The sequence below is a fragment of the Oncorhynchus tshawytscha genome, linkage group LG01, assembly GCF_018296145.1.
Source record: "Oncorhynchus tshawytscha isolate Ot180627B linkage group LG01, Otsh_v2.0, whole genome shotgun sequence".
Taxonomy (NCBI): Eukaryota; Metazoa; Chordata; class Actinopteri; order Salmoniformes; family Salmonidae; genus Oncorhynchus; species Oncorhynchus tshawytscha.
Window position 1 is genome coordinate 62,944,826 of NC_056429.1, and position 144,179 is coordinate 63,089,004.

The window sequence follows — 144,179 nt, forward strand, 5'->3', positions numbered from 1 at the left end:
ATTCTCTGAGAGACCAGATCACAACGTGTAAGAAAAAAATGACCTACCTAGTTGCTTTATAAAATAGTGATTATAGGATCTGTTTTGTATCAAAAGAGCAAAATAACTTGCCAATCATTTCTCTATTTCTTTGCTGTTAAATGAGAGTTGTGGACCTATAACTCACAGGAAATAGAAGATAAAAGAAGCTGATCCTGCATGTGTATTCAGCTGAGAGGTGAATCATATCGAGGCAAAATGTGAAACTAAGAAAAAGGGGAGGTGTATTGATTTTTGGTGGAGCCAGGGAAAGAAAAGAGAGGGAATAAAGAAGTGCTCTTTGGCCGATGTGTCCAAATGATGTCCAGTGGGAGCTGCTTAATGGTGGGGGAGGGGTGAAGGGGGTGAAGGGGGTGAGGTGGGGATGACGGGGGCAGGTGCCTACCCTGACTAAGGCATGGAACTGCCCTTAGGCTAGGGCTAATAGTATTGGCTGAGCTTACTATAAGCAGCTCTCTCCTAATGGCCAACTATGAGTGTGCCACAGGACAGACAGGTATTGATTGGTTCAAATGCTCTCGAGTTGACAACAGCAAAAAGTGAAAACCGTTCAGGCATATATAAACTCCCAGCAAATTTTGTCACCCAGCAAGGTAATTAAAAACGCGCTCTTAGAGTAGATACACTCATTAAAAGTGCATATAATCTTTCATCTCTCACACGCACACATAAAAAAAACACACGCATGCACACACACTCTCTCTATCCTCAATGAATTTGCCTTGTTTAGAGTGAATGACCTCTACTTTTTAACACTGACATCCTAGGTGACCTACCATCATTGAAGAACTTACATTTTTCGACTGTGAGAGGCTTGAGGAAAAATCACTCTAATGCAAATGATTCAGAAGGATATTGTGTTTTTTGGTTTGATGAATGTGTATTCATTTTGTACTCAGTTATGGATTGAACCATAATGTAGAGGGTTAGCATACTGTATCTCTTGAAAAACGAGCAGCATGCAGGTAAGCCTATATTTTACATGGAACAATACCATATATGTTAGCTTTGTTGCCATGTTTTCATCCCCCGTCCCCCCCTTCCCCAAATGCTGTGTACAAGATTTTCTCTTATTCACAAGAGGCACTTTCCAGACTGCTTGAGGCATCTGCTTTTGATTGCATAATTCTCCAGAGAAGAACAACACAAAACAAAAATACTGACTGAATGCAGACCTATAATATACCGAACAAATAACAAACCAGCTCTACTCTTCGTATCCACAGTTCCTAAAGAGAAGGAATTGGAAAATAAATGTCTTACTTGAAACCTTAGCTCATTCTAAAGGCACTGGAGAATGACGATGAGAGGGGATACAACCTTTTTTCCTGACTGAGAAGCGTATAGGCCATAGCCCAGACTGTCTATGTTGCCTGATGGGATCAAACACCGTGCCAGTGGGACAAAAGGCTCCACTACTAGCTCATCTTCCGAATGTCACAATCAAGAGAATTAAGGTGATCAAAATATTGGGAATAGTTTTGTTTTTGGGGAACAAAGGCAACCACTTTGTCTTAATGAGACAATATGTTTTCATGGGTGATTAAATGCAAAATAAAACTGATAAAATATAAATATCCATGTTTTGAGACTAGCATGGTTTCATCGGAACTTTCTCTACATTGTGCTGGGAGTTGATGTTCATTTAATACTGAGTGAACGTGGGCACAATCAGACTGTGTGTTGTATGACTGGAACTCCCTCAAATTATGTGACAAAAAAAAAAAAACTTTCAAAAGTCAAGGAAAGGACCGCTACATTTTAATGATAGAGCTGCTCTCAAAACAGTAGCTTTTTAGTTTTCCATTAAATGCTCTTTGTCTGGCTGTTTGTGGCGTACAGTGGAGTGCGCTACATTGCTACTTTCTTCTCTACAGGGGCCCTGGGCTCCCCAAGCAATAGGAGTAAATTAGAGTGCACCTGTTCCAGCTCCAAGATAAGCCATCTCCAGGGGCTTTGCTCTGAGTAAAATGAAGTGAGTGAAGAATAAACAGAATATCACAGCATTACCCCACCAAGGTGAAGTTGCTGCCACTCTGGGGAACTGGTTCGTTTTGCACAACACCCAGTGAAATATCCTGAAATATCCTCCAAGCCCAATGGTAGACTGGAGGAACGGCCTTGTTCCCAGAGCACAGAGAACAGAGTTATGTTTAGTGCTCTGAGCAAGGCAGTCTGTTTTTCTATCTATTGGTAAGCTGAAGTTCTATCCTCTAGTACAGTGGTAAAGGAATGGGTCATTTCAAACATGTTGGGACAGAATCAACATAGAACATCTCTAATGGTCAAATATGCAATAGCTCACATCTCACATCTTTCTGTACTAATATAAAATATATTCAAATGTATTTCATTAGCTGTGCAAAGTCTAACTAAGAAATGTGCCAGTGGATCTCCCCTTTCTTCTCAGCAGCCTAGCTGCATGAGTTACATCTGGCACTCCTTTCTTACAAGAAATAAAAGCTAGAACCCCAGTGTGATATCTGAAGGCCACTGGCCAGAGATGGCTAGTATGCAAAAAACATGCTGTTGGTCCACACATAAGGGAATGGATAATTAGAGGCTAGAATTTAAATCATCACTGCATTGTATGTTTGATTTTCTCCATATCCCACAACATATAACCCCCCCCCCCCATTAGCCTCCCATTCGCATCTCACCCCAGCACTGTTCACCTATAACACATTATCATTATTGTGGCTAATTGCATGGCTTGCCTTGAAGTCGGGTTGGAGACTCGTGATCTGGGGTTGAAACGTGGACATGGATCCTGTCCTCCCTCACAGCTTGCCATATACTGCTAATTGCTGTGTGGCGATGGGCTAAAACCTACTAAGTGGACATGGCATAGAACAGTCTAGGGAGGAAGGCTTATGGTATGGGTCCAGTGTTAGATGTTGTGGGTCATGGGGAGTGGTGTAGCCAAATGATCATGTAAGTACTTTTACTGTTATGAACCGCCTCTAACAGTACAGCGACTTTATCTCAACTCTGGTCCAAAGACTCAAATTTAAATCAGAAAATTTTAAAGAGAGGGCAACAGAAGAAGGATATCTCTCAAAAGTATGAGGTCACAAGAAAATAAAAATGTTTCATTCAGAAAACATATCTTTGCTATTGATGAGTTCGTGTAAATGATGCTACTTAATTCAGATGAGAACAGTTCTATAGTACATTATTAACTTATAACCTCCGATGAGTCACAGCTCCCAATGGGCATTAGGAACAGGAAATGAAAAGCTGCACAGTGGTGACAAAGCCTCAACCACCTCGTCTGCTGTTGTGATCTCATACCATCTGTAGGAACTCTGGCTCGACAGTAGAACTGGTTTCTTAAAACTCATTATTCTATTTGTCCAAAAGAGATTTCAAAATCAAACAAAAATGTATGAAATTATTATTTATACATCACAATCCTCTTGGATAAATGATTTACACATTCTGTATGATTCATGATTCATCTATGTGCAAATGAAACAGAGCTAACATTCAGCGCTAACTGTTGTAAGAAACAAGCTGCTAAGATAACATTTCCAAAATGCGAACACTGGCCTTTAGCAGTGTCTTACTGGGGTACTTTGAGACATGGGTCGTTCCACAAAATGAATCTCTTTTGCATCCATTTGATATTGTAAGTAAAACATGTGCACCAATATTGAATGTTAAAAGCCTGTTTTAAATTAGTTTCCCTTTATTATAGACCACATGGAACATTAAATAAAGCCCTAGTTATTTGGTTGCTTTAACAAAATCATTTCTGAAGATTATTGTTTATTTCATTTAAAAAAAAACATATCTTTGCCAATGATGAGTTCATATGAATGATGCTATCCCCCTTCATTTTAAGTATAAAAAAATCTGGCCCTCATTTGAACTCTACGGGATGTTAATTGTTAATCTAACTGCAGTGTCCAATTAACAGTAGCTATTGCAGTGAAAAAATGCCATGCTATTGTTTGAAGAGAGTGCACAACAACAACAACAAAAACTTTTATCACAGCAACTGGTTTGATACATTCACCTCTGAAGTTAAATAATGTACTTACATTCAGTAATCTTACTCTGATGTGTCATCCTGAGGGCCCCGGAAATAAAATGCAGCATAGGTTTGTTTGATAAAATCTATTTTTATGTGCAAATGTAGCAACTGGGCTCTACAATTTGACCCCACTGCTGTATTTGGTTCCACACCCACCCCGCCCGGCCAACTAGATGTATGAAATGTAGTGTATAAGCTAATGATTCATCATGTATGACATTTCTGAGAGTATGTAAACTTTCATTTTTTATTACCATAGCATTTTGTATGTTCTCTATAGTTATGTTCTTTAAAATGTATCAATTGACCAATTCGTCACATTTGGGCAAACTCCTGGCAGACCTGAAACAAAATATTGTGCAGTAATGTAATTCTTCATTGGATCAGTCTGAAACTTTGCACACACACTGCTAACCCAAAATCTAAATTACACCTAGACTCCTATCTGAAAGTATGGCCTATCTCCTGCATTTCAAAGATGGTAAAGAAAATATATAAAATAAATATATGTATTATCTTTTACCAGGTCTAATGTGTTATATTCTCCTACATTAATTTCACATTTCCACAAACTTCAACACGTTTCCTTTCAAATGGAATCAAGAATATGCATATCCTTACTTCAGGTCCTGAGCTACAAGCAGTTAGATTTAGGTATGTCATTTTAGACGATAATTGAAAAAAAGGGTACGATCCTTTAAGCTCAACACTGTTATGTCAACTGAAAAATGTAATATGGTGAAAAATATGCTTTAAGAAACATTGAACATATAATAGTCAAATCTGATTCTGGGGTTTTATGGTGGAAAACTGAGCATAATTTGTTAACCCTTTTACTTATAGATAGACAGGAAAAACTTTTTTTTTTAACAATTAAAATGTTTGGTGAAGCTTGCATCTGATTACACCACCATGTCGTACACAACAAGCTTCAGTTACCCTTTCCATTGGGGAATTTATGGCTAATTTAAGATTAAATCATCACCCCTGTTACGGTCAACCCTGTAACTTTATTTGTCACTTAATAGGCACTTAATATAGTCATTTTTTATTTAACCTCTTGAGATCGGAAAACATGTTTCTTTATTAAGTTGAACATGTGCTCTTCATGACAGAATGTTAAAATTAGGTGAAATAAAAAGTTTTTTTTTCACCAAGTTATACTATACCCAAAAAGGACTCATTTCATGGAACGACACACATATCCATCAAAGCACAGCTGTATTCATTAATATTTCATACTTACCTCTTCTCACAGTGCTTTAACACTATTCTTTGATCAAATGATATTATAACTTGGTTCTCAACAGGAAGGTTCCCTGCCAGCATACAGTAGATAACGTATACTGTAGAAAATTCCTCCTATAGCAAATACCTGTTGTTACAGAAACTCAGAAATGACAATGTTTATTTACAGTATGTGTTAATGAGATAGGCATGCTTAGGTTGAAGTGACAGCTGTTTGATTCAATTCTTTGTTTGAAATGTTAAATTTGTATGATTTACAGTATGTGTTAATAATGAGATAGACATGCTTACACTTTCACTATGTACTTTTGTTCATTCTAGCAAATATTTTTGTGAAAACAGCAGCATGTGCCACTCACCTGGATTGAAGACCAGTGTAACCCAGCCTCAGCAATTAAAATATATTATTCTTAAATGTTTTCACCAACATGTTACATGCATGTTTTAGGTTGAAGTGACAGCTGGTTGATTCAATTCTTTGTTTGATTTTGAGAAATGATAAATTTATATGATTGAAATGCTTGATGAGGTATGGACTAGATTCATAAGCAGACAGCTCAAGAGTGTCACCATGTGGTGAAATATGGATATGGCAAAACATTCAAATGTAATATGTGATGTATTATGAGACCAGCATCATCCATTAGGCAATTTTAGTTTTGGTACAAACACTGAATTGGTGCTTTGTTGCTCATAGTCCAAAGTTTAACAAAAACATAATCACTACAAAACATATAAAAATGTCAAATAATATAGATCAAATAGGCTAATGATTGCCTTAGACCACCACATAACCTTGTCATCCCAAGTTCCTTGATGGATACCCTTACTATGAGACACTCAAATCACTTTAAGTTCCCTCTGAAGTATTTGATGGCCTCCCTTGCATTTAAGCTCTCTCTGAAGACGAACTTTGCTTCTCTCTGTAGCCTGCGGGAACATTGTACTACCCACATGAAACTTCAATTGATATTCCATCTCACGGTTACCTCATGGGATATTCACCAAGCTGTTAATAATAAGAGACACAATAATAAGTCACCTACTAGGGCATACAACTTCATCATACACTCAATCTTAACTGGTCTAACTGATGAATGTTTGAAACAAGCATTTTTTTCTTTCTCTTCAATGCAAGTATACAGACCAATTGTTATAGATAATAATCTCTAAACTGATACTGAAATTATGAAAACAAAGTAGGATGCTTGTTGGATGTACTCTTTTGACAGATATAAAATGAAATGCTTTGCTCTTGGATGGATGGGTTTTGAGACATTTTTCCTGAAGCTATTATCAAAATAAGTATTGTTTTGAAGATTACTCAATGGGACAAAGAATCAAAATGTATTGCTCTTCATAATAGTATTCCCTCCGAGCGAGGACAAGTAACAATGGGCTATTCTACCTTCCTGTCCTTTCCCTCTCAATGTGCCAATGGATGTGACCTCCATCTTTAACAATAGCCAACCAATAACACAAGCACTTGGCTTTCTGCCACCACCACTAAGGCCCTATAAGGTTGCTTTTTATCTCTGTTGTTATATTTAAAGATGACATCCTAGCCTGCCGGCCTCTACTATTGTCTCCACCATGATTGTTTGCCACTGTTGTTAAGCTCCAGTTGCAGGTCTTGGATGAAAAGGTCACCACTCAATTGGAAAACAGTCATTAGAATGCAGTGGGTACTATTCACCCGTGTGCATGGGGGAGAGAATGCAACAGAGCTGGTTAATCAAAAGTTAATTATAACATTTTCATGCAGATGAGGGCAACATTGAAATGAATCCCAACACTACAATCATTACCAAAAATAAATAAATATATAATTCCAAAATGCTATAAAATGTTCAGGGACTAAGAGGCTGTAAACAATATGAGGTTTAATTTCAGGTAAACAAAGTGAATATCCACCAGGGGGTGTGGAAAGGAGAGAGTGAGGTTAAATCAAATTTGGAAACATAGATACCGGCAATTTTTGTTTTATATTAAAAGATGTGCAATTAACTAAGGCCATCTGGAAAAGAAAGGGGGGATTTAAGGTGTACTGGTTACAATTAGAACAACATTAAATGAATGTGTGGGTAGAGCTAAACATATTTCAACCAAATATATACCCTCATCCTGTCTCATGAACCAATTATGTGTTACTTGGATGAAAAAGTATAAAAAACTGCACTGATTGAATAAAAAATATATATTAGCTAAAAGTATGTTGTCTCCCTGTCAAAACAATTCTATACTGAGAAAAATGTTGTTTCTTAAATGTTTCTTCCTCAGCTCTTAAGGTTCCTTGGACAACGTATGCCCAACAAACAACTTTTGAGTTCTTAACATTCTTAACATTCTTAGATCTACAGTATGGAAGCCTGCAGATGTGTCCCTTTCATATCAAACAGCAAATGGGACAATATTACCTAGTGTTCATTTTTCAGTATTATATTTCTAGTGTTGATGCAAGAGTTAAAGTAACACTGTAAAAAGTTAAATTAGCACCCAGTGGTGTAAAATAATCCCCTTGTTGGTGTTAATAACCAGAGTTGAAACAAAACCACACCCATCATTATCATATTTCCCACTATGCTCTATTGCAGCTTGATCTACCAACCAATCATCTTCCACAACAACTTCTCCCACATGTCGTGTGCACCTCTGTCATATTGGTCCGACATCTTTGCAATAAAGAGATGGTGTTTGTAGCTCTTATTTGGATCGTTTTTTCTGCAAGCGCCACACACATTGACTGCAGATTGTAAGGGTGTAGTCTTTCTTGTTCTCGGTGAAGCCAAGATGTCCTTTGCTACGTAATTAGCTAGCTGGAAGATAGGCCATGTCGTTTTTTGCTCTCCCTTGAGGCCAGGGGGAATAGTTTCTACTATATAGCACAGTCACAAATTCAAAATTGCCTAAATCATAAAAAATAATAATAATAAAAACTCCTGAAAACAAAAATGTGCTTTTTGGTCTTAATTTAAGGTTAGGGTTAGGCATAAGGTTAGCAGTGTGGTTAAGGTTAGGGTTAAGGTTAGGTTTGAAATCTAATTTTAAGAAGATAGATTTTAGAAATGGGTGGGGTTTTGGCATGATTAGGACTTTGTGACTGTGTTAACTAGTGACAACCAGGGAGGAATGTTTTTCTAGAAAAGGACATAGCCTGATGACAAATACTTTACTCAGTAAGGTCACTCCAATAGAATGTTATGGTCACTCCTACTAAGGCAAACTTTGAATGGTTTATATCCCAGGCTTATACATATGTGCTGTGTGCACAATAGCCTGGGGACAATGTTACACCAAGAAACATTTAGCTTGATGAAAGCCTCCAACATAAGGAAATTGAATGTGGCATTCTTCTGGAACCAAGTTACAGGTTCTTCAGTACACAAACACACACACAACAATGTAACAAACCATAGCGTGCAGTACTGGGCCCAGTCAGGTCTTTCTCACATTCACCCACTCCCCACTGAAAGATCAGCAACAAAATGTTGGATCATTGTAACAGGTTGTAATCAAGCCCTGGTCTCCAGCATGGCAACAGAAGAGGAATATCTGGTGGGGAAGTCTCAGGTAGGACTACTCCAAATCATCTTGGCTCTGACACATACACACACAAACCTATGCAAACGTTGCATGTCCATCAACCCATCTAAACACCCTACAGTAACCTATGGATTATGAGAGAACCTTCATAAATGAACAGAACGTTTATAAGCTATGTATTGACACATTATGTAGTGTCCTGTAATACTGAGCCTGAATATAACATGGATTATTTTGAGATTGTTTTGTCACTGCATAAACACTATACCCCATATTGTCAAAGTAGAATTATGTTTTTTCGAAAGGTATACAAATTAATAAAACATGAAAAGCAGAAATGTCTTGAGTCAATAACTATTCAAACCTTTTGTTTTGGCAAACCTAAGTAAATGAAAGAGTAAAGATTTGCTTAACAAGTCACATAATATGTTGCATGAACTCACCTTGTGTGTAATAATAATGTTTAACGTGATTGTTGAAAGACTACCTCATCTCTGTACACCAAACATACAATTATCTGTAAAGTCCCTCAGTCGAGCAGTGAATTTCAAACACAGGTTCAAATACAAAAGACCAGGGAGGTTTTCCAATGCCTCGCAAAGAAGGGCACATATGGGTAAAAAATATTTTTGACATTGAATGTCCCTTTGAGCATGGTGAAGATATTAATTGCACTTTGGATGGTGTATCAATACACCCAGACACTACAAAGATATAGGCGTCCTTTCTAACTCAGTTACCGGAGAGGAAGGAAACTGCCAATAGTGACTTTAAAACAGTTACAGAGTTTAATGTCTGTGATAGGAGAAACCTCAGAACTCAAGACAGATCAACAACATTGTAGTTACTCCACAATACTAACCTAATTGGCAGAGTTGTCACGCCCTGGTCAAAGTATTTTGTGTTTATCTTTATGTATTTGGTCAGGCCAGGGTGTGGCATGGGGTTTTTGTAATTGTGGTGTGTTTGTCTTGGGGTTTTGGTGGTGGTATTGGGATTGTAGCTTAGTGGGTTGTCTAGCAAGGTCTATGGCTGTCTGGAGTGGTTCTCAATCAGAGGCAGGTGCTTATCGTTGTCTCTGATTGGGAACCATATTTAGGCAGCCATATTCTTTGAGTTTGTCGTGGGTGATTGTCCTTAGTGTCCTATGTGTACTCTCTGTTAGTTTGCACCAGATAGGCTGTTTCGGTTTCGTTTATTGTTTTTTGTAAGTTCGTGTTTCTTTGTTGTATTAAACATGGATCGCAATCGACACGCTGCAGTTTGGTCCGACTCTCCTTCATCACCACTAGAAAACCGTTACAGAATCACCCACCACCAACGGACCAAGCAGCGTGTCAACAGGCAGGAGCAGCAGGAGAGGCAACAGGTGCAGCAGGAGAGGAGGCAAAGGAGCAGCCCAAAGAGGAGTACAGTATGGACTATACTTCTTGGGAGGAGATAGACAGGTGGGCGGTCGACCCAGGGAGAGTGCCGGAGCCCGCCTGGGATTCGATGGAGCAGTGCGCGGAAGGTTATCAGAGAATGAGGTTGGCGAAGCAAGCACGGCGGCGCGGACGGAAGCCCGAGAGTCAGCCCCAAAAATTTCTTGGGGGGGGGCTCACAGGGAGTATGGCTATGCCAGGTAGGAGACCTGCGCAAACTCCCTGTGCTTACCGGGGGGCTGGAGAGACCGGGCAGGCACCGTGTTATGCTGTGGAGCGCACGGTGTCTCCAGTGCGGGTGCACAGCCCGGTTCGGTATATTCCAGCTCCTCCTATCGGGCTAGAGTGGGCATCGAGCCCAACCTTGGCAGGCTCGGTGCTCAAGAGCTCCAGTGCGCCTGCACGGTCCGGTCTATCCAGTACCACCTCCACACCCCAGCCCTCCGGTAGCAGCTCCCCGCACCAGGCTTCCTGTGCGTGTCCTAGGTCTAGTACCACCAGTACCAGCACCACGCATCAGGCCTACAGTGCGCCTCGCCTCTCCAGCGCTGTCGGAGCCTTTCTCCTCTCCTGCGCTGCCGGAGTCTCCCGCCTATCTAGCGCTGTTAGAGCTTTCCTCATCTCCAGCGCTGCCGGAGTCTCCCGCCTGTTCAGCGCAGCCAGAGCCTTCCTCCGACACAGCGCTGCAGGAGTCTCCCGCCTGTTCAGCGCAGCCAGAGCTGCCAGTCTGCATGAAGCAGCCAGAGCTGTCAGTCTGCATGGAGCAGTCAGAGCTGTCAGTCTGCATGGAGCAGCCAGAGCTGTCAGTCTACATGAAGCAGCCCGAGCTGCCAGTCTGCATGAAGCAGCCAGTCTACATGGAGCAGCCAGAGCTGTCAGTCGCATGAAGCAGCCAGAGCTGTCAGTCTGCATGAAGAGCAGCCAGTCTGCATGGAGCTGCCAGTCTGCATGGAGCTGCCAGTCTGCATGGAGCTGTCAGTCTGCAAGAGCTGCCAGTCTGCATGGAGCTGTCAGTCTGCATGGAGCTGCCAGTCTGCATGGAGCTGCCAGTCTGCAAGGAGCTGCCAGTCTGCAAGGAGCTGTCAGTCTGGAGCTGCCAGTCTGCAAGGAGCTGCCAGTCAGCACGGAGCCGCCAGAGCGGTCAGTCTGTAAGAAGCCACCAGAGCTGTCAGCCTATATGGAGCAGCTAGTGCCGCCAGTCTGCCCAGCGCCGCCAGTGCCCCCAGTCTGCCCAGCGTCGCCAGTCTGCCCAGCGCCCAGTCTGCCCAGCCGCCAGTCTGCCCAGCATCGCCAGTCGGCCCAGCACCGCCAGTCTGCCCAGCATCGCCAGTCTGCCCAGTCTCAGTCTGCCCAGATCTGCCAGTCTGCCCAGCGCCACCAGTCTTCCAGCGCCGCCAGTCTGCCCAGCGCCGCCAGACTCTTCCAGATCTGCCAGTCAACCAGACTCTTCCAGATCTGCCAGTCAGCCAGACTCTTCCAGATCTGCCAGTCAGCCAGACTCTTCCAGATCTGCCAGTCAACCAGACTCTTCCAGATCTGCCAGTCAACCAGACTCTTCCAGATCTGCCAGTCAACCTGACTCTTCCAGATCTGCCAGTCAACCAGACTCTTCCAGATCTGCCAGTCAACCAGACTCTTCCAGGATCTGCCAGTCAGCCAGGATCTGCCAGTCAGCCAGGATCTGCCAGTCAGCCAGGATCTGCTGAAACCACCAGCCAGCCAGGAGCTGGTAGATCTATCTACCTGCCTGAGCTTCCTCTCACTCCTGAGCTTCCTCTCACTCCTGAGCTTCCTCTCACTCCTGAGCTTCCTCTCACTCCTGAGCTTTCTCTCACTCCTGAGCTTTCTCTCACTCCTGAGCTTCCTCTCACTCCTGAGCTTCCTCTCACTCCTGAGCTTTCTCTCACTCCTGAGCTTTCCCTCACTCCCGAGCTTCCCCTCAGTCCCGAGCTGCCTCGGTCCCGAGCTGTCCTTCAGTCCCGATCTGCTCCTCAGTCCAGTGGGGTTCTGGGTGGGGACTACTAGGCCATGGTCGGCGGCGAGGGTGGACTATCCAGGGACGAAGGGAGAGGGGACTAAGACATTAAAGGAGTGGGGTCCACGCCCCGCGCCGGAGCCGCCACCATGGACAGACGCCCACCCGGACCCTCCCTATTGTTTTGAGGTGCGTTCGGGAGTCCGCACCTTAGGGGGGTTCTGTCACGCCCTGGTCAAAGTATTTTGTGTTTATCTTTATGTATTTGGTCAGGCCAGGGTGTGGCATGGGGTTTTGTAATTGTGGTGTGTTTGTCTTGGGGTTTTGGTGGTGGTATTGGGATTGTAGCTTAGTGGGTTGTCTAGCAAGGTCTATGGCTGTCTGGAGTGGTTCTCAATCAGAGGCAGGTGCTTATCGTTGTCTCTGATTGGGAACCATATTTAGGCAGCCATATTCTTTGAGTTTGTCGTGGGTGATTGTCCTTAGTGTCCTATGTGTACTCTCTGTTAGTTTGCCCCAGATAGGCTGTTTCGGTTTCGTTTATTGTTTTTTGTAAGTTCGTGTTTCTTTGTTGTATTAAACATGGATCGCAATCGACACGCTGCAGTTTGGTCCGACTCTCTTTCATCACCACTAGAAAACCGTTACAAGAGTGAAAAGAAGGAAGCCTGTACAGAATACAAATATTCCAAAACATGAATCTTGTTTGCAACAAGGCACTAAAGCAATACTGCAAAAAATAAATGTGACAAAGCAATTAACTTTTTGTCCTGATTACAAAGTGTTATGTTTGGGGCAAATCCAACACAGGACATTAGAGTACCAAACTCCATATATTCAGAAATATCAAATATATTTTGATTTGTTTAACACTTTTTGGTTATTACATGAATCCATATGTGTTATTTCTTAGTTTTCTGTGCTGCATCAGGAATACTCTCGATTCATATGTGACTCACCAACTTGCAACATTTTAAATTATGTTTTTTACATTGGATAAAAGTTAAGACTCAGAGCTACGAAATGGTATATCATACACTGAATCTTTGAGGAACAATGGGAAATAAATTATTTTTTGAAAGCTGATAAATCAGTACACACACTTTTGAGAAAATGGCATTTGAATGTTTTGGTATCTAGTGAATAGCTATTATTTGTCAACACCCATTCAGCATCGTTCACACTCTCTCAAGCTTTAGCCCCACCCATCACGTTTCGCTCTCAGAGAGTTCAGAGCGCAGACTCGCAGATGCTCTGGCCAATGATTTGTTTACCTCTGGATAACATGAAAACAGCCTAACCAGCTTTGCTGCCAACAATTACATTATGTTTTTTTGCCAATGTTTATCAACACTGGCCATATTCAATGGGTGTTGTACACTTTAGCTTAAGACATGTAGCTAGCTAGATCAGTAAACAATGAACCTAGCTAGGTAAACAACATGTAAGATCACACACATCACGTAACGTTAGCTAACAAGCCAGCCAGCTTACGTTAGCTAGTTAAACAACAATGAACATAGTGCCAAATCATGTTGTTACTACCCTGCATGAATCTTCTGGGAGCTAACCAACAAGGTTTAATGTTAGCTAGTAATCTGGAGACAGGTGTTTTATTAATCTCTTTAGCTATCATACTCTAATTCCGCTGATTTCAAAACTCGATCCTCCAGGAAATGGAGAGCAACACATATGCAGCTCCACTACATGATACATTTTTTTTTAAAGTCACGTTTGACAGGATTACAACACAGACTGACCTGCTCGAATTGACAGCCCTCTATATGGCAGACCAATCCAAACTCCTCACTCTGCATATCCAGCCCACTCATTATGTCAGCCAATCATGGCTAGTGGGAAGGTTGCTTACTTTTTCTGTTGCTTAACTAACAAGGCTTGTATGTTAACAATTGTATAAGTATTCACAGATGGCATACAAGTTTGTTATTAAGGCACATGAAAGTTCACGTTCCAAAAAATAAATATATAAATGTTTCTCCTGTGAAGTGGTGACTTGCGACATACCCCTACTTTCCTGAAACGGGTCAATATTATTTTCGTGCACTTTCATTTACATATTTCATGACGTGACTATGAGATGTGGCTATATCTATGGGGATTTTTATTTAATTGAGACTGCTAGCTAGCTACATGTTGTATTGGTATAGCTAGCTAGCTAGCTCATGCTGCTAATATTAGCTAGCTATCTAACGTTATCTTGCTAGCAATTACTGTGAAGTCACCGAAATTATTTGAAATAACAATTGAGGTAGTTATGTAATCTACCTCAATGCTTAACTACTGCAAACTCATTTAAATTATAATAAATAAAGGTTATCTTACTCATTCGCTGTCCAGTATTACCACAAGTATCCATTTGATTAGCAAATTCCATTACATGTGTGGTTGCTGTGATACAGAAACACTTCTAACCAAACAAGTGCATGCTCACTGAATTAAACGGTAACTACACTGAAAAATCAAAGTTTCTTAGATTTTTATCCATACCTCAAAAGTGGTCCCCTGATTCGGTTTAAGTGTTGTTGTGAAGACAAAAAATCACATTGTGCAGTTTTTCTATTAAAAAAGTGTGAAAATAACTTGGGGAAGCCAGAAAAAACTGTGAGAAATTCGAAACCTGGGAAAACAAAACCCAGAGAACTGAATTTGGGAAAATGATATAGAATTAGCTAAAAAAAAATACAAACAGATTTTAAAAAGGCCCTACTAGCATATGCCATCCTGCAGCACAGCAAGTTGAGGTCAGGTCCAATACTGACTATGCACCCTAGAGGGAAAGAGGTTGGGCCATCCAATAACTGTTTTTGAGTAATATAATATATGCCATATAATATGTACACTTTTATCCAAAGAGACTTATAGACATGTGTGGATACATTTTTACGTATTGGTGGTCCTGGGAATCTAACCCACTATCCTGGAATTACAATACTCTACCAAGAGGCATGATATGGTTATAAATGTTTGTGAAGCCTCAATTTAATATTATTTTATAAAAGCAGTGCTTATGCCACCCTTTATAATGCACAGGTTTATGCCATAGTAGATTATTTGACATTGGTGGTTATGTCACACAGTTATGCCACATTTATGAACTCTTTATTGAGCATGACATATGGTTATAGATGATTTGTGACAGATTTATGTTGTGTCAAATAAAATGCAAGTTGGAACCAAATACGGTTCTTGAAAGCGATGTCATAGGGAACCATTCATCGTCTCTGAAGAACCATAAATGGATGGTTCTATGAAGAACTGCTCATCATTTAAAGCAGGACCAAAATATGTATTGTATTGTCTTAAAAAATTACATTTTAATGACAACATATTCACTTAGGATCTCACTTGGTGAAGGCCACAGGAGTGAAAATGAATGAATGCAACAACCATGTATCTGTCACTAACAAGCACAGTCATGAGTGGTACTGGTAACTATACAATTCACTCTAAGGGGACACAGAAAAATATGCAAATAAGCTTAAAATCCTACTGCAGGGCTATTCAATTTGGGTCCTGGAGGGCCAATACATTTTTGTTTTTTTACATTTTTGTATGGTTCTTCATAGAACCATCCCATTTATGGTTCTTCAGAGACGCTGAATGGTTGCCTATGACATCGCTTTCAAGAACCGCATTTGGTTCCAACTTGCATTTTATTTGAACCTCTACGGGATCGGTGTCGCTAAACCGGGACGGTCGTTGCTAATGTGACTAGAATGACATTGTAAGTAACAACAAACTTTCCAGGACATAGACATGTCTTTCATTCATCTTACATTCTTGTTAATCTAACTACACTGTCCAATTTACAGTAGCTATTACAGTGAAAAAATACCATGCTATTGTTTGAGAGTGCACAACAACAAAACACTTTTATCATGGCAACTGGTTTGATACATTCACCTCTGAAGGTAAATAATATACTTACATTCAGTAATCTTGCTCTGATTTGTCATCTTGACGGTCCCAGAGATTTAAAGGTATTGTAGCATAGTTTTGTTTGATAAAATCCATTTTTATATTCAAATGTAGGAAATGTATGTTTGAACCCCTGCTGTCTCTGAATAAAGAAAAACCCTTGACTGATTAGGTGTGTCCAAACTTTTGACTGGTACTGTATATATTTGTTGCAATAGTTGGAGTAAGTTCTCAAGTAAAAAAAAAACGAGTACTTTTTTGAAGTAAAATAGTTAAGTCTTTCCTTATCCAAGAAAATGATTGCATTATGCAAATTGTAACCATGAATATTAAACGAACGATGTTAGGTATCACAAATGAAGAACCATTGTTCTGAAAGTGCAATGGAAAGTGGTTTAATTTCATTCTAATTCTATGTGCTTTAAAAATGTTCACCTTTTCCCTAAAGTACCGGCGGGTTTGGGTTCATTGGTGGGCATTACAACCACACGCTAACAATGAAGGGTCTCCCTCGTGTTGGCACAGTTCATGAATCATCGGCCCCTAATGCACTACGCGATTAGTGAGGTACCATGTCTGTTGGGCTTTGCCAGATTATGAGTTCTATTTAAAACAAATGCCCCCTGCAGATTCCTTTCCTTGCCTGATATGAAATGAAAATGTGTATAACTAACACCAATTTATTGAGCGACTTTAAAGTTTTACACAGTCTTTTAGTGATGTCTATGATCCTGGCAAAACTATTTGAAAAATGTCAACCCTCTTGACATTTCAGAATTCCTAAATAAAATGCAAGTATTCAACAGGTGACATACTCACATACATATGGGGTAAAGATAAATGTCCTGTTTCAAAATGCAAATGGTCTTGTGGTTTTTATGGATGAAACGACTGACAAGCAATACGATCTAGTTATAAAAGGGACATAGACCACTGTTTCAAATCTAATGACACCATTTAATTTGAATACATTTACTTAATCACCAGCTGCTGTCATGCTAAGGTTGTTGAATTACAAGTTGATCATGCTTGTCGGTCATGGAAAACAAATATACGATAATATTCAATTGATGGTTTACTAATTACTAATCACTAATTGATGAATCCAAAATGGGATAGGACACTGCAGATACTGTATTGTAAGGACATACAAAGAGACATATCTTTCAATCACTCTTTATTACAATTTTACAGGAGGTTAGTGTTTCATACTTCAAGTAAATTACATCAATCTAAATGTGATCTTAGTTGGAAATGGACAGAACTGTTCTTGAATGCTCCATCCTCGCTGTCTTCTTGCTTTTTGTGAAGAATTATCTCACAGTTCTTTATTTATGTGGCATCCGTTTCTTCGACATCTAGGGAAACAAAGTGTCAATGTCAGAAGTCTACTTTATGTTGTATTATACTGTGTCTACAGTATATTACAATGATGCATCAGAAATGAGCAACATTGTCTCCATACATTTATAAGTACCACTTCAGGAAAGCTTTCCGTTTGTCAGCCAATACTCTCATCTTAACATTTCTTTCATATACTTTGGCATATCTTTTTACAACATATTACAAGGAGACATCAATTCAATATCTTTAGACGAAACAAGGACATTGCCATTAGAAATACAATGAATACATTATCTAACCTAAAATATGAATATGAATACTTACTACATCATATGGTCTCAATCTCTCTGGGATATGGGCATCTGTCTCCTCAGGAAGAGCCATTACACCACCTGTGTCCATCATCTTGATAGCAATATGTAAGAGGAATTTGTAATGTTATTACCCATATACTCGATATGCAACACCCTCAAAGAGCTTCTTAACTTTGCCTATGTACTCTTGAAAAGACTGCTTCTTGAACAAATATCCCACTCCAAAAATGATGGCCATTTCTGAGATACTGGATCTGGCAAGCCTGGCACGACAATCATACCATGCTCAAAGTCGATTTGGTCACTCGTTTTGCCCATTCTGATGTTCAATCGAACAGTAACGGAATACCTTGTTGCTTGTCTGCCTGCATTATATAGCAAACCACGGCCACGTGACTCACTGTCTGTTGGAGCGATACATTTTTGTGAACGGGGAACTGACCCATGAGTGTATGTATATATATATATATATATATATATATACACACATGTTCACAGGTTTTCAAGGCACAGTAGATTTACTTAAAGGACAATTACATGTATGTTCAGGTAGACATAGTTACTTACATACAGGTAAACATAGGGTAAATAGTACTTGCCCTGATGGTGGCCTCCAGCTCCCCAACACTTCTCTTTCCTCCAGGTAGCCACCCATACGACCAATGCTGAGAGAAAGTGACCTGAGCTATCAACGCCAACATCACCACCTGCACAACCGTTTTGCTGCTAAGATCCATGGAAGCTGGGAAAAAAAGGCAGTAAAATACAAGCCACATTTGATAGTCCAAAATATTTTATCATAAATCAAATATAGTTTTGGATTGTCTTGCAATGATTACCTATTGAACATGCACTTAGTAGATATTATCAACACATAAATCAGTTAACAATTTTAAATGTACTTGAAAGCATATGAATGAATAACATACTGTCCGTTCGGTCTATTCCTTCTTACAGTGTGGTGGGAATAATCATGGGTCCTTTTTATAAGGGTCGTTAGAAATGGAACAGTCTGTGTCATTAGGATTATAATCCCTTCTCCACAGGTGTGACACACTAAGTGCCTAATGGAGACTAAACGTCACCAACGGGACCTGCTTAGTGCATAAGCTTCAAACTGAATTTAATGGAAACAAACAAATTCGTAATGTGTTAAGAGGTGACGTCAGTGTAGATATTATAAATATGTAATGCTTGTAAATTAAATAATATATTTGTCTCAATAAAAAATGTACTTTGATACAAGTGGCAGCTGGTGGGAGGAGCTATAGGAGGACAGGCTCATTGTAATGGCTGGAATGGAATAAAAGGAACGGAGTCAAACATGTGGTTTCCATATGTTTGATACCGTTCCATCAGTTCCATTTCAACCATTACAATGAGCTCGTCCACCTATAGCTCCACCCACCAGCCTCCACTGTTTGATACACATGTTTTGTATCTTTTACAAATATTCAGAAATGAATGGCAAATTAGTTTATTTTCATTGCATTTATTGCACTCAGAATAGAAAAATGTAAACTTTATACAGACTTATGATTGGGGCGGCAGGTAACCTAGTGGTTAGAGCTTTGGACTAGTAACCGAAAGGTTGCAAGATCAAATTCCCAAGCTGACAATGTACAAAATATGTTGTTCTTCCCCTGAACAAGGCAGTTAACCCACTGTTCCTAGGCTGTCATTGAAAATAAGAATTTATTCTTAACTGACTTGCCTAGTTAAATTAAGGTAAAAAAATATATATAAGAGGCTGTACAGGAACTTGCTTGTGTACTACAGCAACCACTAGTCTTAATTTCATACTCAGTACATAAGACTGATTCTAAATGAAGACACAATCCTTATATCTTTACCTAATACAGTTTGCCATTTAGCTTACAGTTATTAGTACATACAGGTGGTCCTGAGAATCGAACCCACTACTATACTGGCATTGCAAGTGCCATCCTCTACCAACAGAGCTACAGATAACCACTCCTTAGAGGTTATGAATGCATAAATGTACCTTTGGTATGAAAAGGATAGCCTAACAACACTTAATAACCAGGTAACCAAGTAATTCAAATTTGTGTTAAATTACATTTATGATCATATACTGTGTATATATATTTCACAGTAAATGACAGTACATTGAAATTCCAGAAACTAGCATCCTGAAATTTGCTATTGTCAATAACCAGGTGGCAGGTAGCCGAACGTGTTGCCTAGCGGTTGGGCTAGTAACTGAAAAACCACTGGTTCGAAATCCCTGAGGCAACTAGGTGACAAAACTGTTAAAGTGCCCTTGAGCAACACACTTCACCATAATTGCACCGTAAGTTGCTCTGTATAAGAGTGTCTGCTTAATGATACTAATAATCAAGTTAATTAGTGATTGATATGAGGGCACTATGACTGAACACTCCTTATCAAGAGGAAATTGATGCCTGTTTCTAAATTATACTTTTCAAGTTGAGAACTCTATAAAACAGAATAAATCATATATTTTTGGTATTATAATAATTTCCCTTAACACCAATCATGTTTATTACAGAGATGAAGGATGTTTTATTAACTATATGGAAACAGTAAAATGTATATTTAACTATTTAACTAACTTCTTAATTTAGTCTTGAAAAACATAAAAACAGTCTGCTGGCTTAGCTATCTATGTCTACTTGAAGTTGAAGTCACTTGTTGACTATTTTTTCTTGATCAGAAAGGTTTTCTAATCTTTGTATGGCACTGCTTCATGCAAACGCTGAAATGTTAGGTCCAATATTTTGAAAAGCATACAAATGCTATATATATATAGATATATATTCTACCTTTAAAAAGTTATTACAACTGTATGTACAGTACCAGTCAAAAGTTTGGAGACACCTACTCATTCCAGGGTGTTTCTTTATTTGTACTATTTTCTACATTGTAGAATAATAGTGAAGACATCAACACTATTAAATAACACATATAGAATCATGTAGTAACCAAAAACGTGTTAAATAAACAAATCAAAATATATGTTATATTTGAGATTTCCAAGAGTGTGCAAAGCTGTCATCAAGGCAAAGGGTGGTTGTAGAATCTCAAATATATTTTGATTTGATTAACACTTTATTTGGTCACGACATGATTCCATATATGTTATTTCATAGTTTTGATGTCTTCACTATTATTCTACAATGTAGAAAATAGCACAAATAAAGAAAAAACAATACTGTTGATTTAAAAAAAACATCATACACAGCAAATATTAAATGGCACTTAAGTCACTTGTAAGGTCAGTAATACAATGACAAACTCTTATGGCAGGTTGTGTATCTTCACAACAGCAGTTTTTTTTGTCCAATCTGTGGACTTCCACAGTATGTGCCATAGCTATGGTACAGACCTCAGGCAACAAAAGGCAATCTCGTGGTAATGTTTTAACATACTCAAAATGTACATTAAATTCTACATTATATAAATAGATAAAGATTATATGCATAAGTTAATCAATATACACTGAGTGTACAAAACATTAAGGACACCTGCACTTTCCATGACATAGACTGATCAGGTGCACCTCAATATCAGGAAGCTGTCCTTAATGTTTTATACACTCAGCGTATATACACAATGTTAACATAATTAACCATTCATTCCCATTTTTGATCAACTGGTCTTAGGTTTTCAATTCAAAACGTTTGACATCCAAATACTGAGGACACAAAGCTAGTTGAAAAGTCCATGACTAAATAGACATAATATTACATTTTATTTTGGGCTGTTTTGAACGAGCTAACAAAAAAACAGACAGAGATACAAACAAATATATTACAATATGGAACAATAAGTTTAAGTACTGTGTTTAAGTGCAAAGCGTAAAAAGAGCGATCTAACAAAATGGTATATGCCTGTTGGAAAAATACATGGGTATATGTAGCAGATATTGTCATTTGAAATTGGCATAGTCTGAGAAAATGTCAACAAAATCTTGAACCACTCTGTAGCAGAAGTCATATTGTTCCTGAAACAACAAACAAAACACACAACACAAACATAAATCACTGAAATACATCATTGTCATTCTATTGAAGATCATTTGAATATGTCACCTTTATACTGTATCTTTTAATGAATTTAGACTACTATCATGCATTAAATCTCTATGATAGAAATTGTATCCAAACATTGCAAACAATGTGTTGATGCTACGATATGTAATACCTACCACAGTCTGAACCATGTGTGGTCTCTTCATGCGTAAACTCTTGACTGTCTGAAACACGTCCAGTAGGCCCTCGGCTTTCACCCGCTCCAGAATATTACTCAGGGCGATGAATGTCCCAGTCCGACCCGCACCAGCACTGAGAAATAAACCCAGGACAGAATCGTCATTATCTACAGCATCAATTAACTACCATTAGAGGGTATTGAAATGATGTGCTTATAACTGAATGTGAATCAAAGGAGTATACTACATTACATACACCCTCAGGGTTCTACCAGTTCACTGTCGTGCTGTTTGGGCTGCATTGAGCGCCAAAGCAATGCACTGATTTCACAACATTCAGGTAAGTTACACTACACGACTAAAAGTATGTGGACACCTCTTCGCCGAAGATCTCATTCCAAAATCATGGGCATTAATATGGAATTGGTCACCCCATTGCTGCTATAACAGTCTCAACTCTTCTGGGAAGGCTTTCCACTAGATGTTGGAACATTGCTGCGGGGACTTGCTTCCCGTTCAGCCACAAGAGCATTAGTGAGGTCGGGCACTGATGTTGGGCGATTAAGCCTGGCTCGCAGTCGGAGTTCCAATACAACTCAAAGGTGTTCCATGGGGTTGAGGTCAGGGCTCATTGCAGGATCATTCAAGTTCTTCCACAGCGAGCGACAAACCATTTCTGCATGGACCTCACTTCGTGCATGGGGACAATGGCATGCTGAAACAGGAAAGGGCCTTCCCCAAACTGTTGCCAAGGCCTAAGGGGCCAAGTCCGAACCATGAAAAACAGCCCCAGACCATTATTCCTCCTCCACCAAACTTTACAGTTGGAAAGGTGGCATCCTATGACGGTGCCACGTTGAAAGTCACTGAGCTCTCCAGTAAAGCCATTCTGCAGCCAATGTGTGTCTATGGAGCTTACATGGCGGGATGCTTGATTTTATATACCTGTCAGTAACGGGTGTGGTTGCAATAGCCAAATCCACAAATTGAAAGAGGTGTCCACATACTTTTGTATATATAGTGTATCTTGTTAGAGGTTGATAAGAGATATCTCTAACAGTAGAGCTCTGAGATCTACACCTTCCTAGTCTCCCATTTCCCTAGCCATAGGGCTATACTGCAAACGTAACAGCTTACAGTGGCGTCCTTTCCCATTTGTATTGAAAACAATTAGTTGGAGAAAAGGTGACCTTTGAATAATAGTACTAATAATCAGCCTCCCTTAAAGAGACACTAATCCAAACGGTAGCACTAATAAATCTGCTATCTCTCACTCTCTTTGGATTGAGTCAGTGCTTACAATGCTGGTGAGAGCGAGAGAGGAGAGAGGGCGATTGTAATGGGCAAGCACCCATTCCCAACGGATGAGAAAAAGCTTTAAAAAGCCCCTCTTTAGACAGGCCCTGATGAAGGAATACGAGAGAGTGATGACACCATTTCCTGTCGTTAGCTCATTCTATCAGATTAATCAAAGCGCGAGTCGTAGGAGATTTCACTTTGAGAGGTTTTAATTGACTGTGAATCAGTGGATTGGATCAATCCCAGTGGGGCGTGCTGCATGATAAGTACTTTACCTGGAGCTACGTATGTTCTGATCAGAGCTTTCACAGCAGTCTTTCACACAAGTAGTAATAAAGAGTTGGCCTGTAGAACAGTCTACAAAGGCTAAATGTACCATTTATTGAAACTGACATGACCAAAATGGAAAAAAAGTGATCTATATTCTTTAAAACATAATTTTGCGTTTGGTATGATCCAAATGTGTTTTTTTTTACCCCCTAGATTCGATTGACGCAGTACATACCAAATATATATATCCCCATCAAAATCTGTCAGTTTAAGCTAGAGATATATAAAAAATTTTTTTGCATTGGATGTGTCTCAATCCACCGCATCTGCCAGTGCACTTCCACATCTTTGGTGAAAAGTAGTAGAGCTAGCACAAAAACGTCTGTAACATCCAAATGGTTTGACCTACAAACTAGTATGACCACTCTATGCTCTACGACCCCTGAAGGTAACCTGTACCAGTTTTAAAAAACAAATGAAATATGATGGTAATTTTGTGTCTACCCCAAAAAGGGGTTAAATATGTGTAAAAAAAAAGAAATACATATATTTCATGAGTTTTTTTTATATCTCCTAGATATACTGTAGGACAGATACTTTAAAACCTTGTTTTTTCATTATTTATTTTTTGACTGTCCTTTTTGCTATTTATGAATGCGTTATTCAATGCGTTTCTATGGGTTTTAGTAGTAAAGGCCAAAATCAATATTTTCTCAAATAATTTTGGGATATTTTTTTTTACACCTAAATTGGGTCCTAAAATTCTAAATCCAATAACTAAATGATCCATAGAATAACCATCTGAAAAAAACAAACATATGTCAGCTTTGCACCCCCCAGCCCCCCACACCCCTCAACGTCTTGCGCTCTACAGAATTAAAAGGGCAGTAGTAATGAGGCTACCAGATTTGGTGTGTGTGTACAGTACATGTACCTTACCTGCAATGTACTATGATAGGGTGGTTTCCAGACTGTTGTTGCTGTCTCTGCACTGAAGCAATGATGTCGATCATTCCCTTTCCCTCTGCCGGTATTCCGATCTCAGGCCAGCCGTGGAAATGAAAGTGTCGGACGTGCCTTGACTGTTTTTCCTGTCGATGGGAAACATATGTGATTCATCATTACATACATTCGTATACCTGGTAACAATAAAGGTAAACCTAACATGAACTTGAACTAATTAACTTCAAGATAAGACACACATTTAGATAACAGAATGCCATTGATTAGAGGACCAAACCCAGTGATCCTCAAGGACAAAAATAAAGAATAAAGAATATATTTAAAATACATCCATATCGGATAGCTCGCGTGCTTGTTTATGTAAAGGAAACTTACTGGTCCATATGTGAGGACCATGTCCTTCAGAGTGAAAGTGTCACATAGGGCATCCCCCTTCAGCTCCAAAGTGTAGTCTTCAAATGTCGCAGTGCCCTCTGCTGGCCAGTACTGGAAACATTTGTCCTGGAGAAAGTGACAGATAAATGTCAGGCAGGGGTGTCAAACATAAAGCCCACAGGTGGGAAAAACAACCTACATCTATATTGAAATGACTAATAATAAATCGAAACTGTGTAGAAATTATAATGGTTGAAAATAAAATATAATGAAAATGGATCAACATTTATAGTCTCTCTGTTCAGCTTAATAAAAATTCCCGAAATTAAAGCTACAGATTCAGGCCACATTGAAAATACAGAAAAACGATGGATAGAAATGTCTTTGCTAATTTTGACGACAAGGAATGTTTGAGCGGACTTACAGACCACTAAAGTGGTCCCACGGGGCAAAATGTATTTGACACCCTGATGTAAGGCAATTCTACATGGACATTTCTGTAGAAGACTATAGAACATTTTAACCTCCCAAAAATTCAAAGATAAATAAATATGTTGTGTATCACTAGTAGAGGCAGCTAACTAGCAACGTGCATGCCCAGCCCACCTGAGGATCTCTTTTTCCTGTATATGAGGGGTGCAAAATCGACATGTCACTTATATCTCGTTGGATTGATTGCTTTCATTTTACACTGTTGGCTCTTTCCCACTCTTGCTTGTGCCATTTTTCCCCCCCATTAACTTTAAGACCTCGGAAACATTTGAAATGACCTGTTAAACACATTATAGTAATGGCTGAAATGGGCTCAGTGGAATACAATGGTGTTGGAATACAATGAAAAAGTAAACATTTAATAAAATTGACATTTTTACAAATGAGATGTGCTGAAATTAAAGCAATTACCGAATATGAACACTCGGATTATAGTGATACTGATCTCTCAAACAATGTAAAGCAGGGGTCTCCAACCTTTTCTAGCATGAGAGCTACTTCAAAAAAGATATATATGCTACAAAAAATATATATAATTCTAGCTTTTAAATAGACACATTATTCTCTTCTCCTCTCCCCTGCAACTCTTCCCCAGGTCCTTAACGCACAAAAGAAAGTAGTGCACTATATTTTATAAACAACTGTAAGGGGGGGCCCTATAAAATAATTTTAAAATATATTTTCCCAAATTATGTCTCCATTTTATTTTTCACTCTTAAAATTACAATTGTTCATAGAGAAACAACAAAATTGGATGTTCTGAGTCCATGTCAATTCTTAAATCACATCGACATGTTGGAGACCCCTGATGTAAAGTATGCATAGATAGGTGTAATCTACAGCCAAGCATTTTGTTTTTAAATCGCGGGGGTATCCTTCTCTACACACTTATTAAATTATGCAAGGGAATGTGACAACAACAGTAATTCATAATTAATGAGGCAGCATAGACAGTGCAGGTTAGCACTGTGGTAGGCCTAAACAGAGGAAGTCTTTGGTGGTTGCAGCCCTGTTATATAATGTATGCAAATACACCCAGTATATACAAATAAGGCACATATAATTCATTTAAAAAATACCCGATATACTAAGAAAATGTACATTAGGAAAAAAAGGTGACAATTTACAATGAGTGAACTCCATTCATTATGTCTGTGCCAGTACAATGTGTTATGTGCTATAATTCCATTAATATAAGATTTTAAAAACGCAAGAAGTTCAGAGGATCGTCATCCATTGTCCAACTGCAGCATTCATCAGAATTGTATTTTAAACCTTTTAACCATTTTGTCGACTATTGCTAAAATAACCGCTGTTATTTACTGATTAGACTGTAGTTTGCTCTTGCCACAGTGGGATCCGTACCTGTTCCCTCTCCTTGAGTTCAGTGAGCATGACAATAGAGTGACACCTGTACTCCCACACCATCCTCCAGAAGTCCTCCACCGTGTGGGACAGAGGACCTTGGGTAGCGATGAAGTAGTCCTTCTGTCTGTAGCCCTGGAAAAAAAACACTGTTCAGGGCATCATATACGTAAACACATAAACGGCTCTGGAGAATGTTAAATGAGCTTCTAAATACTTACATCAATAAATGATGCATTGATGTAGTCCGTGAACTCTTGGCCCCTTTTCATTGACAATATAACCCGGTTGAAGTCATCTGTGGTAAAGCAAAAACCTTAACAACTTCATTTATTTCCAACAATAGTTCAACTACTTGTGTCGTTTGTGTCATTTAACTACAGTATATTAATTCCAAAAACTAAGACAACTTCAAAGGGTTAACTTGGCAAAATTTTTAGGCCTAAAATGAATTCATATCAAGCATCAATACAGCACTAAGAGTTTGATGGTGGTAGCGTTGTAATGTAATATGGAACAGTTAAGAGTGTCAGAGTATTCCTTACATGGAATGATCTGAAGCACACGGTTCTTCTTCATGTTGGCAGGAAGGTTTCCGGTCCTCATGTTCTCCTTCATTATGCGTACATTGGTCAGTTTCTGAGGAGAGGACATGGAGTGAAATTAGGACTACTTAAGAGAGATGGCTACACTCATTTGAATGTGGCTATAAATGTGAGACAATTTAGGAAAGCAGATATACAGTAAGTGTTTGACTGGCCCTTACCCTGAACTCTTCTTCTAGGCCCAGCCTTTCGAGGGGTGCTCTGGTATTGTGGAGCTTCTGCAGATGGCCTTCCAGAGAGGACACATCCAGCTCTGTGTCACCATATAGATAATACTCCAACAGAGCCTGATAGATGAATGAGTACTGCATCTGAAATGCAGACAGGGTGGTGAGAGATGGATGTGAAAGAGTCATCTTTGCATGTTTGTACTGCAGGAAGACATTGAAATGTCAGGAAACACTTACATCAGTCTGGACGAGTTGAGAGCGCTGCTCCCGTATTCTGGTCACAAACCCAAAGACATCCAGCCTCTGCTCTACATGCATCATGTCAATCATGGCGTCTATGACGATAAATGTTCCCGTCCTTCCTACACCAGCACTGAGGAAAGACAAGAGACAGGACAGAATAGTGAACCTTACATTGTCATAGAACTCCGAGGTAAGTTAGATGACTCAATTGAAAGATAATGCACTGTATTTCCGTGGCTCAGTTAGCAACAGGAATCTTGATTGTGGTATGGCCTAAAATGTGCTAAATTGCAACATGTCTATAAGAAATATTCTAAAAAGCCACATGTCTACAAGCCAACAACATCCACAGTGTTTGAAGGGCCAGTCACACAGAGAGCAGTCTGGGATACCAGCATACGGTGATGGAAACGAATGAAGCCCATCCAGGAAGCAAAGCCCCAGTGCCAACACCTGCTTCAACAGTTGTTCCTGCAAGTGTCTAACTTCGGTGGTGTAGTCAGAGGCAACATGCCCATAGGGGGAAGGTGCCCCCTCAGATTTGTTCTGTTTAAAAAAAATACTTATGTATACAGTACCATTCAAAATGTTGGACACATCTACTCATTCAAGGATTTTTTAAACTATTTTCTACATTGTAGAATCATTATTTTTTCAACAGGACAATGAACAAACACACCCCCAGGCTGAGTAAGGGCTATTTGACCAAAAAGGAGAGCGATGGAGTGCTGCATCAGATAACCTGGCCTCTACAATCACCTGACCTCAACCCAATTGAGATGGCTTGGGATGCGTTGGACAGCAGAGTGAAGGAAAAGCAGCCAACAAGTGCTCAGCATATGTGCAAACTCCTTCAAGGCTGTTGGAAAAGCATTCCTCATGAAGCTGGTTGAGAGAATGCCAAGAGTGTGCAAAACTGTCATCGAGGCAAAGGGTGGCTACTTCGAAGAATCTCAGATATAACACATATTTTAATATGTTTAACACTTTTTTGGTTACTACATTATTCCATGTGTGGTATTTCATAGTTTAAGTCTTCACTATTATTCGACAAAGTAGAAAATCTTTCAAAGATAATTCGTAAAAGTCCAAATAACTTCAGATCTTCATTGTAAAGGGTTTAAACACTGTTTCGCATGCTTGTTCAACAAACCATAAACAATTAATGAACATGCACCTGTGGAACGGTCGTTAAGACACTAACATCTTACAGACGGTAGGCAATAAAGGTCGCAGTTATGAAAACTTAGGGCACTAAAGAGGCCTTTCTACTTACTCTGAAAAACACCAAAAGAAAGATGCCCAGGGTCCCTGCTCATCTGCGTGAACGAGCCTTAGATATGCTGCAAGGAGGCATGAGGACTGCAGATGTGGCCAGGGCAATAAATTGCAATGTCAATACTGTGAGACACCTAAGACAGCGGTACTGGGAGACAGGACGGACAGTTGATAATCCTCACAGTGGCAGACCATGTGTAACAACACCTGCACAGCATCGGTACATTCGAAAATCACACCTGCCGGACAGGTACAGGATGGCAACAACTGTCCGAGTTACACCAGGAATGCACAATCCCTCCATCAGTGCTCAGACTGTCCGCAATAGGATGAGAGAGGCTGGACTGAGGGCTTGTAGGCCTGTTGTAAGGCAGGTCCTCACCAGACATCACCGGCAACAACGTTGCCTATGGACACAAACCCACCGTCGGTGGACAAGACAGGACTGGCAAAAAGTGCTCTTCACTGACGAACCGCAGTTTTGTCTCACCAGGGGTGATGGTCGGATTCACATTTATCGTCGAAGGAATGAGCGTTACACTGAGGCCTGTACTCTGGAGAGGGATCGATTTGGAGGTGGAGGGTCCGTCATGGTCTGGGGTGGTGTGTCACGGCATCATCGGACTGAGCTTGTTGTATTTGCAGGCAATCTCAACGCTGTGAATTACAGGGAAGACATCCTCCTCCTTACTGTGGTACCCTTCCTGCAGGCACATCCTGCGCGGTTCAGCACTCAGCAGGCCCGTTCTGTGAGCTTGTGTGGCCTAACACTCCATGGCTGAGTCATTGTTGCGTCTAGACATTTCCACTTCACAATAACAGCACTTACAGTTGACCGGGGCAGCTGTAGCAGGTCAGAAATTTGACGAACTGACGAACTTGTTTGAAAGCTAGCATCCTATGATGGTGCCATGTTGAAAGTCAGAGCTCTTCAGTATGGACCATTCTACGTCCAATGTCTGTATGGCGGTGTGCTAGTTTTTATACACCTGTAAGCAACAAGTGTGGCTGTAATAGCAGAATCCACGAATTTAAAGTGGTGTCAACATATTTTTGGCCATATATAATTTTAGCCCCCCCAAAAAAATATATATAGACACAGTTGAAGTTGGAAGTTTACATATACTTAGGTTGGAATAATTCAAACGCATTTTTCAACCACTCCACAATTTCCATGTTAACAAACTATAGTTTTGGCAAGTCGGTTAGGAAATCTACTTTGCGCATGACACAAGTAATTTTTCCAACAATTGTTTAAAAGACAGATTATTTCACTTATAATTCACTTTATCACAATTCCAGTGGGTGAGAAGTTTACATACACTAAGTTGATTGTGCCTTTTAACAGCTTGGAAAATTCCAGAAAATGAAGTCATGGCTTTAGAAACTTCTGATAGGCTAATTGACATCATTTGAGTCAATTGGAGGTATACCTGGAGGTGTACCTTATGAAGTTGGCTTTATCTAGCTCAGATAGGTTCCCAAACCACCAACTGCATAACTAGCTACCAAGAAGTCATTTCAGGCTATCAAGTTAGAGTAGCTAGCTTGTCTAACTATCTTAGCTGGCATGCCTGCTGGCAATGTGGGTAGACCTTAAAAAACAAGCAAATCTAAATGTACTGTATAAGTATCACATTCCTTTTACCCAGAGTTAATCAAAAATATACATAGAATAAAGCAAAATGATTATGGCTCTAGATTGCAGAAAAATGCTGTTTCAGGTGTTTAAATAATGCAAAATTCTCCAAATGACCCCCCGCCATCCTCACGTACTGTGTGCCCCCTTAGATCGGTCATGATGCCCTTCTGTAAAGTAGTTTCATATGACATGACACAGGCATTGAAATTCCAGCCATACCAGTACTAAATAAAGGGAAGATGATTGGCATACTTTTAGTAAACGATTTTACATTATAATATTGTTAACTTATACAAATCATACCATTTATATTAACCACTATAGCCTTCATTTAGTACAACCTGTAGATATGAATTTCCAGTTACAATCCCCAGTCTCCTCCCCTGGTTCAGTACCTGCAGTGCACCACGATGGGTCCTGCATAAGACGGGTTGACCGTCTTCACCTTCTTGAGGAACTTGAGCATGCCAATGGGGGAGAAGGGCACCCCAAAGTCTGGCCAGTTGGTGAAGTGGAGCTGGGTGACCAGGCAGGGGGCCCTGGGGCCATCACTCCCCTGCTGTTTACAACAGGAAAACACATCAATCATTTAGATAATAAACTGCAAATTGTCACACTCTGATCTATTTCACCTGTCTTGTGCTTGTCTCCACCACCCTCCAGGTGTCGCTCATTTTCCCCATTATCCCCTGTGCATTTATACCTGTGATCTCTGTTTGTCTGTTGCCAGTTCGTCTTGTCTCGTCAAGCCTACCAGCGTGGTTTTTCCCATACTCCTGTTCTCTCTAGTCCCTGTTTTCTAGATCTTCCGGTTTTGACCATTCTACCTGCCCTGACCCTGCCTGCCATTCTGTACATTACCGAGTCTGCCCTGGATTACTGACCTCTGCCTGCCCTTGACCTGTCGTTTGCCAGCACCCTCTTTTGTAATAAACATCTATGAATCGAACTGTCTGCATCTGGGTCTTATCCTGAGTCCTGATAGTAAATACCTGGTCACAGTCTCACACAGCATCATGTTTTATACGTGAGCGATCATACGCAGGGTTGTCATGTAGGCACATACAATGACACTTACATATTGTACACAGAACTTGCGCATGGTGTAGTCCACCAGTACAGTAAAGTCCTCTGCTGCCACCCTCACATTCCCATACATCCAACAGCCCTGGTCTGGCCAGTACTGGTAACATTTGTCCTGAAGAGAGGTGAAATGGACATTCAGCAAAGCAAAAATTACAAAATAGACACTATTTGAATAGTTTCACCAATGTGAATGGCAGAGACTTTCATGGGGATTAATATTACTGACCAGGTGATAGAGTTGACAGAAGTGATAGTCTGTCAGTCAATACGTTAATCACTCTGATGTTGTAGACCATTAATGAGACTCTCAGACTAATTATAATCAAGCCTTGGGATGACATTATCAACAAATTGTTTAGTGCCGCTAAACCCTTTGTTTTGTTATTTATTGATCAGCCCCTTGAGGTTCAATGGAATGTGATGCCAAGTCATTTGGGGTGACATATTGTATGGATTGGGAATGTTAGGAAAGGGTCAAACCCATAACCTTGAGGTGTGAGAAGACAAGTAGGGGCCTAGCAAAGGCCCTTTAGAACATCTAAGGATGTTGAACTGTCAAATCATTCCACAAGAGATCCCATTAGCAAATCTGAAGACATTCTTTACTGGTTGTATAAGCAGATAAGGGATCAGTCAAAGTGAGAGACCTCTTTTCTCTCTTTCAGGTTAGTGAGCATCACTATAGTAGCAGTCTTCTGTTCCCAAACCATCCGCCAAAAGTCTGCCACAGTGTCGTGCATTGGGCCTATGGGAAAGAGAGAGTGACACGCTTACCACAGACGTAAGAAGACATACTGGTGATTTTACAGTAGGCCTAGTGTGCTGGAAAATGGCATATACTTACATAAAAGAGTTAATTGAAAAAAAGGAATCCACTAGTACAGTATTTTTACAATAATGTTGCACATAGCTTATTTACCTTGAGCTGCAATGAATTTGTTCTTCTCTTTATAACCCTGGTGAAAAATAAAATGTGTTTTGGCAAGTTACAGTAGTTATTAGACCGTAATGAGAAAGGAAGTAACACTGGATGCATTGAAATGATTTATAATAGGATGGAATGAAATACATAGTAAATATAACTCACATCTATGTATGAGGCATTTATGTAGTCCGTACAAGAATAACCATCGATTTGAGTTAACAACACTCTGGAATGGTCATCTGTTGAAAATGTCAAAAGAGACAAAATTGTACTAGGAAAATAGGTATCCTGTTTAGAATTATTTCATTACATGTTATAATTTTACTTGTATCTCTCTTAAGTGGGTTTAATGGTTGCAAAATGTATTCCTATAACAATTCCATCACTCACATGGTAGGATGTTTGGATATCTGTTCTTGTCCCTGTTGATCACCCTGCTAGCCTCCTCAAATGAGCTGTGCTGGTAGCCACAGGGCAGTGACTACGTAGACACAACACAAACACAGGGGGTCAAACTATGAAGCCATTAATGTAACCCTCATACATGCAGCATAGTATGTAACAACTATAAACTCTACATGACATTATTAGCATTAACAAATGAAGGTATCACACTACTGTGACTACTATGTGTTGTATGAAAAGGAACCCACATTGAACTCCTCTCTGAAAAGCTTGCAGTCGTCTGCCGAGCATATCCGGAACTGGTCTTCTAGCGAGTCCAGGGGGATGGGGAAGTAACGCTTGGATGGAGATGGGGATCGTGGGAGGAGGACCACTGTCTGCTCTCCTGTGTAAAAAAATAAAATACATGTAAACAATGTTTTTACATTCAGTACAATAATTGTGATATAACTGAAATAATAGTTCTGCAATTCTCTTTTGTAAAGTAGATGACCTAATAAATGTGATGAGGTGAACATAAGGAGGGTGACATCATACAGGGATTCATAAAAACAACTGACTGGGTCTTCAACTCTCACTCACACTTGCTAAACATTGTACTTTACATGTGAAAGTTACATTATAACTTACAATAACACACCTCACCATCGCAGGACAGAACATCCCTCCCTACCCCTTACACGGAACCCAAACCGGCTGCGTGCGTGCGCCATCGTGCGCCATCATGCATAAATGTATTTTGTCAAATATCAAAACAAACTCTGAACCAATTATATGAATTTGGGGATAGGTTGCAAAGCATTAAGGTTGCAAAGCATTAAACATTTATGGCAATTTAGCTAGCTAGTTAGCTAGCTTGCACTTGCTAGCTAATTTGTCCTGGGATATAAACATTGAGCTGTTATTTTACCTGAAATGCACAAGGTCCTCTACTCCTCCAATTAATCCACACATAGAATGGTAAACCGAGTCGTTTCTACTCATCTCTCCTCCTTCCAGGCTTTTTCTTCTCTTGACTTTATATTACGATTGGCAACTTTCATAAATTACGTGCATTACCGCCACCGACCTATTTTGTCTTTCAATCCCCCACGTGGGTATAACCAATGAGGAGATGGCACGTGGGTACCTGCTTCTATAAACCAATGAGGACAGGGGAAAGACAGGACTTGCAGCGCGATCTGCGTCAGAAATAGAACTGACATCTATTTTAGCTCGTGGCAACGCAGACGCTCGATGGCGCGCGCGAGCAGTGTAGGTGCAATAATTGAATAATATAGATTTTTTTTTACATTTTGCAACGCTCGCACACGCGACGCGAGCGGTGTAGTCAGCCTGTCAGTTTCCAATCTGGGTGTAAATCTAGATTCCTCCCTGACCTTTGACCCGCCACATCAGACACCTTTGTAAAGCATCATTCTATCACCTCAAGCACATTGCCAATCTCTGCCCTATCCTCACTCAGTCTGATACAGAAAAGCTTGTCTATGCCTTTATCTCCTCGAGGCTGGTTTACTGCAACACACTCTTCATCGGGATCCCAGGCAGGAGTCTCCAGAAGCTCCAATACATCCTGAACAGAGCTGCCAGAGTGTGGAAACGCCACCACATCATCCCCATCCTGGCATCTCTGCAATGGCTCCCAGTCTCATTCCAGATTGAATTCAAAAACCCTCCTGCTGATTTTCCAGTGTATTCATGGCAATGCCCCTCCTTATCTCAAATAACTGCCCTCCCTTAACCCCACCTGCACCCTCAGCTAGACTGCCCCAGCCTCTGGAATCCCCTTCTGGGCCACCTGAAGGCACCACAGACTCTGGGCTCCATTAAAATGGGCCTAAATACCTTACTCTTTAGGAAGACTTTCTGCTGATAGCTTGCTTTTTTTAAATATATATTTTTTGAAATAATTATTACATAAAACTCAAGGAGTGGGTAACATCAAAGTGTTAGAACTTGAAGGACAAACAATACAGCACCAAGACACTATCAAACATGCATCAGTCTTTCCGCAACAGAACCATCCTTGTGTGTGAGGGTGCGTGTGCATGATAGTGATAAAATATGACATAGTTTCCTTTTTCATGATCAAAATCTTGTGAAACCCGAACCCTCCAAGGCCCCCCCCACAGTTCTCCAATAGCTGTCCCTCAACCATTCGAGACTCCTCCCACAGTCCCCCCGGAAGAAAAAAAAATCCATAAATTACTAAATGAAGTAACGAGAAAAAAGGAAAAGACAGAAGAAAACAATGCAAAAACAACCCAACTATAATAACAATACATTTAAAACAAAGAACATCAAGGACAACTGAAATCATAACAGCAGTGCCTACTTTATATTTTTGTGTGCAGGTCTGGAACTTTTACATGTATGTGTGTGTGTTCTTGTATGTGTTTATTTGAATGAGAGTGTGTGTATATGCATGTGTACAAACACCTGCATGGCATCAGCCTCAGGCAAACCAGCATTAATTGTAAAAACATTGCCACTTAGTGTCATTCAAATGTACTTTTATTATGTTTTATTTAGACTTTTTTCCCCCTTTATCTTTTGACCATCATTCTCTCTCTCACACAGCAACTCCACTCCCACTTGTCTCCAATTCCACATACCAACCCTCAGCTTCCCTCAGCCCATCCCATCTATCTCTGCTGGCCACCCATTTCGTGTTTCTACGCAACACACATCTTTCAACTATGCTATGATGTATAACATACAATTTCAATCTATCTAATCGAATAGAATCTACAAATTGCATGTTGAAGATAAATACTTTTGCTAATAGTATTAGTATATTAGTAATTGACTGGCCCGTTCTCTCAAGATCTCTTAACAGTACTATTTCTAGGGTCAATTTTAGATTAATGCTATGCATTTTCAGCCATTCCTGAACCTGAGACCAGAAAAAGGCTACCCAAGGGCAATACCAAAATAAATGGTCTATTGATTCTGTATCCTCACAACAAAATCTGCAGAGCTTCAATGATTTTATGCCTCAAATATTCAACATTTTGTTGGTGGCAAGAATTCTATATAATAATTTTAGCTTAAAAGCACGAAGTCTTGAATCTTGCGTTGTTTTATATACCAACTCATACACCCTGTACCATGGAATCGGTACATCAAAAATCTCTTCCCAACTATTTTGCAATCTGTATGGCACAGTTGTCAACATCCTGGTCCTCAAATGAAACTGGTATACTTTCCTATTTATGCTATTTTTATTCCTCCACCAGTTTTGATCCTTTATATTTGGCAGACAGACCAGTTCCCTACCTCCTCCCGCTGCCACCCGCCTCCTTCATTTTTGGGGCAAAGCTGTAATCAATTGGTTGTACTCTTGGATTGAGCAGACCTTCCCATACAGTTCTGATAACTCCATGAAGGACATAACTCTACCATTACAATATAATTTAAGAACAAAATACCCTTTTCAAACATCTTTCCAATAAATACAGGTATTTTATCAACGAGCACATTTGAGGTCAACCATAATATTTGTTCTATCTTTTCAGGGGGATGAAATTGAAATTGTAGCCAGATCTGCAATGCTTGTTTGAAAAATACAGATACTTTGAAAAAAGTATCATTTTCAATTAATCGAAAATGAGACATGGCAATCTGCACAAAGGCCATTTTTAAACAATGGATGAGCTTTTCTTATTAATCTACTTGAGAACCATTTAGGGTTCAAATAAAACTTTTGAATGAGTGAAGATTTTAGAGAGAGGTTTAGTGCTTTTATATTTAATAATCTCAACCCACCCAATTCATATTCATTATATAGATAGGCTCATTTTATTTTGTCTGGTTTAGCGTCCCAGATAAAGCTAAATATTTTTTGCTCATATGATTTGAAATACGAATCAACAGGAGTAGGCAGCGCCATAAGTAAGTGAATAAACTGAGATATGACTAAGGAGTTAATCCCAGGGGGATTTTTTTCATAAATAGACAGGTATTTACCTCTCCATGGTTGCAGGATTTTGTCTATTTTACAAGTTTTCTATTGAAATTCATTGTGGAGAGCTAATTTATATATTTTGTGATATGAATCCCGAGTATGTCTACTTCACCATCAGTCCATTTTATAGGTAAGCTGCAAGGTAATGTAAAAGTTGTATTTTTTAAGGATCCAATACGTAATATTGTACACTAATCAGAGAGTACAGAAAAGTTACCTAGATCTTTAATGAGACATTGCAGGGATCTAGCTTGCGGACTTAACATAAAACTTGAGTCATCGGCATACATGGACACCTTCGTTTTTAAGCCTTGGATTTCTAATCCTCTAATGTTGTTATTGGATCTGATTTTAATAGCTAGCATTTCGATGGCCATAACGATATGGTGACAGCGGACACCCTTGTTTAACTCCTCTTGACAATTCAAAACTCTCTGAGAAGTAGCTGTTGTTTACTATTTTACACCTCGGGTTGCTATACGTTACTTTTACCCATTATATAAGAGAATCACAGAAATTGAAAAAAATCCAGGCATTTTTAAATAAAATCCAGTCTTACTTTATCAAATGCCATTTCAAAATCCGCTATAAATACCATTCCTGGCTTCTTATATGTTTCATGATGTTCTATTATTTCTAGTAGTTGTTGTATATTATCTCCAATGTATCGCCCATGTAAAATAACTGTCTGGTCAGGATGAACAATACCTTGTAAAAACCCTTTTAATTCTGAGTGCTATGCATTTAATAGTGTTTATGGATCACAACGTTGAAGTGTAAGGGGCCTACAGTTTTTTTTAGATAGACCGGGTCTTTATATATGCCATCTGGGTCTTGTTTTAATAATAGAGAAATCAGACCTACCTGACAGACTACCATTTCTATATGAGTAGTTAAAACAATCTAACAATGGAGCTTTGAGTATATGAAAAAATACTTGATATACCTCTACTGGTATGCCATCAAGCCCTGGGGTTTTTCCAGACTGAAAGGATTTTATAGCCTCAAAAAGTTATTCCTCTGAAATTTGGCCTTCGCACTGATCTTTTGATGAGACGGAAAAGAGAACATCTACCTAAAATAATTAGCTTCCTCTTAAAATATAATTTGGAGAATCATAGATGACTCAGTCTTCAGTAACGAGTTTCTGCAAATTATTTTTGTTAGCGTTCCTGTATTGGAGATTCAGGAAGAATTTTGTTCATCTTTCTCCACATTCCATCCAGTTTGCTATATTTTCGTAATAGATTACATTAGATCGTTCTTGAATAAGTTCCTCAAGTTCTTTTTCTTCTAACTTATTTTGTATCTCTGTAGTATCGTTTTTATTGCTATGTACCTGTACTATTAGTTCATGGATTTCCCTTGTTAGTCTTGTTTCTTTAGCCAGAAACTGCTTTTATTATTGATGAATATTGAATTGAATGACCCCTGAAGTTACATTTAAAGATATCCCAAACAATAAGGGGATTTGCTGAACCTATATTATACTGGAAAAATTCAGTTATAAATTATTTTGTATCAGTTAAAAATAAGTTGTCCTGAAGTAAACTTTGATTACATTTCCAATATCCCTGTTCACATAGAAAATCTATAAGAATTATGTGAATGCCAATTAGATGATGATCCGATCGCATCCTGTCTCCTATTAAAACGTTTTAAATCTTTGATGCAAGAGAGAAAGAGACAAGAAAGTAGTCAAGACGACTAGCTTGATTAAGTCTCCTCCATGTATATCTCACTAGGTCGGGGTTTATTAGTCTCCAAATATCCACTATTTCTAATGTGTCCATAATATTTGTGATTTCCTTAAGGGCACGGTGATGATAGTTTGTAGAGTGATTACCTTTACGGTTCATTGAGGTACTTAACACTGTGTTATAGTTGCCTGTAAGTTCAATAAATTGGTATAAATGTTTTCGAAGAAGTGTGGTTCATCCGGATTTGGACCATATAGATTAATGAGCCAAATCTCTTTTTTTGCTAATCATTCCTGATTATTTGGACATTCAGATCGAAATGTTTGTTAATTAATATCATCACACCCTTTGAGTTCCTTTGTCCATGACAGAAAATTCTCTAACCACCCCAATCGTTTTCCCACGCAACTTCATCTAAGGATGAAGAGTGAGTTTCCTGTAAGCAGTATATGTTATATTCCTTTTCTTATAGCCATGTAAAGACTGATCTTCTTTTTTTATAATCTGCCAAATCATTACAATTATAACTAGCTATACTTATTTCACCCCTTACCATAACTAGATAATATTCTCAGGCTAAATTGACCATAAGTAGTGCTTGTAAAGTTACTGCCATCAGATGTATTATGAAGGTCAAAACTAGAGCTTTGACATATCTGATATTAAGAATTCAAGAAATAGGTTCTAGCGATATTTGTTTTATTCCCTTGCCTGTTTGCCTGTGAGCCAATGCCACAGATATTACAAAATTGAGACAAATTATGTGTGTAACAAATCTGAGTAGGTTGATGTGTATGATTTTGGCTATGATATAATGAGTGTGTATGATGTCTGTATAAGAGTAAGACTATAATGTGTTATGTCCAAATAAATAATAACTCTGCCAATTTGCATGTTTGAGTATCTATGTGTGTAACATGTAGTGCGTATAGCCTTAATATTAATCATTGTAATCCATATCGTATCACATTCATAGTTGCATCATAATTACCTTTAACATCATTGAAAAACACATTCCAGAATTTCCATAGCAATTGACGTTTCACATGATCATGAAAGAGACATTGCGTTACTATAGAGACGGCTTCACTACAGTACAAATGTATTCTGTACAATATGTTATTATTCCCCAATGCCCCTATTCTGATATCTTCCCCTTGCTTGTTGTAAACATATATAAACATGTAGACAAATACAGAGAAAAGATAGACAAACAATAAACACATTAAATTATAAAACAATTTGACAATGGAGCGAGAGAGGGAGAGAAGAGAAAAGAGAGAAAGAGAGAGAGCTGTGCTCCTTAGTGTACTTGTTGTCCCTTGTAGCATCAGCTGTGTTCTTTGTGTCAGTTGACCTGTTTAGTTGTGTTCATTATTTGCTATTTGGTTTCTTTAATATTGTATTTTATGCACTTTGAGAGTGTGTATAATGAAAAGTGCTTTACAAATCTAATGAATTATAATTATTAATTACAAGGTTAGAAAGTTACAATGAATTTTGCTTCAACTGCCTGTGGTAAGGTAGACAGTGAATCTTTTTATAATTTTCTACCATTTTAGACGTGTTAATTCGACTTGACAGATCTCAATAGCAGAATATGCCTTCAGTAGGATATCGCTACAGAATAGACCTGACTTTGTGTTTTGATTGTGACGACTTATCTAGAGAACAGATAAGTATTGAAATTCAAGAATAACTATGTACACACAACCTAAGGCTTGCATCTTATCCCACAACACATACTCAATGGTTCAAATTAAATATTGTATACATAATTAGGGCTGTGGCGGTCATGAAATTATGGCAGCCGGTTATTGTCATGCAAAAGCCTGCCGGTCTCATGGTAATTGGCCGTTAATTAACAAACATGTTAAGCATCTCCAGGCCACCAGCATAGAAGCCGCTGATGCGTGCCTTTGGAACATATTCTTTCCAAATGCACTGTATTCAGACTCCTTGACCTTTCCACATTTTGTTACGTTACAGCCTTGTTCTAAAATTGATTTAATAATTTTTTCCCCTCATCAATCTACAACGAACATTTTTTTTTGCAAATGTATTAAAATGTACATAAGTATTCAGACCCTTTGCTATGAGACTCGAAATTGAGCTCAGGTGCATCCTGTTTTTATTGATCATCCTTGAGATGTTTCTACAACTTGATTGGAGTCCACCTGTGGTAAATCCAATTGATTGGACATGATTTGGAAAGGCACACACCTGTCTATATACAGTGCATTCTGAAAGTATTTAGATCCTTTTACTTTTTCCACATTTTGTCACATTACAGCCTTATTCAAAAAGTGATTCACCTGTATTTTTTCCTCATGACAGCCTGCTTAGAGTTTGTCTACAGGCTTCTAAAGGACTCAGATTCCAGAAACCAGATTCTCTGGTCTGATGAAACCAAGATTGAACCTATTGGCCTGAATGCCATGCGTCATGTCTGGAGTAAACCTGGCACCATCTCTACGGTGAGAAATGGTGGTCACACCATCATGCTGTGAGGATGTTTTTCATCGGCAGAGACTGGGAGACTAGTCAGGATCGAGGGAAAGATTAATGGCGCAAAGTACAGAGAGATCATTGATGAAAAGCTGCTCCAGAGCGCTCAGGACCTCAGACTGGGGCAAGTCTCACCTTCCAACAGGACAATGACCCTAAGCACACAGCCAAGACAATGCAGGAGTGGCTTTGGGACAAGTATCTGAATGTCCAGCAACTGTGCTGTCAGATTGTCCGTTTGTAAATTCAGAGTGTTTCGTGATCAGAGCGCACATCGGATGCTCTGGCCGATGAGTAGGGTTGATCCGAACGTTCTGACTTCACAACGGCAGTCAAGCACCCAAGCTAACTGACTAACATTGACTAATTCCAAACACATAATGAGAAAACACCCCACTCTGACCATTTTACTCACCCTGGCAGAGCTGGTGAGGCTGTTTTCATGTTATCCAGAGCTGGTGACTGTAACTATGCTGCTAGCAACAATTGAACTACGCTTTTCTGCAGACGTTTACTGACACCGGCCATATTCAACGGGTGTTGAGCGTGTTTAAATTCATTGCTATTCTGCTCTCTCTGGCACACTCAGACAAGAGTGCTCTAAAATCGGAGTAGATGGCGAGACTGAATTTACGAACGCACCCGAAATGGTTACTTGCATAGTGGAGTCTTTGGTTAAGACATGTAGCTAGCTAGGTAAACAATGAACCATAATCACAACTCATGACATTACTACCCTGCATGAATCTGCAGGTAGCTAACCAACCAGGTTCCATGTTAGCTAGCTAACATCATGCTATAGGTAGCCAAGCAAATGGGTCTTTGTCAAAATTTAAAACGTGTAATATCTGAAAATGTATAGTTAGCTAATGCAGTGTAAAGTACAATTGACCTTATTTTAGAGCCCAAAAATGTAATATTTTCAGGTCAACTGTAATATGAATACCATTGTAAAGCACAATGTCTCCCCTTTCCAGCAAAATCATTGACGAGACCTTCATGCTGCTCGTCTCTGCATAACTGAAGAAGGCAATGAGCTCCGTCAGGTCTTTAAAAAAATGGTAGGTGGGGAAGCGAAACCTACTTTGTGACAGGGAAAGGGGAGATGAGCCATGTGGGGAAACAGCTTTTTCATCCGATCTGTCCAACATCACCTCTAAAATGTAAATAAAACATTATAAAGAGTATATATAATGTGTAATTGCATAGCTATTTGAAGGTTTGTGCCGAAATTGAATTGGGTTTTTAGGGCGGTGCTAAAGTTATCTTCAGAAGTAAACAGAGGCTGTCGCGGCTTTTGAGAGTCATGATGGCGTGCTGTGATGAAGCAAAAAATGTATGCATTCAGTTGACACAGAATTAGTTGCATTATGTGTGTTGTACGTTACATCATGACACGTCACAATTTAACGTACGGTGTCAGAGGGGTTTTCTCCAATACTACCGGACCATTACCATGTCAACCAATGCTTGAATAGAAATGTAGTTCACACCCCAGATTTTGATGCCAACACAGTTGCTACAGTCCCATTAGTTTTCATTGCAGCCTCGTTTGAATGCCGCGGTTGCACACATTTGTACGGAATGGGGTTAGTCAACAGTGGCTAGCTAGACTATCTTACCCATATACATCATTCATGGTTGGACGCGTCTCCTGTCGGATTCCATGGTTGACCTTAGTTTGAAGATGTAATTCTGAAACATGTGTTTTCTCCATCTCCTTAGCTATCATACTCGAAGTCCACTGATTTCAAAACTCAGTCCTCCAGAAAGTAGAGAGCAACACTTAAGCAGTTTTAATACACAATACATTTTTTAAAAGCAGCGTTAGACAAGATTACCTAGACATACTGGCCAGCTCAAATAGACAAAAGCGTGCTATATAGCAGACCAATCCAAACTTATCTCTCGGCATGTCCAGCCCACTCATCATCTCAGCCAATCATGGCTAGTGGGAAGGTTGCTGGCTTTTTCTATGGCTAAACCAACTAGGCTCGTAATTTAACAATTTAATTCGTAATTACAGATGGCATACAAGTTTGTTAATAAGGCACATGAAAGTGCACATGTTCGAGAAGGCATTTCTGCCAAAAAACACATTTTGACAAATAAAAAAGTTTACGTTTAAACGGCTCTCCTGTGAAGTTGTGACCCGCGACATACGCCTAGTTTCCTAAAACAGGTCACATGGATGTTTTGAATTAATCATCAATCACTTTCGAAATCGCTGTCCATTTTGTTGTGTTAGGCTTTGAAACATCAACAACGACCATGTTTTACAATCAGTTTCAACCTGTTGTTGAACTTCTTTCTTCAAATTGATCATCATAGTGAGTAGAATTTTAAAAGCACATACTCTTTTGATGATACGTGTATGATGTGATTTTCAAATTGCATTCACGTTGATGTCAGATGACAATACAGCCCTGAGCCCTGAGTACCAGGCCATTAGAACCGGATGATCGTTAGCGAGTTGGGTACTACTAATGTATGGCTAGAGTGCATAAGAGGAGATTACTGTGAGTCAACGGTCAAGTGGAATTTTACTGTGGTCAAGACTCATGACTGCCGGTGTGGCGGTAATAGTTACCGTAACAGTCCTATACATAAGATGTACCGTATGTGGAAAAGTGAAGTTGTGAGACGTACCTTGATCTTCCAAGAAGCCATTTGGAATCTTCTTATCAGCTGAGGTGACAAGAGCCTTCCTGTGGTTTCTAAACCTAACCAGAGATTGTGACAGAGAAGAGGAAAAGGAAACAAAAGAGGAAAGAACTAAAATGTTATCCGACCATAACCGATGAAAGAGAATATTTCAGCTCAACAAGTCAGAAGAAATAGAAACCCACCATCTGTACTGAAAGCTGTTCTTTCTCATGAGAAGCACAGAGTATCCTCACCTCTGAGAGAGGAGTTGACAGAGTGAGTGAGTGAGTGAGTGAGTGAGTGAGTGAGTGAGACAGAGAGAGCATGGTATAATATGACCTAGCTAGGCATTTGTTTTCTGTTTTACTGGAAGAGCAGTTGTTGGAACACTTTCCACCCACACACACACACACACACACACACACAGTGGGGGTGGGCTGGGCTGATGATAAAGGAAAGGATGGGGGTGAGGTGAAGCTACCCAGTGTTGTTTGTTACCTTAGGAAGTATACTGTCGGGAGAACAATGATGATGAGAAGAAGAGAGACGACCAGCATATAGGAAAGTACATGGGCACCCTGGGGGGTGGGGTTTTCTGGGAAACAAAGATAAATATATTATTTTGTATACTACACATACAAGTGTTGTCAATATTTTCACATCTATATGCACCCATTTAAATAGATAATTGCACTGGGCATGTCTAACAATTGTTTACATTTTGGATCGAGTTAATGTATGCTGATTGTCCTGGGCCTCGTTTCCCAGAGCCTTCATAGCGTTAAGCTCATCGCTAGAACCATCTTTAGTGGCCGAGTTGTTTCCCAAAACCATAGTTACTAAAGATGCACTTAAACGCTTTCTATTTACCGACTGCCTCAGACCACCCGTAGAACAGCTAAGTGCGTCGTCAGATGCTTTTTTCCCCCCTTACGCATCACTTCATACACAGAGGATATACGCTAAACACAGAAACAAGAGCTATATCTGTCTCTAACGAAGTTGACTACAAATACAAATAATAAAATGATGCTTCAAATGAAAATGTAGATGACTGCAAAAGATAAATACATTATAGGGCAGGTAGGCCTTTATATTTCAATCACATTAACATTCATTTTATGTTCATTCCATTGAATTCTATTTCGCTAATTCTAGGCTGCTGTCTGTAATGTTTTCCTCAATATATTTCATGATGTGTAACTGGAGGTCAGGAACATTTTCTCAAACTTGAAAATAAATAAATATATATTATGGCTGTCAAACAAATAAAATAATTAATCGCGGCCTCCTGAGTGGCGCAGTGGTCTAAGGCACTGCATCACCCCAGGCTGTGTCACAACCGGCCGTGAACGGGAGTACCATAGGGCAGGGCACAATTGTCCCAGTGTCGTCAGGGTTAGGGGAGGGTTTGGTTGGGGGGGCTCATCGTGCTCTAGCGACTCCTTGTGGCAGGCCGAGTGCCTGCAGGCTGACCTTTTCGTCAGTTGAACAGTGTTTCCTCCGACACATTGGTGTGACTGGCTTCCAGGTTAAGCGGGCAGGTGTTAAGAAGTGCAGTTCAGCAGTTCATGTTCATGAGGACTCATTACTTGACCTTCGCCTCTCCCGAGTCCGTTGGGGAGTTGCAGCGATGAGACAAGATCGCAATTGAATATCACAAAATTGGGGAGAAATAGATGGAAAGTCCTGTAACTTACTGTTTCTCTCACAAACACACACATTCTTGTACAGGTAACCTTGTGGGTGGACACAATTCAGTCCCATTCAAAATCCTATTTTCCCTAACCTTAACAAAAAACCCTAACCTCAACAAAAAAACCTAACCTTAACCCTAAACCCAAAACTAGCACTGAATCCTAAACCCAACCCTAGCTCCTAACTCTAGTTCTGATGTCTAATGTCCCCAGTTGGTCCATTTTTTATTTGTTTACTATTATTGTAGAGACCATAAGTCCCCACAAGAATAGTTACACACACACACACACACACACACACACACAGTCATCCTCCAGTTTCTTTTCACTGAGCCAGTTCCAAAGACAAACAAGACTGTTGACATTTTCAGATGATAAAGCTGCTCTTTACTTTTGCACGATATGCCCAGAGAGTGAAAACAACCTCTCACAAGGTACTGATGTAGCAGGCGTTGCCAGGTACCTCCATGCAATGCAGGCCAGCCTGGTGTGTGCCCCTGCAAGCTCTGACCACCACTGTAGTGGACAATCCTCCATGTTGATGCTGGGCTCTGCCTTGTAACGCTCTACACATTTCTCATTGAACTCCTCCTCTTCATCAGAGTCCGACTCAGAAGAATTCAACAAAAGGGCAGCTTTCTTTTTTGGTGGCTCTGACTCTGTTGCTTTATCAGGTTGCTGGGCAGACCTCTCTTCCGTCAGAAAGTTGCTGACCAAAGCCCACACCTCACCCTTCTCAGATCTGGGAAGGCACTTCAGGTCCTTAAACCTTGGGTTGAGAGCTATGGCGATCTTCAGCCATGTGAGGTTGGTGTTTTTCTTGCGTTTCTCCAGGTCTGTTGTGAATGTCAGCTTGAATCTTTCCATGTAGGCAGGGTCATCATCAGAACTCTCCATCACCCAAAGGAGATGACACAAAGCAGGCAACACCACGGAGCAGGAAATGTACTTCTCTCCATATCAGAAGTTCAGTCAAGTACCTGCAGTGAAAGATAATTCAAAATTACTTCAGTCAATTGTGAGAGGCTTGTTACACACAGACTCTCTCTCACACTCTCTCTCACACACACACACACAATTACACAATTGCTCTCTCACACATAGACACACACACACACAACATCTTATTATAACACTAATATAGAGATAAAGAATATTACCTGCAGGGCTCCCATAGTGCCTCCAGCTTCTACAGTTATGATTGGCATGGTGATGTTCGTTTTCTGTTGGGCAAGAGGCTTTACCATTTCAAAAGTGGAGTTCCATCTTGTTGTGACATCTTGTGCGAATGACTCCTTCTTTAGCCCATTTGGAACTTGCTGCTGTCATAGCAATGCAGCGTTTGGTGGGCTGTTCGGCACTTGGCTAGGGCATGATCGAACCCGCTTGTAATGATCGTCTTCGGGAGAAAGAGAGGAGGACCAAAGCACAGCGTGGTAAGTGTTCATCATTTTAATTAAAGGAAGCACTGAACACTGAATCAATACAAAAATAACAAAATGAACGAACAAAACAAAACAGTCCTGTCTGGTGACATACACATGTAACACAAAGACAGAAAATAAACACCCACAAAACCCAGATGGAAAAAGGCTACCTAAGTATGATTCTCAATCAGAGACAACTAACAACACCTGCCTCTGATTGAGAACCAGACTAGGCCGAACACAATAACCAACATAGAAAAACAAACCTAGACTGCCCACCCCAACTCACGCCCTGACCATACAAAAACAAAGACAAAACAAAGGAACTAAGGCCAGAACGTGACACCGCTGTTCTGTAGGGACACTGCGATGGACATTTGGAGACTGTGTGCGATGCAGGGCAGTTGTTCAAAAGGCATATGTCTCGAAGCTGCAATCATGTTCCGTGCACTGTCTGTGCAAACTGTGGTAACTTTGTTTTCAATGTTCCACTGCTTTGCTAGATCCATGAAATGCCGAGCGCACGTTTCAGCATAGTGACTGTCTTCTGTCTTCATTATGTCCATAGCATGTGAATGCAGTTTCCAGTTTTTATTGATGTGGTGCACAGTAACCCCAAGGTAGTTGTGGATACAGACAGAATCTCCAGTGGTCTTCTGTGAGAGCAACAGCCATTGCATGTTTCAACTCCTCCGCTTTCGTAGCCCTCTCGCTTTCATACATCTTGTGTATTTTTGTAAAGACGATGGCTCGAGGGTAACTCATACGTTGAGTCGTCCGATCCTATCCAAATAATATCCCTCAAGCCTTCGTCCTCCACAGTGTTAGCTCACTGCTCGTCGACTTGTCCAAAGGCCTCCAGCGCGCACACTCTTCTAGCTTGCCAAATATGTCCTCTATTGCTACTATTAACGTTACTTGTATTGCTGGTGTCAACAGGATATTTTGCTTGTAAATGATAACGAAGATTCGATGTTCAGTACCAGTCAAATATTTGGACACACCTACTCATTCCAGGTTTTAACTTTATTGTTTATATTTTCTACATTGCAGAACAATAGTGAAGACAAAACTATGAAACTATCAAAACTATGAAATAACACATATGGAACCATGTCATGAACCATGTCATGTAACCAAAAAAGTGTGAAACAAAATATAATTTATATTTGAGATTACACCCTTTGCCTTGATGACAGCTTTAAACACTATCGGCATTCGTTCAATCAGCTTAATGAGGTAGTCAACTGGAATGCATTTCAATTAACAGGTGTACCTGGTTAAAAGTTCACTTGTGGAATTTCTTTCCTTCTTAATGTGTTTGAGCCAATCAGTTGTGTTGTGACAAGGTAGGGGTGGTATACAGAAGATAGCCCTATCTGGTTAAAGACCAAGTCCATATTATGGCAAGAAGAGCTCAAATAAGCAAAGAGAAACGACAATCCATCATTACTTTAAGACATGGAAATCAGTCAATGAAAAAATCAAGAACTTTGAAAGTTTCTTCAAGTGCAGTCGCAAAAAACATCAAGCACTATAATGAAACTGCCTCTCATGATGACCACCACAGGAAAGGAAGATCCAGAGTTACCTCTGCTGCAGAGGATAAGTTCATTATAGTTAATATTCAACCCTACAAATTTGTTTGATATAGAAAGACCGGGTTTTCAGAAGGTTTTTGAACGTATATTTATTAAATTATGACAAATATTAATTGTATTCCACCAATGAGGCCACTAGATGGCGATTTGGTCAATTGACTGCAGGAAGGACTAGATGTACTCGGAGGGCTAATATCAATAACATGCATGTCAATCTTTTGGCTCAAAGTAGAGGAGAGATTGACTGTATCACTACTTGTCTTTGTGAGAGGTATTGATGTGTTGAAAGCACTGAACTGTCTGTACGAACTGGGAACACAGAGCTCAGACACCCACATTCTTATAAAAAAGTGTACCAAAAGGGTTCTTAGGCTGTCCCCATATGAGAACCCCTTTTGGTTCAAGGTAGAACCCTTTTGGGTCACAGTCCCCAAGTCCAGAACAGACTCTGAGAAATGCACAGTACTACATAGAGCCATGACTACATGTAACTCTCTTCCACATCAAGTAACTCTCAAGCGAGCAGTAAAATAAAATAAAAAAGACAAAACAACACCTCACAGCACAATGAGGACACACACACAAAGCCTTGGCAGCAGCTAATGGGGATCCTAATGAATACTAAAATGATAGGTTCAGCATTTAGAATAAGCCGCATCTATATCTGCAGCCATAAGTGGTAATATATCTCTAGGAGCTGATCTGTCGTTAGTATTTTTGGATAATTATAATGCTAAGGTACGGTTTGAATGGAGAAAGCTGATCCGAGAGCAGCTCTGCTTTTCGTTCGATCCTATCAGTATTGTCAGATGTTCTAACATTGCACTTAATTAACGTTCTCTCTACGTGCTTGTTTGGGAAACACTCTTAAAAACTTGACTCGTGAATAACGATGCATCTGGTAAGATCATCGAAATGCTTAAGTTACATCGCAACTGGGAAACAAGGCCCTGTTTGATTCCCTATTCTTATGAAAGTCACTTACCTGTAGTCTGGTTCTCATGAGAGGAGTTATTCAAGGTTATTATAGTTGCAGTCAGAAACAACACCATTGTGACTGTGGAGATAAAACAGAACATGAGTGAATACATAATGCTGTGAAAAAAAGAAGAAAATCCACTAACTAAATTCCACTAGAGGGCGCCCACGATACAAACAAATTCTGGCCAGACGATGTCAGTGTTGTCAGTGTAAATAAGAGGATGATGCCCTCTGTCTGTCTGATTCTGTAACTCCTTATAGCCTATCAGTTTCCTGTCCTGTCCGAGCATATCCACATAGCAGCATGGTGCATCTCCTCTGACCTCATATCCCTAAAATACACATATCAATGACCAAACAGGACGCATTATCTCATAGACAACATAAACCAGATCCCCTGTAGTCCTAGACAGACTGGAGCAAAGCTAAACATAAGCTCAAGAGATGTACATCTCACATAGCAATGAGCAGCGCTTGGATAGGAGGGAGTGAGAAACAGTGAAAAATGAAAGAGAAATATCCTTTTCTCAGAACAATCACTTTGAAGGAAGAGGAATCTCCTGTTACCATTGAGTCACTCTATGTAGCCTGAAGGCACTACAAGGATACATAGGCTGTATTAAACCAGAGTACAGTTATTGTTAAGAGTTTTATCCATGTGCAGACTTGAGAGCACCACTTTATTCTCTGTTTTAGTCAAAGCTGCATGGCATATATATAATCATTAATACTGCCATTGTTAATAATTTTCTCTCTCTCTCTCTCTCTCTCTCTCTCTCTCTCTCTCTCTCTCTAATTATATTTGCTTTATTGGCATGACGTAACAATGTACATATTGCCAAAGCTTACTTTGGAGAATTACAATATTAACATAATTAATAATAATAATCAATGTTGTCAAAGGGACAACAGTAACAACGATAACCAAGGGTCAAAATAACCATACATTAAACAATAACAATAAGCATAGAGGACATGTTCAGGTTGGTTGGTCTGTCAGACACTGTCCCTCTATTTATGACAGGCAGAAATGTAGTGCGCTGCCAACCCCCAGCTCTCTGCATCCTCCCCCAACAGTGTCTAACCATCTCAATGGCAAGGCTGTGATCACTGAGCCTGTACTTTGTCAAGGTTTTTATGGTCAAATAGTTTGCCACGGTGTACTGTCGATTTAGGGCTAGATAGCACTGGATTTAGCTTTGTGCTTGTGTTTCCCAATAAGTACTGTAGTTTTGTTTTGACTGTGTTGTAATTTGTTTTGATCTGATGGATTGGATGTTCTGGTCCTGAGGCTTCAGTGTGTTAGTAGAACAGGTTTGTCAACTCAGCCCCAGGACCAGCTGGATGTGGGAACTCTTTTCTTTGCTCAGCTCTTGGCATTGCAGGGCTTGGTAATGACATCAAATAAAACTTTATTTGCCACATGCGCCGAATATAACAAGTTTAGACTTTACCGTGAAATGCTTACTTACAAGCCCTTAACCAACTGTGCAGTTCAAGAAGGAGAAAATATTTACCAAGTAGACTAAAATAAAAAGTGATAATAAAAACAAACAGCGAGTAGCAGCAGTGTACAAGGGAGGGTCAATGTAAATTGTCCGGTATGAGAGGGGGTCACTGTATTTTAGATGTTTCCAAAACTTAATTGTTCTTTTTTGAGCTTTTATTATTAGTGGATTTTGGCCTAATTCTGCCCTGCATGCATTGTTTGTAGTTTTCCTGTAGACATGTAAGAGAATCTTACAGAACTGCATGCAGGGTTTCAATAGGGTGTTTGTCCCATTGGGTGAAATTTTGTTTTGCAAGTGGACCCCACACCTCGCTGTCATGAAGTGCAATTAGTTCAATAACACATTCAATTAGTTTTAGCCAAATTTTAATAGGTATTTCAGTTAGAATTAGATTTTTAATGGTGTAGAATTCCCTGCATGCTTTCTCTCAGTTCATTCACTGCATTCACTTCTCTATCTATCTACAGTACCAGTCAAAAGTTTGGACACACCTACTCATTCCATTTGTATTATTTTCTACATTGTAGAATAAGAGTGAAGGAATCAAAACTATGAAATGGAATCATGTAGTAACGAAGAAAGTATAAAAAAAATATTGTATATTTGAGATTCTTCAAAGTAGCCACGCTTTGCCTTGATGACAACTTTGCACACTCTTGGCATTCTCTCAACCAGCTTCATGAGGTAGTCACCTGGAATGCATTTCAAAACTTCTTAATTAATGTGTGGAATGTCTTTCCTTCTTAATGCATTTGAGCCAATCAGTTGTGTTGTGACAAGGTAGGGGTGGTATACAGAAGATAACCCTATTTGGTAAAAGACCAAGTCCATATTATGGCAAGAACAGCTCAAATAAGCAAAGAGAAACAACAATCCATCATTACTTTAAGACATGAAGGGCAGTCAATGCGGAAAATGTCAATAATTTTTCAAGTTTCTTCAAGTGCAGTCGTAAAAACCATCAAGCGCTATAATGAAACTGGCTCTTTTGAGGACTGACACGGGAAAGGAAGACCCAGAGTTACCTCTGCGCAGAGGATAAGTTCGTTAGAGTTACCAGCCTCAGAAATTGCAGCCCAAATACAGTGGCAAGAAAAACTATGTGAACCCTTTAGAATTACTTGGATTTCTGCATAAATTAAGTCTAAGTCACAACAATATACAAACACATCCTGCTTAAACTAATAACAAACAAACAATTATACTTTTTCATGTCTTTATTGAACACACTGTGTAAACATTCACAGTGCAGGTCGGGAAAAGTATGTGAACCCCTGAATTTAATAACAGGTTGACCCTCCTTTGGCAGCAATAACCTCAACCAAACGTTTTCTGTAGTTGCGGATCAGACCTTCACAATGGTCAGGAGGAATTTGACCATTCTTCTTTACAAATCTGTTTCAGTTCCACAATATTCTTGGGATGTCTGATGTGAACCTCTCTCTTGAGGTCATGCCACAGCATCTCAATCGGGTTGAGGTCAGGACTGACTGGGCCACTCCAGAAGGTCAGGACTGACTGGGCCACTCCAGAAGGTCAGGACTGACTGGGCCACTCCAGAAGGTCAGGACTGACTGGGCCACTCCAGAAGGTCAGGACTGACTGGGCCACTCCAGAAGGTCAGGACTGACTGGGCCACTCCAGAAGGCATATTTTCTTCTGTTCAAGCCATTCTATTGTTGATTTACTTCTGTCTTTAGGGTTGTTGTCCTGTCACCTAACTTCTGTAGAGCTTCAATTGGCAGACAGATAGCCTTATTAGGAATACATTTTTCCATTGATGATAGCAAGCTGTCCCGGCCCTGAGGCAGCAAAGCAGCCCCAAACCATGATGCTCTCTCCACCATAGTTTACAGTTGAGATGAGGTTTTGATTTTGGTGTGCTGTGCCATTTTTTTCTCCACACACAGTGTTGTGTGTTCCTTAACAACACAACTTTAGTTTCATTTGTCCAAAGAATATTTTGCCAGTAGCGCTGTGGAACATCCAGGTGCTATTTTGTGCACTTCAGATGTGCCAGATCTTCCAGAGAAGATGCTAGTCTTTAGCTGACACTCTAGGATTCTTAAACTCATTGAGCCTTCTGTGTTGTGCTCTTGCAGTCATCTTTGCAGGACGGCCACAGATTAGCAACAGTGCTGAAATTTCTCAATTTATAGACAATTTGTCTTACCATGGACTGACTTTTAGAGATACTTTTGTAACCCTTCCCAGCTTTATGCAAGGCAACAATTCTTAATCTTAGGTCTTCTCTTTTGTTCGAGGCATGATTCATCAGGCAAAGCTTCTTGTGAATAGCAAACTCAAAATTTGTGAGTTTTTCATGGGGCAGGGCAGCTCTAACCAACATATCCAAACTCGTCTCATTGTTTTGACTTCAGGTTAGTTGACTCCTGACTCCAATTAGCTTTAGAGCTTTTTTTTTTTTTTTAGCTTTTAAGTCATTAGCCTAGGGGTTCACATACTTTTTCCAACCTACAGTGTGAATGTTTAAATTATGTATTCAGAATAGACAAGAAAAATACAATTTGTGTGTTATTAGTTTTAGTTAAATTATTTTTGTGAAATTTTATGTCAAATTTATGCAGAAACTTGGAAATTCCAAAGGGTTCACATACTTTTTCTTGCGACTGTAAATGCATCACAGAGTAAGAGACACATCTAAACATCAACTGTTCAGAGGAGACACCGTGAATCAGGCATTCATGGTCAAAGTGCTGCAAAGAAACCACTACAAAAGGGCACCAATAATAAGAAGAGACTTGCTTGGGCCAAGAAACACGAGCAATGGACATTAGACCAGTGGAAATCTGTCCTTTTGATTTTTGGTTCCAATCACCATCTGTTTGTGAGAGACTGAGTACGTGAACAGATGATTTATATATGTGTGGTTCCCACAGTGAAGCATGGAGGAGGATGTGTGATAGTGTGGGGGTGCTTTGCTGGTGACACTGTATGTGATTTGTTTAGAATTCAAGGGACACTTAACCAGCACGCCTACTACAGCATTCTGCAGCAATACACCATCCCATCTGGTCTCTGCTTAGTGGGACTATCATTATGTTTTTCAACAGGAAAATGACCCAAACACACCTCCAAGCTGTGTAAGGGCTATTTGATCAAGAAGGAGCGTGACAGAGTCCTGCATCAGATGACCTGGCCTCCACAATCACCCAACAGCAACCCCATTGAGATGATTTGGGATGAGTTGGACCGCAGAGTAGGAAATCAGGAAAATCAGCCAACAAGTGCTCAAAAAAATGTTTTAATTATTATATTCTTTGAGCAGAAATGTCTTCTCGAACATGTGAACTTTCATGTGCCTTAATAACAAACTTGTATGCCATCTGTTAAATTATGAGCCTTGTTGGTTAAGCCACAGAAAAAGTAAGCAACCTTCCCACTAGCCATGATTGGCTGAGATAATGAGTGGGCTGGACATGCCGAGACAGGAGTTTGGATTGGTCTGCCATTTTGAAGGGGCCTGTCTATTTGAGCTGGTCAGTCTGTAAACCTGTCGAACGCTACTTTAAAAAAAATGTATTGTGTAGCTGCATAAGTGTTGCTCTCCATTTTCTGGAGGAACACATTTTGAAATCAGTGGAATTAGAGTATGATAGCTAAAGAGATGGAGAAAACACCTGTCTCTGGATTACATATTTAAACTAAGGGCAACCGTGGTATAGCATTCCTGACAGGGAGTCAGATGCATGTTGATGTATGCAGATAAGATAGTCTAGCGTTAGCTAGCTACATTTTCATATATTACACGTTTCTAATTTTGACAGAAAGTGATTTCATTTCAAGCTAAATTGTACTGTTAGCTAGCTAGCTAACGTTAGCTGGCTGGCACCCTAGCTGACATTATTTTTTGTTTCCCAGAGCCGTTTGCTTTTCTAGTTAGAGCCTAATGTTAGCTAGCTAACATTGGACCTGGTTGGTTAGCTCCCAGCACTGTGGCATTGTTGCCACTTTGTTCATTGTTGTTTAACTAGCTAACGTTAGCTGGCTGGCTTGTTAGCTAATGTTACGTGACGTGTGTGATCTTAAACGTTGTTTACCTGGCTAGGTTCATTGTTTACCTAGCTAGCTAGCTATATGTCTTAAGCTGAAGTGTACTGTTAGCTAGCTAGTTAACGTTAGCTGGCTACCTAGCAGATGTTATTATTTGTTTCCCAGAGCAATTAGCTTTTTCTAGTTAGAGTCTAATGTTAAACAGTGTTGGCACTTTGTTAACAGGCTAGCGTTAGCTGGCTGGCTCATTAGCTAACGTTATGTGACGTGTGTACAACACCCATTGAATATAAGCTATGTCAGTAAACATCTGCAAAAAAGCGTTATGAAATTGTTGCCAGCAGAGCTGATTTGACTGTTTTTATGTTATCCGGAGGTAAACAAATCATAGGCCAGAGCGTCAAGTGTGCGCTCTGAGAGCGAAATGAGATGGGTGGGGCTAAAGCTTAAGAGGGTGTAAACGATGCTGAATGGGTGTAGACAAAGAACTGCTCTTCACTAGATATCAAAACATTCAAAGGCGATTTTCTCAAAAGTGAGTTTACATGTTGATCAACTTTCAAAGCAGAATTACTTTCCCATTGTTCCTCAAATGCAGTGTATGATATAACATTTCGTAGCTATGAGTCTCTACTTTTACCCAATGTAAAAAGCACCATTTCACTTAACGGGACTCCCTGTATATAACATCGTTATTGTGATTTTATTGTTACTCTTCATTTTTTTTAAATTTTATTAAGTACATTTAGTTCTTAACTCTTATTTTTCTTAAAACTACATTGTTGGTTAAGGTCTTGTAAGTAAGCCTTTCACAGTGAGGTTTGCACCAGTTGTATTCAGCACATGTGACAAATAAAATGTGTTTCAATTTGATTACAACCAATGTACAATAACATTCATATTTCACTCACATTTCATCTTATTTGTTCTGGATCAAAAACATGCAAGGCCAACAGTAGCCTTCATTCACTTGATCCACCACTAAGCTGTGCAGCAATTGCTAATGTAAATACTATGGTCATGGATAATGTACCAGGCAAGAGTTTTAGAACACTTACTCATTCAAGGGTTTTTCTTTATTTTTACTATTTTCTACATTGTAGAATAATAGTGAAGACATCACAACTATGAAATAACACATGTAATAACCAAAAAGTGTTAAATCAAAATCTATTTTATATTTCTCATTCTTCAATGTAGCCACTCTTGAAGGAGTTCCCGCATTTGCTGAGCACTTGGTGGCTGCTTTTCCTTTACTGTGCCATCCATCTCATCCCAAACCATCTCAATTGGGTTGAGGTCAGATGATTGTGGAGGCCAGATCATCTGATGCAGCACTCCATCACTCTCCTACTTAAATAGCCCTTACACAGCCTGGAGGTGTGTTTTCCTACTAAGCGCAAACCAGATGGGATGGCGTATCGCTGCAGAATGCTGTGGTAGCCATGCTGGTTAAGGGTGCCTTGAATTCTAAATAAATAATTGACAGTGTCACCAGCAAAGCACCTCCACACCATCACACCTCCTCCTCCATGCTTCATGATTGGAACCACACATGCGGAGATCATCCATTCACCTACTTTGCGTCTCACAAAGACACTGTGGTTGGAACCAAAAGTGTCAAATTTGGACACATCAGACCAAAGGACAGATTTCCACCGGTCTAATGTCCATTGCTTGTGTTTCTTTGTCCAAGCAAGTATCTTCTTCTTATTGTGTCCTTTAGTAGTGGTTTCTGTGCAGCAATTCAACCATAAAGGCCTGATTCACACGGTATCCTCTGAACAGTTGATGTTGAGATGTGTCTGTTACTTGAACTCCGTGAAGCATATATGTTGGCTGCAATTTCTGATGCTGGTAACTCCACTGAATGTATCCTCTACAGCAGAGATAACTCTGGGTCTTCTTTTCCTGTGGCAGTCCTCATGAGAGCCAGTTTCATCATAGCGCATGATGGTTTTTACGACTGCACTTGAAGAAACTTTCAAAGTTCTTGAAATATTCCGGATTGACTGACATTCATGTCTTAAAGTAATGATGGACTGTCTTTTATCTTTGCTTATTTGAGCTGTTCTTGCCATAATATGGACTTGGTCTTTTAACAAATAGGGCTATCTTCTGAATACCACCCCTACCTTGTCACAACACGATTGGCTCAAACACATTAAGAAGGAAAGAAATTCCACAAATGAACTTTTAACAAGGCACAGCTGTTAATTGAAATGTATTCCAGGTGAATACCTCATGTAGCTGGTTGAGAGAATGCCAAGAGTGTGCAAAGCTGTCATCAAGGCAAAGGGTGGCTAGAATATACTATATAAAATATATTTTGATTTGTTTAACACTTTTTTGGTTACTTCATGATTCCATATGTGTTATTTCATAGTTGATGTCTTCACTTTTATTATTCTACAGTTTAGAAAATAGTAAAAAATAAAGAAAAACCCTTGAATGAGCAGGTGCATCCAAACTTTTGACTGGTACTGTATGTGTGTCTAATGAAGTGAAAGTAACTGTTTAAATGTGATGAATCCCCTCTGACATAGTTTGACCATCAGCAACACTGATAGGTGGGTAAATATTAATCCAAGCCATAACCCTGAGTGGAAAATCCTAATGTTCATTGTTACTTTACTTCAGTAAGCCCTGAAAGCTATTTCATGTCTACACACACACACACACACACACACACACACACACACACACACACACACACACACACACACACACAACTGAATGACGCTTTCATCCGATGAAGAGTATGCATTTGGATTTCTAATTCCTAGTTACCAAAATATCCACTCTGACATGTGGATAAAGAAAAACGTTACGGTATACAACCTGACAAGAACCCAGATGAACCCAGCTAAAGGGCACACAGTAATGAATGGATTCAAAAATGTATGGTTTATACATTGTTAAAACCTATTTCACAGGTTCCAATGTCAGAGGACAATGTATACTGTATCCGCAAGCATTGAAATATGTTTTGTGTATGTTCTTGACCAATGGACATGGTGCAAACATACATGGACTGCAAAATTGTATCCAAGCATAAAAAAGGCATCGAAAATACAGCAATCCATTACAGCCCTTGAAATCTTTCCTTGTCTCCAATTTCAAAGAGATTTCATTATATTGGCTAGACTAGTGGCTCCCGAGTGGCGCAGAGGTCTAAGACACTGCATCTCAGTGGAAGAGGCGTCACTGCAGTACCTGGTTTTAATCCAGGCTGCATCACATCCGGCCGTGATTGGGAGTGCCATAGGGCGGCGCACAATTGGCCCGGGCTAGGCAGTCATTGTAAATAAGAAGTTGTTCATTCCTGACTTGCCTAGTTAAATAAAAACATTTAAAATAGTGTATCCTTTGTCTTATGAAACAAAGATAAATCATTCATCTGCATGTGGCAACCCAATCCACATCCATTTAACTTCAGATTTCTCCATGAATCAATAAAACCTAAAAACATTTATTTTTTTACAAGGAGAGAAAAAAGAAAGACTGTGGAAAGCAACACCCAAACACATTCAGTAGCATGGTTGTCTGGCTGGAGCAGTCAGTGGAAGTGCAAAACAAATACATGTCAGAAGAGCGTGTGAACAGAGGAGGAGAGGATGCGAAGAGATGAGAGGCTGGAATAGATACATGCCTGGGCCCTGGGTAAAGCATTAGCAGCCATCATGGGAAACTTCCCTATCAGACAAACAGCAACAGTACTAGAGGGAAGGATGGCTTCACTGGTAAGAAGCAGGCCATGCTACAGACAAATATCACAATCACCACTATATGCTTTATGGCATCAATTGTCAAAGGAATGGCTAGTTTACACAAACTGATGTTTCCTTTGTTGTGGGATGATGGAAGGTTGAATATTTGCCTGTTCAAAAGCATGATACTGTATTGAGCCTCTGTTCTGGGATGTGCTTTCAGCCAACATGCACTAAGCTTAACCATACACACAAGTCATCACAGTATCATATGCACTGACATTGAAGCTGTACCATAATCTTGTTTTTGTAATCTCCTATATCACTGTGTCGGAAGAATGGTAAGGGTCAACAAAGTAAATTCAATAATTGATTTGAAATCCTAATTGAAAACAAGGGGCCCTTTGCATTAATAGATGGCATTTAGATTGATTCCCTAAATTGATTGAGTTTAAATTAAATTGACTCAGGGTTTACTCACAGTTCCAAGCAGAGCTGACAGGATTCAGGAGTTGATCCAATAGTCCATAGCAACCTGAAAGTCTGATTCTCTTCCTGACTGGGCCCTTGGGGTTCTGTACCCATAACACAGTCCACATTCACATAGTCTCAGAGGAACCGGGTCTGGTGGGACTGGCTGGGGAAGTACTGGTTGTGATCAGGACACAGTTTGTTCCTGTAGCTAAGGTCCAGTGGGCTGGGTTTCAGGGGACTTCCAAGTTTCAAGTCAATACACGGTTTAAAAGTCGTCTCGAGCTCAGTGATCTCCATAAACACATACCACCTGAAGAAAGAGAAGACAAGAAAAAAGGTTGGACCATGGTTGCTGCTATTAAAGTGGCTATAGAAAACCTTATTGCCTCCTTACTATGGTGAAACCCCCAGATATAGTACATTCAAAATATCTTTAAAAAGACCAGGGAATTCAATGAATACAGTCATGACCTGGACTCCACTGGACTCCACTGTTTGCTTGTTAGTCAAAATACATGTTTCTCTTGCTCATTGTTTGGGCCTGACTCAGAGGAAAAGTCTTCATAAAAGAGATGAACAAACTAATAAAGCTACTTCCTGTGTACACCAGGAGTGGGTGTCTGATTGAGTGAACTGTACCGTAGGGAGAGATTGTACTATGCTAGACTGTGTGGGTGAGAGGAGGGAGGGTCGAGGATAGAGAGAGGAAAAGAGAGAGAAAGAAAGAGAAGGGGTGTAGTGTTCACAGTCACGAGTGAGTGTGTGTGTGTGTGTGTTACTCTGTTCCTTTGTCTGCACTGAGACAAACCCCTTTGTTCTAGCCCACACAGTGTGGCAAAGCAAAATATGAAAATTTCAAGAGCTATTAAATCGCTAAGCATGCAATCTAATCCCACCCACGGCAGAATTTCAGAACAGAGTGAGGAATAGACAATCAGTTTATGCTATCTCTCAACAATAGAAACATTGAATACTTAAAATGTTTTACATGACAGCCAAGCCAAACACATACAATGCTGTTATTTATTATGGCATCTACACGAAACACACCCAGGTCTATACATATTTGCAATTGACAGTATTTCATTCCAATGTGCTCTAAACGACTAAGTATTGCTACACATTGTTGCATTTTGGAATCTGAGCGCCCAAAACAAAGCATTGACTGTGGCGTTACTCTATGGCTCTAGCAGTGTACGAAGGAAAAAGCATGGCTCTGAGTGCCTACTCACTCCCTCTCGCTCTCCCAGCCCCAGAGTTCCTCTACCCACAAGTGGAAACACAAAGCCAGATTGTTAGCACCCTGCCACTGAGACAGAGCAGAGGTGAGCCAGTGAGCTTAGCTGGAGAACCCGTCTCATACAGAGCTGTGATGGGAAAATGGGGCATCTAGGAAAAAAGGGAAGAACTATTGTGCAATGTCAGTTCTCTACTGATTCAAAATAATGGACGAGAACCTGGGACAGATAAGGAGCATCTATTGGGTTACATGATAATGATCACATTCTAAAACTGCTGACACAGATTATACAAACAGTTACTTATCCCTGTTGATAGTACATGACTTTCACTGTTCATTGGCTTACTTTAGCGATGCACGATATATCGGTCAGCATATCGGAAACGGACGATATTAACTAAAATTCCAACATCGGCATCGGCACGATGTCTAGTTTAAAGCCAATGTGCAAAACCGATGTCAAAGCTGACGTGCATACCTACAGTTGGAGTCGGAAGGTAAAAAATACACCTTAGCCAAATACATTTAAACTCAGTTTCACAATTCCTGACATTTAATCAAAGTAAAAATTCCCTGTCTTAGGTCAATTAGGATTACCACTTTATTTTAAGAATGTGAAATGTCAGAATAATAGTAGAGAGAATGATTTATTTCACCGTTGGGTCAGAAGTTTACATACAGTCAATTAGTACTTGGTAGCATTGCCTTTAAATTGATTATTTTGGCTCAAACGTTTCGGATAGCCTTCCACAAGCTTCCCACAATAAGTTGGGTGAATTTTGGCCCATTCCTCCTGACAGAGCTGGTGTAACTGAGTCAGGTTTGTAGGCCTCCTTGCTCGCACACGCTTTTGCAGTTCCGCCCACATATTTTCTAAAGGATTGAGGTCAGGGCTTTGTGATGCCCATGTCCAATACCTTGACTTTGTTGTCCTTAAGCCATTTTGCCAAAACTTTGGAAGTATGCTTGGGGTCATTGTCCATTTGGAAGACCCATTTGCGACCAAGCATTAACTTTCTGACTGATGTCTTGAGATCTTGCTTCAATATATCTACATCATTTTCCCCTCTCATGATGCCATCTATTTTGTGAATCGCACCAGTCCCTCCTGCAGCAAGCACCCCCACAACATGATGCTGCCACCACCGTGCTTCACGGATGGGATGGTGTTCTTCGGCTTGCAAGCTTCCCCCATTTTCCTCCAAACATAATGATGGTTATTATGGCCAAACAGTTCTAATTTTGTTTCATCAGACCAGAGGACATTTCTCCAAAAAGTACGCTCTTTGTCCCCATGTGCAGTTGCAAACCGTAGTCTGGATTTTTTATGGCGGTTTTGGAGCAGTTGCTTCTTCCTTGCTGAGATGCGTTTCAAGTTATGTCGATATAGTCATTAGTCATCGAATGTTAGGACTTTCGACTAGAAAAGCCAGAATACAGCGTGAGCTGATTGTGGCAACTTGGTATGAACTTTGAACGATTATTCACTAAATAAGAAGTGATACCTCCTAGACGTTGAGCTATCAGCTGCAGCTGAAAACATACGTGGCCTACGAAAGGACAGACAATCTCCTAATAAAGACAAGGTACTTTAACTTATCCGCTCTATAACACTATGATCAGAAAGATTCTTCAGAAAGACTCTTCACAGGACAATGGCGATCTCTGCTAGGTAACCAGTCTTCCATCTTTGACCCATCTATCGAAGCGCAGCTCAGTGTAAATATATCTTGCATTTTCGTTTTCTGAATGGGTGGATATTAGAAGGCATAAGATTCTGTATTTACAGTAGCATAGCTTCTCAAGGTCCGATAGAGACCCAATCCCTTTGTCCCTCAGTCTTCCCACTCTTTCATTCAAACCCAACCCCCTTCCTTTGTGTAACCAGCCGTTATATCGGGTTAGAACTAGGGGCTTTTCATGAAGTGATTAGTAATCAATGTATGATCTTTCCTGTGTATATATGTAATTCTGTGTGATTATTTAGGTATTTAGTAAATAAATAATTAAGCCAATTTGTGCATTGCTGATTCAACTTATTATCTAGGGTTCGTGCAGATAACTGCATATGAATGAGTGATGGTACAGAACGGTATAGGCAAGATGCAGTAGATGGTATCGAGTACAGTATATTCATATGAGATGAGTAATGTAGGGTATGTAAACATATAAAAGTGGCATTGTTTAAAGTGGCTAGTGATACATGTATTACATAAAGATGGCAAGATGCAGTAGATGGTATAGAGTACAGTATATACTGTGGGGCAAAAAAGTGTTTAGTCAGCCACCAATTGTGCAAGTTCTCCCACTTAAAAAGATGAGAGAGGCCTGTAATTTTCATCATAGGTACACTTCAACTATGACAGACAAAATGAGAAAAGAAATCCAGAAAATCACATTGTAGGATTGTTTATGAATTTATTTGCAGATTATGGTGGAAAATATGTATTTGGTCACCTACAAACAAGCAAGATTTCTGGCTCTCACAGACCTGTAACTTCTTCTTTAAGAGGCTCCTCTGTCCTCCACTCGTTACCTGTATTAATGGCACCTGTTTGAACTTGTTATCAGTATAAAAGACACCTGTCCACAACCTCAAACAGTCACACTCCAAACTCCACTATGGCCAAGACCAAAGAGCTGTCAAAGGACACCAGAAACAAAATTGTCGACCTGCACCAGGCTGGGAAGACTGAATCTGCAATAGGTAAGCAGTTTGGTTTGAAGAAATCAACTGTGGGAGCAATTATTAGGAAATGGAAGACATACAAGACCACTGATAATCTCCCTCGATCTGGGGCTCCACACAAGATCTCACCCCGTGAGGTCAAAATGATCACAAGAACGGTGAGCAAAAATCCCAGAACCACACAGGGGGACCTAGTGAATGACCTGCAGAGAGCTGGGACCAAAGTAACAAAGCCTACCATCAGTAACACACTACGCCGCCAGGGACTCAAATCCTGCAGTGCCAGACGTGTCCCCCTGCTTAAGCCAGTACATGTCCAGGCCCGTCTGAAGTTTGCTAGAGAGCATTTGGATGATCCAGAAGAAGATTGGGAGACTGTCATATGGTCAGATGAACCCAAAATATAACTTTTGGTAAAAACTCAACTCGTCGTGTTTGGAGGACAAAGAATGCTGAGTTGCATCCAAAGAACAACGTACCTACTGTGAAGCATGGGGGTGGAAACATCATGCTTTGGGGTTGTTTTTCTGCAAAGGGACCAGGACGACTGATCCGTGTAAAGGAAAGAATGAATGGGGCCATGTATCATGAGATTTTGAGTGAAAACCTCCTTCCATCAGCAAGGGCATTGAAGATGAAATGTGGCTGGGTCTTTCAGCATGACAATGATCCCAAACACACCGCCCGGGCAACAAAGGAGTGGCTTCGTAAGAAGCATTTCAAGATCCTGGAGTGGCCTAGCCAGTCTCCAGATCTCAACCCCATAGAAAATCTTTGGAGGGGGTTGAAAGTCCGTGTTGCCCAGCAACAGCCCCAAAACATCACTGCTCTAGAGGAGATCTGCATGGAGGAATGGACCAACATACCAGCAACAGTGTGTGAAAACCTTGTGAAGACTTACAGAAAATGTTTGACCTCTGTCATTGCCAAAAACGGGTATATAACAAAGTATTGAGATAAACTTTTGTTATTGACCAAATACTTATTTTCCACCATAATTTGCAAATAAATTCATCAAAAATCCTACAATGTGATTTTCTGGATTTTTTCTCTCATTTTGTCTGTCATAGTTGAAGTGTACCTATGATGAAAATTACAGGCCTCTCTCATCTTTTTAAATGGGAGAACTTGCACAATTGGTGGCTGACTAAATACTGTTTTGCCCCACTGTACATATGAGATGAGTAATGTAGGGTATGTATACATTATATTAAGTGGCATTGTTTAAGTGGCTAGAGATACAATTTTTACATACATTTTTCCATTATTAAAGTGGCTGGAGTTGAGTCAGTATGTTGGCAGCAGCCACTCACTGTTAGTGGTGGCTGTTTTACAGTCTGATGGCCTTGAGATAGAAGCTGTTTTTCAGTCTATCGGTCCCTGCTTTGATGCACCTGTACTGACCTCGCCTTCTGGATGATAGCGGGGTGAACAGGCAGTGGCTCGGGTGGTTGATGTCCTTGATGATCTTTATGGCCTTCCTGTGACATCGGGTGGTGTAGGTGTCCTGGAGGGCAGGTAGTTTGCCCCTTGTGAAGCGTTGTGCAGACCTCACTACCCTCTGGAGAGCCTTACGGTTGTGGGCGGAGCAGTTGCCGTACCAGGCGGTGATACAGCCCAGGACAGGATGCTGCTGCGCCTTCTTCACGATGCTGTCTGTGTGGGTGGACCAATTCAGTTTGTCTGTGATGTGTATGCCAAGGAACTTAAAACTTGCTACCCTCTCCACTACTGTTCCATCGATGTGGATAGGGGGTGTTCCCTCTGCTGTTTCCTGAAGTCCACAATCATCTCCTTAGTTTTGTTGACGTTGAGTGTGAGGTTATTTTCCTGACACCACACTCCGAGGGCCCTCACCTCCTCCCTGTAGGCCGTCTCGTCGTTGTTGGTAATCAAGCCTACCACTGTTGTGTCGTCCGCAAACTTGATGATTGAGTTGGAGGCGTGCGTGGCCATGCAGTCGTGGGTGAACAGGGAGTACAGGAGAGTACAGGAGAGGGCTCAGAACGCACCCTTGTGGGGCCCCAGTGTTGAGGATCAGCGGGGTGGAGATGTTGTTGCCTACCCTCACCACCTAGGGGCGGCCCGTCAGGAAGTCCAGTACCCAGTTGCACAGGGCGGGGTCGAGACCCAGGGTCTCGAGCTTGATGACGAGCTTGGAGGGTACTATGGTGTTACAGTGCCTTGCGAAAGTATTCGGCCCCCTTGAACTTTGTGACCTTTTGCCACATTTCAGGGTTCAAACATAAAGATATAAAACTGCATTTTTTTGTGAAGAATCAACAACAAGTGGGACACAATCATGAAGTGGAACGACATTTATTGGATATTTCAAACTTTTTTAACAAATCAAAAACTGAAAAATTGGGCGTGCAAAATTATTATCGGCTGCAGTGAAGGAGAGGCCGCATGTTTTGGTTGCATGTTTTGGTTGCAGGCCGTGTCAGTGGCACTGTATTGTCCTCAAAGCAGGCAAAAAAGTTATTTAGTCTGCCTGGGAGCAAGACATCCTGGTCCGTGACGGGGCTGGTTTTCATTTTGTAATTCGTGATTGACTGTAGACCCTGCCACATATCTCTTGTGTCTGAGCCGTTGAATTGAGATTCTACTTTGTCTCTATACTGACGCTTAGCTTCTTTGATTGCCTTGCGGAGGGAATAGCTACATTGTTTGTATTAGGTCATATTTCCGGTCACCTTGCCCTGATTAAAAGCAGTGGTTCGCGCTTTCAGTTTCACGCGAATGCTACCATTCATACGAACTTACAAACACACATCATCAAGTAGTGCATAAGCCATGCATAGTCTACACATAGCAGCCAAAACATTGGTTGGAAAATATTTCAAAATAATGTGACATTTTAAATGCCGGTGTTGGATTACAAATGCATTGTAGGCTTCTTAGTTAATGACATAAGATGATGTTGTATTTTAAGGGAAGTGTCTTGCTAGTTGCTCCACTACGAGGCATCTTTAAGCAGAAAGAGTTAATAAAAGGGCTATTCCATGTGCATGTAGATATATTTCTGGGATAGAGGATAGGAAATCAAGCTATAGGTTCACAGAGAACAGCTGATCTTATGTTAAGGTGTTTAACATTCCTTGTCACTAACATCTGTATTTGTGGTTTCTAGACATACTGAACACGGATGTGTGGGGACATTTGAGGAGGTTTTGCCAAGTGGATGTGTGGACATGTGCCTTTGAAATGCTAATGCTAGATACATATTCATCACAGATATTGCATTTCATGTCATAAACGACTATGATCGATTTAGAGTGTGGATGGACGAGCAAAGCAAACCTCAACCAATGACTCCAGAGATCCCCACCCTTGAGTTTTAGGGGACCAAAAATTACACTTCTAGGCCACAGCCAAGGCGGGACCAGGAACCGGCAAACATAATCATTACAATTACAACTCAATGTATCCTCCTACAACGTGGGGTCCAACTTTATCAGAACTCTTCATGTGTTCATCATGCTGAAAAATAAACATTACAGTTATTCCACAATGATGGGAAATACATGGTAACTAGTGTCATAATTATTTTACAATTTAGTCATTTTGCATACGCTCTTACCCAGAGCGACTTACAGTAGTGAGTGCATACATTTTTCGTACGGGCCCCGTGTGCGAATCAAACAACTCTGGCGTTGTAAGTGCCATGCTCTACCAACTGGGCCACACGGGAATCATAAAACATACTGCAATTTACAGTTTCAGTTTCTAGGATGCCATTCAAGAACTACGCAGCACCGTCATCTTTTCAAATGTTTCAAATTAGCTTCTCACAGCCGGGTTTCATGAACTGCTTAAGTTAAGTTTTAAAGTTTTAAAGAAACAGCTCAACATTTACTCACTGTAACCACTGGCATGCCCTATAAATGAACATCCTCTCCACTGAGTCAGATCAGGACACATCAAGTTGTTTAATGATATCTGATGTACGACACACAACAGTCAATCCCAACTTGTCGATGTGGTCATCCTTTTGATGACCTTGCGCTTTGTGATGCTGCTGTAAACGGTTTATTACAGTAATCTTATAGCAAGGCCCAATGATGATAACAGAGACAGAGGTTTTGTAAGGCAGTGCACTATAACTGACACATCCCAGTCCCATATCCCACAATCCATATAAGGAGCATGGGCAATTCCATTCCCACACAGTTCATCATTATGATTACACGGAAACGTTGTTGTGTATTTTTTTGGAAAGCCAACCTCCTCCCACAGCTTTCCCTACAGGGATGTGAAAGACCAGGCATAACTCATCAACTTGGTTTGCTCCAGTGTGACTAATGCATTGTAACATGCAAACTCAGGTTGATACTTCAATGTGTCATGTTTCCTCTCCTCCAGAGACAGATTTAGCCTATGCACATGCACACAAGTGCATACAAGGTCTCTCTGCCTCTTCTCTCTCTCCATTTTACTTTCTCTCACCCCAACAGGCCTCTTAGCAACAGAAGACTTCTTAAGCATCCTACTTCAAGGACACAAGGCAGACTAAATAAAATATGTAACAGCATTCTAGAGCCTCTTAACTTCATCCCAATTGTAATTACCCAGCTGCTCACAAACAGATGTATAGTAGCAATAAGCTCAGATGCACCCTTCAATCTTAGCTTTAGTAGAACACACACCAGGGTGGTTTGCAATTGTCAGTCAGGGTGGTTTGCAATTATGGTCTGCAATATATGCCAAATGAGCCAAGTAGGAGCGTACTACCAGGGGTTGAAACATAAACCATGTGGATTGTATCAGCACATATGGGTATACAGGGCAGTTAAAAATAAACTGTACATTTTCTATGAGATTTCATATATTTTTATATAAGCCAGACACTTTAACACAATACTATGCAACTCAATCCTTGCAAAGATTTTAATGAACGAAACCCAAAATCGTGCAGCATACTCCAAGCAGAATAGGAATAATGAAAGATGGACAATGTAGCCTTTGTGTTTATTTCTTACGATTTGCAAACACAGTGAAGTGAACACGGCTTCCCAGTGTCCTCCCTATTGATGGAATGGTAAACAGTTCACAGCCAATTCCCACTTCAGATTAGCAGGGAAATGGCTAAATTGACCTCTATCTAGACTCATTCTCCTCAGAGATGGACAATTCATCCATATCCACTCCCTCTCATCTAATTCCCCCCCCCCTTTTCATCCATCCCATGTCCAACTGCATACCTGATGGGACTGTAAAGGCTGCAGGATTAGATTTTACAGCTGTAATATAATTGTGCTTCTATGGCAACCATTGAATTATTCCTCAGGCAGATGGCAATCTGAATCTTTTCAGCAAACAATGTCAGAGCACGGAAGTGGATCTTGACATTCATATAACAACCCTGGACAACCATGGGCGTGTTCTGTATGTGTTCAAGTGTGTGAACCTAGTGAACAGAAACAGCAGTGATACCATTACTCTCAAGATAATAAAAACAAGTGATTCATTCAACTACACATTTATTTAACATATTCTGTGGTGTCAAATTGGTGCTGATAAAGAAAAGTAGATGAAGAGATACTCATGCATGGATTTAGCCAATGGGTCAGCCTTACTGAATGTGGTCACTGGTTACTTGAGTCAAGATGAGGAAGTACATAAGCTCAGTACATAGGTTCAGTCAATGCTAAACCATTTTGAGTGAACTTAAACCAATAGTTACTCAAGATTCTAATAATCTGAACTAGGACTTCTGCTAAATTATTTAAATTAGCCCTTCCCTCCTCTTCCTTGGAAGAGTAGACACAGTATATTGAATGCTGAGGAGATACCAAACCGTTTGGTAAAATGTTTTGTCCAATCAAAAGCATAAAGAGTAATGTTGTTACTCCGTGGGAATAGTACTTATTTGTAAAGGTCCACGTTACACACAAAATACACATACACTATAAACTATGCCATTTCTTTGAAATGTCTGTCTTTAACTGAATTGCAATTAAGCAAAAGCCAAACCTGCAAAACACTGTTATTGAAGTGATTACCTACTACCCGGAATGTGAATCAGAACATGGAAAAAAGTAATCATGAAATTAATAATCTCCATTTGAGCAACACGTATCTAATCCCATCCCACATATCTCCAGGTGTGGAAAAAAGCCAATATATTATTCATCGACTTCTGGATGAAGCATCTGTTTATCAGTCTAAAATGATCTAGCTTTATTTTCGTCATTTGATCAGGGATAGAACTGAAGGATATTACAGCACTAATATTGTGAATGAATAACATCTATAATTCATGCGTGAGAATATTGATTAATTTAAATGCTCGGCCTATGTCACATATTTGACCAATTACTGCCAAATGTACCTCAGAGTCTATTTGCTGTTTACAGGCTTGCTGTTATACAGGGTTTCATCACATTAAATAGAGAAATGACTTGTTGCACATGGTATATCCTTTCAATGATGTGCCTTTGTTAAGATTATCTGATTTTAGAAAGGTATGTAAACAAATCACAGCACACATTCAATCAATCCAGTCCCCCAGAATCCTGTCTGAAAGGTTAAATGCAGGCTCCTGTTATGAACATCAATATTACCTAAATGAAGAGCACACATACAGTGCCTTGCGAAAGTATTCGGCCCCCTTGAACTTTGCAACCTTTTGCCACATTTCAGGCTTCAAACATAAAGATATAAAACTGTATTTTTTTGTGAAGAATCAACAACAAGTGGGACACAACCATGAAGTGGAATGACATTTATTGGATATTTCAAACTTTTTTAACAAATCAAAAACTGAAAAATTGGGCGTGCAAAATTATTCAGCCCCCTTAAGTTAATACTTTGTAGCATCACCTTTTGCTGCGATTACAGCTGTAAGTCGCTTGGGGTATGTCTCTATCAGTTTTGCACATCGAGAGACTGACATTTTTTCCCATTCCTCCTTGCAAAACAGCTCGAGCTCAGTGAGGTTGGATGGAGAGCATTTGTGAACAGCAGTTTTCAGTTCTTTCCACAGATTCTCGATTGGATTCAGGTCTGGACTTTGACTTGGCCATTCTAACACCTGGATATGTTTATTTTTTAACCATTCCATTGTAAATTTTGCTTTATGTTTTGGATCATTGTCTTGTTGGAAGACAAATCTCCGTCCCAGTCTAAGGTCTTTTGCAGACTCCATCAGGTTTTCTTCCAGAATGGTCCTGTATTTGGCTCCATCCATCTTCCCATCAATTTTAACCATCTTCCCTGTCCCTGCTGAAGAAAAGCAGGCCCAAACCATGATGCTGCCACCACCATGTTTGACAGTGGGGATGGTGCATTCAGGGTGATAAGCTGTGTTGCTTTTACGCCAAACATAACGTTTTGCATTGTTGCCAAAAAGTTCAATTTTGGTTTCATCTGACCAGAGCACCTTCTTCCACATGTTTGGTGTGTCTCCCAGGTGGCTTGTGGCAAACTTTAAACAACACTTTTTATGGATATCTTTAAGAAATGGCTTTCTTCTTGCCACTCTTCCATAAAGGCCAGATTTGTGCAATATACGACTGATTGTTGTCCTATGGACAGAGTCTCCCACCTCAGCTGTAGATCTCTGCAGTTCATCCAGAGTGATCATGGGCCTCTTGGCTGCATCTCTGATCAGTCTTCTCCTTGTATGAGCTGAAAGTTTAGAGGGACGGCTAGGTCTTGGTAGATTTGCAGTGGTCAGATACTCCTTCCATTTCAATATTATCGCTTGCACAGTGCTCCTTGGGATGTTTAAAGCTTGGGAAATCTTTTTGTATCCAAATCCGGCTTTAAACTTCTTCACAACAGTATCTCGGACCTGCCTGGTGTGTTCCTTGTTCTTCGTGATACTCTCTGCGCTTTTAACGGACCTCTGAGACTATCACAGTGCAGGTGCATTTATACGGAGACTTGATTACACACAGGTGGATTGTATTTATCATCATTAGTCATTTAGGTCAACATTGGATCATTCAGAGATCCTCACTGAACTTCTGGAGAGTGTTTGCTGCACTGAAAGTAAAGGGGCTGAATAATTTTGCACGCCCAATTTTTCAGTTTTTGATTTGTTAAAAAGTTTGAACAGAACATGAGCATAACTATTCACCCCACCCCCAGCTCGAAGTCTCTTGCGATATGTCTTTATAGGTTGGCACATCTAGCCACTGGGATTTTTGCCCATTCTTCAAGGTAAAACTGCTCCAGCTCCTTCAAGTTGGATGGGTTCCGCTGGTGTACAGGGATCCTTAAGTCATACCACAGATTCTCAATTGGATTGAGGTCTGGGCTTTGACTAGGCCATTCAAAGACATTTAAATGTTTCCCCTTAAATCACTCAAGTGTTGCTTTAGCAGTATGCTTAGGGTCCTTGTCCTGCTGGAAGGTGAACCTCCGTCCCAGTCTCAAATCTCTGGAAGACTGAAACAGGTTTTCCCTCAAGAATGTCCCTGTATTTAGCGCCATCCATCATTTATTCAAATCTGACCAGTTTCCCAGTCCCTGCCAATGAAAAACATCCCCACAGCATGATGCTGTCACCACCATGCTTCACTGTGGGGATGATGTTCTCGGGGTGATGAGAGGTGTTGGGTTTGTGCCAGACATAGCGTTTTCCTTGATGGCCAAAAAGCTCAATTTTAGTCTCATCTGACCAGAGTACCTACTTCCATATGTTTGGGGAGTCTCCAACATGCCTTTTGGCGAACAGCAAATATGTTTGCTTATTTTTTTTTTTAAGCAATGTTTTTTTCTGGCCACTCTTCAGTAAAGCCCAGCTCTGTGGAGTGTACGGCTTAAAGTGGTCCTATGGATAGATACTCCAATCTCCGCTGTGGAGCTTTGCAGCTCCCTCAGGGTTATCTTTGGTCTCTTTGTTGCCTCTGATTAATGCCCTCCTTGCCTGGCCCTCTCTTGGTAGATTTGTTGTGGTGCCATATTCTTTCCTTTTCTTAATAATGGATTTAATGGTGCTCCATGGGATGTTCAAAATGTCTGTAATTTTTTTTATAACTCAACCCTTATCTGTGCTTCTCCACAAGTTTGTCCCAGACCTGTTTGGAGAGCTTCTTGGTCTTTATGGTGCCACTTGCTTGGTGGTTCCCCTTCCTTGCTTAGTGGTGTTGCAGACTCTGGGGCCTTTCAGAACAGGTGTATATATACAGTGCCTTGCGAAAGTATTCGGCCCCCTTGAACTTTGCGACCTTTTGCCACATTTCAGGCTTCAAACATAAAGATATAACAAAGTTTGCCACAAGCCACCTGGGAGACACACCAAACATGTGGAAGAAGGTGCTCTGGTCAGATGAAACCAAAATTGAACTTTTTGGCAACAATGCAAAACGTTATGTTTGGCGTAAAAGCAACACAGCTTATCACTGAACACATCATCCCCACTGTCAAACATGGTGGTGGCAGCATCATGGTTTGGGCTTTTCCAGGGACAGGGAAGATGGTTAAAATTGATGGGAAGATGGATGGAGCCAAATACAGGACCATTCTGGAAGAAAACCTGATGGAGTCTGCAAAATACCTGAGACTGGGACGGAGATTTGTCTTCCAACAAGACAATGATCCAAAACATAAAGCAAAATCTACAATGGAATGGTTCAAAAATAAACATATTCAGGTGTTAGAATGGCCAAGTCAAAGTCCAGACCTGAATCCAATTGAGAATCTGTGGAAAGAACTGAAAACTGCTGTTCACAAATGCTCTCCATCCAACCTCACTGAGCTCGAGCTGTTTTGCAAGGAGGAATGGGAAAAGATTTCAGTCTCTCGATGTGCACAACTGATAGAGACATACCCCAAGCGACTTACAGCTGTAATCGCAGCAAAAGGTGGCGCTACAAAGTATTAACTTAAGGGGGCTGAATAATTTTGCACACCCAATTTTTCAGTTTTTTTGTTTGTTAAAAAGTTTGAAATATCCAATAAATGTTGTTCCACTTCATGATTGTGTCCCACTTGTTGTTGATTCTTCACAAAAAATACAGTTTTATATCTTTATGTTTGAAGCCTGAAATGTGGCAAAAGGTTGCAAAGTTCAAGGGGGCCGAATACTTTCGCAAGGCACTGTACTGAGATCATGTGACAGATCATGTGACACTTAGATTGCACACAGGTGGACTTTATTGAACTAATTATGTGAATTCTGAAGGAAATTGGTTGCACCAGATCTTATTTGGGAGCTTCATTACAAAGGGGGTGAATACATATGCACGCACCACTTTTCTGTTTTTTTTTTACAAGTTATTTTTTCCCCGTTTCACATCACCAATTTGGACTATTTTGTGTAGGTCCATTACTTGAAATCCAAATAAAAATCCATTTAAATTACAGGTTGTAATAGAACAAAATAGGAAAAACGCCAAGGGGGATGAATACTTTTGCAAGGCACTGTAGCAATAGCAAGCAAGGGATAAGAACATTGCCAGCCAGTATGGCAATGGAACATTTAGAATGAACGACTGAGTCATGCTCATATACACAGAACAAAAAGACTGAAAGACTGGGTCGGTCTCTGGCAACCAAACCAATGGAATGAACGACCAGCCGGATTGGGTAGCAACCCTACATTTGTGTCGGGACTATATCTTGTGGAAGGATGAAATAGTATGAATAAATTCAGCAAAATAAAGTTTTTAATTAAATTATGTCAATCATTATTTTAACATGTTGGTAACCCATTATATAAAAGTGATAATTCCCGAGAAGCCGGTATTTGGAGGATATATTGGCACTGGTTTGCAGGCCTGAGACGAACACCCATGCCAAACACCGGCTTCTCAGGCGTTATCACTTAAGTATACAATGGGTGGGTCTAATCCTGAACGTCGATTGGTTAAAACCACATTCTAGCCGGTGGCTATTCCACGGTACCTATTCCTATTTACTCTGTTCCATCTGACTGCGCAATCCACTGTCTATCAGTCCAGCAAGACAATTTATAAAGTTGAGCTCCACTGTAAAAAGCATCTAGCCATTATCTCCCGTTTCTTTTAGACTAGCCATTGGTTTTCAATAGCAGAGATTTGTATAAACCTTGCTGTCTGTTGCTCTGACATTTGCAACATTGTTTCAATATTGAAATTCAACCTCCAGCCGTCCCACAGTAAAGAACATGTAGGGGTTGGGAATCAGCACGAGAAATACAGGCAGGCAGCTTTTATCAGCCAAGTCGAAATCACGAATCAGCATAGTTTTTATGGCTATATAAAAAGAAATGTCAATAGAAAACAGGTAAAAACGAAACGAAATGCAGCTAGTTTGCAGTCTACCCAGCTTCGGTTTGACGTGAGTGAATTAGCTGTGTAGTTGGCTAGCTCCTCTGAAGAACAGTGTCCTGATGAGAGCACATTTTCTATGCCAGGTGAAATATCGCATCTTTAGCTAATTGTTATGAATGTCTCCAAATAAATGTCACTAGAAATAAATGTCTCCAAATAACCATTGCAATAGAACATTTATTGCGAAACGCTTGGGTCACGTCCATAGCTATAGAACAAAAATACTTAACGACCAGCCTGGCTTGGGTAGCAACCCTAGATTTGTGTCGGGGATATATCTTGTGGAAGGATGAAATGGTATGAATAAATTCATCAAAATAACGTTTTTTAACGAAAATATGTCAATCATTATGTTAATATAACCCGTTGTATAAAAGTGATAATGCCCTCGAAGGTGGTGTTTGGAGGATATATTGGCATGGTTTGCCAGCCCTTGTAGAAACCCATGTCAATAGATAACATATCTACTGCACCCCTACCAATTACAGTATCTAGATATTTCTTAGATACTAGAATATCTACTTTTAAAAGATGCACATGTCTCATACAGCATCTATCATTGAAGGTGGTCAAGGGTGAACCACAGTTGTGACATTAGGCAACCTGCTGCTGTATTGGGTAGCCTACAAATAAATATCCAATGTGTATCTGCTCCTCGCCCCTGCCTAATTCCGTCTAAACCGGATGGGCTAACCTCAACACCCTGTCCTTAGTGACGGTGTAAGATACTGCAGGTGAATATGAGCTTCTGAAGGCTCAGAAAAGTGCCATTTAAACAGGTTTAGATCCACAGTGATCAAACGTTATCAATGAATGCATTCGTGAACATTCTTGGTGGTCGCAAGAGGAACGGGTTTGCTCTACGTAGTGTAGTGTAAACGTCGCCAACCTCGTGTCATGTCAATTTAAGGAACTCGAATTATTCATGTTGCATTCAAAGCTAGCACACAATATGCCTGCTGCATGGACAATATGAGAATAGATGTTTTGACATCTGCCATATATAAATGCGCTAGGCCTATTCACAGTGCTCGTTGACACGGATTGAATTGTAAAACATGATTGGTTGGGTAGGCTATATCGGTACGGTCTACATTAGAGAGCTACCTCAGAACTGTTTTTTTGTTTGTTCACTAGGCTCAGGCTGCCATATGAATAGAAGTGGCATCATCAAAGCAGATACATTCTTACCGTAGAGATGTAGGAAATGTGATCTCGCAGCGTCTTGATGAATTATATGGTTTATTGGCTGAGAAAAAAAAACTCAGTGTTTTTATTCGCTGGTGTTAAGGAGAAGTGGATATGAAAACGAAGACTATCTTCCATGCCGCAAACCTCGTACGAAAAGATTAATATTGCTGCCCGGCCAATGATGCTGTTGTACAAAAGTCGCTATGAGCGAAGTAGGCCTGGTCCGTCCCACGGGGCGCATAGTCTACATTAATCTACATCAGGCAGGTAGGAGTGAGCATCACTGCAGAGTTGCGCATCATCTACATCCCTCAATTCGTAATGATGATAGCTGCTGGACGTTCCATGATAGTCATTTTCTCTATGATTCTCTGTTTTTCCTGTAAACACGCCTACGTATTGAAATTAAAGTGACATCGCACAAGTAGGATACTAGCATAAGTGTAATAGGTCTAATATATATATATAATAAACAGGGACTTGGCACATAGCACATAAAGTGAAGAGAATTAAAGTCAGATGATTTCCTGGTAGCCTAAATATGTCGTTTTTGTTTTATGTTTAGACCTTTCTAAGGTGTTTAGCCTACAATGACTAATTCCTGAACATAGGCTACACACTTAATTATTAGTCTACACCGTTTTATTGAAAGGTTGATTAACGTTCGTATCTTGTTCGAGAATCACACAATAACTACGGTAGGCTATCAACAGAGCCATCTGTTGGTAAGAGAGAGCAAACAGCCGACAACACACACACAAACAATGGATAGCCAGCCAACAGTGTCTCAGGGCCTAGGGAGGTGAATAGTGATGGGTATTCCGTTCAGTGAGCGGTTTGGCTCACAAACGGCTCTATAAAATAAAATATGTTTTGTATTGTTTCAAGTCAGTTTGCGATAGTTTGACTATGATTGGTGTTAAAGCAATTGTAATTATATTATTAAATCATGCTTAACCACAATGTATTTAAAAATGCATTGGTTTGTTATGAAAAATAATGCTATTAAACATTTGCATTTAGAGTATAAGTTTTGAATATATATAAACAAAGTGCCTATAAATGTAACCATTCAAAACGAATACAATCTGAACAGCATAATATAATATTGCACCATATCAGAAAAAAAAAACTTGCAAAACTGCAGCATCCCACTTAAAACATTAAACTGGTCCATATTTTCTCTCACTTCTTTATTGCCATGTTATAACCAGCAGCACACAGCAATGCTAACCATATTTTGCTTTTATGAGAGATTTGCATTCAGAAATGCAAGCTGCCTCACTTGAGGGGCTGATGCGGTTTCTTCTCTCAGTAATTATTTGTTCAGTTTTCGAGAAGACCCTCTCAGAGGGAACGGATGTGGCCACTATGCAGAGTCTCCCTGTAATGACTTTAGTAAGCCGTGGGTAGACAGAGGCCTTGTTCTTCCACTAGCTCTGATCCTGCTGAGGGATTCCTTCGTGCTGCATCCCCAGTTACTCTCTCGTCCAACAGCATTTGCTCAATCTGATCTCTCTTCTTCCTTTTGCCCTGGTGCCTGAGCCAGCTGACCGCTGGGGCTCTCCCTCCCTGCTGCTGAAGTTATTCTTTGAAGAGCCTCATCAATCGCTCTGGCAACACTGAAGGCTAACTTCTTAAACCTGGGGTCAAGTGCAGCAGTTTCTGATAGCACGTGATTATGTTCCATTCTGTGGAGCTTTCTGTCTATTGATGAACATAGGGTCCCCATCAACTCTGTCACATGTCCTGTGGTTACATTTGCTTCTCTCTGGTGGCTAGCTTTGATTTTCTGCAGACCCTTGCACAGGAGTACCATTTTTGAGTCTGTCACATAGCTGAAAAGAGAGAACAGTAACTTATTAGTTCAGGTTAGTTCTTGTCTACTGATACTACATTCTCATCTACTGCTCATCTACATATATAATACTGGATTAAATAATGATGTAGTAATAACTGCTTACTCTACCTCTCTCCACTGATCTCCACAGTGACCTGCTCAAAGGGTTCCAGGACTCTGCATTCCTCCTCCACCACCTCCCATTCCTCTTGGATCAGAGCATCATCAGGTGCATTGACAATGGCCAGGGTAGAGTTGATGGCATCCTTTCACTCAAGAAACCGCTTCAACATATAACATGTTGAATTCCACCTTGTAGTGCAGTCTTGTTTAGGCCTCAGCTCAGGCATCCCCATCTGGCATTGTGTAGACTTATTTTCCACCATAATTTGCAAATAAATTCATTAAAAATCCATCTACCATGTGATTTTCTGGATTTTTTTTCTCATTTTGTCTGTCATAGTTGAAGTGTAGCTATGATGAAAATTACAGGCCTCTCTCATCTTTTTAAGTGGGAGAACTTGCACAATTGGTGGCTGACTAAATACTTTTTTGCCCCACTGTACCTTCCGGTAACCTGCCTCACCCAGTGTGATACGGAATCGCTATTATTTTTAATTTTAGAATACATTCAAGAACCTCCAGAAGCTAACCAGCTAATTAGCTACAAGCTGTTTAGTCATTGTTAGCCACTGCTAGCGGCTTTTACCTTCTGCAAAGCCAGCCCTGTTTTTAGACTGGATAATACTCGCCAGTCTACCAGTATCGAACTGTCTCTTCACAACAACGCCGGATTCCTGCCGTAATCCCTGGACCACTACTTCTGATCTTCACAGCTAGCTTGCACACAGTACCGAAGCTATCCCTGAGGCCCACCTCCCGGCCTACTCAGCTGTTCACCCGAACCCCACTCATACACGGCTAGACCCCAATACACCACTGGATCCTTGCGGTAAACTCTGGACCTTGGCTAATGCCACTGCCACGAAGCTAGCACCAGTTAGCTGTGAGCCAGGCACATCTCCCTGCTAGAAAACTAAATTCTACAATACCTCTTTCACCATCTGGCATGGATTCTCTGTCGACACGGCCCCCGCCGCACCAGCACAACTGGTCTGCCAACGAATACTCCATCCGCTGTGCCTTCAACCGGCCTCTGTCTGAGCAGACCCCCCCTACCACCCCCGGGCTACCAACTTTAAACGCTGTGCCGCCTGCGTGCTAGGGTAGTGGCGGCTTCCCTGTTCCATCTACTGCTGACACTATGATCACTTGGCTACATAGCTGATGCCTGCTGGACTGTCCATTTATCACGGTACTCCATTCTGTTTATTTATGTTTTCTCTGTCGGCCCCAGCCGCGAACTCAGGCTCTGTGTGTAGTTAATCCGACCCTCTCTGCCTAGTCATCGCCATTTTACCTGCTGTTGTTGTGTTAGCTGACTAGCTGTTGTTGTCTCACCTGTTGTTTTAACAAACTCTCCCATTCAAGACCTACAAGTAATTTATGCCTTGCTGTATGTCTCTCTCAAATATCAATATGCCTTGTATACTGTTGTTCAGGTTAGTTACCATTGTTTTAGTTTACAATGGAGCCCCTAGTTCCACTCCTCACACCTCTGATACCTCCTTTGTCCCACCTCCCACACATGCGGTGACCTCACCCATTATAACCAGCATGTCCAGATATACAACCTCTCTTATCCTCACCCAGTGCCTGGGCTTACCTCTGCTGTACCCGCACCCCACCATACCCCTGTCTGCACATTATGCCCTGAATATATTCTACCACGCTCATAAATCTGCTCCTTTTATTCCTTGTCCCAAACGCTCTAGGCGACCAGTTTTGATAGTCTTTAGCCGCACCCTCATCCTACTCCTCCTCTGTTCCTCTGGTCATGTGGAGGTAAACCCAGGCCCTGTATGTCCACAGGCACCCTCATTTGTTGACTTCTGTGATCGAAAAAGCCTTGGTTTCATGCATGTCAACATCAGAAGCCTCCTCCCTAAGTTTGTTTTACTCACTGCTTTAGCACGCTCTGCCAACCCTGATGTCCTTGCTGTGTCTGGTTCCTGGCTTAGTAAGGCCACCAAAAATTCTGAGATTTCCATACCCAACTATAACATTTTCCGTCAAGATAGAACTGCCAAAGGGGGAGGAGTTGCAATCTACTGCAGAGATAGCCTGCAAAGTTCTGTCATACTTTCCAGGTCTATACCCAAACAGTTCGAACTTCTAATTTTAAAAATGAATCTCTCCAGAAATAAGTCTCTCACTGTTGCCGCCTGCTACCGACCCCCCTCAGCTCCCAGCTGTGCCCTGGACACCATCTGTGAATTGATCGCCCTCCATCTAGCTTCAGAGTTTGTTCTGTTAGGTGACCTAAACTGGGATATGCTTAACACCCCGGCAGTCCTGCAATCTAAGCTAGATGCCCTCAATCTCACACAAATCATCAAGGAACCCACCAGGTACAACCCTAAATCCGTAAACATGGGCACCCTAATTGACATTATCCTGACCAACTTGCCCTCCAAATACACCTCTGCTGTTTTTAATCAGGATCTCAGCGATCACTGCCTCATTGCCTGTATCCGCTACGGGTCCGCGGTCAAACGACCACCCCTCATCACTATCAAACGCTCCCTAAAACACTTCTGTGAGAAGGCCTTTCTAATCGACCTGGCCCGGGTATCCTGGAAGGATATTGACCTCATCCCGTCAGTTGAGGATGCCTGGTTATTCTTTAAAAGTAACTTCCTCACCATCTTAGATAAGCATGCTCCGTTCAAAAAATGCAGAACTAAGAACAGATATAGCCCTTGGTTCACTCCAGACCCGACTGCCCTCAACCAGCAATAGCATCGAATAGTCCCCGCGATATGCAACTGTTCAGGGAAATCAGGAACCAATACACGCAGTCAGTCAGGAAAGCAAAGGCCAGCTTTTTCAAGCAGAAATTTGCATCCTGTAGCTCTAACTCCAAAAAGTTCTGGGACACTGTAAAGTCCATGGAGAACAAGAGCACCTCCTCCCAGCTGCCCACTGCACTTAGGCTAGGTAACACAGTCACCATTGATAAATCTGTGATATTCGAAAACTTCAACAAGCATTTCTCAACGGCTGGCCATGCCTTCCTCCTGGCTACTCCAACCTCGGCCAACAGCTCCGCCCCCCCCCCCGCAGCTACTCGCCCAAGCCTCCCCAGCTTCTCTTTTACCCAAATCCAGATAGCAAATGTTCTGAAAGAGCTGCAAAACCTGGACCCATACAAATCAGCTGGGCTTGACAATCTGGATCCTCTATTTCTGAAACTGTCCGCCGCCATTGTCGCAACCCCTATTACCAGCCTGTTCAACCTCTCCTTCGTATTATCTGAGATCCCCAAGGATTGGAAAGCTGCCGCGGTCATCCCCCTCTTCAGAGGGGGAGACACCCTGGACCCAAACTGTTACAGACCTATATCCATCCTGCCCTGCCTATCTAAGGTCTTCGAAAGCCAAGTCAACAAACAGATCACTGACCATCTCGAATCCCACCGTACCTTCTCCGCTGTGCAATCCGGTTTCCGAGCCGGTCACGGGTGCACCTCAGCCACGCTTATGGTAGTAAACGATATCATAACCGCGATCGATAAAAGACAGCACTGTGCAGCTGTCTTCATCGACCTGGCTAAGGCTTTCGACTCTGTCAATCACCATATTCTTATCGGCAGACTCAGTAGCCTCAGTTTTTCTAATGACTGCCTTGCCTGGTTCACCAACTACTTTGCAGACAGAGTTCAGTTTGTCAAATCGGAGGGCATGTTGTCCGGTCCTCTGGCAGTCTCTATGGGGGGAACCAAAGGGTTCAATTCTCGGGCCGACTCTTTTCTCTGTATATATCAATGATGTTGCTCTTGCTGCGGGCGATTCCCTGATCTACCTCTACGCAGACGACACCATTCTGTATACTTCTGGCCCTTCCTTGGACACTGTGCTATCTAACCTCCAAACGTTCGCTGCCTGCACCCGCACACCCGACTAGCATCACCACCCTGGATGGTTCCGACCTAGAATATGTGGACATCTATAAGTACCTAGGTGTCTGGCTAGACTGCAAACTCTCCTTCCAGACTCATATCAAACATCTCCAATCCAAAATCAAATCTAGAGTCGGCTTTCTATTTCGCAACAAAGCCTCCTTCACTCATGCCGCAAAACTTACCCTAATAAAACTGACTATCCTACCGATCCTCGACTTCGGCGATGTCATCTACAAAATAGCTTCCAATACTCTACTCAGCAAACTGGATGCAGTTTATCACAGTGCCATCTGTTTTGTTACTAAAGCACCTAATACCACCCACCACTGCGACCTGTATGCTCTAGTCAGCTGGCCCTCGCTACATGTTCGTCGCCAGACACACTGGCTCCAGGTCATCTACAAGTCTATGCTAGGTAAAGCTCCGCCTTATCTCAGTTCACTGGTCACGATGGCAACACCCATCCGTAGCACGCGCTCCAGCAGGTGTATCTCACTGATCATCCCTAAAGCCAAAACCTCATTTGGCCGCCTTTCCTTCCAGTTCTCTGCTGCCTGTGACTGGAACGAATTGCAAAAATCTCTGAAGTTGGAGACTTTTATCTCCCTCACCAACTTTAAACATCTGCTATCTGAGCAGCTAACCGATCGCTGCAGCTGTACATAGTCCATCTGTAAATAGCCCACCCAATTGACCTACCTCATCCCCATACTATTTTTATTTTATTTACTTTTCTGCTCTTTTGCACACCAGTATCTCTACCTGCACATGTTCATCTGATCATTTATCACTCCAGTGTGAATCTGCTAAATTGTAATTATTCACTCCTATGGCCTATTTATTGCATACCTCCTCATGCCTTTTGCACACAATGTATATAGATTATTTTGTTTCTACTGTTATTGACTTGTTTATTGTTTATTGTTTACTCCATGTGTAACTCTGTGTTGTTGTCTGTTCACACTTCTATGCTTTATCTTGGCCAGGTCGCAGTTGCAAATGAGAACTTGTTCTCAACTAGCCTACCTGGTTAAATAAAGGTGAAATAAAAAATAAATAAAATAAAATTCTTACTGTATGTCGGCAGCACAGGTTGCAAGATGATTTCCAATTGTTGCCGGATTGATTGAATAATGGGTTAGGGAGCTATCATTGGCGACAGCATTCATGTGCTCAAGACCAAGGAGAAATTAAGAAAAAAAGCAGCAAAATACATTGGCCCAAACTTGACATGGCTAACGTAGCAACAGACAGCAGCACACACATTTACATTCTCCTTCTTCTCATCCCAAAGACTGAAACCAACCGATTCAAATACCCTCTGTTTCAGGAAGCTCACTCTAGTGGAATATAGGCCTACTAATGCCATATGTAAACAAGTTACAACAGGTAAATAGATTTTAGGGCAGTGTTAATTTTGCCAACAAAACTAGCACAGTTGGGACCAAGTCACTATTATTCGAGTAACAAACAAGTCTCAAGTCACAAGGTCCAAGTCTCAAGATAAGTCCCAAGTAGAACGGGTTGAGTGAAGTTCAAATTGTGCATTTAAAGAGCAAATCGATTCAATCCAAGTTTTTAGGTCAAGACTCAAGTCAATTAAAACAATTAATCGATACAGGCAATGACTTGTTCAATTTACAAATCTGTGTCTATTTATTGAGGCTACCAATCAGCCATCTTCATTATTTTGTCTACAACACATTTTGCTTATGTTAATCTCAACAACAAAATCCAAATGCAAGCTTCATAAGTAAAATCAATTTCAAGCAATTTTGACATACCAAAAGATGCTAGTAATTGTTGCGTGTTGCCCCATTGCATGTGACCTTGCAAAGTAAATGGTTAATATTCTTGATCACCAAACCATTTTTGTAGTTGCACAATCATTTATGGCAATCCTCTCTCGCTGCAATTTGACGTTTGGCCTGCAACCGATTTTATAGCTGTAAGGCAAATCAGCAATCTGTTTGATGGCTCAGTGGTTTCCAAACTTTTTAACCCGCAACCCCAAAAAAGTAGTGGTTCAAAGAATGCAATCTCTGCGCAAATAAACGGTGATGCATTTTCAAAACGCAAGATGCCGAAATAAACAGTGTTTTACACCTGAATTTTGTGCTGAACAGTAATTTATATTAGCATTCAATATCAACTAGGGATATCATGTCACACTGTCACTTCTCTGTAGACCAGAGCAAGCAGAATCATAGGCCTACCTACCTGTATGCACAGCCTGGTCTCACAACCTAGACGTCTATGAGTATGATACTGTATGTTACATTTGGTATGGTTACATAATACAGAAGGTAACTTAATGCAAAAATGAAATAACGCAAATGTCTAGCAACCCAAAGATTGCTTGTTCAATTCTGATCATGGACAACTTGAGCATTTGAACTAATTATAAACTTTTCAATTAATTACTTCTTTTAATTACCTAACCCTAACCTTAATCTTTTTAGCTAACCCTTCCCCTAAACCTGAACTTAACCCTATAACCATAACTCTTAACCCTATCGTTAACTTGAACCCCTAGCCTAGCTAACATTAGCCAGCTAACTAATGTAAGTCTTAGCCACTTAATCAACTAGCTAACATTATCCCACATTTTTTAAATTCATAATAAAAAAGCTACAGACTGTTCATGCTTTCCATCCAATCCTGAATCCTCCACTGCAGACTATGTAACCATACCAAAAATGTGAGTGTTACGGATTTACTTTCTCAAAAACAGGTTATAGGCTACTTGTGCACCACCAAGACAGTAGGCGAAATTAAGAGGTGAAAATAGACCAAATTATTAGGGTGAGGCACACGGGCTACTAATATCTTACTACACAACATACACTTAGTATTACTTTCTTAGCTATAGTATACATATCTCCCTGGCATATTACATCATTTATACAGCAGCATATAGGCATTTTTGGACTCACCTTGTTGTGCTGTGTTCACTTGAACAGGAAGGTGGCGCGGTGGGCCTTCATGGGCAAATTCTGTCATTAAACTTGTCATCAAAGTCTGGTATTCTCTGGATTGATGGTGCTTTCAAGAGAACTGGGAACTCAGGGAAAAAAATGTTGAATCATGATGATGTCAGTGATGTTCAGGTCATAGCTCTAGAAAGAGGCCAGAGTTCATTTGGATGAAAGTTCAAAACGTATTTTCCCAGTCGTAGCTCGTTTTCTCCCGAGATCCCAGTTGTCTTGAACTCACAAAAGTCAGATTTTTCTGAGTTAACAGTTCTTTTGAGCAAGGCACAAATCATGCTTCATTGACAGCATGGCCATTGTTGAATGTTTATCATTTTAAACTAGGAAAAGAGTAAGGCCAGACACCATAGGCTAATATTGTAACTTAACCGTTGAAAGTATACATAAATAAAATATATTATTTTATTAAAAGGTTTTATTTATTTTAAAATAAAAATATGCAAATTAGTTAAACCCTCCTTAAATATGAGCTAATTTCCATATTACTAGAATCCGTTTTTCAACACATTGCTTCAAGGCAGAATTGTTTATATATATATTTTATTGTGATAAGACACTCAATGGTCAGACTTTTACAGATTATTTTGTCAAAATATTGTTATTTCATTGAATTATTTAAACACTATTCACATGTATGACGGATGCATATTGTGCATATATTTACACATAAAATTACACTTAAAATCAAAATGACACAAGATGTAAAAAAAAAAGCCTCTGTAAAATCTGACAATTATACCTAAGAACCTGTGTGTGGAATAATGAGAATGTACGTCTACGTCCTTTGAAGACTGAGAAAAATAAATTGGCGCACGGGGAACATGTCATTTTGAGAAAATTGCAGATAAAGATAAGCTAATGCAATTAAAGTGTACTTTCCACAAATATGACAATTTATGTCACATTAATTCAACTCTTATTCATATATCACTTCTAAACTGACAAATAAACATCAAATATACATTTTACAAATACATTTTCACATTTAATACATTTGTTTCAAGCCTTAAAGCATATGCTTTGAAGACTGGTCTGTTGGGCAAATATGCAGTTTTGGGCAAATTTTCATATCACTTTGCTCAATTTATCACATACAAGGACTATGTATGGCTGTTGAAATGTGCAGAACATTAATCAGCAATTCCTGCCCCATATGTAAGACCCTCTTTGAGTTGCTGGTGCCGCTTTACTTTCTTGACCGTGTCAAGGGACCTGGGCCTACACTTGGCACGCTACGTACATTGAAGCAGCATCAGCTTTCTCAACTCACAGAATCCCTGGTTGGTGGGGTCTATGGTCATTTTCAGTCCAGTGTTTAGACGCCGACAGAGATGGCCACCTCGCTTCTCGTTCCTAGGAAACTATGCAGTATTTGTTTTTTTTATATGTTATTTCTTACAATGTTACCCCAGAAAATCATAGTTTTTTTACATATAGTCGGGAGGAACTATTGGATATAAGAGCAACGTCAACTCACCAACATTACGACCAGGAATACGACTTTCCCGAAGCAGATCCTCTGTTTGGCCTACCACTCAGAACAATGGATCAGATCCCAGCCAGCGACCCAAAACAACGGCGCCGTAGAAGGGGCAGAAGGAGCGGTCTTCTGGACAGGCTCCGTAGACGGGCACATCGCGCACCACTCCTGAGCATACTACTCGCCAATGTCTAGTCTCTTGACAACAAGGTAGATGAAATCCGAGCAAGGGTAGCATTCCAGAGAGAGATCAGAGACTGTAACGTTCTTTGCTTCACGGAAACATGGTCGGTACAACCACCTGGTTTCTTCACACATCGCGCCGATAGAAACAAGCAACTCTCTGGTAAGAAAAAGGGTGGGGGTGTATGCCTTATGGTTAACGAGACGTGGTGTGATCATAACAACATACAGGAACTCAAGTCCTTTTGTTCAACTGACTTAGAATTCCTCACAATCAAATGCAGACCCCATTATCTACCAAGAGAATTCTCTTTGATCATAATCACATGTATATTCCCCCCCGAGCAGACACATCGATGGACCTGAAAGAACTTAATTCGACTCTATGTAAACTGGAAACCACATATCCTGAGGCTATATTTATTGTAGCTGGGGATTTTAACAAGGCTAATCTGAAAACAAGGCTCCCCAAATTCTATCAGCATATCGATTGTGCTACCAGGGCTGGCAAGATCCTAGACCATTGTTATTCTAACTTCAGTGATGCATATAAGGCCCTCCCCACCCTCCCTTTGGAAAAGCTGACCACGACTCCATTTTGTTGCTCCCAGCCTATAGTGACTTCCGGCGCCGACAGAGATGGCCGCCTCGCTTCGCGTTCCTAGGAAACTATGCAGTTTTTTGTTTTTTTTACGTGTTATTTCTTACACTAGTACCCCAGGTCATCTTAGGTTTCATTACATACAGCCGAGAAGAACTACTGAATATAAGATCAGCGTCAACTCACCATCAGTACGACCGAGAATATGTTTTTCGCGATGCGGATCCTGTGTTCTGCCTTACAACCAGTGTAACGGAGTGGATTACATGCAGCGACCCGAAAAAACGACTCAGAAAAAGAGGGAAACGAAGCGGTCTTCTGGCCAGACTCCGGAGACGGGCACATCGTGCACCACTCCCTAGCATTCTTCTCGCCAATGTCCAGTCTCTTGACAACAAGGTTGATGAAATCCGAGCAAGGGTAGCATTCCAGAGGGACATCAGAGACTGCAACGTTCTCTGCTTCACGGAAACATGGCTAACTGGAGAGACGCAATCCGAAGCGGTGCAGCCAGCGGGTTTCTCCACGCATCGCGCGGACAGAAACGAACATCTTTCTGGTAAGAAGAGGGGCGGGGGCGTATGCCTTATGACTAACGTGACATGGTGTGATGACAGAAACATACAGGAACTCAAATCCTTCTGTTCACCTGATTTAGAATTCCTCACAATCAAATGTAGACCGCATTATCTACCAAGAGAATTCTCTTCGATTATAATCACAGCCGTATATATCCCCCAAGCAGACACATCGATGGCTCTGAACAAACTTTATTTAACTCTCTGCAAACTGGAAACGATTTATCCGGAGGCTGCATTCATTGTAGCTGGGGATTTTAACAAGGCTAATCTGAAAACAAGACTCCCTAAATTTTATCAGCATATCGATTGCGCAACCAGGGGTGGAAAGACCCTGGATCATTGTTACTCTAACTTCCGCGACGCATATAAGGCCCTGCCCCGCCCCCTTTCGGAAAAGCTGACCACGACTCCATTTTGTTGATCCCTGCCTACAGACAGAAACTAAAACAAGAAGCTCCCACGCTGAGGTCTGTCCAACGCTGGTCTGACCAAGCTGACTCCACACTCCAAGACTGCTTCCATCACGTGGAATGGGAGATGTTTCGTATTGCGTCAGACAACAACATTGACGAATACGCTGATTCGGTGTGCGAGTTCATTAGAACGTGCGTTGAAGATGTCGTTCCCATAGCAACGATTAAAACATTCCCTAACCAGAAACCTTGGATTGATGGCAGCATTCGTGTGAAACTGAAGGCACGAACCACTGCTTTTAATCAGGGCAAGGTGTCTGGTAACATGGCTGAATACAAACAGTGCAGCTATTCCCTCCGCAAGGCTATCAAACAAGCTAAGCGCCAGTACAGAGACAAAGTAGAATCTCAATTCAACGGCTCAGACACAAGAGGCATGTGGCAGGGTCTACAGTCAATCACGGACTACAGGAAGAAACCCAGCCCAGTCACGGACCAGGATGTCTTGCTCCCAGGCAGACTAAATAACTTTTTTGCCCGCTTTGAGGACAATACAGTGCCACTGACACGGCCTGCAACGAAAACATGCGGTCTCTCCTTTACTGCAGCCGAAGTGAGTAAGACATTTAAACGTGTTAACCCTCGCAAGGCTGCAGGCCCAGACGGCATCCCCAGCCGCGCCCTCAGAGCATGCGCAGACCAGCTGGCCGGTGTGTTTACGGACATATTCAATCAATCCCTATACCAGTCTGCTGTTCCCACATGCTTCAAGAGGGCCACCATTGTTCCTGTTCCCAAGAAAGCTAAGGTAACTGAGCTAAACGACTACCGCCCGTAGCACTCACATCCGTCATCATGAAGTGCTTTGAGAGACTAGTCAAGGACCATATCACCTCCACCCTACCTGACACCCTAGACCCACTCCAATTTGCTTACCGCCCAAATAGGTCCACAGACGATGCAATCTCAACCACACTGCACACTGCCCTAACCCATCTGGACAAGAGGAATACCTATGTGAGAATGCTGTTCATCGACTACAGCTCGGCATTCAACACCATAGTACCCTCCAAGCTCGTCATCAAGCTCGAGACCCTGGGTCTCGACCCCGCCCTGTGCAACTGGGTTCTGGACTTCCTGACGGGCCGCCCCCAGGTGGTGAGGGTAGGCAACAACATCTCCTCCCCGCTGATCCTCAACACTGGGGCCCCACAAGGGTGCGTTCTGAGCCCTCTCCTGTACTCCCTGTTCACCCACGACTGCGTGGCCACGCACGCCTCCAACTCAATCATCAAGTTTGCGGACGACACAACAGTGGTAGGCTTGATTACCAACAACGACGAGACGGCCTACAGGGAGGAGGTGAGGGCCCTCGGAGTGTGGTGTCAGGAAAATAACCTCACACTCAACGTCAACAAAACTAAGGAGATGATTGTGGACTTCAGGAAACAGCAGAGGGAACACCCCCATCCACATCGATGGAACAGTAGTGGAGAGGGTAGCAAGTTTTAAATTCCTCGGCATACACATCACAGACAAACTGAATTGGTCCACTCACACAGACAGCATCGTGAGGAAGGCGCAGCAGCGCCTCTTCAACCTCAGGAGGCTGAAGAAATTCGGCTTGTCACCAAAAGCACTCACAAACTTCTACAGATGCACAATCGAGAGCATCCTGGCGGGCTGTATCACTGCCTGGTATGGCAACTGCACCGCCCTCAACCGTAAGGCTCTCCAGAGGGTAGTGAGGTCTGCACAACGCATCACCGGGGGCAAACTACCTGCCCTCCAGGACACCTACACCACCCGATGCTACAGGAAGGCCATAAAGATCATCAAGGACATCAACCACCCGAGCCACTGCCTGTTCACCCCGCTGTCATCCAGAAGGCGAGGTCAGTACAGGTGCATCAAAGCTGGGACCGAGAGACTGAAAAACAGCTTCTATCTCAAGGCCATCAGACTGTTAAACAGCCACCACTAACATTGAGTGGCTACTGCCAACACACTGTCAATGACACTGACTCTACTCCAGCCACTTTAATAATGGGAATTGATGGGAAATGATGTAAATATATCACTAGCCACTTTAAACAATGCTACCTTATATAATGTTACTTACCCTACATTATTCATCTCATATGCATACGTAGATACTGTACTCTATATCATAGACTGCATCCTTATGTAATACATGTATCACTAGCCACTTTAACTATGCCACTTGGTTTACATACTCATCTCATATGTATATACTGTACTCGATATCATCTACTGTATCTTGCCTATGCTGCTCTGTACCATCACTCATTCATATATCCTTATGTACATATTCTTTATCCCCTTACACTGTGTATAAGACATTAGTTTTTTTTTGGAATTGTTAGTTAGATTACTTGTTCGTTATTACTGCATTGTCGGAACTAGAAGCACAAGCATTTCGCTACACTCGCATTAACATCTGCTAACCATGTGTATGTGACAAATAAAATTTGATTTGATTTGATTTGATTTATAGACAGAAACTAAAACAGGGAGCTCCCGTGCTCAGGTCTTTTCAACGCTGGTCCGACCAATCGGATTCCACGCTTCAAGATTGCTTCGATCACGTGGACTGGGATATGTTCCGCATTGCGGTGAACAACAACATTGACGAATACGCTGATTCCAGTGAGCAAGTTTATTAGCAAGTGCATCGGTGATGTTGTACCCACAGCGTCTATTAAAACATTCCCCAACCAGTATCCGTGGATTGATGGCAGCATTCGCGCAAAACTGAAAGCCCGAACCACTGCTTTTAATCAGGGTAAGCTTACCGGAAACATGACCGAATACAAACAGTGTAGCTATTCCCTCCGCAAGGCAATCAAACAAGCTAAACGTCAGTATAGAGAAAAAGTAGAGTCGCAATTCAACGGCTCAGACATGAGAGGTATGTGGCAGGGTCTACAGTCAATCATGTACTACAAAAGAAAAACCAGCCCCGTCGCGGACCACGATGTCTTACTCCCAGACAGACTAAACAACGTTTTTGCTCGCTTTGAGGACAAATACACAACATGTAATTGATGGAATTGGAACCAGGTGTGATGGAACGCAAGACAAAACCAATGGAAAATGAAAAGTGGATCAGTGATGGCTAGAAGGTCGGTGACTTTGACCGCCGAACGCCACCCGAGCAAGGAGAGGGACCAACTTCGGTGGAAGTCGTGACAGCGGTTGAAGTCCTACATGAAACATGCTATCAAGAACAACATTTATGGTAGGTGTGGTTGACAGAGTTGGGATAAAATGATACAAAAAGTATTTACATACATTATTGACAATTTGTTTGTGCATTTTATGAATGTATGGAAATTATAGTTGCAAAATATCCCAAAATCTGAAAATTGACAAAAAATAAAAAAAATTGCCTGTGGTGCCTGCCCTTAATCTGAAGCTTTGGACCTTTGCAATGCTTGCAGTTAGACACACTGATTCCTTCCATAGTGTCCCCATGAGTGACAGAACATTGAGCCAATCACAGTGCAATGCTCAGTATTTTCTGCTGACTTGCCCCACCACCACAGCAAGCCAGAGCTCGGCTGAAACAGCTGCATTTTGGAGCTGTCTTAGTCAAGAAAACAAAAAAAAGACCATGTTTGTATGCAGCTTTATTAAATCAATTATATATTTTTGACATTGTTTGCAAACTGATATGTGGCACGTATTATTGCCAAAATAGCATGCAAAACAGGAAAGCCCCTCAAACATGTGGGCCTCAAAAGCCCCACCTGCCTTGAATGACGGGTAGCCACTGGCTAGAAAGGATATGGCTGAGACATGATGTTGCCAAATCACAATCTGCTCAAACGAGTAGAGAGTAGAGAACTGAGTAACATGTAATCAACCAAACATTAGGTTATACACACATTGCAAAACAACCAACACAATGCTTTCAGTGTGGGGCATAACGTGTGGCCTACACACTTTAATAGTTAATAGCAATGTGAAAGTTTGTATGTAGGGAAACAGAGCTGTACAGTCACATGATGATGGTCGTTTTATGATAAAAACGTTTATCACACACGGGCACGTACACTTTATTTATGTAGGCTACGTATCACAGGCAGACCCGGTGTGGTGAGAACTCGGATCAGTTGGAATAAGGCGATTTAAGCACTTATTTCAAAGAGCACTCCATAATCCACAGACCACTGGGCAGAGCTAGGCATGTTGGACTGGGGCACGTTTTCATACAAAAGAAAAAAACTCTAATTTTACAATGGGTCCGCCGTGATTCTGTGTAGCCTAATTATGCTAATATATTTGAGACCATTGTATTGCTGTTCATTTCTTCTTTGACTTAATAAGTAAAATATCTTTGGGTAGTAAAAATGGAAACAACAACGAGTCCCAGACAGTTCGCAATAGAACATACCAAAGGGGGGCATCGTTTACCAGGCTAAATCAATTATTGGGATCATCTGGTTACCACCAGTGTTTGGAATATATTGATTGAGTTGACAAAACTGTCCAGGGAACCCTTTTCACGCAGAGATTTATTTGTCAAAGTCCACAGTGTGTCTGTGTAAACTATGCGATTATATTGGAGGCAGGTTTATAGCAGTGAATGTCATCTACTGTTATAGTAGCCATATTGTTAAGGGAATATGTTTTACTTGTGTTTAATAAATTAGAATATTACACTCTGAAACCATAACTTCAAAACCGTATGATTGTATGAAATTGATTTGAATCAAAACTGATGAGAATCGTTAGATTGTTATAATGCATGTATGAAAGTGATTAGAATCGTTAGATTATTATAATCCTGTGTGTGGTTATAGTCAGTAGAATAATATTATACACTGTAGTGTAGTTCTTAGTCAGAATTAATGTTTTGGGGAATTAATGTTTTTGGGATAACAGACTATCTGAGTCAGATTCTGTGCCGACCTTGACTGGGATACTGAGAACTACCCAGGTCTCTCCCTATCTTGGGGGAAGGAGGGGAAAGCTATTCTCACGGACCCCAATCTCTGTCGGCTGGGTAGATACCTGATGTTTTGTGTGGAAGTATGTGTGTCGCTATAAAATGAAGGTCTTTGTACTGTGCAAGTCAGAACGTTCCCGTGAATAAACATTTGACTGTGGTAGACTGGGCCTCCGTCTGTTTTAATTTCTATCAGTGTCTTACAAATCCTGATATAGCAGACTGAGTAATTACAATTGAATTGGTTAATGAACAGGAGAACATAATTCTCCTATCACATATCAGCCAGGGAAACTATTTGTTCTCACTTTGATAGACCATTCAGATTTTTCTGCCTGACTTTGTTGGTCTTTAACTGAATTGTTAGGATTTTCTTATGATCAAACAAAATGACTTATTTTTGCTCAAATAGATATATAAATGTTTTAATTCTGTTTTCTTTTAAAAGACGGGCCTGACTGAGAATAGAACATTCCGTTTTCTGCCTGAGTGTGGCACTATTTACCGTAATTTTCTGAATTATCTTGTGACCAGAACAAAACGATTTAGGTCAATAAACTAAAAAATGATGTTTCTTTATTAAAAAGATGGGCCTGGCTGACATGGATGTTTCTCCACCTTACTTTCATTGTGGTTATCCATGGTTGTTTGTTATTTAACAGGTAACAAGAAAGGAAAACAAAATCATTGAAATAAATGGTAATTTCTTTGAAAAGTAGGATATTGAATGCTACCTGAATTGACTCAGAAAAGTAAAATAGGTAGGTTTACAGTATCACAGCCAGGTCAAACAAGTGTGTGTGTGTGTTAGTCAGATTATCCAATGTCCACAGCAACAGTATTGATTACTCTCTACTCCCAGTGCATGTGGTGTACTATGGTCTTTGCCATGCTCTCACTAACCATTATTTGTTTTATCTTTCGCTGTCTCTCTTTCCGGAGGCCTGAGGCTCTTGGACCACGACTGAGGACACCCTGGCCTGACACCTGGACGTGCCTGTCCCAATCCCACCAGGGCCCCCTCTACCTGCTACCTGTCTGCTACTTTAAAGTGCATAGTTAACCTATACAGCTCTGGATCCATCGTCTTACCTAACGTTACTACTACAACAACTTGTGTCAACTATTTTCTCTTTTATAGAATACCCTTTATTACTAATGACTCAAAGGTGTGTGACCATTAACTTTGGCTGCATATCCATTGTCCTTCTCACAAAGGGTGGCTATAGCTAGTTTTCCATCAAATTGGTGACAGATTTCCATGTGAATATTCTAATATCTGCATAAAAACAATATGCACATTTCAAAGTTTCCTTTAGGAGCATTTGCCACTGGACAATGTAAACATGAAGATTTTAAATAACTGGACATTTGAGAAATTTACCAGACATCTATATCCATTCAGATCCGACCTGGTGCAGCAAGCACCATCAATAAATGAGGGATATTGGCCAAATGAGCCATATTTACATTTCCAAACAGCCTATAACAACTTACAAAAACATTATTCATTGGGTCTCGATGTGTAGCATATGCAATTTTTTTATAGCCTTTTTATTTTAAGGGGGGTTGGCTACTTTCCTAAAACAATAATTGCCCATCTCACGGTTCAGCTGTCTGAGATTTGAGCACTAAATGCATCAGGGCATTGCATGAATAGGCTAAAGGCTTAGGTGTCCACTTTATGATATACAGTGCTTTCGGAAAGTATTCAGACACTTGGACATTTTCCACTTTGTTATGTTACAGCCTTATTCTAAAATTGAATATTAAATATTTTTTTCCCCTCAGCAATCTACACATAATAAGGTCCCACAGTTGACAGTGTAAGTCAGAGCCATAAGGTTGAAGGAATGGACAATAGAGCTCCGAGACAGGATTGTGTTAAGGCACAGATCTGGGGAAGGGTAACAAAAATGTCCCCAAGAGCACAGTGGCCTCCATTTTTGAATGGAAGATGTTTGGAACCACCAAGACTCTCCTAGAGCTGGCAGCCCGGCCAAACTGAGCAATCGGAGAAGGGCCTTGGTCAGGGAGGTGACCTAGAACCAGATGGTCACTCTGACAGAGCTCTAGAGTTCCTCTGTGGAGATGATAGACGGGAGAATCAGGCCTTTATGGCAGAGTGACCAGGAGGAAGCCACTCTTCAGTAAAAGGCACATGACAGCACACTTGGAGTTTGTCAAAAGGCATCTAAAGACTCTCAGACCATGAGAAACAAGATTCTCTGGTCTGATGAAACCAAGATTGAACTCTTTGGCCTAAATGCCAAGCGTCACGTCTGGAGGAAACCTGGCACCATCCCTATGGTGAAACATGGTGGTGGCAGCATCATGCTCTGGGAGACTAGTCAGGAACGAGGCAAAGATGAACAGACCAAAGTACAGCGAGACCCTTGATGAAAACCTGCTCCGGTGCGCTCAGAACCTCAGACTGGGGGTGAAGGTTCACCTTCAAACAGGACAATAACCCTAAGCACACAGCCAAGACAACACAGGAGTGTCTTTGGGAAAAGTCTCTGAATGTCATTGAGTGCCCCAGCCAGAGCCCGGACCTGAACCCGATCGAAGATCTCTGGAGAGACCTGAAAATAGCTATTTAGCATCGCTGCCCATCCAACCTGACAGAGCTTGAGAGGACCTGCAGAGAAGAATGGGAGAAACTTGCCAAGTACAGGTGTGCCAAGCTTGTAGCGTCATACCCACTAGGTATCGCTCAATCCCTTTCCAGAAAACTCGAGGCTGTAATTGCTGTGAAAGGTACTTCAACAAAGTACTAAATAAAGGGTCTGCATACTTATGTAAATGTAATGTTTATCAATTTGCAAACATTTCTAAAAAACAGTTTTTGCTTTTTCATTATGGGTTATTGTGTGTAGATTGATGAGGGGGGAAAATATTGAATACATTTTTGAATAAGGCTGTAATGTAACAAAATGTGGAAAATATCAACGGGTCTGAATACTTTCCGAATGCACCGCATGTGGCCACATTATCATGGAACAACTTGGGAGAGTGATGATCTGCAACCGGCAGCGCATTCAGTATCAGAAGTAAGAATACAGCCAGACTGGCTTGCTATTGTGGCTTTCTAGACCTTATAAACTGTCGAGAGTAGATCCACAACTGATCCAAATTGAATGAAACCTTCAAATCACAGGGATTTTGTCGTTATTGAAATGACATTCTCACTACAGACTAGAATAGAAATTTGTACTTGCTTGAAAACAACAATGAAATTATTAATTAATTAGGCTAGTCTAGTCTAGGTAGGATCATTTTATTGCCCCTAAACAAGATCAATAGCGGAGCTTTTTTGAGCTGTGTGTCATGTCTTCACTGTTATTTAATGCGAAATAATGCATCTGGCCTCACCACTGCCTATCAGCTATTCCTATTTGTTCTTGTGGATTCATATTTAAAATTGATGAAGCTCTGAATGCTTTTATGTGTGGTATGATTGCTAGTTAGCCTATTGCAGATCTAGAAAAATGATCCACCTATCACTATTGTCACTATGAACGGTGCAAAGAGGGCAGGAGGGACCGTTAGACTAGTAGACTATACTGACTTGTGGTATAGTAAATGTAAGAACACGAAAATGCGCTGTCCATAATGGAAGTACAAAAACACCTTGATATAGGGGAAGTGCATGCAAGCAGATGAGGAAATTTGGCTAGGATGGAAGAAATTATACAGTAAAACCTGTAAACCAGTAAAAAAAACACACAAACCCCCACAAAGCAAAAAAAAAAAGTTTTGACAAACCTCCCCTATTTTGGACCACCCCTCCACCCAGTAAACCATGATCTGTCCCTTATTCGCATAAAAACAATGAATGGAAACGTGGTTTATTTGAAGGAAATCCTACCAATTCTGGTAAAGAACGCCACAGTCAGGCAGAAAAATCTTAATGTTCTATCATAAAGTGAGAACAATTAGTTTCCCTTGCTGGTATGCTGCTACTTAGAAATACTATAACAGTAAATGAATAGATGACCTTCACTGCTATAAACCTGTCTCCAATATAATCGCATAGTTTACACAGACCCACTGTGGACCTTTAGCAAAGAAATATATGTGTGAAAAGGCATCCAGTGGTCTGTTTTGTCAACTCACTCAATGTATTCCAATATATTGGCACAATTAGTATACACTGAACCACGGCGGACCCATTGTAAAATTAGAGGCTTTTCTTCATATTAAAACGTGTCCCAGTCCATTATGCCAAGCTCTGCCCACTGGGGCATGGCTTACGGAGCACTCTTTGGAATAAGTGCTCCTATGGCGTTATTCCAAGGGATCGAGTTATATCACCACACCGGCACCAGGATAAATTAACGAAGGGGGCAGTTGAAATCGGAAGGGTGCAACATTTTCTGGGGTCCTTCCATTGGAATTATATTGAATTCTGCTTATACAGTGGGGCAAAAAAAGTATTTAGTCAGCCACCAATTGTGCAAGTTCTCCCACTTAAAAATATGAGAGAGGCCTGTAATTTTCATCATAGGTACACTTCAACTATGACAGACAAAATGAGACAACAAAATCCAGAAAATCACATTGTAGGATTTTTAAAGAATTTATTTGCAAATGATGGTGGAAAATAAGTATTTGGTCACCTACAAACAAGCAAGATTTATGGCCCTCACAGACCTGTAACTTCTTCTTTAAGAGGCTCCTCTGTCCTCCACTCGTTACCTGTATTAATGGCACCTGTTTGAAGTTGTTATCAGTAAAAAAGACACCTGTCCACAACCTCAAACAGTCACACTCCAAACTCCACTATGGCCAAGAACAAAGAGCTGTCAAAGGACACCAGAAACAAAATTGTAGACCTGCACCAGGCTGGGAAGACTGAATCTGCAATAGGTAAGCAGCTTGGTTTGAAGAAATCAACTGTGGGAGCAATTATTAGGAAATGGAAGACATACAAGACCACTGATAATCTCCCTCGATCTGGGGCTCCACGCAAGATCTCACCCCGTGGGGTGAGATCTACTCCCAGTTTCTGGGAGACAGTAGTTTTGGAATTGTTAGTTAGATTACTTGTTGGTTATTACTGCATTGTCGGAACTAGAAGCACAAGCATTTCGCTACACTCACATTAACATCTGCTAACCATGTGTATGTGACAAATAAAATTTGATTTGATTTGATTTGATCACAAGAACGGTGAGCAAAAATCCCAGAACCACACGGGGGGACCTAGTGAATGACCTGCAGAGAGCTGGGACCAAAGTAAACAAAGCCTACCATCAGTAACACACTACGCCGCCAGGGACTCAAATCCTGCAGTGCCAGACGTGTCCCCCTGCTTAAGCCAGTACATGTCCAGGCCCATCTGAAGTTTGCTAGAGAGCATTTGGATGATCCAGAAGAAGATTGGGCGAATGTCATGTGGTCAGATGAAACCAAAATAGAACGTTTTGGTAAAAACTCAACTCGTCGTGTTTGGAGGACAAAGAATGCTGAGTTGCATCCAAAGAAGAAGAGTGAAAACCTCCTTCCATCAGCAAGGGCATTGAAGATGAAACATGGCTGGGTCTTTCAGCATAACAATGATCCCAAACACACCGCCCGGGCAACGAAGGAGTGGCTTCGTAAGAAGCATTTCAAGGTCCTGGAGTGGCCTAGCCAGTCTCCAGATCTCAACCCCATAGACAATCTTTGGAGGGGGTTGAAAGTCCGTGTTGCCCAGCAACAGCCCCAAAACATCACTGCTCTAGAGGAGATCTGCATGGAGGAATGGGCCAAAATACCCGCAACAGTGTGTGAAAACCTTGTAAAGACTTACAGAAAATGTTTAACCTCTGTCATTGCCAACAAAGGGTATGTAACAAAGTATTGAGATAAACTTTTGTTATTGACCAAGTACTTATTTTCCACCATAATTTGCAAATTAATTAATTAAAAATCCTACAATGTGTTTTTCTGGAATTCTTTTTTCATTTTGTCTGTCATAGTTGAAGTGTACCTATGATGAATATTACAGGCCTCTCTCATCTTTTTAAGTGGGAGAACTTGCACAATTGGTGGCTGACTAAATACTTTTTTGCCCCACCGTATCCAATACCCATTCATTTTATATGTTGAGGTACCTGCTTATCCTCTGAGGCCATGGGGAGATTCTAACTTAAAAGAAAACATGAATATTCAGCGTACAATGACACCTTTGTTTTTAAGCCATGTATTTCTAATCCCTTAATTTTATTGTTTGATCTAATTTTAACAGCTAACATTTCGATGGCAATAATAAATATATATGACGATAGTGGACAACCATGTTTTACACATCTAGATAGTTTAAAACTTTCTGAGATGTAGCCATTATTTACTATTTTACACATAGTGTTACCATACATAACCTTAACCCATTTATTAAGAGATTCCCCAAAATTGAAATATTCTAGGCATTTATGTCACGACTCTGACCGAAGGTGGCTCCCCTTCCCGTTCGGGTGGGGCTCAGCGGTCGTCGTCGCCGGCCTACTAGCTGCCACTGATTATTTTCCCCCCCTCCTTATGTGTTTATTGAGTACACCTGTTTTGAGTTGGTTATAATTAGTGAGGCTTTATTAGTCAGCCGGCCCGCCTGGTTCTTTGTGCGGGATTGATTATTGTAACCCTGGTGTTTACATTAGATGTACATGTTCGTGTATTTAGTGCTAGACTGTTTTCGTTTCCCTGTGTCTGGGGCATTTTGGTTTGAGCACCCATAAGTGGGTTGACCGTAGTTCACCGTGTGCGCATTAAAGTAGCACTTTAATGAACTCTGCTTTCCTGCGCCTGATTTCACCCTCACGCCACCAGGACCTTACAGAATCCCGCACCATTAAAGAATGGAGTCAGCAGGAGCAGCGGCCAACCCTCTCCCATCGATGGAGGAACGGGTCCTACAGCATACCACCGTTCTCCATCGGATCGGAACGGCTATGGATCAGGTGATGGAGAGAATGGACCGATGGGAGAGAAGTGGTCTCCTCTCTCCACCTTCGGTTCTCCCAGCTCAGGACTCCCCATCCCCCGGCTCCAGCGCTCTCTGTCTGACGCTCCCGAGGGTTTATGATAGAGCAGCGGCGGGGTGCCAGGGGTTCTTACTCCAGCTGGAACTGTACCTGGCCACCGTCAGACCCACTCCCTCGGGAGCGGAGAGGGTGAGTGTCCTCATCTCCTGCCTCACGGGTCGTACTCTGGAGTGGGCGAACGCAGTCTGGAATGGCCCAGACTCAGCAAAGGAGCACTAACCAGAGTTTTCCCTCCATTTCCGCGCCGTGTTTGACCACCCTCCAAATGGCAGAGCGGCGGGAGAACGACTATTCCATCTCAGGCAGGAGAAGAGGAGCCCCCAGGATTACGCGTTGGAGTTCCGGACCTTGGCAGCAGGATCTGGGTGGAACGACAGGGCCCTTATTGACCACTACCGGTGTAGTCTCCGGGAGGACGTCCGCAGGAAGCTAGCGTGTCGGGACACCGCTCTTTCCCTGGATGAGGTGTCTGACATGTCCATCCGACTGGACAATCTGCTGGCTGCCCGCGGGCGTTCGGAGAGGGTCCTGTGTGTTCCACCACCCAGCACCTCCGCTCCCGTTATGATGGAGTTGGGAGGGGCTGCGCCGAGGGGTACCGGAGGAGGAGGCCCCCCCTGCACCAGCTGTGGTCGGAGAGGACACACAGCCGATCGGTGCTGGGGGGGGTCCGTCTGGGAGTCGAGGTGGCAGGCGGAACACTTCTCGATCACCCCAGGTGAGTCAGCACCAAACTCACCCAGAACCCCCTGTTGGTCACATGTTTGTCTTGATTTTTTTTCTTAAATTTGTCCCCTCTTTCCAGCATAGGGCGCTAGTCGATTCAGGCGCAGCTGGGAACTTTATGGATCACGGACTCGCTCTTAAATTAGGTGTTCCGCTTGTGCCGATAGATTCTCCCTTTCCCGTGCACTCCCTAGATAGCCGGCCATTAGGGTCAGGGGTGGTCAGGGAGACCACGGTTCCACTGGATATGGTAATGCAGGGGAATCATAGGGAGCGTATCAGTCTCTATATTATTGATTCGCCTGCGTTTTCAGTGGTGCTGGGGATTCCCTGGCTGGCCCGGCACAATCCTAAAATTTCGTGGAGACAGGGGGTTCTCCAGGGGTGGTCAGAGGAGTGTTCTGGAAGGTGTCTGGGAGTTTCCATCGGTGCCACGTCGGTGGAGAGTCCAGACCAGGGTCCCACGGTGTGCATTCCCCCCGAGTATGCCGATTTGCCAATCGCTTTCAGTAAAAAGAAGGCGACTAAATTACCACCACATCGACCGGGAAGGGATTGTGCGATAGATCTCCAGGTAAACGCTGCGCTTCCCAAGAGTCACGTGTACCCATTGTCCCAAGAGGAGACATTGGCTATGGAAACATATGTCACGGAGTCTCTGGGACAGGGGTACATTCGGTCCTCCATCTCACCCGTCTCCTCGAGTTTCTTTTTTGTGAAGAAAAAGGAGGGAGGTTTGCGTCCGTGTATTGATTATAGAGGTCTAAATGCCATCACAGTGGGGTTCAGCTACCCACTACCTCTCATTGCTACAGCGGTGGAATCATTTCAGGGAGCGCAGTTCTTCACAAAATTGGATCTCAGGAGCGCGTATAGTCTGGTGCGTATTCGGAAGGGAGACGAGTGGAAAACCGCATTTAGTACCACATCCCACTCGCATTTAGTACCACATCGGGCCACTATGAGTACTGCGTCATGCCGTATGGGTTAAAGAATGCTCCAGCCGTTTTCCAATCCTTTGTAGACGAGATTCTCAGGGACCTGCACGGGCAGGGAGTGGTTGTTTATATCGATGACATTCTGATGAATAATACAATACTGACAATACTTTTTAAAGTCTATGCGCCAAGCATTTTGCTAGGATTTTTGCATCACAACACTGATGTGTAAAAGGTGTCCAATTTTTTTTAAATGGACTGGATCTTTATATACACCACTTGGGTCCTGTTTCAATAATAATGATATCAGACTGCGTGTCTGATAATCTATCATTTATATAGGAGTGGTTAAAACATGCTAATAATGGTCGTCTGAGTATATCAAAAAAAGGCTTGTAAACTTCTATTGCTATCCAGCCCTGGAGTTTTCCCAGCCTTAAAGGCTTTAATTGCATCAAGAAGTTCCTCCTCTGTAATTTGGCCTTCACATGAGTCTTTCTGTACATTTCACGTTATTATTAGGAAGAAAATCGGTGAATCATGCGTGACTCTATCATTTGTAACAAGTTTCAATTTAAAAAAAATCTATATTAAAGATTGAAAAAGATTTTGGTGCATTTTTCCCCATATTCCATCCATTCACTTTATAATATATTACACTGGATCTTTCTTGAATAAGTTCCTCCATTTCTTTTTGTTTTTCCTCTAACTTATTCTGTGCCTCTATGGTACACTTTTTAGTGCTATCTAACTGTACTGTTAGTACAGTTAGATAGCAACTCTTTTGATAAAAATTGCTTTTGTTTTATAGGTGAAAACTGCATTTTATTGCATCTAAAGGCACATTTAAAAGTGTCCCACACAATAAGGTGATCTGCTGTACCTATGTTATGTCTGAAAAAGTCAGTTATAAATTATTCTGTCCTAGTTCTAAACAATTTATCATCTAGTGATAACATTTCCAATATCCTCAACCTCGTGGAAATTCTGTAAGCGTAAAATTTATGCCAATTATGTGATGATCAGACCGCATTCTGTCCCCTATCAACACTTTTTAAACTTTTGGTGCCATAGAGAATGGCATAAAGTACTCAAGACGACTAGCTTGATTAAGCCTCCGCCATGTATATCTCACTAGGTCAGGGTATTTAAGTCTCCATATATTCACTAATTCCAATATATCCATGACATTCATGATTTCCTTAAGTGCCTGAGGGTGATAGTTTGTAGTGTGATTTCCTTTCCGATCCATAGAGGTATTTAAGACGGTATTAAAATCTCCCACCATAATAATAGAGTTTAGTGTTGCATGTAGAGTTGATATGAATCCATTGAATTTCTTTGCCCATGGGAGAATATATTTCGCCCCCCAGTCCTTTTTTCCACAAAACTTCATCTAAAATTGTTGAATGAGTTTCCTGTAAATAATAGATATTATATTCCTTCTCTTTTAGCCAGGTAAATACTGATCGTCTTTTCTTATTATCTGCTAAGCCATTACAGTTGTAACAGGCTATACTTATTTCACCACTTACCATAATGAGACAAAACTTACAATTCTATTTATCAAAATAAATGTACCATTAAAAAGTAACATGATGATTGAGTGTCTTAATAGATGTACCATGATATTTGCATTGCTACTAAGTAAACCTCCAATTGTTCCCCACTATTCCACCCGCTAAAAGCCCTCCTCATCCCGATTTGGGTTGTCATCCCAATTCCTGACAGACCACCCCCAACCCCCCCGTATCCCATAGCCCTGAAAAGACTGGGATCCATCCTTCGAAATGACAGTGCCATTTACAGAACAGAAGTAGATCAACCGCTAAATGCATTTCCATCACCCTCACCTCGAGTTTTATTATATATATATATAGCAATCAAAAAATTGGGAAGTTTTACATACACCTCAGCCAAATACATTTAAAATCCAAGTACAAATTCCCTGTCTTAGATCAGTTAGGATCTCCACTTTATTTTAAGAATGTGAAATGTCAGAATAACAGTAGAGAGAATGATTTATTTCAACTTTTATTTATTTCATCACATTCCCAGTGGGCCAGAAGTTTACATACATCACCGCCTGGTACGGCAACTGCTCCGCCCACAACCGTAAGGCTCTCCAGAGGGTAGTGAGGTCTGCACAACGCATCACCGGGGGCAAACTACCTGCCCTCCAGGACACCTACACCACCCGATGTTACAGGAAGGCCATAAAGATCATCAAGGACAACAACCACCCGAGCCACTGCCTGTTCACCCCGCTATCATCCAGAAGGCGAGGTCAGTACAGGTGCATCAAAGCTGGGACCGAGAGAAAAACAGTTTCTATCTCAAGGCCATCAGACTGTTAAACAGCCGCCACTAACATTGAGTGGCTGCTGCCAACACACTGACACTGACACTGACTCAACTCCAGCCACTTTAATAATGGGAATTGATGGGAAATGATGTAAAATATATCACTAGCCACTTTAAACAATGCTACCTAATATAATGTTACATACCCTACATTATTCATCTCATATGCATACGTATATACTGTACTCTATATCATCTACTGCATCCTTATGTAATACATGTATCACTAGCCACTTTAACTGTGCCACTTTGTTTACATACTCATCTCATATGTATATACTGTACTCGATACCATCTACTGTATCTTGCCTATGCTGCTCTGTACCATCACTCATTCATATATCTTTATGTACATATTCTTTATCCCCTTACACTGTGTATAAGACAGTAGTTTTGGAATTGTTAGTTAGATTACTTGTTGGTTATTACTGCATTGTCGGAACTAGAAGCACAAGCATTTCGCTACACTCGCATTAACATCTGCTAACCATGTGTATGTGACAAATAAAATTTGATTTGATTTGATTAGTATTTGGTAGCATTGCCTATAAATTGTTTAAGTTGGGTCAAACATTTCAGGTAGCCTTCCACAAGCTTCCCACAATAAATTGGGTGAATTATGGCCCATTCCTCCTGATAGAGCTTGTGTAGCTGAGTCAGGTTTGTAGACCTCCTTGCTCGCACATGGTTTTTCAGTTCTGCCAACAAATGTTCTATAGTATTGAGGTCAGGGCTTTGTGATGGCCACTCCAATACCTTGATTTTGTTGTCCTTAAGCCATTTTGCCACAACTTTGGAAGTATACTTGGGGTCATTGTCCATTTGGAACACCCATTTGCAACCAAGCTTTAACTTCCTGACTGATGTCTTGAGATGTTGCTTCAATATATCCACACAATTTTCTTTCCTTATTTTGCCATCTATTTTGTGAAGTGCACCAGTCCCTCCTGCAGCAAAGCACCCCCACAACATGATGCTGCCACCCTCGTACTTAACGTTTGGGATGGTGTTCTTCGGCTTGCAAGACTCCCCTTTTTCCTCCAAACATAATGATGGTCATTATGGCCAAACAGTTCTATTTTTGTTTCATCAGATAAGAGGACATTTCTCTAAAAAGTCTGATATTTGTCCCCATCTGCAGTTGCAAACCGTAGTCTGTCTTTTTTTAATAGAGGTTTTGGAGCAGTGGCTTCTTCCTTGCTGAGCTGCCTTTCAGGTTATGTTGATATAGGACTCTTTTTACTGTGGCTATATATACTTTTGTACCTGTTTCCTCCAGCATCTTCACAAGGTCCTTTGCGGTTGTTCTGGGATTGATTTGCACTTATCGCACCAAAGTACATTCATCTCTAGGAAACAGAACACGTCTCCTTCCAGAGCAGTATGGTGGCTGCGTGGTCCCATGGTGTTTATACTTGCATACTATTGTTTGTAAAGATGAACGTGGTACCTTCAGACATTTGGAAATTGCTCCCAAGGATGAACCAGACTTGTGGTCTACAATTTATTTCCCAGAGGTCGTGGCTGATTTAGATTTTCCCATGATGTCAAGCAAAGCGGCACTGAGTCTGAAGGTAGGCCTTGAAATACATCCACAGGTACACCTCCGACTGACTCAAATTATGTCAATTAGCCTATCAGAAGCCTCTAATGTCATGACATCATTTTCTGGCTGTTTATAGGGACAATTTTCCAAGCTGTTTATAGGGACAGTCGACTAAGTTTGTAAACTTCTGACTCACTGGAATTGTGATACAGTGAATTATAAGTGAAATGTGTTTTTGGACAAATTACTTGTGTCATGCAAAGTAGATGTCCTAACCGACTTGCCAAAACTATAGTTAATTAACAAGACATTTGTGGAGTGGTTAAAAATTAAGTTTTAATGACTCCAACCTAAGTGTATGTAAACTTTCAACTTCAACTGTATACAGTGCTGTGAAAAAGTATTTGCCCCCTTCCTGATTTCTTTGCAGATTTGTCACACTTACACGTTTCAGATAATCATACAAATTTTAATATTACAAAGAACTCAAGTAAACACAAAATGCAGTTAAGTGATAATTTTATTTATTAAGGGAAAACACTATCCGAACCTCCATGGCTCTGTGATAAAGTAATTGTCCCCCCTTGTTAAATCATGAATTTCCTGTGGTTAATCACATTTTTTTGGAAATCTGAGTTCAATTTCACTAGCCACAACCAGGCCTTATTACTGCCAGACCTGTTGTATCAAGAAATCACTTAAAAAGAACCTGTTTGACAAAGTGAAAAGCAAAAAGCAAGACATCCTGCCATGATACAAAGAAATTCAGGAACAGATGAGAAACAAAGTAATTGACATCTATCAGACTGGAAAGGCTTATAGAGCCATTTCTAAAGCTTTGGGACTCCAGCGAACCACTGTGAGAGCCATTATCCACAAATGGAGAATATTTGTAACAGTGGTGAACCTTCCCAGGAGTGGCCGTCCTACCAAAATTACCAAGAGCGCAGTGACGACTCATCCAAGAGGACACGAAAGAACACACAACATCTAAAGAACTGCAGGCCTCACTTAAGGCCAGTGTTTATGACTCAAAATAGAAAGAGACTGGGCAAAAATGGCATCTATGGCAGAGTTCCAAGGCGAAACCAGTGCTGACCAGAAATAAAATATTCTGTTGACTGACGAGATAAAGTTGAACTTTTGGAAGGTGTGCGTCCCGTTACATCTGGCATAAAAGTAACACAGCATTTCAGAAAAAGAGCATCATACCAACAGTCAAATATGGTGGTGGTTGTGTGATGGTCTGGAGCTGCTTTGCTGCTTCAGGACCTGGAATACTTGCTGTGATTGAGGGAACCATGAATTCTGCTCTGTACCAAAAAATCCTGAAGGAGAATGTCCAGCCATGAGTTCGTGACTGTAACGACGTTCGTCTGTAGAAGGAGAAGCGGACCAAAATGCAGCGTGGTGGTTACTCATGTTCTTTAATGTAAAAATGAACGATACATGAAATAACTTAAACCTATACAGCCTATCTTGTGAAAACCTATACAGCCTATCTTGTGAAAACCTATACAGCCTATCTTGTGAAAACCTATACAGCCTATCTTGTGAAAACCTATACAGCCTATCTTGTGAAAACCTATACAGCCTATCTTGTGAAAACCTATACAGCCTATCTTGTGAAAACCTATACAGCCTATCTTGTGAAAACCTATACAGCCTATCTTGTGAAAACCTATACAGCCTATCTTGTGAAAACCTATACAGCCTATCTTGTGAAAACCTATACAGCCTATCTTGTGAAAACCTATACAGCCTATCTTGAAAACCTATACAGAAAACCTATACAGAGACAGGAACAATCACCCACAAAGACACAGTGAAACCCGGGCTACCTAAATATGGTTCCCAATCAGAGACAACGATAATCACCTGACTCTGATTGAGAACCGCCTCAGGCAGCCATAGACTTTCCTAAACAACCCTACTCAGTGTCACACCTTGGTCATAGTGTTTTGTGTTTTCGTTATATATTTTGGTCAGGCCAGGGTGTGACATGGGTTTATGTGTTGTGTTTCGTATTGGAGTTTTATAGGATTTGGGATTGCTAATGATTAGGGGTGTGTCTAGTTAGGTTTGGCTGCCTGAGGCGGTTCTCAATCTGAGTCAGGTGATTCTCGTTGTCTCGGATTGGGAACCGTATTTAGGTAGCCTGGGTTTCGCTTTGTATTTCGTGGGTGATTGTTCCTGTCTTTGTGTAGTGTTCACCAGATAGGCTGTATTAGGTTTCACGTTCCGTTTGTTGTTTTCGTATTTAATAGTTATTTCATGTATTGTCATTCATTCATTAAAGAACACGAGTAACCACCATGCTGCATTTCGGTCCTCTCTTTCAACAAACGAAGAACGCCGTTACAGAATCACCCACCACACTCGGACCGAGCAGCGTGTTAACAGGCAGCAGCGAAGGGAGGAAGTTATGGACAGCAGAGGCTTTGAGTATACGACGTGGGAAGAAATAGACAGAAATAGACAGAAATAGAAAAGAAATAGACAGGTGGGCGGCCGACCCAGAGAGAGTGCCTGAGCCCGCCTGGGATTCGCTGGAACAGTGCGAAGAGGGCTATAGACGAATGGAGTCAAAAAGAAAGACACGGCGGCGCAGAGCGAAAACCGAAAAGCAGCCCCAAAAATTTATTGGGGGGGGGCTCAGAGGGAGAGTGGCTGAGTCAGGAGATAGACCTGAGCCAACTCTCCCTGTTTATCGTGAGGAGCCAAGGAGGAGACCAGAACCAGAGCCGGTGTTGGAGGTGAGCGAAACAGAGACTGTGAAGGAGTTAATGGGGAAATTGGAGGAGAGAGAAATGAGGGAGTTGCTGTGTTGGTGCTTTTTGCATGGAATTCGTCCGACGGAACGTGTCGGGGATTTGATGGCACCTGGGTTAGCGCTCCATACTCGTCCTGAGGTGCGTGTTAGTCGGCTGGTGAAGTTGGTGCCAGCCTCACGCACCAGGCCTCCTGTGCACATCCCTAGCCTTGCACGTCCTGTGCCAACACTGCTCTCAAGATCTCCAGTTCGCCTTCACGGTCTAGCCCATCCTGTGCCACCTCCACACTCCAGTCCTCCGGTAGCAGCTCCCCGCACCAGGCTTCCTGTGCGTGTCCTCGATCCAGTACCACCAGTTCCAGCACCACGCATCAGGCCTACAGTGCGCCTCGCCTCTCCTGCGCTGTCGGAGTCTCCCGCCTGTTTAGCGCAGCTAGAGCCTTTCTCCTCTCCTGCGCTGCCGGAGTCTCCCGCCTGTTCAGCGCAGCCAGCGCTTTTCTCCTCTCCTGCGCTGCTGGAGTCTCCCACCTGTTCAGTGCAGCCAGAGCCTCTCTCCTCTCCTGCGCTGCCGGAGTCTCCCGCCTGTTCAGCGCAGACAGAGCTGCCAGCCTGCAGGGAGCAGCTGGAGATGCCAGCCTGCAGGGAGCAGCTGGAGCTGCCAGCCTGCATGGAGAAGCCGGAGCTGCCAGCCTGCATGGAGAAGCCAGAGCTGCCAGCCTATATGGAACAGCCAGAGCTGTCAGTCTGTAAGAAGCCACCAGAGCTGTCAGCCTGCATGGAGCAGCCAGAGATGTCAGTCTGCATGGAGCAGCTGGAGCTGCCAGCCTGCATGGAGAAGCCAGAGCTGCCAGCCTGCATGGAGCAGCCAGAGCTGTCAGTCTGCATGAAACAGCCAGAGCTGTCAGTCTGCATGGAGCAGCCTGAGCTGTCAGTCTGCATGAAGCAGCCCGAGCTGTCAGTCTGCAAGGAGCTGCCAGTCTGCAAGGAGCTGCCAGTCTGCAAGGAGCTGCCAGTCTGCAAGGAGCTGTCAGTCTGCAAGGAGCTGTCAGTCTGCACGGAGCTGTCAGTCTGCAAGGAGCTGTCAGTCTGTAAGGAGCTGTCAGTCTGTAAGAAGCCGCCAGAGCTGTCAGCCTATATGGAGCAGCCAGTGCCGCCAGTCTGCCCAGCGCCGCCAGTGCCGCCAGTCTGCCCAGCGCCGCCAGTGCCGCCAGTCTGCCCAGCGCCGCCAGTGCCCCCAGTCTGCCCAGCGTCGCCAGTCTGCCCAGCGTCGCCAGTCTGCCCAGCGTCGCCAGTCTGCCCAGCGTCGCCAGTCTGCCCAGCGCCGCCAGTCTGCCCAGCGTCGCCAGTCTGTCAGGATCAGTTAGATCCACCAGTCAGCCAGGATCCACCAGTCTGCCAGGATCCGCCAGAAGTGCCAGTCGGCCAGGATCTGCCAGTAGTGCCAGTCGGCCAGGATCTGCCAGTCAGCCAGACTCTTCCAGATCCGCCAGTCAGCCAGACTCTTCCAGATCCGCCAGTCAGCCAGACTCTTCCAGATCTGCCAGTCAGCCAGACTCTTCCAGATCTGCCAGTCAGCCAGAATCTTCCAGATCTGCCAGTCAGCCAGAATCTTCCAGATCTGCTAGTCAGCCAGAATCTTCCAGATCTGCTAGTCAACCAGAATCTTCCAGATCTGCTAGTCAACCTGAATCTTCCAGATCCGCCAGCCAGCCAGGATCTACCGGAGCCTACTACCTACCTGAGCTTCATCTCAGTACTGGGCTTCCTCTCAGTACTGGGCTTCCTCTCGGTACTGGGCTTCCCCTCGGTTCCGGGCTGCCCCTCGGTTCCGAGCTGCCCCTCAGTCCCGAGCTGCCCCTCAGTCCCGAGCTGCCCCTCAGTCCCGAGCTGCCTCAGTCCCGAGCTGCCCCTCAGTCACAAGCTGCTCCTCAGTTCAGTGGGGTTCTGGGTGAGGACTATTAGGCCATGGTCGGCGGCGAGGGTGGATTATCCCAGGACGCGAAGGGGAGGAACTATGACATTTATGGAGTGGGGTCCACGTCCCGAGCCGGAGCCGCCACCATGGACAGACGCCCACCCGGACCCTCCCTATGGGTTTGAGGTGCGTCCGGGAGTCCGCACCTTAGGGGGGGGGTTCTGTCACGCCTTGGTCATAGTGTTTTGTGTTTTCGTTATATATTTTGGTCAGGCCAGGGTGTGACATGGGTTTATGTGTTGTGTTTCGTATTGGAGTTTTATAGGATTTGGGATTGCTAATGATTAGGGGTGTGTCTAGTTAGGTTTGGCTGCCTGAGGCGGTTCTCAATCTGAGTCAGGTGATTCTCGTTGTCTCGGATTGGGAACCGTATTTAGGTAGCCTGGGTTTCGCTTTGTATTTCGTGGGTGATTGTTCCTGTCTTTGTGTAGTGTTCACCAGATAGGCTGTATTAGGTTTCACGTTCCGTTTGTTGTTTTCGTATTTAATAGTTATTTCATGTATCGTCATTCATTCATTAAAGAACACGAGTAACCACCACGCTGCATTTCGGTCCTCTCTTTCAACAAACGAAGAACGCCGTTACACTCAGCCACAATCCCAATACCTACTAAAACCCCAATACAAAAACACACCACAAAATAAACCCATGTCACACCCTGGCCTGACCAAATAAAGAAAGAAAACACAAAATACTAAGACCAAGGCGTGACAGTGACCTCAAGCTGAAGCGCATTTGAAACACACCAGCAAGTCCACCACTGAATGGCCCAAAAAAGTTTTTGGGAGTGGCCTAGTCAAAGTCCGGACTTGAATCCGATTGAGATGCTTTGGCGTGACCTTAAAAAGGCGGTTCATGCTCAACAACCCTCCAATGTGGCTGAATTAAAACAATTCTGCAAAGAAGAGTGGGCCAAAATTCCTCCACAGCGATGTGAAAGACTCATTGCCAGTTTTCGCAAACACTTGATTGCAGTTGTTGCTGCTGAGGCTGGCACAACCAGTTATTAGGTTTAGGGGGCAATTACTTTTTCACATAGGGCCACGAAGGTTAGGATAGCTTTTTTTCCCTTAATAAATAAAAGCATCACTTAACTGCATTTTCTGTTTACTTGGGCTATCTTTGTGTGATATTTCAATTTGTTAGATGATCTGAAACATTTAAGTGTGACAAATGTGCAAAACAAATAATAAATCAGGAAGGGGGCAAAAACTTTTTCACAGCACTGAATACATGTTTTTTAAATCCTGTTTCTTAATTTCCACAATTAGCTATTAATATTTGTAGTAATGTAGGCAATTTATGCAAAGGATTTTACCTATCACCAGTCTCGCCATTACCAAAATGACATTATTGCAAGCAATTATTATATTAGCAAACAATTCTTGTGAATCATCCTATCTTGTCCCTGACATCTTTTACTCCTTCACAACAGTTGTGGGATACGCACATACACCAACACACTCAACCCTTTCCCCCCACACAACCATAGGCTCACATTCTCAACAGTTGCACCATCCCAGAGTCCAACTCAAGAAAGGTCTTGATTTCCAAATGCATGTACAGTTGCAGCTATATGAGAAGGCCTGCAAGACTGCAAATTTTTTGGGGGTGTAAATGGAGAGATTTTATTAACCATTGTCACGTCCTAGATGGAGGTCAAACGTACACCTTTTCCCTGAAACACCCACAACACGGTCCCCCTTATTGACCATATGCCCAAGCATCTCCATGCAGACAGAATTTTGATTTTGTTCCACCAGGGCCACAATAATATACCCCCTCTCTGAAAGTCTGAGTGTGACCCCCCTCCCCATGGGTTACTGCAGGTAGTGGGTGGGGGCACCCCACCGGCTAGGTACAAGGTTCTCATTAGCAGCTTTGAGAATGTCCTTGCATAGTATGCTCTCCCTTTATGGGGCTTTGGCTTTGCAGGACCAACCCTGCCAAGCAGGCTCAGAATCTTGAGGGGGCAGTGCTGCTCTAGGTCTCTGACTGCTTTTTGGCTGCATACAGATCGCTTACAGCAAGCCCATTAAACAGTTAGGGACTTCTCCTTTGTATTTGGGTCATTCAGGTGGGTGTCTAAGGTATAGGGTTGTGGACTGTTCCATCAATAGAGGATCATAAATAAATAAATTAGATATTTAATTTATTTAAAAAATGTAGTTTCCCATGATAGGACAATAAATAAATCAAATGTATAATTATTTTAAAATACTGTTCCACCATGATAGGACAATAAATAAATAATACGTATAATTCATTATAAAAAGGAAATCCATCATTGAAAGCTCTCTCACACCCCCGCTCACAGCAATACATTGATTCTGGGATATGCAACCATTTCCTTTCTCACTCAATGCCACACTTTCCAAAACGTTAAAAAAAACACACCACACCATCCACACATACTGTGCCTTCTGTTTGCTGAGTTTTTATCTTCACCATGTTGAATTTGTGCTTTTGTGTTCCAATTAGTTATATTTGTAGATATATAGAAAAACTATATTTTGTATTGTATTATTATAATCCATAACTGGGCTAGAATTGTGTTTAATTATTTTCCTCGTCTATAAGAACTTTGTAATTTTTTAAATAGCCATGGAGAAGTCGTTGTCTCTGAACAACTGGTTATCAATATATAGTTTATCGACGACGAGAGCTACTTGTTTCTCTTTTAATCTATTTTCCTTGACAATTGGATACAGAACTTTACGCTGTTCTGCAATTTTCTGCGGGAACTGGTCATTCATGCCAATTTTGGTCCCAGCAAGTCTTTTACCCAGGCTTTTAACCATTATTTTATATTTTAATGAAACACATTTGGCAACGATTGGGCGTTCATACCTTTGCCCTCTCTGTCCGAAGCGGTGTACACGTTTGAGTTGGATTTTGTCGACAGCTTTGCGTGGAAGCTGCTGCGCTGTAAGGAGGAACTCTCTACCTACGGACTGAGGAACTTTTCCTTCTTTCTTTTGGATACCTGTAAGTACCAGATTCTCTCTCATGGATCTAGTCTGTATGTCAAGCAAGGCTTCTCTCAGAACGGTGTTCTCCTTTTTAAGTTCATTCACTTCGGTTTCAATCTTATTGACTGTCACTTTTAGCTTGTTTGTTTCCTTCTCCAATGTCGCAGCTTTTTCATCACTCATCTCGAGGCTTGCCTTCAACTCTTTTATATTATTACTGACTAATTCAAGTATACCCAGTTTGTCATTTATTGATTTTAACAGATCGGTTTCGACCTTTACCATTCCCGGTGGTGAAAATATTAAATCGTCTGTGTCTGTCACATTTTTGTTTATTAATCGGTTCCCCTGTCTTACTCTCCGTCATGTGTGGGTGTTGCTTGTTCTCGTAATATTTGTTGATCAATTTCTCTAGTCTTAAGATTTGTTTTGTGTTATTATCCAGATTGAAGGTTGTTACCCACCAGATCGTGTAGTGCTAATATTTAGTCTAACTTGCTGATATTGAATATTACGTTTTTATCTTGAGGTGCTCTACATAACTACATTCAGTCCGCCATTACCTGTCTCAGTCCTGCCCCTTCAAGTGGGCCGGGTGGCCCCGGTGCACAACTGAGCAAGAGGACAAGTACATTAGTGTCTAGTTTGAGAAACAGACGCCTCACAAGTCTTCAACTGGCAGCTTCATTAAACAGTACCCACAAAACAGCAGTCTCAACGTCAACAGTGAAGAGGTGACTCCGGTATGCTGGCCTTCTAGGCAGAGTTGCAAAGAAAACGCCATATCTCAGACTGGCCAGTAAAAAGATGCTTTTAAGATGAGCAAAGGAACACAGACTCTGGACAGAGGAACTCAGTCTAGAAGGCCAGCATCCCGGAGTTGCCTCTTCACCATTGACGTTGTGACTAGTGTTTTTCTATGAAGCTTCCAGTTGAGGACTTGTGAGGCATCTGTTTCTCAAACTAGACACTAATGTACTTGTCCTCTTGCTCAGTTGTGCACCGGGGCCTCCCTCTTCTCTTTCTCTTCTGGTTATAGCCCGTTTGCACTGTTCTGTGAAGGTAGTAGTACACATTGTTGTACGAGATCTTTAGTTTCTTGGCAGTTTCTCGCATGGAATAGCCTGAGGAGTTTCAGAAGAAGGTTATTTGTTTCTGGCCTTTTTGAGTCTGTAATCAAACCCACAAATGCTGATGCTCCAGATACTGAACTAGTCTAAAACATGCGAGTTTGTCACGGCCGTCGAAAGAACTGCGTACATTTTTCCTTTATTTAAAAATGTTGCCAATAAAACAATAAACCATACAGAACGAAAGTGAAGCGTTAAGGGCTATAGTGCCACAAACAAAGGCAACTTCCCACACTGAAATTAAGGAAAGGGCTAACTAAGTATGGTTCCCAATCAGAGACAACGATAGACAGCTGTCCCTGATTGAGAACCATACCCGGCCAAAACACAGAAATACAAAATCATAGAAAACAAAAACATGGAATGCCCACCCCAAATCACACCCTGACCAAACCAAATAGAGACATTAAAAGGCTCTCTAAGGTCAGGGCGTGAAACAGTTTTATTACTTCCTTAATCAGAACAACAGTTTTCCGCTGTGCTAACATAATTGCAAAAGGGAATTCTAATGATCAATTGGCCTTTTTGTCATCTATGACATGAGACCTTGACATTGAAAAGATCTATTTTGGTTATTGAACTACAGTAAGTGTAGTGGAGTTACATCCGGTAACAGAATTATGGTAACGGATTTACCTCATGGGTCCCTGATCTGTACTATACAGAAATGCATAATTATCGATATGAATATAATCTCTTCATGGTGATGTATCCTGAAAAGGTACACGAAGGTAAAAAATATGCAATATCCTCCTTTGCATATTTGCGTATTATTCTACACACTGCCTATTATTCTAATGAGCTCCGCCACCAAACAAGACCATATTTAGTTGGTCCGGACCAAATCTGAACCAATCATAGACATCTGTTTCAAAAGTTTGGACATCACAGTAGAGCACTGTAGATTACAGTACAGTAGAGTAGAGTTCAGTACAAAATATACAGTAGAATCCTGTTCTAGATTGATATATAGCCCTATATATAGATGTCCTACCTTACCTCTTTCAGTTAATGCAGTCAATGCAGTATTAGCCTTATATTTAGCGAATTAATGATGGGTTATGCATAATAATCTGCTAATTTATAGCCTCTGATTCTTGTGCAATACGCACGCGTCCCATGCAGGAAAAGCTAGACTAGAATAGATTGCATGACATAATTATTTTGACAAATTCTTATACCAATAGACTATTCGAGGAGGGGCGCTTGTTTGCTGAATGTTAAATACAGCAGCCAATCGCCTCATTGGTAGTTTGAAAGAAGAGCGAATGTGCGAGGCTGGCTAGCTGTTATTTATTCAGACCCATAACTGTTCATGAAGAGAAGTTTAAGCCTTCTGCATCCATTCTAGTCCTATATTATTCAAGGATATCATTAGAATGATGAAGATAAGGACAACTTATTTCATTTAAATTGTTGAAATCGAGAAAGGAATGAAGCAACAATAGAGAGATAAAGAGGAGGTAGGCTAATAATATTAGGGGAACTATTATGAAAGGTATATATGCGTCAGCCTAGTAATTATACAAATAGGCCCTAATATATTTCAAAATTTAAAATCCAGTTCGCTATCCTATTCTTGTAAATTTGTAGGCTGCATGTGCTTCACCAGAATCACATCTTCTCTCCCTACTTTATTATCGTTTGAATGACGTGTGTGAAGACGACTCCATATAATACAGTATAGTAATATAGTTCACCCCCAAAAAGATTAGCCTACTGGAGCTTGTTCAATTTATTTGCACAAGAGAGCATATGTTGTAGCTACAGTGGTTCCTCCTTTAAAAGTCGTGAGTTTGCACCGCAGGACTTAGAGGTACCCAGCTTCACGACTTCATTGCTCCAGACCACCACAAGGGGGAGTTAGAGCACTCATTAATCATTTGGGTCCCAGGGTTTTTATATGACTAATCATATCAAGTGGTTTCAATGACGAATTTGACGGGAGCCACTGGTGACTTTCTTCAGCAAAGATGGCTGACAAAACATTCCGGGGGAATCAAATGTATGTAGTTATAACGTTATAACGAGTCAAGCAAAAAAAAAAACAATTGAGAGGAATATGCTAGTTAATGTAGGTACAAACAATTGTGCATATTTTTTTGTTATCAAGTTAATTCACAAAAATCGCTATTTAGCAACGTTTTTTTTCCTGGTCATATCCAATACCAGGTGTATCAAACTCCATTATTTTAATGATGCTGTGTCTGCATGTACGTATTACAATTATACACGATACAAACTCCTGCACCTGGGACATCAATGATTACACATTGTAGCTATGCAATAGACTAGGATGTTAATTCTGTTTTTCTCCCCTGGTTAACACTGTAGACCACTTGCAGACAGAGCTCTTTAATTGTGTTAAAATGTTGGATGATGTGTCTGACATGGCCTCCATTAGGCACAACTCCTTGCACATAGATTCTCTGGTGTCCACTTCTGTTCGGACCAGTGAGGGCCAAGCTGGCACATCAGAACCGCCAAGATGAGGCAATGATGCAATCCACCATGCATCCTGGTGTTCATTTTTATGGTCCGATAAGGCCCTCACCCTCTACTTCCTCCTAGCTATTTTGTTCTTGGTGATTTGAGTAGACGTCATGTGGGGGCGATGCCCATTAAATTGCAATTTCCCACCTTTGGGAAAAAAAGATGACAGTCCTGATCCGCTAATGTATCTGGAAAGATGTCGTGACTTTCTTGCCCTCAATCCCCTGGCTGACAAAGAACTCCTTACCACATTGAGGAATGTGTTGCATGGGACAGCTCAAGACTGGTGGGATGTGGCCCGTCTCACCACTACCTCCTGGGCTGACTTTGAGGCCAAGTTTTCCTCTGAGGACTACACAGATGAGCTGGCAGAAAGAGTCAGGAATCGAGTGCAAAGAGAGAAAAAGAGTATCTATGACTTTGCATACAGTTACCACTCCCTGTGCAGAAGGGGGAAGCCTGGCATTGAGGAGGAAGAGGTCATTAAGTTGATCTTGACGAACATCAACCCTCTACTAGCCAATCAACTCAGTGAAAGAGTCACCATTGTCGATGGACTGGTTCGACTGGGACAGCAGTTTGAGAAGAACAGAGAATGCCAACAGCAATATGAACAGATAAATAAACAGACACCCAAACAGTTACCCAAGCCAGACCATCAACAACAGCCAGAGCCTCCAGCCCAGAACCCTCCCATGTTCTGTTGGAGATGTAGCCAAAAGGGACATTCTTCAGCCACATGTCCAAGACCGCATCAAGTAAACCCTTCCAGATACCACAAATCACAACAGGCCGACACATCTAACTCTCTTCGTGGGATTGACCATCCTACTCTGGGTGCTTTAATTGGGATAGGGGCAGTATCTTCACTTTTGGATAAATAGCGTGCCCAATTTCAACTTCCTGCTACTCATGCCAAGAATATAAGATATGCATATTATTAGTAGATATGGATAGAAAACACTGGAGTTTCTAAAACTGTTTGAATCATGTCTGTGAGTATAACAGAACTTATGTAGCAGGCAAAACCCCGAGGACTAACCATTCAGAATGATTTCTTTTTGAGGTCACTGTCTGTTCATTGGTTTCTCATGGGGAATCGATATTTCTTAGTCACTTGTTTGCAGGTACCTACCGCTTCCACTGGATGTCACCAGTCTTTGGAATTTGGTTGAGGTTAGTCCTTTGTGCAATGAAGAAGTACGGCCATCTTGCAAAAGGGTAACGCTGTTGAGAGTTGGGCAAGACTTGAAAAGTAGTGTTAGTTTCCTCTCGTCCTCTATTGAAAACAGATAGACCCGTCTTCAATTTGATCGATTATTAACGTTTAAAAATACCTAAAGTTGCATTACAAAAGTATTTTGAAATGTTTTGGCAAAGTTTTCAGGTAACTTTTGAGATATTTTGTAGTAACTTTGCCCAAATTGGAAGCTGTTTTTCTCTGGATCAAACGTGCCAAATAAATGGACATTTTGGATATATATGGACGGAATTAATCAAACAAAAGGACCATTTGTGATGTTTATGGGACATATTGGAGTGCCAACAAAAGAAGCTTGTCAAAGGTAAGGCATGAATTATATTTTATTTCTGTGTTTTGTGTAGCGCCTGCAGGGTTGAAATATGCTACTCTGTTTACTGTTGTGATATCATCAGATAGTAGCATCTTATGCTTTCGCTGAAAAGCCTTTTTAAAATCTGACATGTTGGCTGGATTCACAACGAGTGTAGCTTTAATTTAGTATCTTACATGTGTGATTTCATGAAAGTTAGATTTTTATATAATTTTATTTGAATCTGGCACTCTGCATTCTCCCTGGCTTTTGGCCAAGTGAGACTTGACTGTCCCCCTATCCTAGAGAGGTTAACCAGAGCTGAAACCCAAGAGTCACTGCCTACGCCCTCCCCATCGACATTCCCTTCCTTTCAGTTAATACCGCACCAACTGGTGTTACCCCTGTCCATAGGCCCATGGACAGGAAGAGCCATCCTGGATTCATCCTTCACTGCTCAATGAGAAACTGTGGAAGGAGGTTAAAGGTCCACAATATAACTTGAAGCCGTGGACAGAAGGTCCACTCTACCTGGCTGATGGTGAGGCCAAACGACCACTTGGATGGAGTGAGGTAGAGTTCCGCCTGTGTAACCGCTCCTATATGATTCCATGTTATCCTACAAACCAAAAACCTTGCTTTTCCTGTCATGTTGGGAATTGATTTCATGTACTTCAGTGGTGTTCAGATTGATATTGCACACAATTGCTACTGGTTTCCATACAATCCGAGCGAGAAGCATTTATTCTAATCAGAAGCTATGAAGTTACATGATTGGGGTTCAAATGTGGCAGTCTTCTCTGCCATTGCTACCACTAACCCTTGGTAATCCTTCTGACGATCTCCTTTTACAGGCTGTGAGAAGAGCTCAGCTGGAACAGCCAGAGGAGTTAAGGCTGTTGGAACAGCTGCAGAATAATGATATTTTTTGTACTTCAAAGCTAGGACGCACTGGGCTCCTGAAGCACAAAATATTCCTTACACAAGAAATGCCGATCAAGCAAAAGCCATATAGTTTGTCAACCTTGCGAAGCTAATCATCCAAAAGGGACTCATTAATGATATGTTGACACAAGATATAATTGAACATTCCTCCTCTCCCTGGGCTGCTCCTGTTGTCCTCATCCCAAAAAAGACTGGTGGTCTTAGATTTTGTGTGGACTATAGGAAGACCAACAATGTTTCCCAGACTGATGCCGATCCTCTTCCCACCATCCACGATCCTGGAGTCATTGTCTGGCGCTGTTGTGTTCACTACCCTTGACCTCAATAGTGGCTATTGGCAGGTTGAGATGGACCAGGAAAGCAAGGACAAGACTGCTTTTGTCTGTGCTGAGGGCTTGTTTTCCTTTAAGGTGATGCCTTTTGGATTAAAGAATGCACCTGCCACTTTCCAAAGACTCATGGAGATTGCGTTAGGTGAGCTCAAAGGGAAGATCTGTTTCATCTACCTGGACGATATAATTATCTACTCCCAGAACAGAGAACAACACTTTCAAGATCTTCAAGCAGTGTTGGACAAGCTAAGAGAAGCTGGTCTGACATTGAATATGAAGAAGAGCAACTTCTGCCAAACCTCCCTGAAGTTCCTGGGCCATATTGTGTCTTTAGACGGCATTCATGTGGATCCTGAAAAGACCAAGGCAGGTACAAGACTTCCCTGTGCCAACCACACTCAAGACCCTTCAACGGTTCCATCGGATGGCTGGATGGTACCATCGGTTTGTGTCAAACTTCTCCCAGGTGGCAGAACCCCTCAACGCGTTGAAGCGAAAAGGAGCGAAATTCCGTTGGACGGCAGAGTGCCAGACCTCCTTTGAAACCCTGAAATGACACCTCGTCACACCTCCCATTTTGGGTCATCCCAACTTTGATTGCCCTTTTGTTGTTTACACTGATGCAAGTGATGTTGGACTTGGTGCTGTCCTAGTCCAACAGACTGGACTTGGCACTGAAGAAGTGCTAGCGTTCACCAGTCGGACATTGAATGGAGCAGAATGGAACTACTCCACAACCGAGCAGGAGTGCCTTGCAGTTGTCTGGGCTTTGGAAAAATGGAGGTACTACCTGGAGGGAAGACACTTCACTGTGGTCACTGACCATTCCTCCCTTGTGTGGGTGTTCAAGACCAACAAACCAGCCAACAAAAGTACCAGACAAAAGTACCAGACCAACAAACCAACCAACAAAAGTACCAGACTCATCAGATGGGCTCTACGGTTGCAAGACTTTACCTTTGCAGTACAATACAGGAATGTAAAATACAACACTGTTCCAGATGCCTTATCCAGAGCTCCTGCTGGTGGAAGTTCTTTGTCAATCATTGGAATCATTGTCTCATTCACACGTTGAAAGGGATGGAGTCACAATCCATGCCAGGCACACCTGTGAGCTCTGGAACTCTACCTCTGACAGGCATAGTCAACATACGTGGAGGGTTCGTCAGGTCTTTGGTTCACCCTGACATTTCCATTAATCTTATGATAACAGAATTTGACCAACTGCTCACCAGGCACAGCAAGGGCCGCCCGGAGCGTTATGCTGGTCTGCTATTCCAAGTATGTGTAACCGAAGAGAGATACCACAAGTGGGCACAGAATACATAGCCTTCCTGCTGTGGACATCTATTTCACCAACATTTCACGCTTCTCTGAGACAAGCATGGAGAAACAAAAATGTTCAAATATTCCATGATATTCTTAAGATATATGTTGATTGAATATAAGCAAGTGATCAAATCAAATCAAATGTATTTATATAGCCCTTCTTACATCAGCTGATATCTCAAAGTGCTGTACAGAAACCCAGCCTAAAACCCCAAACAGCAAGCAATGCAGGTGTAGAAGGACAGTGGCTAGGAAAAACTCCCTAGAAAGGCCAAAACCTAGGAAGAAACCTAGAGGAACCAGGCTATGAGGGGTGGCCAGTATTCTTCTGGCTGTGCCGGGTGGAGATTATAACAGAACATGGTCAAATGTTCATAAATGACCAGCATGGTCAAATAATAATAATCATAATAGTTGTCGAGTAATAATAGTTGTCGAGGGTGCAACAGGTCAGCACCTCAGGAGTAAATGTCAGTTGGCTTTTCATAGCCGATCATTGAGAGTATCTCTACCGCAGCTGCAGTCTCTAGAGAGTTGAAAACAGCAGGTGTGGGACAGGTAGCACGTCCGGTGAACAGGTCAGGGTTCCATAGCCGCAGGCAGAACTGCTGAAACTGGAGCAGCAGCACGGCCAGGTGGACTGGGGACGGCAAGGAGGAGTCATGCTAGTCCTGAGGCATGGTCCTAGGGCTCAGGTCCTCCTCCGAGAGTAAGAGAGAATTAGAGAGCGCATACTTAAATTCACACAGGACACTGGATAAGACAGGAGAAATACTCCACACATAACAGACTAACCCTAGCCCCCCGACACATAAACTACTGCAGCATAAATACTGGAGGCTGAGACAGGAGGGCTCAGGAGACACTGTGGCCCCATCCAATGATACCCCCGGACAGGGCCAAACAGGCAGGATATAACTCCACCCACCTTGCCAAAGCACAGCCCCCACACCACTAGAGGGATATCTTCAAGCACCAACTTACCATCCTGAGACAAGGCCGAGTATAGCCCCAAAAGATCTCCGCCACGGCACAACCCAAGGGCACAACCCAAATAATCAAGTTAGGTTTCTCCAGAAATAAATAATTCTAAATAACAAACTGGCTTTATTTAGAAATTAGGGCGAATGTCTCACCCCATGTCCAAGAATTGCCTTTTTCTCGCTCACTCTATGTTAAATAAAAACAAAATCTCCAAAGTATTGTTACTTTTTAAACAAAGCGATTATTATTAATTAATTTAGAATGATGTAAAAGCCTTTAGCAACTGTGAGAATATCTAACTATCTTAGATGTTAATTTAGAGTTCTCTAATTCTCTAAATGTAATTATTGGCGGAGAATCACGTCATTGAATATACTGATATACTGTAGGCCTACCATAGGTGAAATGAGTCTCACTAGTGTTGAGTAATGTGCTGTTAAAAATGGTGTAGGTCTTATTTATTTAAAGAGCATATACTGTAAAAGTTAGAAGCAAAATCCTACAACTTTTAGCACCATTTCACGCTGCTCTGAGGCAAGCATGGTGACTAGTCACTGAGAATTGTATTTTCACTTAATCTCCATTTGGGTATTGGTAAGACAATAATTTGAAAATTAGGGTGCAGAAATGTTATGCTCTTCGTGTAACCTTTATTTAACTAGGCAAGTCAGTTAACCTCTCTGGGATCGTTCGGGATCCTAGCGTCCCATCTCACCAACAGCCAGTGAAATTGCAGGGCGCCAAATTCAAAACAACATAAATAGCATTATAATCTTCACATACCTTTGCTGATCTTCGTCGGAATGCACTCCCAGGTCTCCCACTTCCGCAAGAAATGTTAGTTTTGTTCGATGGACATCCGGTACTCAGTGGGTGAGGTTGCTTGTTACACTAAATGGTGGTAGGTGTCATGGTGGTGTCAGAAAGAGCCGGGAGAGGTGACATTAACTAGAGCCAGAGGGAATGGGAAAGGGGGTTTTCCAGATTGTTTTCAGTCTTGCTTTGACCACCAGATGACAGAAAGAGAAAGAAAACAGTTATGAGCTGGACATAACAGTATGCCAGTGGAAGGGAGGACAGTAGCAGATGACCCAGCTGTGGTTTGTGACTACCATGATTTCCCATTGTAGCCAATTCAATTGTATTTCCGTTACTGAGTTTTCAGTAATTCCTTTACCGATTTGGTAACATAATTATATGTTTTAATCACTTGGTAATTCATTAACAAATTTAATATAAGTTTTAAAAAATGAACTAATTTGTAGGTTTACCTTTACTTGTTACTTCTGTGAACTCATAATCCTCCCTCATGGAGAGAAATTTGAAAATATTTTAAAGATATGTGGGTTTTTGGTAACATAATTAAAAGACAAGGCAATGTTTCCTAAACTTACAGAAGGTAAATCATTTATCAAATGAAATATGTGTTGATATTAGTTGGCAGGTGTCTTCACTTCAGCATTGTTTTTCTGGTAAATGTTGTCTAAGACCTATTTTCCATCTGTTTGACCAGCAATCAAAGCCTTTGCTTATTCCTAATTCTTAGGATGGAAAATGGTTGAAAAATGTATTATGCCTTAATTTCTCAAATATAGACTCTTAGCTTTCACTTGACACCCAATTTGACATGCTCCTATGAACTTCATATGTTGATGCTCATGGGTCCTTTTACATGTCTCAGAGCAGTTATTCAAACATGGAGTGAAACTTACACCTGACTCTCAATTTGGACTCGCTCTTAGACATACACACAGTTTACTGCCTTAATCAAATGGACACTTTGAGGTCAGTTCAGAAGTTGGTTGGTGTTACACCATCACTCAATCACATATTTGTCCCCCTAGAGTTGCCACAACACCTTCCACTAAACACTTGATGGATGGTATATGCTGTGGTCTGCACTCAATAGGATGGGAGTGAATATAGATATGCCCTCTTTAAAGGGTGAAATGCAAGGTCAAGTGAATGTTTTTGTTGTGGTCTGTTTTTAGATAAAATAAGGTTTTGCTTAAATTATATTAGACTTTGATCAGTACTAGAACTAATTTGCTGTAGGCCTCATGTAATAAGGGATAACCTGAACCATTCAGACTACAATGTCCTAGAACGATTCTGAACCAGTCTCCACCTCTGTGCTGCACACCATCAATGGGCTCTTCTCAGGGTCATTCTGATACTCTGTCCAACTGACCGGGAGTTAATTCCAGGTCATCTGGTTTCAATTAAGCATATCTACCTCCTCACATACCAAAAACAAAACATATAGCACAGCAATGGAGATGCCCTTCAGTTGAGTGACATGGAGTGGAATTATTATAGATCTGGATCTGTGTGATTGTGCTATATCAGACTTTGATTGATTGATGTTGTACACATCTAATGGCTGATTTAAAAATACAACATTGACTCAACCAACTGGGCAAAAACTGATTGAATCAACGTTGTTTCCACATTTCAACCAAAAAATTAAATGATGATGAATCAATGTGGAAAACTGATTTAATTTCCAAAAAGTAATCAACTCAAGGAAATTTTTTTCACTCAACTTTCAACTTAAATCCAATGACAGGGTGAAAGTTTTGGTTGAATTCATGATAGTTGACCAAAATAGATGTTGAACTGACTCCTGTGCCCAGCGGGAAGCATGTTACAGGGCATCAGAAGGATTTTGTTTGTAGTACATTTGTGTCCACTTAGCACCATGGCCTGAGCCATGAATCAAATTCAAATTTGACCACTAAAGTTTTGCTTCACTACACATTCAACTGTTCTGACTGCAATAACATTAGCTAGAAACCAAGTGTCTATCCAGATAATGAAAAGGCACCCGCCATAGAAAATTCAAGGAACTTATGTCATTTGCAGCGTGCATGATCATGAGCAAAGTCATTGTAGCCTATCATTTTACTTCCCCTGTGAGAACCATGAGCACAGGCTGACTTGGCTTTCCTAGCTAGCTAGATACGGTTAGCACGCTAGCTAGCTACACTGGTACAGTAGCTGTTAGTGCCCTATTTGTTGATGTTAATCAACTCCACGTGGAAATTCCCATACCCAATTTGTGAATATGTAAACTAAATGCATCAGGGTATTGCATGAATAGGCTATAGGCTTAGGTGTCCACTGTATGATATACAGTGCCTTCGGAAAGTATTCAGAACCCTTGAATGTTCCTCATTCTGTTACGTTAGAGCCTGATTCTTAAATTGATTGAATGTTTTTTTTGTTCTCATTAACCTACACACAATACCCCATAATGATGAAGCATAATAAAAAAATTGAAATTTTTGCAAATGTATTAAATACAAAAGAGATGAAATATTACATTTACATAAGTATTCAGACCCTTTACTCAGTACTTTGTTGAAGCAACTTTGGCAGGGATTACAGCCTCAAGACTTCTTGGGTATGACACTACAAGCTTGGTACACCTGTATTTGGGGAGTATCTCCCATTCTTCTCTGCAGATCCTCTCAAGCTCTGTCAGGTTGGATGGGGAGTGTCACTGCACATCTATTTTCAGGTCTCTCCAGAGATGTTAGATCGGGTTCAAGTCCGGCCTCTGGCTCGGTCATTCAATGACATTCAGAGACTTGTCCCGAAGCCAATCCTGCATTATCTTGGCTGTGTGCTTATAGTCATTGTCCTGTTTGAAGGTGAACCTGGAGCAGGTTTTCATCAGTGATTTCTCTGTACTTTGCTCCTTTAATCTTTCCCTCGATCCTGACTAGTCTCCAAGTCCCTGCCGCTGAAAAACATCCCCACAGCATGATGCGGCCACCACCATGCTTCACCGTAGGGTTGGTGCCAGGTTTCCTCCAGACGTGACACTTGGCATTCAGGCCAAATAATTCAATATTGGTTTCATCAGACCAGAGAATCCTGTTTCTCATGTTCTGAGAGTCTTCACAGTAGGTGCCTTTTGGCCAACTCTAAGTGGGCTGTCATGTGCCTTTTACTGAGGAGTGGCTCCCATCTGGCCACTCTACTGTAAAGGCCTGATTGGTAGAGTGCTGCAGAGATGTTTGTCCTTCTGGATGGTTCTCTTATCTTCACAGAGAACCTCTGGAGCTCTGTCATAGTGACCATCTGGTTCTTGGTCACCTCCCTGACCAAGGCCCTTCTCCCCCGATTGCTCAGTTTGGCCCTGGCGTCCAGCTCTGGGAAGAGTCTTGGTGGTTCCAAACTTATTCCATTCAAGAATGATGGAGGTTACTGTGTTCTTGGGGACCTTCAATGCTGCAGAAATGTTTGGGTACCCTTCCCCAGATCTGTGCCTCGACACAGTCCTGTCTTGGAGCTCTACGGAAAATTCCCTTGAACTCATGGCTTGTTTTTTTTCTCTGACATGCACTGTCAACTATGGGACCTTATATAGACCTGTGTGTGCCTTTCCAAATAATTTCCAATGAATTTACCACAAGTGAACTCCAATCAAGTTGTAGAGACATCTCAAGTATGATCAATGGAAACAAGATGCAGCTGAGCTCAATTTCGAGTCTCATAGCAAATGCTCTGAATACTTATGTAAATAAGGTATTCCTGTTTTTTATTTTTATACATTTGCAAAAATGTCAACCTGTTTTTGCTTTGTCATTAGTGTGTAGATTGACGAGAGAATTAAAAAAAAAATATTTTTTAGAATAAGACTGTAAAGTAACAAAATGTGTAAAAGTCAAGGAGTCTGAAAACTTTGCGAATGCACTGTAAGTAGCCTTTGTCATTTTTCGGAGGTAGAACCTTAAAAGAGAATTTCCTCGCTAGGATAGGAAATGGTCAAAATACTGTTGGCAACTTCCTCAGGGGGGGTTCCTGAACACAATCTCAATATAATGTTGTGATTGATTAGCAGTTAGAAGCTTGTGATCCGTCACACAGTTATGTACAGTGGAAAACCAGTAATGTGTAAAAGTCAAAGGGTTGCCATGTTGTCTCCAACAGACTTAAGTGCAAATATGAAGGATTCAGCTTTTTTGGAGACATTCACACTGTCATCACAGTGACAAAGCACTTTGGCTCTGTGGAAATATCACTAGAAAAAGACATGGTCTGGAAAGGAAATGAGATGCAATGGAGTACATTCACTCCCCTTAGGGCCCAAGAGACCTTTGAGAGTTACATATTTTTCCTCTGCATATGAAATATACTACTGTCTTTCTAAAGGTGAATGTTTTCAGTCGATAAAATTGCAAGTTCAATTTGCTTAACATTTTTATGTGTGATATAAAATTCAAATTGACCCTATGCATGCAATGCATGTTTTGACCTCAGCAAAGGAACCTGGTCCAAAATCGATTGAAGAAACTGTTGTGGAAGACCTCAAATACTTTAACTGAGCTACATTTGATTTATTAAACCTTTATTTAACTAGGCAAGAACAAATTCTTATCTACAATGACGGCGTAGCTGTAATGCCCCCCCCTCCGGCCAAACCCTCTCCTAACCCTCTACATCTACAGTTGGAGTCGTAAATTTACATACACTTAGGTTGGAGTCATTAACTCTTTTTTTCAACCACTCCACAAATTTCTTGTTAACAAACTATAGTTTTGGCAAGTTGGTTAGGACATCTACTTCGTGCATGACAAAAGTAATTTTTCCAACAATTGGTTACAGACAGATTATTTCATTTATAATTCACTGTATCACAATTCCAGTGGCTCAAAAGTTTACATACACTAAGTCGACTGAGCCCTTAAACAGCTTGGAAAATTCCATCAGAATGGGTCTTCCAAATGGACCATGACCCCAAGCATATATCCAAAGTTGTGGCAAAATGGCTTAAGGACAACAAAGTCCAGGTATTGGAGTGGCTATCACAAAGCCCTGACCTCAATCCTATAGAACATTTGTGGGCAGAACTGAAAATGCATGTGCGAGCAAGGGGGCCTACAAACCGGACTCAGTTACACCAGCTCTGCAGGAGGAATGGGCCAAAATGTACCCAATTTATTGTGGGAATCTTGTGGAAGGCTACTTGAAATGTTTGACCCAAGTCAAACAATTTAAAGGCAGTGCTACCAAATACTAATTGAGTATATGTAAACTTCTGACCCACTGGGAATGTGATGAAAGAAATACAAGCTGAAATAAAATCACTCTCTACTGTTATTCTGACATTTCACGTTCTTAAAATAAAGTGTCGATCCTAACTGACCCAAGACAGGGAATTTTTACTAGGAATACAATGTCAGGAATTGTGAAAAACTGAGTTTAAATGTACTTGGCTAAGGTGTATGTAAACCTCCGACTTCAACTGTATGTCCTTGTACTTGACACATCCACTTGTAATGCTAAATGATATAGTATTCTGAAGTAGGACGCCATGACAAGTTGTTCTGAAGTGACCGGTGTCACTGCATCCCTCTTCTTTAACTGCATGTCGACACAAACGAGACACAAGGTGCTCTGCTTTATGACAAAGTCCTTTCTCCCCCATTAACCTTCACAGTGTGGGTATTGAGAGGGGATTTGAGTCCGGGAAAACTATCAGTGTCACAAGGCAGGTGTGTCACAAGGCAGACATGATACAGCAAGCAAGTGGGTGAATTCTGCTGTCCTTCATTCTTCCTCTCTACATATGGTCATTATTTAGTTTAGCTCTGACAGATTCTACTGATAAAAAAATGAAGTATAGCAGAATCTGCTACAACCGAATCTACCTGTGAAAACGCTACCCGATCAAATGGCATGTTAAATATAAGTACTTCAGATTGAGTGACTGGAAGGACTGAGATTCTTTCGTGCTTTTCATTCCTGTGTGAATGCTATATTTGTCATATTTTTGTCTGTGTAATCGATCCGTGCACAGATATTAGCCAAATAACTGTTATTAAAACATGTTGACTGTTTAGGCTGGATCACACACACAAAACCCTCTTCTATTATTTACACACACCTGTGAGAATCAGTCCACAGAGATCAACAAATCAGCCATGAAATTCCCTTGGTGATGCGTCTGTGCACGCATGAAAATGGAAATGGCAGTTTGTGATCTGTAGATGGGGGACAATGCAGGGGCCTTTCATTAGAGCTGGGCACTGTCTATTAGGCCTCTAATCCCCCTCACAAACAGCTCCACACACAGCCATGGATGACCTTGAGATGGTCAGGCAGGACAGGAACCATCGGAACAGTCTTGTTAAAGAATTCTCAAAAATAAGATATGAATGTGAGAGCGATTGGTTACTGCAGGCAAAGATGATTTTTGGGGTATGGTAATGTTGTTGTAATACTTAGATAATTGTATTCTGTATATCTCTGGATCTGATGTGTAATATTTCCTGCATGCAGAAACAACTCCTGCTATATAACAAACATACAGTACATAGTGACAGAAATGAGATATTATACTATGACAGTTCTATAGAAAAATCACTCCGAAATAACAATTCTTAAACTCTAAATGTTTTGCTCAATGTTGTATAAGATGAGCTGTTAAATCCAGATGCCTTTATTTTATTTGACTGAGGGGATCAGGATTCCAACAGGCACCTCGTTTTTATGTGTCTGTGGAGAGCTTGACTAATGACGAATACTGGCTTGATTTGTTTTCTATAGACAGTTCTGACCTTTCCAATTGGCACATCCTCTTATGAAAATGACCACTTTTCTTTTCTTTCCTGAAACCAGGAATGATCTTGCATTAAGTACACACATATATTACATTTGCCCACTTGCCACCTGGATGTGAAAACACTAACAGTGGAGGCTTCTCAGAGGAGGAAGAGAAAACCATCCTAATAATTTAATAAAAGTAAAAATTGTGAAACATTAAAAAAGTGGTAATTAACTGATTAACTTCTCTAAGGCATGCCCAAATTAAACAGCTTTCTACTCAGGCCCATAAGATAGGATATGCATACAATTAATAATATTTTGGATTTGGATAGAAAACACTCTAAAGTTTCCAAAACTGTTAAAATAATGTCTGTGAGTATAACAGAACTGATTTGGCAGGCGAGAACCTGAGAAAAATCCATTCAGGAAGTATGATTTATTTCAGTTGTTGTAGTTTTCTATTCATTGCCATTACAGTATCCATTGACTCAGGACTCAAATTGCAGTTTCTATGCCTTCCAGGCTTGTATTCTGAAAAATTAGGGAGTAAGAGCAGTCTGAATGAGTGGACCCTGCCGAGTCACAGAGCTTTTTCATGTGCGCGACCAGAGAGAGTGCCTTTCTTGTTTACCTTTTATATTGACGACGTTATTGTCTGGTGGAAATATTATTGATTATTTAGGATAAAAACAACCTGAGGATTGAATATAAACAAAGTTTGTCATGTTTGTAAAACAAAAATCCAGAAATTCACATTGTATGATTTTTAAGAAATTAATTTGCATTTTATTGCATGACATAAGTACAGTATTTGATACATCAGAAAAGCAGAACTTAATATTTGGTACAGAAACCTTTGTTTGCAATTACAGAGATCATACGTTTCCTGTAGTTGTCGACCAGGTTTGCACACACTGCAGCAGGGATTTTGGCCCACTCCTCCATACAGGACTTCTCCAGATCCTTCAGGTTTCAGCGCTGTCATTGGGCAAAACGGACATTCTGCTCCCTCCAACGATTTTCTATTGGGTTCAGGTCTGGAGACTGGCTAGGCCACTCCAGGACCTTGAGATGCTTCTTACGGAGCCACTCCTTAGTTGCCCTGTTTGTGTTTTTCGGGTCGTTGTCATGCTGGAAGACCCAGCCACGACCCATCTTCAATGCGCTTACTGAAGGAAGGAGGTTGTTGGCCAAGATCTCGCGATACATGGCCCCATCCATCCTCCCCTCAATACGGTGCAGTCGTCCTGTCCCGTTTGCAGAAAAGCATCCCCAAATAATTATGTTTCCACCTCCATGCTTCACGGTTGGGATTGTGTTCTTGGGGTTGTACTCCTTCTTCTTCCTCCAAACATGGCGAGTGGAGTTTAGACCAAAAAGCTCTATTTTTGTCTCATCAGACCACATGACCTTCTCCCATTCCTCCTCTGGATCATCCAGATGGTCATTGGCAAACTTCAGACGGGCCTGGACATGCGCTGGCTTGAGCAGGGGGACCTTGCGTGCACTGCAGGATTTTAATCCATGACGGCGTAGTGTGTTACTAATGGTTTTCTTTAAGACTGTGGTCCCAGCTATCTTCAGGTCATTGACCAGGTCCTGCCGTGTAGTTCTGGGCTGATCCCTCACCTTCCTCATGATCATTGATGCCCCACAAGGTGAGATCTTGCATGGAGCCCCAGACCGAGGGTGATTGACCGTCATCTTGAACTTCTTCCATTTTCAAATAATTGCGCCAACAGTTGTTGCCTTCTCACCAAGCTGCTTGCCTATTGTCCTGTAGCTCATCCCAGCCTTGTGCAGGTCTACAATTTTATCCCTGATGTCCTTACACAGCTCTCTGGTCTTGGCCATTGTGGAGAGGTTGGAGTCTGTTTGATTGAGTGTGTGGACAGGTGTCTTTTATACAGGTAACAAGTTCAAACAGGTGCAGTTATTACAGGTAATGAGTGGAGAACAGGAGGGCTTCTTAAAGAAAAACTAACAGGTCTGTGAGAGCCGGAATTCTTACTGGTTGGTAGGTGATCAAATAGTTATGTGATGCAATAAAATGCAAATTAATTACTTAATAATCATACAATGTGATTTTCTGGATTTTTTTGATTCCGTCTCTCACATTGAAGTGTACATATGATTAAAAAATTCAGACCTCTACATGTTTTGTAAGTAGGAAAACCTGCAAAATCGGCAGTGTATCAAATACTTGTTCTCCCCACTGTATGTTTGAATGTATAGAGATAAATATATTATTGCACGATAAAATTGTTGATAGAGATTTTTTTAAATACAGTAATATTTTTTTTCTTCTCTATCAACAATTTTATTGTGCAATAATATATTTATGAAAGAGTTAGTTTATTTTGTGTGTGGGTCTTGTTTTGATGTTTTGCAGTGAACTAGTTTAGTTAAACCAAACAACAAGGATTTACTCTTGCTTGTTTTCTACAAACCAAATCTATTAGGATTAAATGTAATTAGACCATCGTAATACTTTGACCATGAAAGCCAGAGCAGCATTAACTCCCTACAGTTATACCGCCTGTATTGTCTGTCTACATTGTTACAGCAGTCTGTTCATTGTTGTTTTTTTTACAGTATTTTTTATCAGAAAGGTGAGATTTGTATCTTTCTGGCACAATGCAACAGTTAGCTGTTCCTTGATGGTGTCAATCAAAGCACTAATTCATGTCAGAGCAAACACCACATCAGAGCCTCCGTTACAACTTTCACATACTGTCGAGCATGGTTGAAACTTTTAGTCAGAAAAGTACATGGAAATGGCAAAGTCTTTCTTTTCACTCCCAGGGAAATCTATTGCCAACCAATGTTTCCGCTTTGATTCTTCAACAACACTTAACACGCTGATAAACTGTAGGTACATCACTAAACATCCTAATAGGAGACAACGATAGAGGACATATAATTTGCCTTACAACAAGTACAATTAGGCCTACACCCACCCCTTTGCGCTGAGGTTGCATTACAGATAATGTATTGCTTTGAGATTGGGGACAGTGTTGTTGGGTGAAGGCCAAAACCATTGTTTACTGTGATGGATTAGCTTTCTGTTAGGGGGGAGGGGAGTACGGTCATAGATAACAGGAGATAATAATGTCAAATGAACTTGCAGTGGGTATTGGAACATATAACTCAAACATGGAGTGGATCTGAATGTTTGTTGGATTTGGCATCAATGACACCCTAGACTGTTTTGAGCTGTGCAAACAACTGGCATTCCATCGAGGGCTAAATCAAATCAAACTTTGTCACATGCGCCGAATACAACAAGTGTAGACCTTACCGTGAAATGCTTACTTACAAGCCCTTAACCAACAGTGCAGTTTTAGAAGAGTTAAGAAAATATTTACCAAATAAAAAAGTAACACAATAACATAACACTAACGAGGCTATATACAGGGGGTATCGGTACCGAGTCAGTGTGCGGGGAGTACAAGTTAGTTGAGGTAATTTGTACATGTAGGGGTGAAGGGACTATGCATAGATAAACAGCGAGTAGCAGCAGTGTACAAAACAAATGGAGGGGGCTTCAATGCAAATAGTCTGATGGCCATTTGATTAATTGTTCAGCAGTTTTATGGCTTGGGGTTAGAAGCTGTTAAGGAGCCTTTTGATCCTAGACTTGGCACTCCGGTACCACTTGCTGTGCGGTAGCAGAGAAAACAGTCTATGATTTGAGTGACTGGAGTCTCTGACAATTTTCGGGGCTTTCCTCTGACATCGCCTATTATATACTGTAGGTCCTGGATGGCATGAAGCTTGGCCTCACTAATGTACTGGGCCGTACGCACTACCCTCTGTAGCGCCTTATGGTCAGTTGCCGAGCAGATGCCATACCAGGCGGTGATGCAACCATGCTCTCGATGGTGCAGCTGTAGAACTTTTTGAAGATCTGGGGACCCATGCCAAATCTTTTCAATCTCCTGAAGGAGAAAAGATTTTGTCGTGCCCTCTTCATGACTGTCTTGGTGTGTTTGGACCATGATAGTTCGTTGGTGATGTGGGCACTAAGGAACTTGAAACTATATCCACTATAGCCCCGTTGATGTTAATGGGGGTCTGTTCGGCCCGCCTTTTCCTGTAGTCCACCAAACTTATCTGGAATGAACAATGAACGGAATGCAACCATTTCAATATATCTGGAGCCGTATCAGCAAGATCCAATATTAAACTAATATTCTTTACAGCGACCAAAACAGCAGATTCCAACCAAAGTCTAGACACTGCATATTCAGTGAACACATAAGTCTAGCATTTGTTGATGGAACTAACAATATTGACAGCAGAGCAGAATGAAGGGAAAATAAAAGAAAGCTTTGATGAGTGTTACAGCCAGGATATGGTAGGTTGTATTGACCCATGATTATGTTACTATAGCTGATGAGTAGCATCACAAGTACCGTGCAATGCAACGACTTGATGAATGGCTTTTTTTTCTTCATTACACTGGGAAGAATAGTGCAGTTTTAGTGAGCTGAATAGAGGGATTCCTCTTTCCAACTGCGAGGGGGAAGAGAACAAAGAGTGTATTCCAGCTGGCTCTCTCTATGGGAGTGTTAATGTTTTTTGTTGTTGCTGTGGTCTCTGTTTGTTACACAATGTACCGGCTTCCTATTTTGCAACAAAGCATCCTTCACTCATGCTGCCAAACATACCCTCGTAAAACTGACTATCCTACCGATCCTTGACTTCGGCGATGTCATTTACAAAATAGCCTCCAACACATACTCAACAAATTGGATGCAGTCTATCACAGTTCCATCCGTTTTGTCACCAAAGCCCCATATACTACCCACCACTTCGACCTGTGTGCTCTCGTTGGCTGTCCCTCGCTTCATATTCATCGCCAAACCCACTGGCTACAGGTCATCTATAAGTCTTTGCTAGGTAAAGCCCAGCCTCATGTCAGCTCACTGGTCACCATAGCAGCACCCACCCTTAGTACGTGTTCCAGCAGGTATATCTCACTGGTCATCCCCAAAGCCAATTCCTCCTTTCCTTCCAGTTCTCTGCTGCCAATGACTGTAACGAACTGCAAAAATCACTGAAGCTGGAGACTCATATCTCCCTCACTAACTTTAAGCACCAGCTGTCAGAGCAGCTCACAGATCACTGAACCTGTACATAGCCCATCCAACTACCTCATCCCCCATACTGTTATTTATTTTTGCTCTTTTGCGCCCCAGTATCTCTACTTACACACTCATCTTCTATAAATATATCACTTCAGTGTTTAATTGCCATATTGTAATTATTTCGCCACCATGGCCTATTTATTGCCTTACCTCCCTTATCCTACCTCTTTTGCACACACTGTATATAGACCTTTTGTATTATTGACTGCATGTTTGTTTATTCCATGTGTAACTCTGTGTTGTTGTGTCGCACTGCTTTGCTTTATCTTGGCCAGGTCGCAGTTGTAAATGAGAACTTGTTCTCAACTGGCCTACCTGGTAAAAAAGGTGGAAAAAATAAATAAAAAAGATTGATGTCTACTGCTTCACTGTCTGTCGAGGCGATCTATGGCAGTGTAAATCTAAATTTTACGCCTACACACACCCTGCTTCATAATCTTCTCTCTTTACAATCATCTGGTATGTACCTACGTAGGCCTTTAAGCTCACTCTACCTGGCACATCACAACTCCCATGTTACAACGGCAATTGCAGTTAAGGGAGTGGGAAACCTTCAATCTAGAACATTCTAAACATGGTCCTTGGTAATGATGACCGGAGGCACATTGACCATCTGCAGCGTCTGTTCCCTTCGTCAGGGAACTGGAGAAGGATGCGCTGTCAGTCTAACAGGGGAAACATTTGTTCCCAATAAATCACTCTGGCCTCGCCATGCAAATTATCTATCTGTGCTGTTCTGAATTTTATTGCCTTAGTCCTGTGCTTTTCCAAAAGGGGATAAAACATGGTTAGTTAAGAGAGTGAGTTTCTTCTCTGGTTCTCTCTTCTCTCAATGATTAAGAACAGGGATTGTCCCCAAGTGAAATGATAGAGGGTTAATCACCACATCCATCAACTATCCTGTCACTGGGTATGGCTAAAGTGAGGAACAGTTCTACACTTGGTAAAGTAGTAACAATATTGTCATTATGTGGTATGTTTAAGAGCATTTGCACATCGTAGTACTTGGGTGACGGGTCACCCCTCTTCACTTGGTGCATCCAAAACCTATCCAGTCATACCATTGCAGACACAAGACAGGTTTATGTATCATGGGAGGTATGATTCATGTTTGATGCCATTGATGAATAAGAAAGTATCAAATCATTGTTTGGATTAAACTATTACACTACGGCCACACACAGACGCAATGCATATGGCACAAAAGCAGACATGGGGTGACATTTTTCTCTGGCAAAGACACTTGAGCTGTGAGCTAACGCACTGTAAATGAAATTATAATCTGCAGCACGATTTATGTTGTGACATTTTTCTGTGAGAAGGAACTTTACTTTAACCAGATATGTATTTACTGTGCGATACACACAATACAATCGTGAGGTACAGTATCAGAGCCCCTATTATTTAGAACTTTGCTGTGTGTTCAAGCACAGCTATTTTAGTGGGAGGAAAAAGTTGCCCATATTATATTTCTTGACAGATAGACAAAGAACCATCTCCGTTGTCCATCATCGATCAAAGGATGACCCATTGAAAAACTCATTTTCGGGCACAAAATCTCTATGTCTATAGCCTTAAAGGTGTAAAGGGTGTGCCTTGCCTTTAGCTGTCATTGTCAATCACTCGCTACCGAAAGGATGAGGCGGGGGGGGGTTAGGTGAGAGAATGGGAGGACGAAATGAAAGGAGAGAGAACCCTGGTGTGTGACAAAGTGAAGTGGCAACCAGAACACTAAAAATAGACATCCAATAATGAAGCACAACCAAATAACAAAACAAAAACTTAACAATGATGTTGAAAGTCTCCTGTCTCTCAAAAAGATGACCCAATGTCCTTGTTATGAGAGACAGAAATTAAGTACTGTATTTCCCAGATAAGGACAAAGAATTCCAATATCAAGAGGTTGTGAAAAAGGTTGATGAAATGGCCACACATATACCACAGGATGCCATTTGACCTGGAAAGATCATCTAAATCATTATACAACCTCTGTAGGGACAATGAGGAAGATTGAATGGATTGAATGTCATTTAGTAACGCCATCGTGTACACCTTTTATATTGGTATAACTTTTATTGGATATATTCTTTACAGGACAATGATTAGCAGCAGTGAAAAAGACATCTGTAATTACAAATGCCTCAAGTGTGATGTATGTCAGCAGTTTGCTGTTGGCATCCATATTTTTGCTTCTATTATGTCATGGTGCACTTTATCCAACTGATGGCAATTCATATCTGCTGACCAAAGATTTTATTTTACTGTACTCACAAACTGCTACATTATCCATCATTTAGTATTTCTTCTTATGTTACATTACACAGACAGACATCAATCCATTAGAGCAAAGCGAAATTCAAATAACACTAAAGACACTAACACAGTCTTGATGGAGTTCCCACATATGCTGAGCACTTGTTGGCTGCTTTTCCTTCACTCTGCGGTCCAACTCATCCCAAACCATCTTAATTGGGTTGAGGTCGTCTGATGCAGTACTCCATCACTCTCTTTGGTCAAATAGCCCTTACACAGCCTGGAGGTGTGTTTTGGTTCAATGTCCTGTTGAAAAACAAATAATATTCCTACTAAGTGCAAACCAGATGGGATGGCATATCGCTGCAGAATGCTGTGGTAGCCATGCTGGTTAAGTGTACCTTGAATTCTAAATAAATGACTGACATTGTCACCAGCAAAGCACCCCCATACCATCACACCTCCTCCTCCATGCTTCACAGTGGGAACCACACACATGGAGATTGTAACGGTTTTCTAGGTGTGAAGGAGAGTCGGACCAAAATGCAGCGTGTAGATTGCGATCCATGTTTAACAACGAACGTAAAACACGAATCAATAACAAACACTACAAAAACAACAAACTTAACGAAAACCGAAACAGCCTATAATTGTGTAACCTAACACATAGACAGGAACAAGGACACTAAGGACAATCACCCACCACAAACTCAAAGAATATGGCTGCCTAAATATGGTTCCCAATCAGAGACAACGAGAAACACCTGCCTCTGATTGAGAACCACTCCAGACAGCCATAGACCTTGCTAGATAACCCCACTAGCTACAATCCCAATACATACACACCAAAACCCCAAGACAAAACACACCACAATACAAAAACCCCATGCCACACCCTGGCCTGACCCAATACATGAAGAAAAACACAAAATACTTAGACCAGGGCGTGACAGAGATAATATGTTCACCTATTCTGCGTCTCACAAAGACACAGCGGTTGTAAACAAAAATCTAAAATTTGGACTCATCAGACCAAAGGACAGATTTCCACTGGTCTAATGTCCATTACTTGTGTTTCTTGGAATAAACAAGTCTCTACTTCTTATTGGTGTCCTTTAGAAGTGTTTTCTTTGCAGCAATCCGCCTATGAAGGCTTGGCTCATGCAGTGTACTCTTTATTTTTTATTTGATTTCACCTTTACTTTACTAGGCAAGTCAAACCTCTTAGAGCTTCCCCACTACTTTGTGCAATTTCCGCCTGAAGACATACCCAAATCTAACAGCCTGTAGCTCAGGCACAGAACCAAGGATATGCATATTCTTGGTACCATTTGAAAGAAAACACTCTGAAGTTTGTGTAAATGTGAATTGAATGTAGGAGAATATAACAGAATAGATCTGGTTTAGATAAAACAATGGAAAAAAAACATGTTTTTTATTTGTATTTTTGTATCATCATCTTTAAAATGGACAAGATAAAACAAACATTCAGATAGGATGATGGGAACAATTTCGGTGAAATATTTAAGAGGGCATCAGTACTTGTGCAAAGTTTCAGAATGATAACTTCCAAAATGAGTGTGCTACATGACATTTATCATGAAGTCACCCAGGTGTCCCACACAAGTAGCCCAAATGTACCCAAGTGGCCAAATTGGTGAAGGTATACATTTTGAAACAAATAACTGTATACAAAATACCAAAATGGCATTCTAACACACACCCGCCCAAAAATTGAGAAAAATAAATGGGAAAAAAAAATTGGGGAAAAAATATAATTATTGATAAAAAAATATGTATTTATACATTTACAAAATAACATGGGTAACTATTTACACACTTTCAATATTTGGAAGACCCTCAGTCCTCTATCAAATCTATTTATATAGCCCCAGCCTAAAACCCCAAACAAGCAAGCAATGCAGGTGTAGAAGCACGGTGGCTAGGAAAAATTCCCTAGAAAGGCAAAAACCTAGGAAGAAACCTAGAGAGGAACCAGGCTATGAGGGGCGGCCAGTCCTCTTCTGGCTGTGCCGGGTGGAGATCACAGTGGTTGTAGAGGGTGCAACAGGACAGCACATCAAGAGTAAAAATGAACAGTTTAGGGTTCCATAGCTTCAGGCAGAACAGTTGAAACTGGAACAGCAGCAAGGCCAGGTAGACTGGGGACAGCAAGGAGTCATCATGCCAGGTAGTCCTGACGCATGGTCCTAGGGCTCAGGTCCTCCGAGAGAGAGAAAGAGAGAATTAGAGAGAGCATACTTAAATTCACACAGGACACCGGATAAGACTCCCATTCGGTGTCAGTGTCACTGTGAAAGAAAATGTTCAGTTAGAATATTTTCACATATGAGCTCTTATTCAACAGGTATAATAAACATATATATATATATATGGAGTACAGGGAAGATAAGGTTGAATATATTATTATGACCTGCTAGATCTACTGTCTCTTTTATATTATGACATTTCAGCTAGATCTACTGTCTCTATTAAATTATGACAGACCAGCTAGATCTACTGTCTTTATTATATTACAACAGACCAGCTGGATCTACTGTCTCTATTTCCCTTTGGCCATTGTTGTGGACCTGCCCTCCCCTCCACAGCCTCAAATAGGCTATTTCATGTGGGTTGGGGTGGGGTGGCAGACACATGCATCTCACATTTCATAACATTACATGTTTATATATTGCTTCTAAAATAAATAAAAAATTACAAAATATTTTATGTTATTAATTTCAAAGGGCATTAGCATGATAAGAACTTACCAGTCCAAAACGATGTCCTCTCCCGTTCAAACAATATTTCTCCACAATCGCTAAATTAATTGTCCTACAACAATCTCTGTCTCACTTTCCATATCAATTTATTCTAAAATTGTGTGTACATCTGTATATCTAGACTTAGATTTAGCTTTCCCTGACTTAGTCGCCAAACTGATTGATATATAAACAGCTGAATCTGCGCGTTTACCAAACAATGCAGTGCGTAATATGTGTTTCTCCTTCCGGTATAAAACTTCAATAGCGAATGACTCTCTTACTCTGGAGCTTACTACATGGGTTGGTCTTGCAACACATAAACTTGACCTATTGCCGTTTACCTCAGCTCATTGGATATCTAACCAGCTAGATTTCAAGACGATCAGTGGTCCTTGGGTTAAAAGACAGTCAATTTATTGTGTTACAAACAAACCAGTTGATTGCAGTGAAACCAAACATGACTGGAAAAGTCACGTTCTGTGTGGGTTTTTTACCTGGAATGTGTCGTCGAAAATTAAATGAGACGGAATTCACGACACAAGCGGTTCACAAAATGTTTCTTGTTAGGCTATAAAAACTGATTTTGTCAAACAAAAATCATTAATTGTGTAACAATGAGCATTGGAATTGCAAACAGATGAAGATCGTCAAAGGTAAACAATTTATTTTAATCCAGTTTGTGATTTTGTTACGCCGGTGCTGGTTAAAACTTTTTTTTGATGGGGCTCTATACTCAGATAATCGCATCATATTCTTTCGCAGTAAATCATTTTTTAAATCTGACAATGCAGTTGGATTAGCAAGATTCTAGGCTTTCGATACATGTGAGACACTTGTATTTTCATGAATGTTTAATATGACTATTTATGTAACGATCACCGTAAGTTGTGGAATTTCAGCCCGCTAGCGGGTTCCGTGCGCAGAGAGGTTAACCTCTCTGCGCACCGAACCCATTAGCGGGAATACAAACGCAAACGCAATTCCGCGAATGAACTTTTAAAAAGGATTGAAATGCATTCCAGGTGACTACCTGGTTGAGAGAATGCTGGATGAGAGAATGCTTAGAGTGTGCAAAGATGTCATCAAGGCAAAGGGTGGCTACTTTGAAGAATATATATATATATAGAATATATATATATATATATGTGTATGTATAAGCCTGTGATGAAAAAAAAATCTATATATATATATCTATATATATCTATATATATCTATATATATCTATATGTCTATATATATCTATATGTCTATATATATCTATATATCTATATATATCTATATATCTATATATATATCTATATATATCTATATATCTATATATATCTATATGTCTATATATATCTATATGTCTATATATATCTATATATCTATATATATCTATATATATATATATATATATATATATATATATATATATATATATATCTCTATGTCTATGAAGTGGAGTGGAACGATATTTATTGGATATTTCAAACTTTTTTAACAAATCAAAAACTGAAAAATTGGGCGTGCAAAATTATTCAGCCCCTTTACTTTCAGTGCAGCAAACTCTCTCCAGAAGTTCAGTGAGGATCTCTGAATGATCCAATGTTGACCTAAATGACTAATGATGATAAATACAATCCACCTGTGTGTAATCAAGTCTCCGTATAAATGCACCTGCACTGTGATAGTCTCAGAGGTCTGTTAAAAGCGCAGAGAGCATCATGAAGAACAAGGAACACACCAGGCAGGTCCGAGATACTGTTGTGAAGAAGTTTAAAGCCGGATTTGGATACAAAAAGATTTCCCAAGCTTTAAACATCCCAAGGAGCACTGTGCAAGCGATAATATTGAAATGGAAGGAGTATCAGACCACTGCAAATCTACCAAGACCTGGCCGTCCCTCTAAACTTTCAGCTCATACAAGGAGAAGACTGATCAGAGATGCAGCCAAGAGGCCCATGATCACTCTGGATGAACTGCAGAGATCTACAGCTGAGGTGGGAGACTCTGTCCATAGGACAACAATCAGTCGTATATTGCACAAATCTGGCCTTTATGGAAGAGTGGCAAGAAGAATGCCATTTCTTAAAGATATCCATAAAAGTGTAGTTTAAAGTTTGTCACAAGCCACCTGGGAGACACACCAAACATGTGGAAGAAGGTGCTCTGGTCAGATGAAACCAAAATTGAACTTTTTGGCAACAATGCAAAACGTTATGTTTGGCGTAAAAGCAACACAACTCATCACCCTGAACACACCATCCCCACTGTCAAACATGGTGGTGGCAGCATCATGGTTTGGGCCTGCTTTTCTTCAGCAGGGACAGGGAAGATGGTTCAAATTGATGGGAAGATGGATGGAGCCAAATACAGGACCATTCTGTAAGAAAACCTGATGGAGTCTGCAAAAGACCTGAGACTGGGACGGCGATTTGTCTTCCAACAAGACAATGATCCAAAACATAAAGCAAAATCTACAATGGAATGGTTCAAAAAATAAACATATCCAGGTGTGTTAGAATGGCCAAGTCAAAGTCCAGACCTGAATCCAATCGAGAATCTGTGGAAAGAATCTGCTGTTCACAAATGCTCTCCATCCAACCTCACTGAGCTCGAGCTGTTTTGCAAGGAGGAATGGGAGAAAAATTTCAGTCTCTCGATGTGCAAAACTGATAGACATACCCCAAGCGACTTACAGTTGTAATCGCAGCAAAAGGTGGTGCTACAAAGTATTAACTTAAGGAGGCTGAATAATTTTGCACGCCCAATTTTTCAGTTTTTGATTTGTTAAAAAGGTTTGAAATATCCAATAAATGTTGTTCCACTTCATGATTGTGTCCCACTTGTTGTTGATTCTTCACAAAAAAAATACAGTTTTATATCTTTATGTTTGAAGCCTGAAATGTGGCAAAAAGTTGCAAAGTTCAAGGGGGCTGAATACTTTCGCAAGGCACTGTACATTGGAGGCAGCACAGGGTAGAGAAATCAACATTACATTATCTGGCAACAGCTCTGGTGGACATTCCTGCAGTCATCATACCAATTGCACACTCACTCAAAACTTGAGACATCTGTGAAATTGTGTTGTGGAACAATACTGCACATTTTAGAGTGGCCTTTTATTGTCCCGAGCACAAGGTGCACCTGTGTAATGATAATTTAATCAGCTTCTTGATATGCCACGCTTGTCAGGTAGATAGTGAGCATTTCTCCATTGCCAAGATAATCTAACAGGGATGCAAACAAATTTGTGCAAACATTTTGAGAGAAATAAGGTTTATGTGCGTGTGGAAAATTTCTGGGGTCTTTTATTTCAGCTCGTGAAACATTGGACCAACACTTTACATGTTACATTTATATTTACATGTTACGTTCAGTGTATAATCCACAGCATAATTATTAACTTGACCTTGCTTGAAGAGATATTCAATGTCTGATTGGTTATTGTTAGCCATCTACCAATCACTGCCCTTCTTTATGAGGGTTTCAAAAAGCTTCTTGGTCTTTGTAGTTGAATCTCTGCTTGAAGTTCAACACTTGACTGAGGGACCTTACAGATGTTGTATGTATGGGGGACCGAGGAAGGGTTAGTCATAAAATAAATCATGTCAACCCCTATTATTTCGCACAGAGAGTCCATGTAACTTATTATGTGATTTGTTAAGCCAAATTGTACTACTTTACTAATTTAATTGTACTACTAATTGCCTGAACAAAAGGTATGAATGCTTATGCAATGACTATATTTGAGTTCTAAAAGTTGTATTTATATAAAAATGTATATATTATTTCTTCCACTTTGACAGAGTATTTTGTGTAGATTGTTGACAAATAAATTAACATGAAATCCATTTTAATCCTACTTTGTAAGACATTAAAATGTAAAGACATCCAAAGGGTCTGAAAACTTTTGCAAGGCACTGTATTGTATCTTGTACATTCCATTCCCAAACTAAATTGAATTCCAGTGCTTTAAAATATAAGTTTCTTCTCACTACACAGGAACGATCGATCAGTCTGGGCATAAAAGCATTGGTAATCAATTAGTAATTATTCTCTCAATGTGAAGCAAAATGAATATTCAAATAGGAAAGACAGAGGCTCAATAATTGTAATTTAGTTTTATTCCTTCTGATGAAATACGGTTATGTCCTAATTTCCACATGTCAGAATCAATGTGAATGCAAATCCAATAGAGAAGCTGGTGATGAGACAAATATTATATTTCACTAACACCGGTATCTACTGGTCCCTGTGTCTACAATTATACATAGTAGCCATAAACATTTCACGAGCAAGATATTATTGGTTCTTTATTGTCTGTACATAGATATTTATAGAGCTTTGCTGTTCAGTCTTGGCAGATTCTTTGTTTTCAGTTGTAAACAATGTTTGTTAATACACATTTACCCTTCAAACTAAGTTCTTCGCAGCAGCAACTGCAACTTCTATACATCATAAATAATGATTAATGTGAGCCACCGTG

The 144,179-nt window shown here is 41.2% G+C and overlaps 2 protein-coding genes across 3 annotated transcripts; both read right to left on the reverse strand.

Annotated features, from left to right (window-relative positions):
- Positions 1-17,395: 17,395 nt before the first annotated feature.
- Positions 17,396-19,121, reverse strand: gnrh3 (gonadotropin-releasing hormone 3). The gene is made up of 3 exons (XM_024422074.1): positions 18,465-19,121; positions 17,876-17,956; positions 17,396-17,565 (listed from the first exon to the last, which is right to left on the reverse strand). Exons 1-3 carry the CDS (start codon positions 18,639-18,641, stop codon positions 17,536-17,538), a joined length of 288 nt encoding a protein of 95 aa, XP_024277842.1. The 5' UTR covers positions 18,642-19,121; the 3' UTR covers positions 17,396-17,535.
- A 1,974-nt stretch (positions 19,122-21,095) lies between these two features.
- Positions 21,096-76,143, reverse strand: LOC112254696 (receptor-type tyrosine-protein phosphatase epsilon). Of its 2 annotated transcripts, XM_024427482.2 has the most exons (21): positions 75,799-76,143; positions 59,422-59,724; positions 49,710-49,781; positions 44,498-44,594; positions 44,003-44,076; positions 33,427-33,563; positions 33,164-33,254; positions 32,936-33,012; positions 32,768-32,804; positions 32,496-32,593; positions 31,841-31,960; positions 31,158-31,321; positions 27,837-27,972; positions 27,591-27,740; positions 27,370-27,463; positions 27,046-27,122; positions 26,825-26,959; positions 24,968-25,093; positions 24,569-24,720; positions 22,058-22,193; positions 21,096-21,853 (listed from the first exon to the last, which is right to left on the reverse strand). In XM_024427482.2, exons 2-21 carry the CDS (start codon positions 59,537-59,539, stop codon positions 21,779-21,781), a joined length of 2,166 nt encoding a protein of 721 aa, XP_024283250.2. In that variant the 5' UTR covers positions 59,540-59,724; positions 75,799-76,143; the 3' UTR covers positions 21,096-21,778. The 2 variants fall into 2 exon arrangements, with proteins under 2 accessions (XP_024283250.2, XP_024283258.2); XM_024427490.2 differs by lacking the exons at positions 44,003-44,076; positions 44,498-44,594; positions 49,710-49,781; positions 59,422-59,724; positions 75,799-76,143 and adding an exon at positions 42,976-43,163.
- Positions 76,144-144,179: the final 68,036 nt, after the last annotated feature.

What these genes read in the sequence shown, in the direction of transcription:
- LOC112254696 (XM_024427482.2), bottom strand. Translation starts at nt 59,539, where the DNA reads ATGTGGACTGTGTTATGGGTACAGAACCCCAAGGGCCCAGTCAGGAAG. An exon ending in TCATGAGAACCAGACTACAG is followed by an intron (nt 44,595 to 49,709) that starts GTAAGTGACTTT and finishes TTTGTTTCCCAG; the next exon opens with AAAACCCCACCCCCCAGGGT. An exon ending in ACCTGAAAGAGAGAAAAGAG is followed by an intron (nt 31,961 to 32,495) that starts GTCTCTCACTTT and finishes ACCTCTCTTCAG; the next exon opens with GACAAATGTTACCAGTACTG.
- gnrh3 (XM_024422074.1), bottom strand. Translation starts at nt 18,641, where the DNA reads ATGTGGCTTGTATTTTACTGCCTTTTTTTCCCAGCTTCCATGGATCTT. An exon ending in AGCTGGAGGCCACCATCAGG is followed by an intron (nt 17,957 to 18,464) that starts GCAAGTACTATT and finishes ATTGCTATCAAG; the next exon opens with ATGATGGACACAGGTGGTGT. An exon ending in GATTGAGACCATATGATGTA is followed by an intron (nt 17,566 to 17,875) that starts GTAAGTATTCAT and finishes TTGTTTCCCTAG; the next exon opens with ATGTCGAAGAAACGGATGCC.